Genomic DNA, 144,179 nt, shown 5'->3' on the forward strand with positions numbered 1-144,179 from the left:
GACGATATCTCGAAAAGGCGTCCACCTATAGAACTAAGCCCCACGCCCTTTTAAAATACTCATTAACACCATTCATTTGATACCCATATCGTACAAACATATTCTAGAGCAGGGGTCGTCACTCCATAAGCGCTTTCACGCAATTGTTTTTGTAAAACGCTCAGGCAAGCGCACCGCATAGGCAAGCGCACCACACATCCCCGCGTGCACGCATTCTATCCTCTCGCCAAAAATCATATGTATTCTGCTGTACCCATTAGGAACTCAACTGCTATAATTTCGTGTAAAATTACTTTTGAAGTAATATTTTTGGGTATATTTTTGTTTCACCTGTACGAAAACAATGAAGTTTTGTTTGATTTATTTAATAATTAAATTAAATTTGAATTGAACGCATGTAGAAGTATTTTAAAATGCTTTCAAGAAAACAATGCAATTCGTTAATTTTGAAAGCTACAAAGTCCGACTGGGTTTGTATACGTGCCAGCGCCATTTATGCTCGCAGAATTGTTGTAGCTATTTTTTTAGAAAACAAAATGATGAATAGACGTGCACTGACAAAACTTTATTTCGTCTCACTTGACTTAAAAATTGAATATGGAATATACATATTAGTGGTCAATTTGAAGTACATGCATGACTTGTTTCGCCATTATTAACCGGAGAAGATAATTTAAGATTATCACTAATTTATCTAATAGGATATATCAAATAATAGCCGGGTTTTTTTAAACGGTTTTATTTAGTTTGAATCTGTGTAGCGAACAGAATTTTGTAATCGAAATTTAAGTAACTTCCCGATAAGCTACAAGCTTGAAACTTGGAATGTAGTTCAGAACCCGATGACAGTCTCCTTCTCTTTTCTCTTTTCTCTTTTCCCAAGTTCTTCTCATTCCTCTTCATCCCTTATTGCCAGTCTCAGAGGGTGGTATGTATTTTGTTCCAGTCCCATTACGAGTCCCAGTCCCAGTCCTAGTCCTAATCCCAGTCCCAGTCCGTCTCTGGTCTACTTCCGGGATCGTAAATACTAATATAGGCAAATTTATATACCACATTTCAAGCAAATCGAATAGGACACATGTAAATAGGTATGTGGGTATTATTATTTATTTATTTGTTTATTTATTTATTTTTTATTTATTTATTTATTTATTAATTCATGTCTTTATTTCGGTTTGCATGCATATTTATCAGTTTTGACAGGTTGATGCGACTAAAGCGAATATCACAATGAAAATTACTTTAAAGCTCTCAGCAACAGGGAAATGTTACCAATTTTTTTTATACCCATGACATGCGATGCAAATGAGCAAAGCCCAGACCTCCAAATGGAACTATGCGACTTACAATGTGACTCTGAACTACAGTTACTAGATTTAAAAGACATTGATTTTTGGAAAGTTGTAAGCAAGGAGAAATATCCCTTCCTGCGTCAAGAAGTTTTAGAATTTTATAATGTTTGGAGAACGTACATTTTTGAAAGCTCCTCTTCATTCCTGAAGCAAATAAAAACAAATAACAGAAATAGAGTTACAAATCGGCATTCAGAAGCGCTTTTGAAATTATCAACCACAAACATCAAATAGATATAGAAAAATTAATTGCGGACAATTTACCGTAGGTTAATATCTCCACTTTAATCCTTCTTTCCGAAATACTATTAAAAAAAAAAAGTTAAAAACAAAAAAAAAAAAAAATTTTTAAATATACAAAAAATAAAAACAAAAAATATAAAAGATTAAATAAAATAATTGAATGAATTTTTCTTTTATCAGAATTACAAAATCATTATTATTTATATTATTTTGTTTCTAAAAAACAAAACAAAACAAAAAATTAAAAAAACTAAAAATATAAAAAAAAAATTTTAAAAATATAAAAAATTAAATAAAAAAAAAAATCGAATGCATTTACCTTCTATCAGGATTACAAAATGTATAATTTTCTTTCTAAAATAATATCATTTTATGAATTTTCGAAGTTTTTACCGTGTACTTATTTCTAGCTCCGTCGCCATTTTTTTTTTGGATTTCAAAGTAGGTGTGGTTACGCTTCCATAAGAAGCTTGTGGCGATCCCTGTTCTAGAGTCATCCCTGGTCCACCTTTATGGCGATATCTCGAAAAAGCGACCACTAATAGAACGAAGGCCCACTCCCTTTTAAAACTACTCATCAACACCTTTCATTTGATACCCATATCGTACAAAGAAATTCTAGGGTCACCCCTGGTCCACCTTTATGGCGATATCTCGAAACGGCGTCCACCTATGGAACTAAGGTTTACTCCCTTTTAAAATACTCTTTAACACCTTTCATTTGATACCCATATCGTACAAACGTATTCTAGAGTCACCCCTGGTCCACCTTTATGGCGATATCTCGAAAATGCGACCACCTATACAACAACCACCACTCCCTTTTAAAACCCTCATTAATACCTTTAATTTGATACCCATATCCTGCAAACAAATTCTAGAGTCAACCCTGATCCACCTTTATGGCGATATCCCTAAATGGCGTCCACCTATATAACTATGGCCCACTCCCTCATAAAATACTCTTTAATGCCTTTCATTTGATACACATGTCATACAAACACATTCCAGGGTTTCCCTCGTTTCAATTTCCTACATGGTTATTTTCCCTTATGTTGTCACCATAGCTCTCAACTGAGTATGTAATATTCGGTTACACCCGAACTTAACCTTCCTTACTTATTTTAATTGTGAATATAATTGTGAATGCCACAAGCTTTTTCAAACACACCGATATGTCGACTCAATTTCGGTGCATGCCAATCCTTCATTGGAACATTATCGGATACTGGGTTTCGATCATATGTACCAACTTGAGTGGTTAGAAGCTTTTGCATTTAGCAGCGGGTTTAGGGGTTTAGAATATACCCGCGCCAGGTATGCCTGTTGTTAGAGGCGACTAAAAAACTAAATGTTTCAAGAGGTTTCTGTGAAAATTATAGCTACTCCAACTCAATTGTCAACCTTACCTAGCTGATGAAAAAGCCTAGCCTACCACACCGAAGATCATAGTTTCTCGCCCCGGGCAAAGCAATATCAAAATTTTAGAAACAAGTTTTTTTCAACTTGTAGAAAATTTTTCTAAGCGAGGTAGCCCCTTGGCAGTGTTTGGCAAGCGCTCCGTGTGTATTTCTGCCATGAAAATCTCTCAGTGAAAACTCATCTGCCTTGCAGATGCCGTTTGGGGTCGGCATAAAACAAGTAGGTAACGTACCGAAAATTTCTAGGGAAAACTAAATGGAGAACGTCACAAATTGGAAGAGAAGCATGGACTAAAATCCCTTCGGAGGTTATCGCGCCTAACATTTATAATTTTTTTTATTAAATCGTATCCAAGATGGTCAGGCGCGTAACTTAATTATGCTTGATACCGGAACGTGCCGCCTCTGTATTCGGCCAAGGAGCACCAACATCGATAACACTCCGCACAACCTTAGGGGAGTGTCCTTATCACTACAACAACAATAAAAACAACAACTACAACAACAAAGATCAACAGATCTTAATTTTTCGGAGGGGTGATATAAGGTCCACGACCAAAAGTTCAATTGACGCTATGACCACTTCAAATGGCTATTCGATCATAAGGCCAATTAACATTATGACTATCTTAATTTTATTTTATGGTCATTAAGGAAATTTTTTATAATCATTTCGGGCGGGAAAAGGACCATAATCATATACATGAAATTTACGATAAGTACAAAAGCAGGATTGGTTGGACGTTAAGTTAATATGTTTTTCTTATTTCAATAGAATCCTCACAGTTACAGAATTTAATCCGATTTTGCACTTTTATGAAACCAGGATTAGGATAGGCGAAAATTGGGAAACAGCAGTCAAACGTAACTGTTATTCAATAGTTGTTATAATTGTAATACGTGCAGTTGCGAAACAAAATAATTGACCTTATAGATAGCCACTTGAAAAAAAAAGGGATGACTTTATGTCCATTTCGCAAAAGCGTTTGCCGTTGATATTGCAACCATTTAAAATTTGAAATTACGACCACTTCATATGGTCATAACTTTAAATGATTTTGTTTGCATTGGAAAGTGTCATACGGTCAATTCAACACAAATTTTTCCTTTAAAAATCAACTTTGTTCAAAAAAGTTTGAGGAGCGACCTGCGATATTTAATTCAATAGTGAATTTTTTTTTCTGTGGGGCCTTTCGTGGTCTGCAAGACCAATAATTATGCTTTTGTATATATAGCTATGATATTCACGGGGTTGTGGCTAGAATCATTTTGGTACTATATAAGGATATGTTCTGAACTAACTAGTAATTTTGTGTGGACTATTTGAAATCATTTCTCATTCCAAACTATTAATCATTGTGAGCCTATCGAGTTCATTTCGGAATTGATTTAGGATAGGCACTAGTTTTGAAGTTCGGAATTATAACTGAATCATCAACAGTTTAAGTAAATTTTTAAATGTTTTTATAGTTTATTTCCACACTTGCTTTCTTCTGCTTTCCCTATCTCTCTCTCCCTTTACTCATGTCTTCTTCTACCTCTCCCTCTCTTCCTGCGTCTCATTCTCGTTCTTTGGTTTATTTTCTCCCTCAGTTTTCTTCACTCTAACTGCATCTCTCTATTTCCCTCTCATTCACCGTCCTCTTCTCTCTTTGCTTCGTTTTCAATCTTCCTCTTGCTGTCATTTTCTAAGCGGGATCGCTTCTCGGCACTGATTGGGCAAACACACTCGGCATAAAAAACGTCCCGCCAAAATGTGAAAAAAATTTAAAAAGTAACAGGACACAAATTCGAATAGAAACTTGTCCTAAATCTCCTCAGAATTTGGCTTGTATTTTTTTGGTAATTGGTTGCTCTCGTTAAGGAGTGTATCGTTTTATGTTGCCAACAAAACAGGTGCTCTCAGGGAGAACCTGAAACCAGCGGTACCGGTATTTAAAAGTTAATTATAGATATTACAAATATTGATAGTTAAACACGGTTTCCTTTGAAAAAATCGTTTATGCGAATGTTACTTGCCACCTAAGATATAATAACCTTCTTTATCCCTCATTCATGCAAATTATGTCGCATTTAAAATCATTATATGAAAGAAATTTTGTCAAGTAATGAAAAACTATTTACAGCTTTACAGTAAGGAACTTGAGTTTTCATTGGCAGTTGTAATTACTATTTCTGCCGCAACTTACTGTTGCACAGTGTTGTTCTACATTAGTTATTTACATGCCATTTTGTTCATCATACGCCACGTAGATCTGAGATATACTAACTCAAAAGTAGGTATATGTGCGTGTTTTGCATTTAAATGATTATTATGCATATTTCACTTCAATGAATGAAGTCATTTCTTGCTTTATTTTTTTCCACATTTAGAAACTTTGTTTGCAAAACTCACATTTTCCCACTATTATGGTTAATTAATTTTAATGTCAACGTCTGACTCAAATCCCAATTGGCATCATTCTTAATGCGCATTCACTGTGGTTACTCGTATTAGATTAATGTAAATTAGTTAAATGAACTCACACAATATTTAAAGGCGTTTGCTAATTGTGTGGGATTAGCTTATCTAATAAATGTAAGCCTTGTTATTGTTTGCATAGGATACTTATGACCTAACGTTGGGGTGACATAACAGAGGGCATGAAGATTTTGGAAAATTAATATTTATAAGTAATATGAGTACTCGGTAGATTCAATGTTAGCGTAAACGGACTTTTCTATCGACCTTGATGAGTCCGAGTGAAGCTTATTTTTATTGTCTTTGCTTGTTTCTTACAATGAAACCATTGTTGCCTTAATTGTATAATTTTCCAATTACCACTGCTTAGTTTTGCTAAGCTTGACTAAAGCTGAATTATATTAAGCAAAATTGGAACAAAGACTGATGCTTTTAGAAGATATTGCGTAATTTCAACTGTCTTTAAGTAATTAGAGTGTGAATCATCTCATTATTAATGATTTCAAAATTTAAAGAGTTATCATTATTATTATTTTTAGGCCTGGAAGCACTGCTACCTTTGCGTATATCTATTTGGCATGATCTTTCAGCCTAACTTTGTATGTGAAGGCTTTTGATGTATCTAAGTACCTCATCAGGCTTTTTGCTCAACATCCCATAGGGATTTGAAGTCACACCACCAAGATGAGAGAATCTCTGCCATGCCAGAGCAACGCATTTGCAGAGAATGTGAACCGGCGTTTCATCCTCCAGCTCACAGAATCGACATATTTTATCATCGGATAGATTTAATTTACTAAGGTGATATCATAGACCACAGTATCCCGTATAGTACCCAGTCAGAGTTCGTAGATCCTCCCTGCTTAGATTATTGATTTTGGCTGATAGTTTCGTTGGCGGAAGTATAAATGGTTTGAGCTTTCTTTGCCCTGGGCAGTAAATCCAGTGACGTTTGAATTGTTTTGTTTCCCAGTTACTTATGGCTTCCTTGGTGTATGCTTTTGTGAGTCCGCAAAAGGTTTCTGGACCATAGAATGCTGCTGTAATACCCTGCTTTGCTAGGTAATCTGTATGTTCATTACCATCATGCCCCTGATGTCCGGAAACCCATTCTAACAAAATTTTGTTTTTGACTCCCAGGTCATTAAGGATTTCAATGCGGCTATTCACTAGCTTATTTAAAGAGTTAGAATAACGTCTCCTAATTTAGTATTTTAGAAAATTTCTCTATTATGATCAAATCACTTAATATTCTCATTCAAGATAACCCAGCCTAGAATTTAAGCCCCATCCTCATACCTGCGTTTATATGGGCACTTTTCTTCTTTTTTTTAAATGATTGATATATTTTGTGCGTTAGGTTAGTATAGATTTCAGACGCCATTGCTATCTTTTTAATATGGTTTATACAAACCGCATACTTAAGAAAAGGAAAGAAAAAATTTCACCCTTTTTCTTCCTTTTTTGGAATTGACTACAGCTTAAGTTTTCGTTCATCAGATATCATTCAATAAATTGGACGTTAGTGCTCACAAGGCTGAGATTAGTTTCTTCTTTGCGGATGTTATGCCATATACAATCTTGTGCAAAGCAAAAGCAGCAAATCAACACAAATGTATAATAATCTTTATCTTTCGTGATAATCAGTTTAAAGATGCGCCTTTTTCTACCTTACATGAAAATGAAATTGTAAGTACCTAAAGTAGATGAGATAGAGCCACCAATAACAAGTAAGTAAGGCTAAGTTCGGGTGTAACCGAATATTACATACTTAGTTAAGAGCTATGGAGACAAAATAAGGAAAATCACCATGTAGGAAAATGAACCTAGGGTAACCCTGGAATGTGGTTGTATGACATGTGTATCAAATGGAAGGTATTAAAGAGTATTTTAAGAGAGAGTAGGCCATAGTTCTATGGATGGACGCCATTTAGGGATATCGCCATAAACGTGGACCAGGGCTGACTCCAGAATTTGTTTGTACGATATGGGTATCAAATGAAAGCTGTTAATGGGTATTTTGAAAAGGAGTGATCCTTAGTTCCATAGGTGGACGCCGTTTCGAGATATCGCCATAAAGGTGGACCAGGGGTGTCTCTAGAATGTGTCTGTACGATATGGGTATCAAATGAAAGGTGTTGCTGAGCATTTTAAAAGGGAGTGGGCCTTAGGTCTATCGGTGGACGCCTTTTCGAGATATCGCCATTAAGGTGAACCAGGGGTGACTCTAGAATGTGTTTGTACGATATGGGTATCAAATGTAAGGTGGTAATGTGTATTTTAAGAGGGAGTGGGCATTAGGTCTATAGGTGGACGCCTTTTCGAGATATCGCCATTAGGGTGGGCCAGGGGTGACTCTAGAATGTTTGTACGATATGGGTATCAAACGAAAGGCGTTACTGAGCAATTTAAGAGGGTGTGGGCATTAGGTCTATAGGTGGACGCCTTTTCGAGATATCGCCATTAGGGTGGGCCAGGGGTGACTCTAGAATGTTTGTACGATAAGGGTATCAAACGAAAGGTGTTACTGAGCATTTTAAGAGGGAGTGGGCATTAGGTCTATAGGTGGACGCCTTTTCGAGATATCGCCATTAGGGTGGGCCAGGGGTGACTCTAGAATGTTTGTACGATATGGGTATCAAACGAAAGGTGTTACTGAGAATTTTAAGAGGGAGTGGACATTAGGTCTATAAGTGGACGCCTTTTCGAGATATCGCCATTAGGGTGGGCCAGGGGTGACTCCGTAATGTGTTTGTACGATATGGATATCAAATTAAAGGTATTAATGAGGGTTTTAAAAGCGAGTGGCCCTTAGGTGTATATGTGAAGGCGTTCTCGCGATATCGACCAAAATGTGGACCAGGTGATCCAGAAAATCATCTGTCGGGTACTGCTAATTTATTTATATATGCCATACCACTAACAGTATTCCTGCCAAGATTCCAAGGGCTGTTGATTTCGCCTTGTAGAACTTTTTCATTTTCTTATACTTAATATGGTAGGTGTCACACCCATTTTACAAAGTTTTTTCCAAAGTTATATTTTGCGTCAATAAACCAATCCAGTTAGCATGTTTCATCCCTTTTTTCGTATTTGGTATAGAATTATGGCATTTTTTTTGATTTATCGTAATTTTCGATATCGATAAAGTGGGCGTGGTTATGGTCGGATTTCGGCCATTTTTTATACCAAGATAAAGTGAGTTCATATAAGTACGTGGGCTAAATTTAGTAAAGATATATCGGTTTTTGCTCAAGTTATTGTGTTAACGGCCGAGCGGAAGGACAGACGGTGGACTGTGTATAAAAACTGGGCGTGGCTTCCACCGATTTCGCCCATTTTCATAGAGAACAGTTACCGTCATAGAGTCTATGCTCCTACCAAATTTGAGAAGGATTGGTAAATTTTTGTTCGACTTATGGCATTAAAAGTATTCTGGACAAACTAAATGAAAATGGGCGGAGCCACGCCCATTTTGAAATTTTCATTTGTTTTTGTATTTTGTTGCATCATATCATTACTGGAGTTGAATTTTGAATTAATTTACTTATATACAGTAAAGATATTAAATTTTTTGTTAAAATTTGAATTAAAAAAAAAATTTTTTTTTAAAAGTGGGCGTGTTCTTCATCCAATTTTGCTTATTTTTATTTAGCACATATATAGTAATAGTAGTAACGTTCCTGCCAAATTTCATCATGATATCTTCAACGACTGCCAAATTACAGCTTGCAAAACTTTTAAATTACCTTCTTGTAAAAGTGGGCGGTGCCACGCCCATTGTCCAAAATATTACTAATTTTCTATTCTGCGTCATAACGTCAACCCACCTACCAAGTTTCATCGCTTTAACCGCCTTTGGCAATGAATTATCGCATTTTTTCGGTTTTTCGAAATTTTCGATATCGAAAAAGTGAGCGTGGTTATAGTCCGATATCGTTCATTTTAAATAGCGATCAGAGATGAGTGCTCAGGAATCTACATACCAAATTTCATCAAGATACCTCAAAATATACTCAAGTTATCGTGTTAACGGGCAGACGGACGGACGGACGGACATGGCTCAATCAAATTTTTTTTCGATACTGATGATTTTGATATATGGATGTCTATATCTATCTCGATTCCTTTATACCTGTACAACCAACCGTTATCCAATCAAAGTTAATATACTCTGTGAGCTCTGCTCAACTGAGTACAAAACAAGTAAGGAAGGCTAAGTTCGGGTGCAACCGAACATTACATACTCAGTTGAGAGCTGTGGAGACAAAGTAAGGGAAAATCACCATGTTGTAAAAAGAACCTAGGGTAACCCTGGAATGTGTTTGTATGACATGTGTATCAAATGGAAGGAATTAAAGAGTATTTTAAGAGAAAGTGGGCCATCGTTCTATAGATGGACGCCATTTGGGGATATCGCCATAAATGTGGATCAGGCCTGACTCTAGAATTTGTTTGTACGATATGTGTATCAAATGAAATGTGTTAATGATAATTTTAAAAGGGAGTGGGCCTTAGTTCTATATGTGGACGCCTTTTCGAGATATCGCCATAAACGTGGACCAGGGGTGACTCTAAAATTTGTTTGTACTATATGGGTATCAAATGAAAGGTGTTAATGAGTATTTTGAAAGGGAGTGGGCCTTAGTTCTATAGGTGGACGCCTTTTGGGAATATCGTTATAAAAGTGGACCAAGGTTGATTCTAGAATGCGTTTGTACAATATGGGTATCAAACGAAAGGTGTTAATAAGTGTTTTAAAAGCGAGCGGGCCTTAGTTCTATAGGTGGACGCCTTTTCGGAATATCGTTATAAAAGTGGACCAGGGGTGACTCTAGAATGCGTTTGTACAATATGGGTATCAAATGAAAGGTGTTAATGAGTATTTTAAAAGGGCGTGGGCCTCAGTTCTATAGGTGGACGCCTTTTCGAAATATCGCCATAAAGGTGGGCCAGGGGTGACTCTAGAATTTGTTTGTACGATATGGGTATCAAATGAAAGGTGATAATGAGTATTTTAAAAGGGCCTGGGACTTAGTTCTATAGGTGGACGCCTTTTCGAAATATCGCCATAAAGGTGGGCCAGGGGTGACTCTAAAATTTGTTTGTACTATATGGGTATCAAATGAAAGGTGTTAATGAGTATTTTAAAAGGGCGTTGGCCTTAGTTCTATAGGTGGACGCCTTTTCGAAATATCGCCATAAAGGTGGGCCAGGGGTGACTCTAGAATTTGTTTGTACGATATGGGTATCAAATGAAAGGTGATAATGAGTATTTTAAAAGGGCGTGGGACTTAGTTCTATAGGTGGACGCCTTTTCGAAATATCGCCATAAAGGTGGGCCAGGGGTGACTCTAGAATTTGTTTGTACGATATGGGTATCAAATGAAAGGTGTTAATGAGTATTTTAAAAAGGAGTGGGCCTTAGTTCTATATATGACCGCCTTTTCGAGATATCGCCATAAATGTGGACCAGGGTGACCCAGAACATCATCTGTCGGGTACCGATAATTCATTTATGTATGTAATACCACGAACAGTATTCCTTCAAAGATTCCAAGTGCTTTTGATTTCGCCCTGCAAAACTACTTCATTTTCTTCTACTTAATATGGCAGGTGTCACACCCATTTTACAAAGTTTTTTCTAAAGTTATATTTTGCGTCAATAGACCAATACAATTACCATGTTTCATCCCTTTTTTCGTATTTGGTATATAATTATGGCATTTTTTTCATTTTTCGTAATTTCCGATATCGAAAAAGTGGGCGTGGTCATAGTCGGATTTCGGCCATTTTTTACACCAATACAAAGTGAGTTCAGATAAGTACGTGAACTGAATTTAGTAAAGATATATCGATTTTTGCTCAAGTTATCGTGTTAACGGCCGAGCGGAAGGACAGACGGTCGACTGTGTATAAAAACTGGGTGTGGCTTCAACCGATTTCGCCATTTTTCACAGAGAACAGTTATCGTCCTAGAATCTAAGCCTCTACCAAATTTCACAAGGATTGGTAAATTTTTGTTCGACTTACGGCATTAAAAGTATCCTAGACAAATTAAATGAAAAAGGGCGGAGCCAGGCCCATTTTGAAATTTTCTTTTATTTTTGTATTTTGTTGTACCATATAATTACTGGAGTTGAAAGTTGGCATAATTTACTTATATACTGTAAAGATATTAACTTTTCTTTTAAAATTTGAATTTAAAAAAATTTTTTTTTTAAAAGTGGGCGTGGTCGTTCGATTTTGCTACTTTTTATTAAGCAGACATATAGTAATAATAGTAACGTCCATGCCAAATTTCATCATTATATCTTCAACGACTGCCAAATTACAGCTTGCAAAGCTTCTATATTACCTTCTTTTAAAAGTGGGCGGTGCCACGCCCATTGTCCAAAATTTTACTAGTTTTCTATTCTGCGTCATAAGTTCAACTCATCTACCAAGTTTCATTGCTCAATCCACATTTGGTAATGAATTATCGCACTTTTTCGATTTTTCGAAATTTTCGATATCGAAAAAGTGGGCGTGGTTATTGTCCGATATCGTTCATTTTAAATAGCGATCTGAGATGAGTGCCCAGGAACCTACATACCAAATTTCATCAAGATACCTCAAAATTTACTCAAGTTATCGTGTTAACGGGCAGACGGACGGACGGACGGACGGACATGGCTCAATCGAATTTTTTTTCGATACTGATGATTTTGATATATGGAAGTCTATATCTATCTCGATTCCTTTATACCTGTACATCCAACCGTTATCCAATCAAAGTTAATATACTCTGTGAGCTCTGCTCAACTGAGTATAAATACTGAAATGATGTGGATGACGAGTTGAGTAGGTTTAGCCATGTTCGTCTGTCTGTCGGTCCGCCTGTCCTTTTGTCTGAGATATCTTGATAAATTTTGTGAGCAGGCATATTTGGGTGTGCCATCAGACGTTTGTTCGGACAAACCGACCAGCCGAATCGGATTTTTGTTATATCTTCCTAAATTTATCAGATTGAAACTTCATCCCATCAAATGCTTTCGCACGTATATAGCAAATATTGTTTTCTGGAAAAATCGAAGAGATCAGTCGTATTTATAGCATATAGCTCATACAATCGATTATTCAGGTAAGAAACTCTTCGTAATTTCTGCCTCATTTTAACAGCTAGGAGCTTCAAATTTCATAAAATACTTACGTTTACGTCATAAATAGCTCAGATAAGTGATTCATAATGGTAGCTATCTCCTTTAGACAATAAGAAACGTGAAACTTGTTGTAAGGGTTGCCGATCTATTTTTATACTCAGCTGAGCAGAGCACACAGAGTATATTAACTTTGTTCGCATAACGGTAATCCGTAGCGGCATAAACTAATCGAGATATATATAGCCTTCTATATATCAAAATGATCGGGGTGAAAAAAGAAATTCATTTAGCCATGTCCGTTCGTCCGTCCATCTGTCCATCCGCCTATAAACACGATAACTTAAGTAAATTTTGAGGTATCTTGATGTAATTTGGTACATGGGTTCCTAGCCGCTCATCTCAGATCGCTATTTAAAATGAACGAAATCGGACTACAACCACGCACACTTTTTCGATATCGAAAATTTCGAAAAACCGAAAAAGTGCGATAATTCATTACCAAAGAGGGGTAAAGTGATGAAACTTGGTAGGTGGGTTGACCTTATGACGCAAAACATAAAAGTAGTAAACTTTTGGACAATGGGCGTGGCACCGCCCACTTTTAAAAGAAGGTAATTTAAAAGTTTTGCAAGCTGTAATTTCGCAGTCGTTGAAGATATCATGATGAAATTTGGCAGGAACGTTGCTCCTATTACTATATGTGCGCTAGATAAGAATTAGCAAAATCGGATGACGAACACGCCCACTTATAAAAAAAATTTTTTAAAGTCGAATTTTAAAAAAATTTTAAATCTTTACAGTATATAAGTAAATTATGCCAACATTCAACTCCAGTAATGATATGGTGCAACAAAATACAAAAATAAAACAAAATTTCAAAATGGGCGTGGCTGCGCCCTTTTTCATTTAATTTGTCTAGGATACTTTTAATGCCATAAGTCGAACAAAAATTTACCAATCCTTGTGAAATTTGGTAGGGGCTTAGATTCTAGGACGATAACTGTTTTCTGTGAAAAAGGGCGAAATCGGTTGAAGCCACGCCCAGTTTTTATACATAGTCGACCGTCTGTCCTTCCGCTCGGCCGTTAATACGATAACTTAAGCAAAAATCGATATATCTTTACTAAACTTAGCCCACGTACTTATCTGAACTCACTTTATCTTGGTATAAAAAATGGCCGAAATCCGACTATGACCACGCCCAATTTTGCGATATCGAAAATTGCAAAAAATGAAAAAAATGCCATAATTCTGTACCAAATATGAAAAAAGAGATGAAACATGGTAATTGGATTGGCTTATTGACGCAAAATGTAGCTTTAGAAAGAACTTTGTAAAATGGTTGTGACACCTACCATATCAGTTAGAAGAAAAGGAAAAAGTTCTGCAGGGCGAAATCAAAAGCCCTTGGAATCTTGGCAGGAAAACTGTTCGTGGTATTACGTATATAAATAAATTAGCGATACCTGACAGATAATGTTCGGGGTCGCCATTATCCACATTTTGGTCGATATCTCGAAAACGCCGTCACATATACAACTAAGGGCCACTCCCTTTTAAAACCCTCATTAAAATAAAATAAATGTAAGGCGCGATAACCTCCGAAGAGATCTAAGGCCGAGCTTCTCTTCCAATTTGCGTCGTGCTCCTCTTGATTTTCCTTACAAATTGGCCGGACGGGACCTACATGTTTTATGCCGACTGCGAACGGCATCTGCAAAGCAGATGAGTTTTCACTGAGAGCTTTTCATGGCAGAAATACACCCGGAGTGCTTGCCAAACACTGCCGAGGGGCGACCCCGCTTAGAAAAATTTTCTTCTAATTGAAAAATCTTATTTCTAAAATTTTGATGTTGCTTTGCCCGGGAGTTGAACCCAGGGCATACGGTGTGATAGGCGGAGCACGCTACCCATCACACCACGGTGGCCGCCAACCCTCATTAATACCTTTAATTTGGTACCCATATCGTACAAACAATTCATAAGGTCACCCCTGGTCCACCTTTATGGCGTTGTCTCGAAAAGTGGTCCACCTATAGAACTAAGGCCCACTGCATTTTAAATAATCATTAGCACCTTTAATTTGATACTCATATCGTACAAACAAATTCTAGAGTCGCCCCTGGTCCATCTTTATGGCGATATCCTGAAATTGCGTCCCCCTTTAGAACTATGGCGCACTCCCTTTTAAAATACTCTTTAATACCTTCCATTGAAACCAATATCATACAAACACATTCCAGGGTTACCCTAGGTTCATTTTGCTAAATGGTTATTTTCCCTTATTTTGTCTCCGAAGCTCTCAGCTGAATATGTAATGTTCGGTTACACCCGAACTTAGCCTTCCTTACTTGTTTTTAGTTATATTTATCGAAAATATAATTATATACATCAATTCTCTATATATTACACATATTATATAGCACACTTTTCGGACATTACGAATAGGATAAGATTATTTTTTCAGCTCCATTCATGAGCAGTATGAAGTCTTCGGTGCAGCCGAACACAGTGCCGTCTCTACTTATTAAATATAAAATGTATAAAACAAAATAAAATTTTCATACGCGAGAAACAAATTTATGGCAAAAACTGGTTGTTCACCCAATGACAAACAATTTTTTCAAAAAAGTGAATACCAGCGCTAAATTTTATTACAAAAATAAGTTTTAAATGAAACTTGTTTAGTACAACAACGACACAAAATAATACTCAAGGTTCGTTATTAATGCTCCTGTAAATAGTCCTGAACCCTTCTGAGACCCACACCGGGTTATTTAAATGAAATTTTCTTAGTTGAAGCTAATATGACATGAAACGGTTTCTCCCCGTTATGGAACATCAGTAGCTGAGATCACTACTCGAAGCACAAACACATATTTTATTTGGAGCTCTATTAATACTCGAAGAAAAAGGTTCGTTTTCAAAACAATGGGTTTTCGTTTTAGCTTTGCGCCGCTTCATACTAAGCAATACAAAATATTGTTATCGCAACTGCTTAAAGTTTTGAAAACTGCCAATTATAGATTTGCATGGAAACTATTGCTTGCCACGGAGGTTCCGTTAAGTGTATCTTTGACGAGTTATCTGTTCGTTATCAGATTTGTTTGAAGTGTTATCGAGACAACCGTTACCGACAAGTTATAGGCTTGTTAGAAGTAAGTTATTGGCGAGTTATTGATTTGTTATAGACGAGGTTCCAACGTGCTATCGATTTTTTGTGAAAATGTTTACTATCGATAACAACTTTAACTGGCTGCTATCGGTTTTATATCGTTGGGTATGGGTGCATTGTTGACGATTGCTGACTACAATTAAATTTTTTTTATATATCTTGAACCAAATTTTTTTTTGCATTCATATTGCTACCAGCTTCTTGTAGATTAATCCATAATATAACCCAAGGTTCTATCACTAACGGTTCCATTATAAACGGTTAAGGCACTACGTTTTCCATAACTACTGTCAATTCTTTTATATCTCTAAAAAGCAACCCACATGACAAAGATTTGCAATATTTTGGCATGGAAATTTTGACGTTTTGACCTTGACGAAAATTGTGAATTAATCTTCAGGAAAAAGTTTAGAAAAATCTTGCCTGGTTCAAGAGATATACACAGGTTGACAGATGTTATCGATAAACCGATTAACCACGTAGCGCCTTAACCCTTATTGATGGAACCTTGAATCAAATAGAGGATCAATCTACATTAGGTAGCTATGTGAACGCAAAACAAAAAATGTTTGAATTTTGCCATATCCACAAAAAGGAGTTAATAGTCAGCACTGATCGATCATCCTTTAGATCGCGGGTGGAAAATGTAAAGTTAATGAAAAACCTTGAGTCAAATTGTGGATTAATCTTTAAGTAGGTGGCTGTATGATGCAAAACAAAACGTTGAAATTTAATTTAAAATTTTGCTTGATTCAAGAGATATAGGGAATTTAAAGTGCTGGATAATTTGTGTACCGATACATTTTTACATTCAAGGCTTAATGATGGAACCTTACGTCACTTTGTGGATTAAGAGATTTTAATTTTATTCCGACTTTCGAGAGATTTTTACAATTTTTTTTTATCGGCCTATTGATAAAGTATTCAAGGTGATGATGAAGGCGTAGCACCCTTCGAAATGGATACATCTGCGCAGCTATGGCAGGTTGTCTGAAAAATGTTCTACTTATTATTCAAAAAAAAAAATTATAGAAAAATTAAAAAAACAATAATCATTACAAAAAATTATTTTTCTGGCCTTGAGCTCGTTTCGAACCTTGAGAAATCTTTACGTTATTTTTCAAGCTCTGTAGTGGGAGGGTAGTACTCCGCCTACCACAGTGAAGATCCTGGGTTCATGCCTCGGGCAAATGAACATACAAATTTTAGAAACAAGTTTTTTTAGTTGCAAGAACATTTTTCTAAGTGGAGTCGGTGTTCGAAAAAAGTAGCTCCCATCCCACCAATTTGTAGGAAAAACTAAAAAAGGGATCGCGGCGCAAATTGTAAGAGAAACTCTGCCTAAAATATCTGCGGATGCCATCGCGTCTTACATTTATTTATTTATTTTTTTTTTTTTTATAAAGCAAATTTTTCAAATTATGGTAGTTTAATCTACTAATGAAGATAATCTGGTTACGTGTAAACTAGGTCTAAAATATATGTGTTTTGGAATACGTTCGGTTAAAAAAATTTATATATGTATTTTTAGTTGAATTTTTCTTTTTCCATAGGCTAATCCGATGTAATTTCTTTTTTCACCAGAAAATAAAATCGAAATGCCCCTGAAGATGATAAAAAAGTTTTAGCGAAACGTCGGGAAAAATAGTGGAGTGTTTGATTTGCACTAATCAGCGGTTAGATCGGATTAGCCTATGGAAAAAGAAAAATTCAACTAAAAATAGATATGTAGGTCTAAAATATTTTCGGAATCAATATCTCTCTCAATTTCTTTGCACAAGAGGTGCACAATGCAATATAAATCAATTTCAATTGCAAAATGTGCCGACACCCTTAGCCAAAGCAAATGTCAAATTCTTCTTCTTATGATTTGCATGCAACAAAATTTTGGGAGTTGGCTACTTTTCCATATCAGATGGCGCCAGTGTCGCTCAATCTACCGTTTTCCATAAAAATAAGTGCAATCTACTCATAATGCATTGTGTTAAACTCATCTATATGAAAAACTGCTTATGTGTCGGGCCTTTAATTATTCGCGGTCACTTCCCACACATTATTATTCTCTTTCGTTTAGTATGTGCTGAACAAGCAGAGTAGCAACATCAGAGGAGGCCATTGTTTATTTTCGTGTTTCCAAACAGATATTTTGAAAACAAGCGCAAAATGTTTTAATGGTTAATTATGAGCAATATAACTTGTTTAATTTTAACAAAATAGTATTTATATGGCAATTTGCGTACCTATTATTTATTGAGTGTTTGCAAACATGCGGCGGCCACCGTGGTGTGATGGTAGCGTGCTCCGCCTATCACACCGTATGCTGGGTTCGCACCCCGGGCAAAGCAACATCAAAATTTTAGAAATAAGGTTTTTCAATTAGAAGAAAATTTTTCTTAACGGGGTCGCCCCTCGGCAGTGTTTGGCTAGCGCTCCGGGTGTATTTCTGCCATGAAAAGCTCTCAGTGAAAAATCATCTGTCTTGCAGATGCCGTTCGGAGTCGGCATAAAACATGTAGGACCCGTCCGGCCAATCTGTGGGGAAAATCAAGAGGAGCACGACGCAAATTGGAAGAGAAGCTCGGCCTTAGATCTCTTCGGAGGTTATCGGGCCTTACATTTTTTGTTTTTTTTTTTTGCAAACATGCATTCATATTTCCTACATCATTGCTTTTTTTCAACTACTAAACAGCCACCAGCATAATGATTTTACTCTTACTAACACATCCACAGTTTCAGTTTAGGTGACCACTGGTGTATACTATGACATTCTCAATTTGGTAACCGTGTAAATGTAGTGGTGCCCACCGCTGTTCATGAGTTTTGATGCAAAAGCGAACACCCAGCACAATCGCGCAATTTGTTGCGTTTGTAAGTATAAAAGAACTTAAGGCTTAGTAGTTGTTACTTATTTCGGCTTGCATATTCACATGCAACATTTCTCGAAACACTATTATAAACAATACCATTCATTAGAAAAATTCTTGCTAACATATTTTGTTAAAATGCAGTTTTCAAATGTGAAAAATCTTAGAAAAGTACCAACGAGTGGGAGAAATTATTGCACTTATAAATTATGAAAGCACTCATAGCCAAAACACATGTCCAATTCTTCCTCTTATGCTTTTCGTGCAATCAGAGTTGGAAGTTGGCTACTTATTTATCTTAGATATCGCTGGTGATGCGCTATTTGTCACTCTCCACTACTCATCTGTCGGCGCACGATGCTGCATCAAAAATCACCATTACAAATAGCGTTATCCGGTAAAAATACAGCTGGGTATATATATTTATATTTTTTCGACAATACTTACCCAAAATATGTTCCTTTTAGTAACAACAAGATATAATTTTGGTTAGATAGGCTTAATTTTTTTTTTTATTTTTGTTTTATTTTTTTACACTTTTTAAATATATATTTATATAATTCTTTTGGAGGACTTTGAAATATATATACTTTTTTGAAACACTTTGCTTTAACTACTGGTAATTTACTAAAATTTAAGCAAGTTTACATAGACAATTTATTATTAGAATTAAAATGAATAAAACTTCTTTCTTCTTCTTCTCAAGTTTTTGGTGTTTAAGAGACTAGGAATTCCATTATACTTAAGTACATCATAAATTATTAACCTTAAAATAAAACTCAAGTTAAAACGAAAATGAATGTATAGTAAACAAACATTTTTATGACACTATTGATTTTTCCACGCCTCTTTTAAAGATCATGAACAATTTTCCGTTCTAACCCATAATAAAAAAAAAAAACTGTTCTTTAATGAAATCTTAGATGGGCAGTTTTCACACAAGTTTTGGACTATTTTTGCTGCCGTAAGGCTTGATTTTCTCCAAAAGCGGTGCCGCTATATAACGAACGCTAAAGAGCGGCCAGGATACTCACTTTTGTGAGCCGCACCGCTTTATTGCAAACTTTGAACACTTCCCGACAGGCTTGAAAACCGCCTAAAAAATCGAAGCGGTTTGGTTCAGTGATTCGAACAATTTTGGCAAAATTTGAACCGATTCATGAACTGGTTCCCAGGTACCTGTGAATTGCCGAACTGGTTCGGTTCAAATAGTTCAACCCATTTATACTAAGTGGTAAATTACCAACTAGAGATGTCCAATGATAAAAGTTGCATTCAGATGATCACTACTACTAAAGCAACTTGGGATCGAATTTGTTTTCAGAATGCCATGACATTGCCCGGGCTTTTGAAAGTATCTCCAAATGGGCTCTTATGAATGGTCTTAATTTTATCGAAGTACGTCCAGTACGCTAGTTGGAACGGCTGCATGTTGAATTGCTCGAAAATTACACATCCACCCTTAGAAGAAGCATAGTGTTAACATATGCAGCGAGATTCAATGCGGTCATAGAAGTATGCGTCACCAAACATGGGGAGAACAGACTACTGAATTTCGTAGTTGCCCTTCGATCGGGATCCAAGAGCTGAGATAGCGGTGAAAGTTTCGCGACAGGGGTGTGAAATGGCAGAGGAGGCTATACACTTAAACTCCTGGCGTCCAACGTTAATGGGCGTGGCAGGGTCTGCGGTTGTAGAATATTTCAGGCCAAAGTGGGAGCCGTAGCCAAAGTAGGTAGAAACATTAGGGGTTGTGTAGCGCAATATATAGCTTCTCCAACCCAATTGTCAACCTCACCTTCGAGCGGCGAATCCCGTTTCACTAACAGACGAGGCTCTGGCGACCCCAAGCTCCCCATGGAACTTGGGTGTGGGGAGGGAGGGATGGCCTGAAGGTTTAATGTGGCCATATAAATCGTTCCCGAGATGGTCGGGCCAGCACCTTAATGGTGCTGTGTTACCGGAGCGTATCGGATCTGTATCCGACAAAGGACCATCACATCGATAACACTCCCCTAAGCCTTCGTGGAGTAACCTAATCGCTACAACAACAACAACAAGGTAATCATGCCGAATCCAACGGAATCTGCAAGGCAGATGAGTTTTCACTTAGAGCTTTTCATGACACAACTACACTCGGAGTGCTTGCCAAACATTGTGGATTGGCGACCGCGCTTAGAAAATTTTTCTTCTAATTGACTAAACTTGTTTCTAAATTTTTGTTTTCCCGGGCGTGAACTCAGGATCTTTGGTGTGCTAGGCGGAGTACGCTTACATCACACCACGGCGGCCGCCGCAGAAGGAAAAGATTTTTAGATAATCGAGCAAGCGGGACAGGCGTTGAACTAGGCTCTCAGGACCTTAGAGAGATAAGTTACTATTTTCTCTTAAAATAGGGGACTAAAGTCTTATGATAGGGACTCTGACTAGATATTGCCTTCTGTCGTCACATGATTATAGACTAGGCCTCATCAGCGATAGCAGTTAGCAGTGTGCTCGCGTCCGGTGCTTGCTTCAACTATGATACTTAGGAAGACTTTCAAATATTTGGCGATGTGTATGCTATGAGTATAGCTGTGGAAAAAGACGTTGAAGAATGACATCCGCAATATTTATAAGACTTATAATTACTTTTACAATGCAACATTTTTGATATCTTACACAACCGCTGGCGGTAAATGGCAGCACCGCTTTCGGCGAAAAAAATCCTTTAGTGAAAACATAACACACAGTGGCTGATGTTGTAGTTATTTCGGCCTGATAAGTGTTCTTCTTGAATAACTTGTTTTCATTTCACTATTAAAAATGCATCCTCCCCTAGTTTAAGTTCGATTCTAGTCGTCGAATCTTTTGGTCGTGTATGCCTGAATCTGTTTGTATAATGATCTGTTCAATTGTTCTCATTTTTGTCATTGTTATTTTTATTAAAAAAAAATTTAAAAAATATTGGTAACTGCCCTTTTATGATAAAATATCCAAATAACATTGAGTTGAATTAAATAGGCACAATGTATAAAATCGGATCCTAAATTATTTTCATGCACTTACAGATGTTACAACTCTTTATATGTGTATATATGTATGTACTATATATGTATATATTTAAACAATACACCCGCTTTTTATTATAATTTATTTGTTATTATTTACTATCTACGCGTTCTCAGAATATTCTCATTACTCCATAATCATTATACATACATATTATATTATACATATATATTATTTTTATTAATATACTGTTTGTATATATGCACACATAAATTCTAACATATATATTTTGACATTTCTGTTAACTTATACATTTTTTTACTTACTTACATACATATATATGTAATACACTAAAATCTTATAAGTTATTAACTATTACTGAATTCACAAAGCTCATTTTACCGGTTTGTTTGATTATATTTTCCACTGCATACATTGAAATAAATAAAATTTTTTGAAAACATACAATTTTTAGGACTATATTTAAAAAAAAGTATGTTTTGCTTATATGTATAGCTAAAATATTTTGATAATGAAATAAAAATTTTTATAAATTAAATTTTATTTATGTTATAATTTAACTCATTATTTCTGCATTTTTTAAATTGCATTAACTGGCATGTGTGGAAAAAAAATTAATACGCTTATTTTTAGGTTCACAAATGTTGTAGGCCTTACTAAGTATATTCTGCATATGGCATCTATGAATTTCCAACACACAATCAAAATGTGGAGATGGCGTTCAAAGATTTTTTGAATTTCATAAAAGAACTAAACTACTAGTTATGGCCTTTAATAAAAGTTTCAAGAATAGCATTTTTATAGATCGAACCATTCGAGACATTGCTTCATTGCAACTAAAGTTTTTCCATAAAAATCATATGAGGGGTTGTTTACAATTCGAAGTTGAGCTTTAAAGCCGAATAACTACTAAATAAGCCAAGTTAGCAAAAAATCTTGTCGGAATTTTTTTGCAGACCCTTCAATTTCCTATAAGAATATGCGTAGCTAGGTACTAAGTGTTAGAGCCTATTATAAAAACTCGAATATTACCCATACGATTTTTATAGAAAATTAAAAGTCACTATTGGTCCCCTGCAAAAATTAAAATAATATGAATATTTTTGATTAATCAATTGGTCTAAATATGGATTAACAGGGTGTTATTTCAGTAATTGGCCAATCCCCAGGAGGCGATTCTTTAAGTAATTCCAAGATGATAAGTCAAATGATGACCTTAGCCACTTGACTTTTGCGGGGATAATGACAATTTCACCAGAAACAAGCTACCAGATTGAAAAGCGTTACGAATTTTTCTAATTTTGATGGATTTCATATTAAGGAATACGACTAAATTACTTCCGTAGTTATTTTAAATAAAAAAGAAAAAAAACCAGCTCCATGCCTTGGAAATATTTAAATACGAAATATTGGCCTTGAAAAAGTTTTTAATAAGTTTTTCGAGCTCCCGAAAATTGTTTTGGTAGAAGAAACATGGATCGAAGTATGCAAAGCAAGAGAATATAGCCTTCTTAAGTGTCCGTACGTTTGCTCAGAACATTTTGACAAAACAGACACGTTTGTCAATTGCTTGCTCAAAGGAGGTCCTTATAAACCGACACCCCAACTTCTTGATAAATGGGCTACAAGTCCACATTTTTTATTTTTTTTATTATTGTATAATTCAAGCGTTGCGCGTTAGAGGGGAATTGTTAAAACACTTTTTAGGGAGAACATTAGCCTGTAGCTCTGTAGGTTAGCCACTAGTTATGAGAGTGTTCTTGCCGGTTGTAGTAGGAGTCACCTTGTAGCAGCCCGCCTATGCACATTCTGTGCCCTTTTAGCATTGACATAGATGTGTAGACATTGGATGTATACGTTTTCTCAATATGCCTTGATAAATATCCACTGTAGGGACAAGATAATAGGGCCATGCTAGAACAACAGGATTTTTCTTGTATTTTTTTTTCTGTCTAGGGGTCAAGCTGCCATAAAGATATGAGTCATTAACCAATGTATGAGTGATTATCCTCTATTTTTCAATAAAATGGTATATTTTACTGTATTCGCAATCGATATGAATTCACATAAATCGTGCTAAAGCATATTATCATTGTCTCAGGTAACCATTGCGTTTTCATCCTAAAGGAAATTTCCAACCCGAAAAACCACAATTCCGCCTTAAACAGTAACGGTATGGCAACGCTTCTGGCAAAACAACAAACATTATGAAACTTCAAAAATCACCAAATACGTCAAAGAATTTTGAGTGGAACTACCTTCTTTTTTTTATCATGGTGCAAATAAGGGTCAATCCAGAAACGCTTAATTTTCAAGTTACAAGGTGTCAAACATTTAAAAAAAAAAATAAGTTTTTCCTAAATATCTTAATAAACTTTCAGTCGATTTTTCTTAAATTTAACAGTGATGTTAGGGGCAATTGAATGCTATTTATCGGTAACTTTTTTAAAACGGTTACTTTTTAAATCTATTCCTTTTTTAAAACCGTTCACTTTTTTATAACTCGTTACTTTTTAAAACCGGTTACATTTTTATAACCGGTTACTTTTTTTAAACCGGTTACTTTTTTATAACCGTTTACTTTTTTAAAACCCGTTACTTTTTTAGACCCGGCTACCGTTTTATAACCGTTTTTTAAACCGATTACTTTTTTATAAGCGGTTACTTTTTAAAACCAGCTATTTAGTTGGAAGCGATTACTATTTCTAACCAGTTACTTTTTGGAAACCTGATGAGTTTTTGGAACCGGTTACTTTTTGGAAACCTGAACAGTTTTTGGAGCTCGTTACTTTTTGGAAACCTGAAAAGTTTTTGGAGCCGGTTGCTTTTTTTGAAAACTCGAGTTTTTCAAGACTACTGAACCTTAAAAAAACTTTTTCAAAACTGGTGAATTTTTGGAAAACATTTACTTTTTCAGGATTGGTAAAAATATACTTTTTTAAAACAGGAAAATTTTTGTAAAAGCTCGAATTCAAAGTTTCAACTTTTTCTGAACTGGTTAATTTTTGGAATAGTAATTTTTTGTGAACAATTAAGGTTTTGAAAAAAATCGGCTTTTTTGAACTGGCAAATATTTGGGAAAAGTAGAATTTTCCGTAGCTGGTTAGGCTTTGGAAAAAATAAATAAATAAAATTCAAAACTGGTAATACGCACCTCTAAATATCTACTCAAGAGATTATCCTAATATTATCATGTCATCGCTCAACCCTGATATTCAAAAAAAAAAAAAATAAGTTAAAAATATAGATAAGTGAACATGTGACCCGGTCTATGAAAACGTGGCTTATGACTCAAAACAAACTACTACTACTCAGAAACTGAATAAATGCATTGTTTATCTTTAACAGCTGTTTCTCGCAATTTCTTTTTTGAGTCATAAGCCACCTTTTCATAGACCGGGTCACATATACTTAAAAAGGAAACTCGAAAAGTCGCAACCCAGACACATTTTTTTGCAATGGAAGAACTTCCACCGAACGGTTGAAATTAAGGAAAATTTAAAAATAATATTCATATAACGTCAGGATTTTTATGTATTATGGGAATTAAGACGCAGCCGGCTTGTGTTGTACATACACTTTGAAATAAATTTGGGTTACGCTAAGTTCCTTTACCTACTACAGCATTGACTTATTTATGAACTTCCGTATAGATGCTCGGGACATCATGAGATGGTACATGGAAAAATTGATCAAAACTTTACCAAAATGTAAAATTAGAGAAAAAACTAAACGTTTGAATCATTGCAGATAAGAAAAGTGTGATATCTTCAGCATAGACGTCAAAATTACAAATACAATGAATCACCTGATTTTTTAAATGACTATCGTGCTCTCATCCTGTATCTCTTGCTATCACTCGCCGCAGATAGCCGACCGTGTGCAACGTCATACTGAAAATACTATTAAAATATTATTAAGATATCACAATTGTTTTATACACAATGGTTTGAGTAGTTACTTGCGAAAAATGGTTTTCGGTGTGAAATTTCAAATTCTGTCGATGTATTCGCATTTCAGAGTATGCACGTTTTGTATTTTTCACTGGGCCCACAACTTACAATATACCCCATAAAACGTGTTTTTTTTTTTTCATTAATGATTTACACGGTTATACTTATTCATGGATTACACTTTACGGGCTTTGGCCTAAATTAATTTTACAAATTTATTTAAGACATATTTTCGGTTAAAGTTTCAGATATATGCATATATTTTTAAAAATTAATATTTGTTTTTTTCGTATATTTATATAAATCGTTTAACTAATTTAAAATGATATGTATGTTTATATCCTGCATATTTAATGCAACTATCTTCTAACTTACGGCGGACACCTAATCTAAATATAAAAATTAGTTTTTTTTGGTGACACTACAAATAAGCACTAAATTGATTTTATGCGAATGAATAAGAAAGTTTCTTATAAATGACATCCCTAAATATACAAAAACAAAAAAAAAACATAAATTAATTGAACCTAATTATATAAGCAAAATGACTGCAACTAACTTCAAATAATTTATGCATTTATTGAAACTGAATAAATAAAGGAAATTAAACAATGAATAATAGAAAACCATTCAACAAAATAATTTTCTTTTACATTTTTTAACAATGGAAAAAACGGATGCTCTATATATTGAAGTGAAGCTTTTTGTTCGATTTTTGTTATTAATCATAGGAAACCACCAACTAACCCTAGTTCGGCCGTCGAGTCACCCGGGGTGACTTTTTCATATTCTCCCCTCAAAAAACACATTTTTAATAAATTTTATTAACTCATTTTCCGTAACATCCAAACTCAATGAATTTTAAGAAGAAAAAATACAACATAATCTTTTATAATTTTAGTCATAGACAACTGTAACGGGTTGAACACTTTTATTCTTTTTCTGGCAGTCACCGGGGTGGTTACGTCGGCCAAAAATAGGTGTAAAAATCGTTGGCCGAACTTGGGTTAATAATAAAATATGTATAATATATTTGAAATAAGCGTTGGTTACATAAGTGCATAAGCATATATGGAAGTCTATGGGTACTACCTACAGAGTGCACATACGCTATTTAAGCAGCTCAAGTCCACACCGTATATTCCATTAGGGTGTCTTATTTTCAAGCAATATTTTTATTTTAGAAAATACGAAATTTAACCAATGAAAACTTTTTATTCATTTAAGTTTACTCTTTTCCAGAATATAAATTTCGGTATTCTAAAATAACAAGTGATCGCTTTTTCGGCTTTATAAAAAAAGAATAATATAGATTTTAACCTAAGACCCATCTTGCTTAAATGAACTATAAAATTGTTCTGCCCTATCGAAAATAAAATTGTCGTCATAAAAATATATTTTTATCGGAGGGTTTAATCTGTAAGTTTACACCAGGAAAGGACTCTTAAAATTGATTTTGTAAAATGATTTACATGACTTAAAACTGAAGGTATGTCGGGATATACCCGCTTTAGTGTATAATGGCAAGTCTGAAATCAAAAGCGTTTATCAACAGTTCTTCCCTGAGTATTTTTATATCACTCATTGAAGAAAACCGCAGAGACATTGAAAACATGCGTCCCCCTCTAGAATAAATACATGCAAGTCGCGACAACCTCCCATGAGATTTAATCCAATTTTTGTCGTGCGATTTTTAGTTTTTCCTACAATTTGGCGGAACGGGACCAACTTATTTAATGCCGACTACGAACGGCATCGGCAAGGCAAATAAGTTATCCCTGAGAAGCTTTTCGTGAGAGAAACACGCTCGGAGTGCTTGCCAAACACTGCCGAAGGGCGACCCCGCTTTGAAAATTTGTCTTCTAATTGGAAAAACTTGTTTCTAAAACTTTGTGGTTGCTTTGTACGGGGCGTAAACCCAGGATCTCCTGTGTGGTAGGCGGAGCACGCTACCATCTCACCTTGGCGGCCGCCAAATAAGTATGCAGAGAATAAAACGTTTGCAATTCACCGTATCACATAATGTGACTGTTAACGTGGTGAAAAAAATATTGCATAAATATGAAGCACCCTAATGTTCTATCACTTTTTGTTACTCATACGCCGTGTACTCCATACAGTCGTTGCGTATGATTTGTTATATGTAGTTTGACTTTTGTTTATTTGTGTTTGCTTTTGTGTGAAGTCGAACTAGTGCCGTAAACTGCTGATTTTTTTGAAAAGTAAAAACCAAAAAAAAATTGTATTCATATATATTATGGCGATTTACTGTGACACCAACGCGGCAGCTGCTCTATTGGCAACGTCATTTTTGAAACTTAAAGCCAAAGGGCTGGACATAAAGCTGGTTGTTGTACCAGAGTTGGTGGACTCCTTCTGTTGCAATTTATGTTTGTTATTAATGGTGTGTTCTTGTTGCTGTGGCAAAAAACCAGCACAAAAGGAAGTAAAGGGTTAAACAAAAAATTAAATAAAATATATTCTTATATACATACATATAGAAAAAACAAATACATAAATAAATGAATAATTGTCAATATTTTGTTTTCAATTTCAATTGTTTGCGTAATTGATCACGCTGAACTTGTGGCTGAGCCCATGTGTCGCATTATTTATATTTGTTTGTATGTAAATACCAATACGCAAGCATTTTTTTATTTGCATTACTTTTTCGCATTTTGCGCTAAAGCGTGCATATGTGTGTGTGTGATGTTTGAATACTTTTGCGCTTTTCGCCAGCAATTAGTGCCTTTCGCTGTTAACATAATTTATGGCAAAACAATTTTTTGAATACTTAATACATATATATTTTTCCTTGTTGCTTTTTAAACCCTTTCAATAACAATGGCATATCCTTTTTTTGCATTTACGCTATTATACTCTCGTATTTGAATTTTGTAAATATGTTTTGTTTTATTTTGCACTTACAATACTCAATGCATGCACATTGCTGGCGGGTGGTGGATATTTGGATTTGATTGTTGTTCCAGATCGTGCTCATTCTACTCCGCTGGTGAACTATCACGCGATGACAGGGAACCATTCGAAATTTTGACATAGTCTCTGTGATTTGCACCTTGTGATAAAATGGCGTTGGAGGCTTCTAATGGCAAACCTTCGTGGTGAATGCTCTATATTAAGTAAAATAAGATAAACAAATTTTATTACATTAAAATTTTTAGTAAAATTGGATTTTTTAATAATAAAAAAGCAAATAATAAGTAACAAATTGATAACTCGTCGATGAGGCTCACACGCCCATTATCCAACAACAGTGAACTGATGACTCATCTATAACTACCCACTAACTATTCGACAACAAATCTCGGAAGAACGCTAGAACCAACAGGCCCACATGTGTTACCCCACCTATGTGATGAAAGTCGGTGACAGGCTTTTAGACACCAACATGAGAGCGGTTTTAACTGAACCCAAGCTTTCTCTCATACAACATGCCTACACAAAACACATTTCAAACAAAACTGACCTTTGTCAGTTGACTGCTATCACAGGAATACCAACTGAATGCGATTCTACTTGAGATCAATCTAAATGGAGTGAAAGTCATCACATATGCAAACGACGTTGCTATCGCTCCATTACCCTCATTCATAAGAAACTGCAGATTTTCGATGGTAAGACCTCGTAGTATAGCTGATAAGTTCCCGAAAACAGACACAATCTCGAGGAGTTTTTACAAGAGTTATAAGGTGAGGTTTACGTCAAAAAGAAATTGGTGGGGACGCGAGGTAGGCAGAAGAGGGGCAAATTTCGCACTTTATCGGCGTGTCTATAATAAACTGAGATATGGAAACAAGTGTCTTCTTTTAGCAGCATAAGATCTCACTTTCCAACCTTGAATCTGACCCGGTTAATATCCAAAGCGGAAGTACTGGGTAAAGAGGTCGTATGTGGACTACTGTCGTAGTACTCCCTGAAAGTCAGTCAAAGACCAATTTATAAATAAACTGATTTCCGATATCGGAAGATAGGACCTTCTAAAATAGTTAAGAAAACAGAACGCTGAAGGTTGACAGTAAGAGTATCCAAATCAGCAGGATGTGAACGATTTGCGTCAAAAAGGGATACAAAGATAGAGTCATGTACGAACTGAGAGCTGAGCACTATCGCACATTTGATGTCAAATTCTAGCAAGCTAGAAACTCTTGAAATTTAAGGAAATTGAAAAGGATATCAGCAGCCTAGTCGACCGAAATAAATTTTTCCAATATAAAGTAGAGTATCAATATGGCACCCCCTCCCCCCTGTGCTCTTGCTCTTTGGTCATTTATAGCCCGGGCAGCAGAGAAACCAACCAACCAACGCAGTAGACCGGAAAAGCTGAGAGCAGGGATCATAAGGGTTATGACTTTTATTGAAAAGCCAAAAATAAATTATAATTTTTCAGGTCAAAAAATAAAAAAATCAGAACAATTTTTTTCGTAATAAATGATTACTCTGGAAAAAAGTTCGTCTGTTTTACTGCGGCGAAGTATCAAAAGAAATTTGGTGTTAAGTTAGGACCTAATAGCGATCATTTCGGGATCAATTACGGACAGCTTCGAAATTAATCTCTGCATGGATTTATTTCTGCGATTTTTCGGGATCCATTTATTATTTCAAGTACATTCGAAGCATTACTCAAGAATTTTTCTCGGAACTATTTGGAAATAGTTTCGGCATTTGTCGCTATTGCTTTCGAGATTTTTTGCTGGAATAATCGGACCACTTTGAGACTATTCCGCAATTATTTTCATACCTCATCATTATAATATGATAAGTTAAATAAGCAAATAATCAAAAATTCAAATAATCACCGGAAGCAATCACGTATGGTTGTGATAATGCCTCAAAATTATTATTAAGAAATAATACCGAGGGTCTTCAAATAGTCTTGAAGAGAATCTTAAATATTCTCGAATCATCCCTTATAACAATTGTGAATTGATTCCGCAAACAATCCGTGAATCTTCTTTAATTGGTCCTGGTTTTCTCGAAAACAATCTTAAAATGCTGTTGAAATAGTTCCGAATTGCTCAGAAATTCAATTCCGAAATGATTTTTGAAATGTTTCAGGAACAATTAAAAAAATCTCCTGGTATAACTCCGAAAACAACCAAAAAATGATCCCCTAACAATTTCAAAATATTCTGGAGATACACCCGAAGTGATTCCGAAATGTTTCATTAAAAATTATCACCAGATCTTCGTTTCGAAATAGTTCAGCTCAAAACTGTTTTGAAAATAGCAAATAACCAAAGGGTGCAGCATGGAATGTTGAAGTGTAACTTATCGTTTAGGCTTTGTAGTTTAAGAAGTAATTACTGGTTGTCGAATTATTAAAGCACACCGCTTTCATGTACGTTTAGTCAGTGAGTTTCAAGTCTACTTTCACTGACAGAAATCGATAAATTTTATTTCCTGTTTAAAGAGTTCTGAACAATGCCAGCACAAATACAAAAGCACAAGCACCCATTCTAAGCTAATATGGCTTAGTAATGTTGACAATGGAGAGACACCAACATAATACACCAAAAACTACTAATAAGGCGGGTGTATAGTGTCAAAATATCACATGTCCACAGATATGTTTGTAGTTGTATGTTAAATGTGTATGCTGGTAAAAGCAGCAAATACAAATACAAGCTACAAAACAGAATCATTTGTTGCATTTGCAAATTGTTACTAGAAAAAAATATGCACTCCCTTTCACTGTAGCAAAATGCAACTGCAACCAAAATTCAAAACTTTCCTATCATGCACAGCCACACACCCATACAAATATACTTTCACAACATTGCAAGTTATCATTGCTCTAACGCTTACTTACCTCTTCAGCAACTGAGCCATTCAAACCATTACATATACCAAATTTGCCATCCATGCAATCATCAGCATCACTACCAACATGACCATTGCTTGTAGCCACAACAATTGTGGAAGCTGGGCCGTTATTCTTGTTAGCCTCTAATTTGTTGGCTATTGATGCTGGTGGTGTTGGTTGCGTAGACATGGTTTCAGTTGTTGGTGACATTTGCATTTCATTGCCATTAGCTAAAGCAGCAGCATTGTTCTTGATATATTTGTTGTTGTTACTGTTGACGAAATTTTTGTTGTCGTTAACGCTGTTGTTGTTATTATTATTTAACTCGATCTTGAACAACGATGGTGGCGACAATTGCATTTCGTTTGAAAGATCATTCATGTTATTGTTGTTGTTAGCTAAGCAGTTGCTTATAATACTTGCTGTGCTGGCGGTTTCCGGGGTGATGGCAGTTGTTACATTGTTGATGTTGTTGCCGTTATTAAACGGGCTAATATTATCAGTACTTTCGACGGCACTGCAATCATTGTTATTAGCCTCGTTGCCTAATTCGTAAATGTTGACCATGTGTGCGGCTTGAGCGTGTACCATTAAATCCCATGGGTTAGAGAATGCGTCCTTACAAACTGCACACAACAATTTGGCGCTCGCTGGTGGGGTTTCTGCGAGTAAATTGAAATTAAGGATGATGTATAGTGAGTACATAAGGTCAGAACTAGTTATCAAAATGATGTGGGGTATTATACATTTAAATAATTAATTAACATCTTTAAAGTTTAATATGTGTTGGTTTGTATCTTCCCTATATTCTCTAAAACTACTTGGCCGATCGCTCTAAAATTTGTACACTATAGCAGCAATTAAAAAAGTATTCCTTATCGTTCTGCTTAAGCTTGAAACATGAAGAGTGTAAAATTTTAAAAACATAACAGCTTAGAAGATATCGATATAATCTCACCCGAAAAAGCATTTTTGAGTTCCTTTTGTGATTGAGTGGTGTCGCGGTGGGAAAGCCTTAAAGGCAAAAAATAGTGCACAAAATCAAGGAAGCGGACGATTGAGATGGGGGCTCATTCATCATCGCATATCCATACCGAAACTAAATGTCTATTGGCGCTCCTAAAATTGACTTCCATCAATCTTAAAAGAAGAAATCAAGGTAGCGTGGTTTCTCTACTCTGTATATACTTCCCATTTATGTAGTAGTAAAAATACTGAGAAATATTCCAAAACGCATAGTAATATCCACGTGCTAAAGTCATTTACTGATAATAGAGAAAAACTACAAAATTTGCATACGGCGATGGTTGCTAAGACATGTTTCTGAATTTAGCTTTTCACCGGCTAGCTTTCCAAGAGCTGAGTTTTGAACTCGAAATCTTCAGCACTCATACGCTATACTGGTATAAATACAGATGCCTCTATCCAATCAGCTATATGAATCCCCAGTTGCACGGTTTTGTTATATATCTCTAAGCATTACCTTTTTGTTGCTATTCTTTTTGTATACAGCTAAGTACATATGGGGTTTTCCATCCCATTTCGACCAATTTTGAACCCGACCCCTTTAGAATTGGCTGAAAGTTTTTCTTCTTTTTCTAGCTTACGAAAGACGTTTTTCAGAAGTTTTTCAAATTTTTTCATCCAACTCAAAAAAAATTATGAATTTTTAAAAAAAACACCGTTTTTGTTTTCAAAATGCTATAACTTTTTTAAAAATTGACCGTTTGGGATCTTTTTTTTTTAAATTTGTTTTTAAATGTACTTTTCGGAAAAAATTCAAAAAAAATTTTAAAGTTTTTTGTTTTATAATTTTTCAGTTTTTCGAGATTTTTCGAATTTCTCCCTTTTTTCTCATAAAAAACTTCAATCAATTCTGCAATCATCCCCACTAATCCCGGAGTGGGCCGAGAATTTTTTTTTTATTTAATTGAAAAAAATAAAATAAATTCTCGGCCCACTCCGGGATTAGTGGGGATGATTGCAAAAAAAACTTTAAAAATTTTTTTGAATTGTTTCAGAAAAGTACATTTAAAAACAAATTTAAAAAAAGCTCAATTTTTGAAAAAGTTATAGCATTTTGAAAACAAAAACGTTTTTTTTTTTTAAATTCATACCTTTTTTTGAGTTGGATGAAAAAATTTGAAAAACTTCTGAAAAACGTCTTTTGTAAGCTAGAAAAAGAAGAAAAACTTTCAGCCAATTCTAAAGGGGTCGGGTTCAAGATTGGTCGAAATGGGATGGAATACCCCATATGTATAATATACATATGTTTTTAATCCAAAATGTGTGGAATATTTTTCCAGCGCGTTCACCAGAGCTAGATTTGCAACACTGAATTTTTAGCAGTTCGTTGATATGCAATATGAGTCTACCTCGCTAATTTAGTACACTACCTTCATATCTGAGTAAAACCCATACAGCTCATAACTATATCTACTTCAGTATTTACCTTAGGCCATACATATTGCGGAAAACTCTTCTTTTACATTGGGACAGGTATGATGAGCGACTTGTACAGGGACTTGGCTACCAAGGTGCAAATGCTCCGACTTTTTCTTGAATAACAGCAAGACTTTCCACATTTTGCTCTTTATTTCATTCCAGAGAAGGTGTGCTAAGGCCTATAATATCATCTTCATCAGCAAATGGTAGCGATTGGGAGCCCTTAAAATATACTGTACCATCGCGGTTTAAGGACTGGTTTGATCTGTTTGCAGCATTATCTTCTCTTTTGTTGCTTTCAAATAATATGATGAGATCCTTTCATATCCTTTCGGAACTGGTCGTATAATGCAACGTTATTTAGCATAGCCTAATTAGCTTTGTAGGGAACTTAAATTCAGATACGCCAGCATACAAGCAACACCTTCCTACAAGTATTCTCGAGGATCTGACGTTTAGTTAAGGTATCGATAGTAGATGTTAATGTTCTGAAGCCGCACTGTTACGGTCCAATTAGTTCGTTCACTTTTGGCTTCAGTCTTTCACACAATACGCTCAATATAACTTTCTACCCGTTATAATTTTCGGTTTCGGCGTAATTAGCGCAGTTGACGGGATTGCCTTTTTTGTGGATTGAGCACAGATTAGCTCATCCGAGCATATTTTGCATAAGAGCTGATGCACGATTTTCACCGACACTTCGCCAACGTGTTTGAACTGCTAGGTGGGTAGTGCATCATTAATAGGTGCCTTGTTTTTCTTTAGTCAGGATATTAATATTCAAACTTCGTGTCGGAACGTCGTTTGTCTTTTCTTCTTGCGCTCAATGAAGAGAAATTCTTCCTTCACAATGTAAGCACGCCATGTACGTTAGGTATCAGGATGCCCGGTCGCCCCGTTTTTGAAACCTTCCGTGATCCGCTGAATTTTTTTCCAGAACTTTCGGGCATTATTCTTATCAGCCACCATCTGATGCTTTTCGCACCCGTTTTGCCTCAAAGGAGAAAGTCGGAGAGGGAGCTAGGGCGAGAGATTGGGACAGAGAGATAGATGAAGGAAGAGAAAATATACAGAATGTCGAAGTAAGAGAGAAGAGCAGGCACCCGAAAAAGGAACAGAACAAAGTATGTTGCGCCCTGAAATACAACTGTTTACGCATTCAGTAAGATTTGATTAATTTGTAGTGTAAATTAATATATAATGAAATGTAAAAAGTTGACTGTGTCCCTTTTGATAGACATTAATTTGTCCATCTGTTGGGAAATAACTGAAGGTAAAAATCGAGAGGAGAATGAACAAACAAGTGCTACGTTGGACTAGTTATGTAGCGGATGGTAAAGTTAATTGGAATATGTTAAAGAAAATTTTTCGGGAGGGTTATCCGATGAACTGTATAATCTTTATACAGATACCCTTCAGCGAATTAAAGCCCAGCAGTTAAGATGACAGGGCCATGTGCGAATGAAATCAAATATTCCGAGCCTGTTTTTATAGGCCCGCACGACATCACTCACTAAAAAAGAAGGAGGCCTTCACGCTGTGAATTCGTCTTATTTAAAGTAAAGTCTCCAGGTCGAACTTAGCTGAGCTTTGCTGTAACTCACTGAAGACAGGCAACTGTAAATTGATCCTTCTAATTCACAATATTGCAACCATACAGCCTAAAATCTGGCATTACCGTCTTACTTGCATTCACTTTCTTCTTCGAGAATTCATTGAACTTGTTGTAGAAACGCCCCCTCCACATTTGTGTGCCCGATTGATATTAATAAATTTCTAAACGTTAGGGATTTCCATTATGGGGATCATTTCAAAGTCACACATTTGAGTTTTTAGTCTTAACCTTAACTTAGATTTTAAGGCAATTATATATGTGTCGAATTTGTATCTATTAAGACCATAAAAATATTTATATATGTGTCGAATTTGTATCTATTAAGACCATAAAACTGTTTGGAGTATCCCTTAAAAGCTGTGTTGTTCTTTCAGAAATATAACATCAGCTGAGAACGTTATAGTTTGCCAGAATTTATTTCAGGTACACGAATCATTGTAAAGATTTATATGTAAGATGTGTTTTATTCCTTCTCTTTCTAACATACTGCCGTTTGACACTGACCGAAATATCAAGCAGTGTGGAACATTGTGGAATGAGCGTTGAACACTGGACGAAGTGTTAAAATTATCGTGGTAGCTGCCATCGGGATCGATATAGGGATGAAATAGTTAGCTGAAAAAGGGTCGGAATTTCAAATATGGGCTGATGTGATCGTAAGTTTTGTTGGACACATTTAGTATGAAATACATACATACGGGAAAATATGGGACCTATCCATAATTTTACAAAAGTCGTAGAATCGAAATAGAAATCCAAAAACGCGTAGTTATATCAACATTCAGGCGTTATATCCAAGCACGGAAGTAAAGTTTTTCGACCCGTTCAAAAGTTATCAGCGAAAAACAGTAATGCAGCTACTACACACACTACTACATTATTTTGTACCAAGGTAGTACAACGCTGCCGCCGAATAGCCTCTACAATAAATAATAGTTTGAAAAAAACTACGCTTTTATGGCTAACCGAACTAAATTTTAGAAAATAATTTCCAAACACAAAGATTTTGTGTTTTATTAGTAAAAGGTGAAATAATTTATCATAAATAATTTACTATAAATAAAATTAACTATAATAAAACTTAAATTATTAACAGAATAAAGAAATTCAGAGTAAGCAGCCTCTCATTTTACTATATTTTCATAATAGTTGCAATTAGAATAATTGTAATTTTTAATTACCATTTTAAAGTGATCATAAAGTTAACTGACCTTATGTCCGTTGATCTGATGTCACCTCACAATTAAATTATTTCATTGCAATCGGTCCTTGATACGTTTGCAAAGTTTCAGTTAAACTTGTGGCCATTTTAAGTGGTCATAAGGTCAATTGACTTTATGTCCTTTGAGCTTTTGTCGACCCACCATCAAGCTATTGCATTGTCATCGGTCCTTCATACGTATGCAGGGTTTCGGTTATACTTATGGCCATTTTGAAGCGGCCATAAGGTCAATTGACTTTATGTCTCTTAAGCTTATGTTAGCCCACCATCAAACTGTTGCATTGTCATCGGTCCTTCATACGTATGCAAAGTTTCAAATAAACTTATGGCCATTTGAAGCGGTCATAAAGTCGATTGACTTTATGTCTCTTAGACTTACATATTTTACCCCACCATCAAACATTACATTGTTATCGGTCCTTGATAGTTGTGCAAAGTTTCAATTAACCTTATGGCCATTCTAAATAAGGTCAATTGACCTTATGTCCGTTGACTTTTTGTTACCTTACCATCAAATTATTGCATTGCCATCGGTCCTTGAGGCGTGCACAAAGCTTAAATTAAACTTATGGTCATGTGAAGTGGTCATAAGGTCAATTAACTTTATTTATGTCCCTTTAGCTTATGTCACCCCAAGCATTATGGTCAGGTGAGCGCATACATATCTTACTCTTAAACCTATACAATGGCACGAACTATAAGTTTGGTAATAACGGAGTAAATGAAAGCTTTCTTTTTCTTCCATCCGAGAAGACAAAAAAATACGCACTTGTTGATTTACAAGGGACCGGGTTACAGAAAATGCTCTTTATTTTTGGTTTGCAAAAAACTGTGTCATGGGAATACTTACTAACAACAGGTATCATAGTTGTAGGGTTTCTCCCAATTCAAAATTGTATACAATGTGCAGTTCTATTTTTCTTGCTCAGCTCTTTCCGTTAAAATGTTTTGAAAAACACTTTTAAAAACATCACAGTCGTAATGCTCTACAAATGGCTATCGGCCAAGCAAGTGCAAACAAGTGTCGGCCAACACATTTACTTAAGTGTTAAACAATAATAAATTAATTACAAACAAGAGTATGTTCAAACAAACTCCTACAAAACAGGAACGCTAGCCATAAATAGAATAGCAAAAACAAATAATATACACAACATCAACACAAAATGTTACATGATGCAAAAACAAGTCTTTGCAATAACAATTTGTGTTCATAACAAATAACAATAAAATTCAACATTGTACTTGGCATCATACTCACTTTCAGCGAATGCAACATCCTGACACTTGCATGTGAAACGTAACTTGCAATAACTCCTTTTGTGGTCTAATAACTCAGCCAGTTCGTTGAAGCATTGCCGACAATTACCGCAAATTAATGTGTCGGGATTGCCTAAAAAAAAGGAAAATTTTTAAAATATAATTAAGATTAAAGTAAAAGGAAATCTTTAAAGACGTATTAGCTTAAGCGATGTGGGAGACAGAGCTTCAAAGAAAGAATAGGCAAACACGTACTGTTGAAGTACATACATAAATTCGAAACTGCGAAAAACTTTGTTTCTCTGCTACTTTCGGATGAGTAGGCATTTAAAAAGTAAAGTCCTCGCTCGACGAACTAAACTATGTATTAAAATATAATTTCGCACGAAATAGCCAATGGCCTATTGTCTAGTCTATTTGACCTAGGCTTAAAAGAATTGGGTTTTATGTGTTTTAGATCGAGGTTCAGGTAACTTTGGAAAAGTCACGAGCGAAGCCTCCCTACCCTCTCAAAAACCCAAAACCATTTTTATAATTCGATACAACTATGAGTCTTCTTGGCAGAGATTTATGAAATTTGACATACAAATTCTATGCAATTTTGGTAAAGCGGCTTCCAATGTGGTTGTCTCGTGACTCTTCATTTCGAAGTTACCTCTGGCTTTTTTGCACATTATTTTGATATAATTGAATTGGCTTGAAGGATATTTAGGTAATATTGTGGGATAGTTACTAGATCATCCGCATTCAGGATTTATTACGAAACGACTTTGGGCTCATCTCCCGAACATTGCTGTATAATTTTTGCTATCACTTCGGGTATTATTCTGGATAAGTTTGGAGTTGTTTGAGGGGTTCTATGTTGTTGTGTTTTTGGGGAGGTACAGATCCGACCATCTTGGGAACGATTTAATATGGCCCCATTGAATCTTCTAGGCCATTCCTCCCCTATCCCTTAGTGGGGTTACCAGAGCCTCGGATGCTAAGAAAACAGGATTCTCCACGGGTCCGTGAGGTTGAAAATTGGGTTGGAGAAGAAGTAAATTAAGCTGGCAACCCTTTGAAAGTTGCGCTCAACAACCCCTAAAACCATTTGGACATACCTGCCGGGGTATATTCTAAGCCCCTAACCCGCTGGTGGTTTACGGGTTCTATCGCAGCTTTTTCAAGATAAATTGGGGATATTTCGAAGCTATTTCCAGATTTTTTGTTGAATATTTCGAGATTATTCTAGATATCCTTTTGGGATTATTTCGAGACCTTTTAGAGATTGTTTTCGTTCCTCCTGTACTATTTCGGCAGTACTTTGGGATCATTTCTAAATTATGTCACGTTGATCATATGAGATTATTTGAAAGAACTTAGGCATTACTCTGAGAATATTTTCTAGGCTGTTTTGAGAATTTTGGAATTGTTTCAAGGCAAGGTTTCGTTGATTTGGGAAAATTTTTGAGACCTCATCGGAATAATTTCGGCATTACCTACGAAACAATATTTTACTGTTTACTTTATCATTTGGGGATCGTTTTGGGGTTATTTCAGTATATTTACAGGACCCTTCGAAATTGTTTTGAGAATCATATTTGGAATAATTATATATTGCCTTTTGACCTACGCTATATTTCTTACAGTGGCACCACAAGCATTTACAACCCTCACAGTTTGTAGATAAGGTATATGCAAAGAAATCACTTCTTTCTTCCTTCAAAAGCTCTCCACTTTTCCGTGACTTTAGTTTCCAACCAATTTTGATATATCCATGGGCTGGGAGTATATGCAACCCACAGGTCCTACGGTTCATATCTACATCATCTCCAAGGAACTATTACCAACGTGGAAAGGCCACGTTTCAATTGTTTATTTGGTCCCAGTCCGATGGTTATTTGTACCACCAATACTGGATATGCACACATAGGCAACCGATCCAGCTACTGGTTGGATAGTAACAACTTACCGTTTTTGGTAATTCACTGACCCGGTATGAGGTCGCTGCTCGCCTGCCAATTGAGCACTTGTAACCATCACCCAGTTGCCTGTCTCGTCCTTATAGGCCCCACCTCTCGGTTGGCCACAAATAGAGTAGGAAATATAATCAAATGATAATAAATTAACCGCAGACTATCCGTATTTGAAGATGAAGAACAACAGCATAAAGATAATGGTGTAGAAAGTATCAATAATGCAAGTCATGGCAAATTCACCGAGTTGGTTGAGATAGATGTGGCAGCAAAAACGGAACGAATTGCAAATAACGCAGAGACGAAAAAGTTGTTGTACCTGAGGGCAGAGCACTTAATCCAAGCAGTGACGAGGGTGAGCGCATTTTGGGAGCTATAATGTGAATGCTGCAGGGCTTTTCGAACAGAGTGTTGTGGGCGAGGAGCATAACCAACATATGACAGAGAGCAAACGCAATTAGAGGACTCAGTGGGCTCGTCAGCATACTCAGCTGAGGAAAATAATGTAAATGATTTTGAGGACGCTAGCTGAGGTCCGCAGGACAACCAAACATGGAAAAAATTTTGTAAATGAAAACGAAAGACACACGGAACGCATGAAAATAGAAAGTCCAGCTGATGTGCGCACCGCTGATGACATAATAGTTTTGTCAATTCATATAGCAAGATATTGCGGCTGAGAAAGCCACAGAAATCTATGAGACTCCGCTTGCAGCTAGCTAATTAGATAGAAAACAGATAGACTGAGAAACTGATCCCCGAGGCACCGCTTTCACAGGTATTTCTGAGGTACCCATTTAACCGCTTCACCGTTCACTCTGTTTTTGGCGGTTGGATGCTCGCAATCCGGCTTCGACACTGTCTACTGTCTGCTTCTTCTTTATCGAAAACTGGCGATTCAGTTGTTCTTTGTTTTTCTTATATGTGTATGTATTTGAGGTACTGCAACCAAAAGGGGAATGTATATTTTTTTATGCAGGAAATAGGACCTACACGGGCCAATATTGGCTGAGTGTTATCCCGTTACGTTGAGCGACAATTAAGTAAGTTATTCTCTTGAGTGAATTAATAATACAAAACCCAACAAGAAACACTCAGAATTAATATCTGAACTAAGTTTACTTTTTTGCGTTCAACTATTAAATTCAACAAATATCATTATAAATATAAATTCTTAGTATATGTACTTATCAATAAAATAAATTATTTGGTTCGTAACCGCTATCCCCCTCCCAACTCAATGAAAGATCTGGCAAATCGTCTGCATCTCGCCAATTCAAACGACTATTGGACTCTTCGTAAGCGTAACGAGGTCGTCGCACAATTGATCGTCTGTGAGTATGCCGACGTGGCGTAAACTGAGCATTAGCAGCTTCGTTCACGGCACGTACCGCATTTCGGCGTTTGTACGCATTTGATCTCTGATATTCACGATACGCTTTCCCACTAAAATGAGGATTAATACATGCCGAGTCGCTTCGACGCCGTTTAAAATTATATGCCTGTCTTCTATTTTGACGCCTGAATTTTGGATTTTTTATTGGTTCACGATGATGCAGAATATCTTTCACCTTGACTTTCTGATGGCATATATCACAGTTGGATTTCGACTTAAACCATTTACTTAAAATGCGTTTCAGTGGAGATACATTCGGGGTTCGATTTTCACTTTTTAAATAGGTCGGTGAATCCATTGATTTTGCTGCGTATGGTTTTTCTTCTGACTTTGCTGCACATGGTGGCTTATTTTTGTCAGCACATTTCGAGTTTCTACCCAACAAACGTCCCATGAAGCTGAGCTTTTGCTGTATGGGATCATTTGCCTGCGCCTTACGAAAGTTTTCAAGTGCAATCTGCGCCTCACTCTTTTTCAGAAATTGTTCTATACCAAAGTCGTCGCAATCACTACCAGCGGATGCAGCATCATTATTATTGTTCGTTATTTCTTTATCATCCAAACATCTAACTAAATTTGGTATATTAGAAGGATCTTGTTGTTGTGCGCAAGTATCAATAAATTGGCTGCTGCTACCTATGCGCGGTATTGGCATCGGAAAGTCTGTAGGCTCAAAGTTGAAATCATTGAAGTCATCGTAGGACACTTTACATTGTTTGTTAGGTAGCGGAGGTGGCTCCCTAAAATGTTGTATATTGTGATTCTTACTCGAACATGTCTCGGACATTGACGGAATCTCTGGCGCTTTCGTGGGACATAGTGGCAGCTTCACTTTCATTGTGTCTTCAAAAATATTTGATTGATCATCTCTGTTGTTGTTATCATAATCAATTGGATCTACAACTTTTCTTCGCGCTGCAAACTTCGGATCCTGCTCTTCATCAGGATAGTCAAAACTTGCTAATTTTCTTTCTTTATAGTTTACGTTTGCGGAATCTTTCATAGAACGCAGGTAAGACCGGTGATAATGTTGCAGTGGTTGAGCAGCCAAATGTTCTAAGGATAACATTTTTTTAGAATCTATAGTTTTAGTCTCAGTATCACGCAACTCACGCTTTGCTCTTCTCAATTTTTTTCGCATATAAGGTGTACGTGTGTGCTTAGCGTAACCATTACTCCCCTCGATGTGTCTACGTATCTTATAGCGTCTGCGTTTTCGGGGCGCTAATTTTACAGTTGATGGTGTTTGAGATATAGGAAAACACGTGGTAGCGTAATAGATAGGCGAGGGAGTTGTGACATCTGACGACCCCGTATTATTAACGCTGCTAACGGTGGTAGCTGCGACAACTTTCGACTGTGCTGTAGCATTCTGCGTAACGTTTGGTGTCACCAAATTGAATATTGTTTGCTGATCAGTTTGAGTCGTTTCCTCTTGTGTTCTATTCGCATGCGATTGAGATTCTATTAGATACGATTGTGTCGCCAGTGTTTCAACAGGATAACATTGAGTTACTACGGGAACACTTTGCGTCGCCGTTGGATATGTTTCTGTTACGGCTGCTGGAGAATATGTTTGACTTTCCGTAGGATAGTACTGCATTCCTGCAGGGTAAGTCTGCGTTGTTGGCGGATATGTTTGAGTTTCCGTTGAATAGGACTGCGTTCCTGTAGGGTAAGGCTGCGCTGCTGGAGAATATGTTTGAGTTTCCGTAGGATAAGACTGCGTTTCTTTAGGATAAGGCTGTGCTGATGGCGGATATGTTTGCATTGCAGGGGTATACGGTTGCGCCTCAACAGGATAACTTTGGGTAACTATAGGATAAGTTTGCTTTTCTTGTGGGTACGGTTGCACAGCTGGCGTAGAAGGCGATGGATACGATTGCATTACTGGCGGTATAGCTGGAGGATAATTTTGCACTGCGGGCGTTGGAGGTACAGTATAGTGCTGCATAGCCGACGGTGTATAATAAGTCTGCCCCAAAGGATAGCACTGCGTTACCGTTGGATAATTTCCTGGATAACCCTGTATGCTGGGATAATTCATATTTTGATAAAGCGGTTTTGTTGTTGTTACCGGTATTGCATTCGTAGGTCGTGTCACAGGAAAACATTTAGCATGATGGGAGGTCTGTGCTTCTTTCATCGCATCGTTAGGTTTAATCGTCGTCACTGACTCTTCATCCGCTGTTTCTTCTTCGCCCTCCTCACAATCTTCGTCACTTTCTTCACCTTCTTGTTCAGCTTCTGTTGTTGTTGTTGCTGATGTTGTTGTTGTCGGTTGTACAATCATAATTTTGATAAGTGTTTTATTTGGTACGCGTGTGGTAGCTTCTGTTTCCGTTTCCTCGTCGTCTTCGCATTCTTCTTCAACTTCTTCTTCTTCTTGTTTTGCTGCTTCAGTTGTTTGATATATTGTTTTTTCAGTTAGGTTTTCCTCTTTCTGCTGTTTCTGATCTTTAATTTTTTCTGTTGTAATATCTTCTTTTTGCTCTTCTTTTGTTTCCTCTTTTGGTTTTACTGACTTTTCTTCAGTTGTTCCTGTAGTTGTTGTTTGTTTTGCCTTGTATTTTGTTTTTTCGTTATATTTGTTCTTAGGTGGCTCCCTTGTTGCACTCTCTGTTGTTTCATCACGTTCATTGCTGGGTTTTGTATCTGAATGAGGTTGGGTTTGCGGTTTTTCGACGCTTGTTTCAGGCTCTTTAGGTGGTTTTTCCTCTGTGCTTCTATCAATTTCTTCTGTTTTTTGGCGTACCGTTGTTTTTTCAACCTTTTCATTATCTGCGCCAGGTTTTTTTGTCGTAGTTTCGTTCTCGACATCCGCATTTGTGGGTTTCTGTGCTATTTTATTTGATTCCCTTGTATTCTCATCCTCTTCTCTATTCCTCTCTGTAGTTGTTTGCTTTTTGTTACCACACTTCGTTGTGACTTCCTCTCTACTCCTATCTTGTTTCTTTGTCACCTCTTCACTTTCACTATATTCCGTGGTATACTTTTGTTTTTTATCCTCATTCTTAGGTGTAGTTTCTTCTTTCTCCGCATCAATTTTAGTCGTGACCTTCTCATTTTCGCGATTCTCATTTGAAGGCTTCTGTTTTTTATATTCTTTTTCAACATCATTCTTCCTCGTTACCTCTTCATTTTGCTCGTGTTCTCTTGTCGCTTCATCACCTTCACGATTTTCGTTGGTAGGCTTTTTCGTTTTCGACTCGTAATTTTCCCGTTGCTCGTTTGGGGGTTCATGTTTACTATTGTCATATCTGTGCGTCACCTCTTCCGTATGATATCGTTTTGTTGTCACTTCTTGTTCACCTTCATCGCCTTTATGCTGCTCCTGATTTAAATAATATGGATTGCGTCTTGTTGTTGTCAATATACGCTCCCGTTCGGTAGTGGTTGGAGGACATGTTGCATAAAATTCAAGTTTTGGTTCCGTTATGTCTTCCACACGTAAAGTTTGTGGCGTTGCAATAGGAAAACTTCCTAAATAATTGTAATCAAATTTTGGGTCGCTCCTATTTTGATGTTTGTCGTTTTCGAAATCTCCTTGTTTCTTTTGTAGAGCGATTACCGCATTGGCCAACATTCTGCCTTTCAACTTAAGTAAACCTTCCATATAATCACCATTCGCACTAAAACTTCCTACATTATGACGACGACGTATGAAACGCGCATTTAGCGATATTATAAAAATATTATTAAAAGTAATAAAAATAAATAAAATTTTCTTTGAAAAATACATTTTTGAAATTTTTTTAAAATTCACAAAAATTTACAGTCAAATGTCAATGAACGAATAAAAATGGAAAGAAAACTTTTGCTAACCTTTTGAAGAATATTTTGAAATCGATAAATTCTCTGAAAAACTTTTGAGATACTTAAGTGATTTTATTTCCTATATTATCGGTTGTATTCTGTATTGCGAATGATAGCCAGAGCTGTAAAAAGATTGAATCAATTGAGGGTGCATTCTCTCAGTTTTCTTTTAAAAAATTGTGATTTATTGGTTGCATAATATAAATCTCCATTCCTGAATGGCTCAAAATACCTTAACTCAAATCTAAAGTGTGTGTGTTATTGAATGGTAGGAACCATTCCCAATCTTTAATGAATGTAAACTTGATATGAAAGAACACTTTTTTTCCAATCAGTACTAAATACTTTTTCCCTAGGGTTCTTTTTTTGTATACTTTCATTGCCATCAGATATGTTAAATCAATTTAGGCGTAAAATGTATCAATAGAGATAATAGCCCCTTCTAATTATTCAAGTAGTTTAATATTTAAGAATTCATGAGCTTAACACTGGCTTATAATAATTGAATATTCAATCATTATTTTTGAAAAGAAAGAAAAATTTACTGGCATACTGCGATTTTAACATTTCGAAAACCGCCACATAATCATCATCAGTCAATTTCGAATGTTATCAAAGGCTTCACTGATATTCGAACCGCGAATCACACGGTGAAACTGCATTTGCTTTAAATCATCGAAATATGCCAGTAAATGTTTCTTTCTTTTCAGTTTCTCTTTAAACTTCGCAAAGACAACCTATTGCTTTCTTGCTATATGTCAAAATGGTTCTATATGTCCTACTTATTTTGCTGTTGTAGTAAAATGGATATTGTAAATGAACACATTGTGCATTGACCAAATAGAGTAAATTGTGGATATTTTTTGCCGATAATATAACAAAAACAGATACTTGAGTTTAAGTCGTTTAAATTTAAATACATCAAAGTACATAGGTCTATCAGCGATTTCGTTGGAGCTTCCTAATTCCGAGAATTTCGATAAATATATGTCTAATTCCATGATATCGTCCTACAGGGATTCAGACTTTTTCTATTCACATGAGTCACCTTCCCAGTTTTCCTTCATATGTGCCACGAAAAAAAAAATGTTTCATTGGGAGAAAGTCTTCAGAGGTTATTAAATTCCCTCCCCACAAAGAGATTGACTGGCTCCATCGGATTACAGTTTTTACAGCTGATGTTTTGCCAATGTTTGACGGAATATAAATATAGGACCCGAGTGATTGAGAAGGACCAACTACCTATAGAGCCTACTTTAAATGACTGTAATTACAAACTATTGTGTTTAGAAGAATATTTTTCTTAGAAATTAGAGAAAAATAGTATATTGCTGTTGCAATTTGGAAACTCACAAGCCATTATCTATATTGTATTTGACCATAAACCGCTAGGAAGAATATATGAAGGAACTTAAGAGCTTTTATAATATATATCTTTCAATTGTTTAATCAACAACTGAGAACGTTCAAATGTAGATTAGTACTTTTTCCTGCAAGCCTTTTATATGCCACATTGGTAACACTTATTTAGAACGATGACAATTTTCTGAACAGGGATGTTGAAATATTTATCATTTGCTTTTTTTATTATTAAATTTTTAGAACAATTTTAATAAAAATGCTTTTTCAATTAACTTCTTTCTGCTTTATTACCATTTAAATAACGAAAAAACTGGTCATCACTGTCAATAACTAAATTTTTGTGTTGATATTTTGAAGTGGCTTTAAGTAAATGCAACCATGTGATATTTGAGCGGGTTTTGTGCTTGTACGACATTTTTCATAATTGATTGGTACTAGAAAAGTGTGTGAACACTCAACAAAGGCTGCATTCATTTGAATGCTTATTCTGTGTTGAAAAATGTTTTGTTTTTCATTCAATTACTTCATTCTTTCTTCGAAGTAATTCTTCTTTCTTAAAGAGTGCATTCTTTTTTTCCCACTACTGAATGACGAATGGGTTGACTTTTAAGTCACATTCCTTAACAAGGAATGAAATAATGAAGAAACAGCATTCTTAAATCAATGATTTAAAATTTCAAATGATTGCACACTTTTACAGCTCTGATGATAGCTCAGACGAACGAATCGCCTCCATATGATTTCATCTACAAATGGTATTTTTACGAATTTTGGGATTTTTGATTATTTGCGCCTTCTGCTATTGTTCGAATCACTGAACTGTTGAATAAATAACTCCAATATTCAGGGCTGGAATCGTAACATACGATCACGGATCGGCAACCATACGAAAGAAAATTACGTGATACGTCAAACGTATAAACAAAATGGGATTATAACATACGAAAGCAAACGGAACGTAATTTATTTTCAATTCACAATAAATTTTACTATCCACGTTAAGTTGGACAAAAATACTATGGATCCCACCCCCGGGATCGGAGGGAGCCGGGGACATCTTTCGGGTTTTCGGTAATATCTTTTGAATGGGTTCAAATTTTTCTTTATTGTTGTCGAGGTCAATACGCGTCTTTTGACACCTCTATCGATATTTTGGACGAGTATTAGGAGTTGACCCCTGTTCTAGACCTTATTGCAGTTTCTTAAGGAGATTTCGCTTATCTTAAGAAGCTTTTATTTACTTTCTGGAGAAGTTAAATTTGAAACAAGCCGATACCAAGGGTGGTGTCTCGCCATGAATTCTGCCAATATTTCCTTTTGGCTTGGATTAAGCTTGTTCGAATTCGAACTTTGTTAATAATACGAGTTTGAAATTTGTTATTATATTTAACCCAATGAATTTTATTATATTTTATTTATTCATCTATTTTAACAATTTTCTTTCATTTCCAATGAAATTTGTGTGTATACGATCGCCAGCTTTTGTTCTAATGAAAGTGGAGCGTAACGTGTATATCCAGTCACTCGTCACGTATGTTGCCATCCAAAATTATAACCAAAGTAGTACGTTCACGTATGTCATAATTCGAAAATCATGTTTTACGTGACGAGTTATACGATCACGAATGTTACGATTTGGTCCCAGTATTGCAAAATGGTATTTATTTAGCCTACTTTGGGAGTAGTACAATTATACTTCACAACTTAATTACTTGCGTGCTTCACCAAATCAAGAAGCCACGCTTATGTACATGTACACATACAAGCCGACGAAGAATATTTCACACACACAAGCAGCGGCTTAAAGCAAAGAAGTTATCTCACATATACATATGTAGTCATCAGCTAAGTATAGAAGTTGTTACTCACACATACAACCGCATATAACTAGATTACGAAGCAGGAGATACAACAGTTCTAGAAGGTGAAACGTTTAGACCTTAGGAGAAATATGCAGACGAGGCAACAGAGAGTGTAAAACAGCGCAAGCTGACTAATCAATTTGATTTTAACACTCAAGCAGCCACACTTGTGCGAAGCCCGTTGCCTCATCCCCATATTTCTCCTAAGGTCTAGACGTTTCACCTTCTAGAACTGTTGTATCTCCTGCTTCGTAATCAAGTTATATGCGTGTGCATGTGTGAGTAACAACTTCTTCACTTAGCTGATGAATACATATGTGTATGTGAGATAATTTCTTTGCTTTAAAGCGGTGGTTATGTTTGTGAAATATTCTTTGTCGCCTTGTATGTGTACATGTACATAAGTGTGGCTGCTTGCTGTTTTTGTTGTTGTGATTATTTACTAACAGCAGAGTGATGCTGATATTCGCCACAGTATTCCCTACCATTTTCGCTTGATATGCCACATAAGTTTAGGTTGAATGTCAAAAACCCTAGCAGGACAAGATCACTTGGATAATTTAAAGGTCCATTGCGATACGACTTAAGAATACTTTGTTCTTAGCTGTAGCTACTTAGAGAATCTCAGACATCTCAATCCTCAATACACCCTCCGGAGATTAAAGTGGGCTGTTACAAAAATACTTAAGCCTAATTTTGGCAAAAACTGGACTATCAAACTTACTAAAGTGACCCGATTTTACCTCAGTACGTTAAGACGTACCGCATGGAATTGTCAGAAACCCAACAACCGTTGATAGATGAGCCTTGGTGAACCATTATGGCACCATTTTTCTACAAGAGTGTACTTTCTTTTATGTGAATCGGGTTCTTGATCAATTATTTCATGTTTAATAAAAATTTTAAGAAAATCGCTTTGCGTATAATGGTTTTAAGATATCCGTGAGACAGTTGCCCGAAAGCCATATGGACCATGACCCAGATGATCATAATCTTAAAGTGATTTTCTTAAATCAAAAGAGATGTGAGCATGCACAGACTACCCCCGACCAGCCCTTAATTGAAATCAAGGCTTTAGTATACTCATGGTTATCGGAGTTGATTAAAATTGGTCCACTCTACATAGCAGCTCTGGGTTAAGATAATTACAGTAGGACATCGCCATAATCTATGGGTACTATGCTGGCATTATAATTCGCGAAACCCCAATTCAATGGCGGTACAATTAACACTCAAATACTTTCGAAAACTTCTCAAAACCGGGTTGCTCGTCAGCAGTGAATTTACGAATTCTCCGTGTGTATTTATGCCATTAAAAGCTTTTTCCCAAAGCAATGTCACCGTGCTTGGCAGATTCCGTTTGGAGTTCGGCATACAAAAACTAAGGTTGCTCTAATTGGTATAAAAATCATCAAAACAAAAATTTAAATGCCAGCCCAGCCATACATTTCAACTTCGATTCGGCCAACCTTGGTTTTGACTTGACCGAGGAATAATAATTTGCCGTGTCTATGATAAAGATGAAGTTAAAAAAATGCTCAAACGCCTGAGGTAAGAAAGCCCATAGCCTATGTACATATAGATAACAAATGGCCAAATCAAAGACATGATCGCAGCGGTTTTGCCCGCAATATCCACAGGCTATACGTTTAGCCTGTGACAATTGTTCCCAAGGTACATAGTGTACTAACAGCAACGCAGATACCCCACAGCGTTGTTGGCATCAACTAAGACCAGCACTATTATGGGGAAGAACCTGCCACTCTATCTTCTCATAAAGGCAGCGTGCAATTAACGGAAAATGTTGCCAGCTCCTGCCGATGGTTGCACGGCAGCAGTAGCTAGCGCCTTCGTTCACATTGGTCTGCAAGGTAGTCTCCAGTCCAACGTAAACTATTGATATTTGCCATAAAGTGCCAGTGGTACTCACCAATTTAGAATAAAATAAATGCTAAGATTTAACTTTATCAGTTCAGAAAGCAACCCACTAGACTGCACAACTGTATTTGGCTCATTCATATTTGTGATTATAGTTTTTGTAATTTTACATCGCCCTTCTCAGTTACTATTTTTCGTCAGGATCTTCTAATGAAACCTCAAAAAAGTAAGCGGCTTCAGCAGACCTGGACCATAGAAAGAACAAAGTCTCTACATTCTTAAGGCAGGGAAGAGCTGTGGTGTCGCGGTTAGCATCAGAGCGTATTTTGTCTTCCTTTTTTTGAGTCGCGGTAGTGAGATATCCAAAGATAATGCTATAAGTAGTAGCCTATGCTAACGACCTAGCAATCCCCACCAGTGATAGAGTTCCGAACACACTTTCTTTTGCATCTTTGCGGATCTGCTATAAACCAAAATAGAACTGAACTAGCTCTATTTGGATTGTGTGCGACATCCATGAATCTAGGTCACCCTCTAATGTCAGAGTGTCGCAGGTGCTATCAGAGAGGCTTAACAAGGGTAGCGCAATGGCTGTATAAAGATTGCAGCTGGTTGCACTAATTCCAAACTAGTGCAGAGCTACCACATGAAGAGATGGTACTAGTTATATCCCATTACACCGAAGCTTTGCAAAAAGAACTCCGACAGCAAGGCTCAAACGGGCACACCATTATTAAGTGGGCTAATTAAGCAGGCGTCAGCTGCGTTAAATCAGCAAAACCCCCCTGGAGAAAAAAAGATGACCAAGCTAGGCAAGGCGATTGAGGACTTGATGCAGTTCTTCATAGGGCGTAATAATATACACGCGGAAATCAAGCGCTTGGCCTCCGTAATAAAAGTGCTGTACATCGAGTCGGCCCTAGAGGTAAAGAATTTAGAACATAAATTGCGTGCAAGCGAATGCGCCAAGAATAGAAGTCCATCACCCCCAGGAAAGCGACCGAGGAATAATTCGTACTCGACCAAGGAGAACAACGTGGTAAAACCCACTACTACTCTAAAAGATGTCTTACCAGGGCACGTGGGTTGTCACAAACGACGGCACGAAACGCAAGAGAAGACGGAGCGGAAAGAGGAAACTGCAGCCCAAAAGACGGGAGAGTGGCAGTTAGCCAAAAAGAAGAGCAAGAAAAAATCACTTAAGGCTAGGCCGGATGCAATCATCATTTCCAAGGCGGGGGATGCGACGTACGCCGACATATTGCGTAAAGTGAGAAGATGCGACGAATTAAAATCCCTGGGTGATGACGTCAAAACGATTAGAAGAACGGCGAAAGGAGAGCTGTTACTAGAGCTCAAAAAATCGCAAGATGGGAAAACAAGCGCGTACCAAGCAGAAATTGAAGCGGTACTAAAGGACTCGGCTAAAGTTATAACAAAGTCCCAAATGGTCACGCTACAGTGCAGAGATCTCGATGAGATTACTACGTCCGAGGAGATTTGCAACGCCCTCCACCAGCAATGCAACATCAAACTTCCAGATGTGGCTGCCATAAAAAGCATACGCACAGAGTACAGTGGCACGAAGTCGGCACTTATAAGCCTTACAGCGGATGATGCCAAGGCGGTTCTTAATACGCAAAGAATCCGGGTAGGATGGGTTTCCTGCCGAATTAGAGAGCTCAAGCAAGAAAAACGCTGTTATAGGTGCTGGGGCTACGGGCATATAGCTCAGATATGTAAGGAGTCTGTAGATAGGTCTAGCCTATGCAGGAAATGCGGCCAGGAAGGTCATAAGGCTGCAAGTTGCGAAAACGCACCGAAATGCGCGCTATGTGGGGGACAACATTCAGCAGGCAGTTTTAAATGCCCACAACGAGAGGGCAGCAAAATTACTGTCTCATGAGGGTATTGCAGCTCAATTTAAACCATTGCGAGGCAGCCCAAGAGCTATTATCCCAAACAGTCTATGAAGGAGGATATGACATATTGGTACTCTCTGAACAATACAAAAATCGCCAGGAGCAGGGTTGGTTCTCAGATTCAGCAGGGAAAGCCTCAATTTGGGCACCAGGGAAATTTCTCCCACAGGAAATTATGACGCCAACGGTAGCAGGATTCATGTGGGCAAAAATCAACGGTATATACGTCTTCAGTTGCTATGCCCCTCCGAGCATGACCATCGCCGAGTTCGAAGACATGATATACGGGATCACCATTGAAGCACGAGGTAAACACCCGCTTTTAGTGTGTGGAGACTTCAATGCATGGTCATCTGTGTGGGGAAGTAGACGAACCAACGAAAGAGGGAGAGTTCTCCTCGAAAGTCTTGCTTCTTTGAGGCTAGAACTCCTAAATGAACCAGGGATATATACCTTCGATACAGGTACCAGACGATCCATTATAGATCTCACCTTCGCTAGCAGCGAAATAGCAAGACGAGCAAAATGGTCCATAAGCAACGTCTACACACACAGCGACCATAAAGCTATTAGCGTAGAGCTGCTCGAAACTCCACGAACGGTAGCAGCAAGACATCGACAAAGTAGGAAATGGAAACAGCACCTTTTCGACCCACAAATATTTGACATTATCCGGAAGGACGCCATAGTACGAGAATCGCATGCGGAAGACCAGTCGGTTCAAATCACTAAGTTGCTATGTATGGCATGTGATGCTGCCATGCCCAGAAGTCGCGGAAAAGCACAGCGCACTCCGGTATATTGGTGGAATGACGAAATTGCGGAAGAGCGTAGAAAATGCCACAAAGCACGAAGAATAGCGCAGAGGGCACGCTCATCACCACGATATGCAGAGCTACACAGCACCTATGTCGCACAAAGAAAGGCACTTAAAAATGCCATAAAAAAGAGCAAGAAGTTATGCTTTAGGGAACTGCTGGATAATCTCGACCTAGATCCTTGGGGATCAGCCTACAGAACTGTGATGGCCAAAGTTAAAGGACCGATATCACAGCAACCTACGTGCCCGATACTGATGAATGTTATTGTTGAAACACTTTTCCCGGCGCAAGATCGCTGGACTTATCCAAGCGAGGATCTAGAAACTACGGAAATTCCGCAAATTACAGAGCAAGAGGTGCTGGACGCTGCAAAAAAGTTGCTGATAACAAATCCCCAGGACCCGATGAAGTACCAAACATAGCCCTTAAAGCCGCGATTACAACTAGGGCTACATTATTTACTGATCTTTTTAATGCCTGTATGCAAGAAGGCGTGTTCCCTCGCCCGTGGAAACGACAAAGACTTGTCCTATTGCTGAAACGTGGTAAACAGCCGGACCAACCATCCTCATATAGGCCACTTTGAATGCTGGATTCCCTAGGGAAGATTTTCGAGCGTATAATTAGTGAGCGCCTACAGCTGACTCTAGAAAGACCAGGTGGCTTATCGAATAGTCAATATGGATTTCGCAAATCAAGATCCACCGTAGATGCAATACAAACAGTCGTCAATATAGCTAGAGAAGCTATCTCTGGAGGCCAAAATAAAAGGAAGTTCTGTGCACTGATTATGTTGGACATCAAGAATGCTTTTAACACTGCGAACTGGATGCAGATAATGGCAGCGCTGCAAAGCTTCGGCACTCCAGCTTACTTACGCAGAATTATAGGTAGCTATCTTAAAGACAGAGTACTTCTTTTTGACACGGATCAAGGAGCAAAAGAGTACAAAATCACAGGAGGCGTCCCACAGGGATCTGTTCTCGGTCCAACGCTATGGAATGTAATGTATGACGGGGTGCTAAAGATAGATCTACCAGAAAACACGCAAATTGTGGGATATGCTGATGATATTGCAGTGGTAGTAGTGGCCAAGAAACTGGACCTGCTTCAAGCATTATGTAATGACGCGGTAGCAAGAATAAAGGAATGGCTGACCAATACAGGACTGCAGTTGGCTAGCCAAAAGACGGAAGTGGTATTAGTAAGCTCAAAACGGTCGGCGAACGAGTTAGTCTTAACTGTCGGGGATCATCAAATCACCTCAAAGGATTCCTTAAAATACTTAGGAGTGCACATTGACTCTAAGTTAACTTTCAAAGAGCACTTCAGAGCGGTGGGGGAGAAAATTACCAAAGTTAATGGATCACTTATGCGAATAATGCCTAACATTGGTGGTCCGAGCGAAGCTATACGTCAGCTATTGTCCACAGTAACCAGCTCAATAATACTATACGCAGCACCAGTGTGGTATGGATCTAAACAGACCCATCAAAAATATATATTAGCAGCGTACCGACTTGCTTCTTTCAGAATAGCAAGTGCTTATCGGACGGTGTCCGACGACGCGATCCTGGTTCTAACCCGGAAAATCCCAGTGGACTTACTGGCAAGCGAAATGGCCGATCTGTATAACACTAATATCGAGCGACCGTCTGAAGAAGACAAGAAAAGAGCAAGGACACAAACAATAGCTAAGTGGCAAGAACGGTGGGAGGCCTCGAGTAAAGGGCGTTGGACTTTCACACTAGTTTGGAACGTAGCTCAATGGAATGAGCGGAAGCACGGCGAACTGAACTACCATCTCACGCAGATAATGAGTGGACATGGCGGTTTCAAAGAGTATTTATGGAAGCGTAGGATAGAGGAAGATCTTCATTGCCCAATGTGTACCACAGAGTTAGAAAACGCAGAACACGTCATGTTCTACTGCCCCCGTTTCCACGAAGAAAGACTCACCTTGCATGGAGTCTTTGGGGAGGAACCTACCACGAGAAATTTAGTTTCACATATGTGCAACAGGAAAGAATGCTGGACTGCAGTGACACGCCTGATGGATGCTGAGAGGGAGCGCAGAGAAATGCGCATGCGAAGCAGTGTCGATTAAATGGACACTCAGAGCAAATAGCGGGAACCTGGACGCAGGGACAACAGTAGGCTCTTAAAAAATGAGAAATATGGAACGCCACCCTGAAGTAATGTGAAAGTGGTGCCGGGGTGGGCGACGGTTCCAGAACGGGGCTGTTTTTTAGTCTACGGACACACGGTTGCTGCGACGGCAGCAATTATGGTGCATTAGGCATTTTTCAGCCTCCCCGCAAAAAAAAAAAAAAAAAAAAAAAAAAAAAAAAAAAAAAGTTAAATCCCATTGCAGATCTTTAGAAAGCGTTGTTAACTGGTTCAGTCGTAAGTTGTTCTGAGAAAAAAACCCCACCTTTTTTAATTAATTTAAATACATATATTGTCGCTTAGAATTAAGCACTGTTGGCACAAGTGTGGCTTCCAACTGTCCCGGTATGCATCCGATAAGCTCAAGTTTGGAGGTAGTCATTAAACCAGTAGTGCGAAAATGTCACCTTGCGTGATTCTATCTCATTTTTCTGCAGGAAAAAGTCCTCAAATCGATTTTCTGCCCTCGAGTATTAAAAATGTACCCGGACGAGACTGTTGGAGGGACGCCTGCAGCCAAAGCTGTTATTAGACTTCGAGACGCAGAGTAAAGACATATGAACAATGGACATTCCAGCATTTTTGTCAGCTTCGACTTGCGATAGAAGTCCGACGATATATTAAGCTTTTCAACCACTGCACTGTTTACCAAGAGGCAGTTGTCTCTATCAAGTTTGTGGCAAATAACGGGATAACTTTGGTGTTAATAGTCAAATTACGACGGACCCTGCAACATATCTATGTATATTAGGGTGTTACTTTTAAATGAAATATATTATTTTATTCAGCCTCGCCTCTTCAAGAATATCCTCACATTGTTTGACTTCTAATACTCAAAATCAATAATACTTTAGTTTATCATATCATATATAAATTTACGTCTCATTAAGAAACGCTCAGACAGATTCTTGAGTCTCCATACACCAATCTTAGCTTTGATGCATGTGCGATACCCATTAACCGTCTCCAAGCGGAACGAAATTTATGTGTGATGTTTTTGACCTACGTATTACCGCCTGAGAAGGTAAGACTATAAAATATATTTTATTTAATTTATATGGGCCACTCTTATATACATAAGTATTCGGTCTTCAAGTGTCCATCTCACTATTAGACTTCTGAATATAGTCGTTAACTTAAAATAGGATAAGAATGCAGCATTCATACAACAAATCTTCGCAATATAATACATCTTCTTCCGAATCATGTTTTTTCACCAATATTCGAGTTATAATTTTCCCCATTCTTCGTCTTTTTCATGGACCAAGGGAGGCAAGCAGTAATCTCACATTAATCACAATTCCGTATCTGACTGTCGGTATATAAGAATTTCTGTGATTGTATGTAAGAATATCCTCTTATTCATCTGTTTATCTGTTTGTCCGTTTATTGACCAATTGTCAATAAGCAGACAGATGCTCCGATCAATACTTACTGTAAACTTTGAATGGTCCCCATTGTTGATTCGAAGTTAATTGCTCTTGTTGTTGTAGCTGTTGGTGTTGATGTTGTTGATGTTGTAATTGTATTTGCTTTTTTAGCAGTGTTGACTTATGGTGTTGTTGTTGCTGTATATGCTGCATGTTCGGCAGCGATAATGTTAACGGTTGCAAAGCACCGGCAGAAAATGTTCCATGTTGCTGTTGTTGTTGCGTCTGATGACCATTTACCATGCTGTTATAGCTTGTGGCTGTTGTTGACATTTGCTCGTTGTTACCCCCAGCACCAGTACCAGAGCCACCACCATCACCACCAGCACCACAACCATTCAACAATGTTGTTTGATTAGCGGCGGCAATTATTGCCGATGTTGCATTCTGCACGGATGACGAATTCAATTGCAAACCAACCGTTGACGTCGATTTATATTGACCGACTGTTTGTTGTTGTTGTTGCTTATGCTGTTGTAAGAATACGCTGAGATTGTTGTGGGTTGTTGTGGTGGGGGTAACTGCACCACCATTGCACGCAGCTGCAGCCGGAGGGTTGCCCAATAAACTGTGCTGATGTTGGTGTTGATGGTGATGTAGCAAGAGTTGTTGTTGTGGCAACAAATTAGCTGTCATTGCTGCCATAGCGACAGCAGCGACCTGCTGCTGATGTTGTGCTTGTTGTTGCTGTTGTACTCCATGATGGTGATGATGTGGATTGGGCAACAAGTGAGTGGTTGGCTGTTGTTGTTGTTGCTGCTGCTGCAGTTGCTGATGTAATTGTTGTTGTTGTTGTGCAAGTGCTGCCGCAGCGACAGCAGCATTTATGTTGCTGCTATTGACCGCATCGCTGAGCAAACGTGATGTATTGGTCATTAGGCGTTTACGTTTCTTCGCACGAATGCCGGATGGACGTAAAAGCGTCGATGAGCAGTAACTGTCGTAAAAGTAATCCCTGTGGGGAAGAGAAAAAGAAATAAGTTGAAAAGTGCCAAATAAGCAATTAATCACACAAAATGGTTTAATTGAATTGTCAACAACAATAAATCGAGAAAAAGAAGAAGGATGCGAATCAAAAGTGAAAGGATAAAAAGTCTAAGAACAGAAAAAGGAATCATTCTGGTCCAAGTCAATAGTCAAGAGCACTGCTTTTTACTTTTCATGCAAACCGTCTACTTGAGACTGCTGCATCGTAAAAGTGGAAGTCATTTTCGCTTCCGAAAAGTATTTACATCGGCGGACAGTAAAAAAGCAAGGATTTTTTTTTTTTCAAATTTCATCAATTCAATTCTATGGCCATAAGCAATAATCGCCTAAGTCTAATGTAAAGGGATAGGACTTATGCTATTATTGCATGTGACCACAGAATTCCTCCTTTATTTATTTTGTATATTTTAAGAAAAAACTTAAAAAAAATGTGTAACAGAAACTTTGCAAACACATTTCAAAACCATTTTCAAAATAATTCGTAAATTCGTGAGAATTATACGAAAAATTCGAACGTTTTATTTGGAGTTGTCTGAATATTTATGAGTATGAGTTTTGTAGTCCAATCAGTTTTAGTCGGACAAAATCTCTCGAAATTCGCACTGTTTTCTGAAAAACTTTTTTTCATAGGGTAGTTCAGATTTTAGTACATACAGAAATGAAAATCATTGATATACAGTTATTTTGAGCATCGAAACGGGCTACTATATGCTTTACGATTCTCTGGAAAAACCTGTATATAAAAGTAGGCGTGGTCCTTAATACACTCCGGCCGTTTTTGCTGGACACATTCACATTTCTAAGGAGAGTATGCGTACCGAATTTTTATTGTGACGGGTTGACTCCCTTTTTGGGGTATGGCCACGCCCATTTACATATATATCCCTTTTTCCCCCATTTTTTATTACAATTGTAGTTCCGAATTAAAAAAACATTGTTATAAACTTATATTTTCCAAAGGGATTGCCTAATAAGAACTTTTACGAGTACTTTAAACATCTTTTGTATAAAAGAAGGCGTGGTCATTATCCGATTTCGTCCTTTTTTGCAGAAATACTCACAATTATGAGGAAAGTACGGTCAGCAAAACTTGTCGTGGTAGAAAAACCTCTCTTCAAGTTATGGCTTTCGAAACGTTGAAAAATGTTTTGTCAAAAAGGGGACTGTACCACGCCCATTTAAAAAAATCTTCGAGTTTTCCGAATTTTTTATTTTAATAGCACTTTGGAAGTAAAATGTTAATATTTTAATTCGCAAGAATATTTTGTTTATTATGTTCACTTACGATCCTTTTAAAAATCTGTTATAAAAAATGGGCGTGATCCTGAATCGACTTCAACCAAGCATATTACGTAGGGTAAGAAAAATATGGTTGACGGTTATGACTAATAATATTTTTGAAATTGATTTAAATAAATTGACGCTGCCACCCGTCACTTTTCGGAAACTTCTTAGTATTTTGCATAGGAATCATAATATCAAGTCACGTGTGAAATTTGGTTATTTTAGTGAATAATCACATTTTTTTTTTTTAATTTTCCAAAATTTTATTTACATAAAGAGTGGGCGTGGTTATTGTAAAATTTGTTCATATTACATTGCCATAGCAGATGAGTAGCAACGCAGCCACATACCAAAATTTCCTGCCTCAAAATTTACACAAATTATCGTGTTCACGGCGGCCGCCGCACAGTGGCATTTTGCTTGGTTTAGACGCGAAAAAGTAAACATTTTCAAGTAATTATACCTTTGGTGAACATGAAATGGTATATTAACCTTGGTCCGATGTTTGTAACGTTGAGAAATATAGAAGATATACTCACCATTAAGTATACCGAATTTATCAGGGCGACGAACTGAGTTGATATAGCCATGTCCGTCCCTCTGTCCGTCCGTCTGTCTGTTTGAACGCAAACTAGTCCCTCAAATTTCCAGATATCTCAATGAAATTTGGCACAAGGATGTATTTTTGTATTATATTAGACATTTGTCAGATCCGGTAGGATCGGACCACTCCCATACAACCGATCGTTCAGATAAGACGATTTTGATCATTCCTGCCGCAATTTAGAAAGTATAAACATGAAACTCGGTGATATATATTCGAATATATCATAGAAGATTTACTGTTAAAATCATTTCGTTCGGAGCTATATATAATATATATATCCCATACAACCGGTCGTTCAGATAAAGGGGTTTTTTGCCATTTTTTATTTTATATTTATTTTAAAAATCGTTTAGGTATGTACATCTGTTCACTATATATTTCTTATCTTATACATCCGATTATTTGGAGATTACGAACGGGATAAGAATATTGTTCAGCCCCATTCATGAAAGGTATGAAGTCTTCGGCATAGCCCACAGTTCCATCTTTACTTGTTTTTTTTTTTAATTTGAATGCAGTTTGTTTTTAAAATGTCCACAGTATATAACGGTAATTATAATTTCTTATAATTATTGTCCTTCATTGAATAATCTGCTGTCAAACTGTGAGTTGTTGATGACGCGCTAAGTATACAATTCACAGAATTGAAATAAAACTTTTTGGTGAAACAAAAGCTAGAATATTTTTTGGTTATTTAAAATTTACACGTATTTATATTATTTTGCAAGTGTTCAAAAGTTTTTTGGTTGAGTATTTTTTACGAAATTATGAGTTTTTAATTTGTATTATTTTTGTGCTGAAAATATATAAACCCGATTCTTCATGGGAGGTAAGGCATACAAACATATATACTTGGTTTGAATGAAGTAATATCATTTTTTCAGGAGTTACTAATTTTTCGCGTCTAAATCATGCAAAAATGCCACTGTGCGCCGTGGTGTAGCATGCTCCGCCTATCACACCAAAAATCTTGGGTTCGATCAAATTTTTAGAAACCAGTATTTATTTATTTTATAGTGTTCATGTACAGACGGACGGACAGATTGACATTACTTAAGACACTTTTTGCACCCCAATAATTTTAATATATGGAATCTATTTTGATTTCGATCAGTTCATGCAATTACGGATTACCGTTATTCGATCAAAATTAGTTTAATCTTCAGCTCAACTGACCATTAAAAACTTATAGAGAAACCTTAATTTTCGCTGTTTTAGGACTCGAAAAGACGAAAATTTTATCATCCCAAATTCACCCCAAATTTTCAGGGAGAGAAGAAGGGGAAATTTCAAACAATTTTGGACCGCTTATCAAGCTGTGTTGGATTGATTCCAATTATTATGTATAGATGAGCTTTTGTATACTCTAACCGATCCGCGAAGTATTTTTTGTCCTTGTATGTCCTTTAAATACCAGTTAATATACGAGTTAATAATAAAATCTGTAACAATATTCTTTCGATCGCATTCTTATAAGTTGTGCTGGGAATCCTGCTGATTCTGAGCTCATGGCAGATAATTTCCTTAGAACGCTTCCTGAGAATAGTTTCCCAACCCAAAGCTGGAGCATAGTAATTTCTAATGCTAGTGACAAAATAGAATCTGTTTAAAATAGGGGAGTACCATGGATTATTAGGTACTGTCGCACATTTCGAGGTCTAATTTCGGACACGGTTGTGTTCAGTTTTCCTATACAGTCGCCACTTGTGGATTCAGCATTGCGCTTAGTGGTGCGGAAGACTGCACTTTTTCAAGCCAGCGCCATCCTTAGCACCATTTCTATCCTTTTGATCCGCGGTCCATTTTACTTGGCTTAACATACAGACGTCTTGCTCTTTATAACCAAGTTTCTCAGCAAAATCTTCTGAGTGATATTTAGGAAACACCCCTTGATAATTATTGCCAAATCTTAAAATTAGTCCACAGCATTTTAGTACGAACTCTGCAGCTACTGAAGAAGTTATTCACAACCACCACACAGATGACGAAATAACGTGCACCGTACATTTGCTCCCCTTTCTCACCTTTCTTTGAGTTTCTGCTCATCTCCACTCTTTCCTTTCTGCCAAGCCCAAGTAGCATAGCCTTTGCAAAAAAAAAAAAAAAACGATATACAACTTGATTGGTCGCAAGTCTTTGGAAGAGACGTTTCCTTCGTTAGAATTATTGTAGATTAAATTGTAATGCATATCGAAACAATTTTAGTTTTTTTCACTTTCACCATAGACCAACTTCTTATTAGAGATATACGCCGCCGATAAACGCCGCCGCCGCCGATTAGGGTGGTTTTTCGCACGCCGCCGCCGAATGTCAAAAATATCGCCGCGACGGCGGCGGCGGCGGCATCCGGCGCGTTACTATATTTTCTACTCGTTTAAGGCTGTTTAGGCCATTTATTGTTCATGTCGAAAATTGGCCGGATATGGTCGAAAGTGGCATCAACGGATGCGCATCACTGCCAGTTATAAGAAACTAATTGCGAAATGTAACTCTTTCTAACTGTTCAAAAGTTATTTAAAAAAACAGGCGTTTTCCGTGTCAGCTTAACACGGACTTTGCATCACCCAATTCACCAAGTTATTAAAACAAAACACTAAAAGAAAAGTTATATAATAAATTTATATGCTCACTTTGCATATTTTTTTTTCAAAAAATTAATAATGAATAATGAATTCAAATAAAATTATCCAAGGTGTTTCAAATTGTTTTCAAATTGCCCTCAAGTTGTTAAAAAAGCAAAAAAGGTGCCGATTAAAAAAAAAAAAAAATTATATTGCGATTGGCTGAAAGAATAAGTGAAATCAGTGATACAAAATCCTTTAGCAGGTTCTAGGGGCATAAACAGTCCTTTGAAATGAGTCTTACCTCATACTTAAGTTGAGGATATATGTACGTATGATGAGGTATTGGAAAATCATTTGGGCTTACATTCAAAAATCTGTTGTTTATTTGCGAAACTATAAAATAGCGTCTGAAATGTTAATTTTAATTTTCACACTTCATCCTTCAACACTCAAGTCTCCCGGTTTGACATAAAGTTGGCGGCCCTATCCCAACTAGTCCCTTGTAGTGAATCACAGTATTTCTAGCCTATCAACCAAGTTTAAGGGCCTCATTCTCTATTACGAAGCGAACATTCGTGTCGCCCTAGAGACGAATCGATAGTGTATTTGCACTATGTTAAACGATGGTAACATATCATTTGACTAGTGACTTCGCCTTCCTGATTGACATAAAGTAATAAACGCAAAGGCCAAACGAGAAAGATAAAGAATACTATTGCTAGAGGAAATAATTTGGAGGCGAATCGTTCGTCTGAGCTATCGTTCGCAATACAGTATGAAGCCCTAAATATCACCTACACGTTACGGCTCCTTTTATAAATGTGAATACGAAGGCACATACATGTATTTACCAGGTGAGGCTTTCTCCTTCGCAAGAACACTCAAAGTGGTGAAGCAAAAGCTTTCCCAAGACAGTCGAAATGACCGTGTGTGCTATTACCCTAACGTAGTGGACAGTCGAACTAGTCTTAAAACTGAAGCGACGCGGTCATCCATAATGAGCTCTTATATCATAAGGCCTGAAAACAGCAGTAAACAGCTTTCAACTTAAAATCGTTCGACTTTCATTCTAAAATCTCGTTTTGATTTACCGAAGATTATTGAAATCAATGATGTGAACACAAACGTCTGCAAACTTTGGTCTATATTTTAAAAATTTTATCCAGGGTCCTTTTAAATTTTAATTATGTAGATGCGCCGAGTATTATACGATTTTCACCCATTACGCAATGACATCCACTTAGATTGCTTATGATTTCGAAGGCGCCATCCTTGGCCAAATAGTCACTCCCTAACGTTTCAAGGTGTTTCTCTGTTGAGTTCGGCAGCATAGCGCGCCAAAATCATCCGTTGGAAAATCTTCGGAGCTACACCTAGAACTTCTAGGAAAGTGACGTCGACGAAGATATGAGTTCGAAGTCGCAGTCCTATAACTTCTGTGCTGGCATATGATGTGAGGGTCAGGAGGCGGGGTAGCGACTGGTGGTCGGGATTGCTACTGTTCGCACATCGGGAATCGTAGCTCTTAAAAACAGCCGAAAAACTGGAGGCGCCCTGTGCCACGAGAGTCATGAGTATTAATAGACCATTAATAGCAACCGTAAGTCGCCTTTGTGCATGACCGCCAAGGAGACACTATTGATTTACAGAAATTGTGTTCGCGACGATTATTAGGAGTTAGCCCTAGGAAACTACGCTTTGCACGAGATATGCAGACAAAAGGGTGGTTATACTATGTATCTCTATTTCTTTTCAGCAGACGCAGCAGTACCAATTCCAAAGACCGGGGTTAGGTTCGAAGCCTCTCTGGAGTAAGTGAACGAGGGACAATCCCTCCGCAAGGAGATACTCGTGAAAAATTTTTAACGGTCTGAGAGATCTTGAAGCAAAAACCCGGGATCTTTCCGAAATGGTCAACACGTTGATTTCCTTAAATACATACAAACAAAACCTTTCCTAAATACTATTTTTTTAAATAGAAAATGAAGCTTTTTAAAGTAAGAACACAGGCGTGCGCCGGCGCGCCGCCCACGCCGCCGCCGCCGGTATATAATAGAGCCTACGCCGCCGCCGCCGATAAAGTGATCGGCGTAAACCTCTACTTCTTACAGCTGCAGAACTACAGAAATTCCTAAAGATTTTCGGGGTCGTATATGAATTATGCCTCCTGACCCCAATTTTTTCGGAGTGTTTCTGAGCCGGCAGTTTCTTGGACAATTGAAATATACTGCAGACGAATCTCCAGCCTCCACTTATAGAGCTCTAGTACATCAGCAAATCAGGACTTTGCTAATTTTCCTACGTTAGTGGTATATAACTCCCCCTAAACATCTAAAAGCATTAAGCTTCATTGCCGTACACAGTTTTAGCTTTCTACCGAGAGCTTTCAGCGTGAAGAAATACGACAATGAGCTCTGGTATTTATTTATTCAGCAATGAGTACTGAATAAGAGTTGGAGGAGTATTCTGTATTTTCCTATATAGGAGATCTTATCAGTAAAAACAATCTAACTTCCACGAAATTTTAATTACAACTCCGGTAGGTGTTTCTGTATAATTTGGATATGCTGCAACAAACGCCGTTAACCGTTTTGCAAACCTTAAAGCTCGGATTTTCGCTGTAGTTTGCTACCAAAATGGTTATACGCCTATCTAGAGATCATTAGGTTAGCAACTGCGATTACTATCTAAAAATAAAAAAAAATATTTACCAAATCATTTGATATCTCTACAATTTCAAACTGATAGCGCCAATATTTACAGAGTGTACATATGTATATATAGGCATTTACCGCTATCATCAATGAATTGTCACGTGCCCTTGAATCCACTTCACAAACTTGCAACGTCACAAATTTACGACTGTAAATATTTTCAACTCAACCCTTTGTTGGCTACACACACAACTCATCGATTGGTCTATACTACACTGATTGATGTTGTATGTACTACTACATATAAATAAACACACCCCACCTTCACTTACTAACTTGTGTAAAAGGGGGAAAAAATAACTGTAGGTCAACATGTTGCACGTTTTTAATGGTGATTTCTCTTCAAACATCAGAAATTTCTCAGACCATTAACTGCCATTGCGGCTGCCCCTACCCTCACACTCACCCTATCACAATTTGTGGTTTTCAATATAGGCCATTTTGTGTTTTGACCTTTCAGGTTGATTTTGGGTCTAAGTTGTTTATGCAATTGTATTTTTGTTGTGTTATATTGAGACAGAGTATTGAACTCAATCTGTGGCATTTGTGGTATGTGGCATGCGGTGTAGAAACAATTGATTGTTTAAATGTGTATGTGTGTGTGTGTGTTTGCTTTTGGTCACTTTGTGGTTTTAAGATATTGTTTATATAATTTTAATGATATGCATTTAAGGTGAGGTATGTACATTTAACATATAAACATATTAACATATACAAGAATGTATGTGTGTGCTATTTACACAAATAGTTAAGTATTGAAAGTAATTGTACTTCTGAGCTAAAGAATTTTGAATAATTCTAGACTAGTTGTTATAAAATAAATGAAATTATTCTAAGTATAATCAAAAAGAATTCTCTTATTCAAATAAATTTAACATTATTTGTCTAGTTTTTGGTATTAAGAATAACTAAAATTTTTGGCTGAGCTCAAGCCCGGGTTTTCTTAAACAAAACACTTGGAAGTGTATTTTATTTTTGTTTTTATACTCAGTTGAGCAGAGCTCACAGAGTATATTAAGTTTGATTGCATAACGGTTGGTTGTACAGGTATAAAGGAATCGAGATAGATATAGACTTCCATATATCAAAATCATCAGGATCGAAAAAAAATTTGATTGAGCCATGTCCGTCGGTCCGTCCGGCCGTGAGTAAATTTTGAGGTATCTTGATGAAATTTCGTATGTAGGTTCCTGAGCACTCATCTCAGATCGCTATTTAAAATGAACGATATCGGACTATAACCACGCCCACTTTTTCTATATCGAAAATTTCGAAAAACCGAAAAAGTGCGATAATTCATTACCAAAGACAGATAAAGCGATAAAACTTGGTACGTGGGTTGAACTTATGACGCAGAATAGAAAATTAGTAAAATTTTGGACAATGGGCGTGGCACCGCCCACTTTTAAAAGAAGGTAATTTAAAACTTTTGCAAGCTGTAATTTGGCAGTCGTTGAAGACATCATGATGAAATGTGGCAGGAACGTTACCCCTATTACTGTATGTACGCTTAATAAAAATTAGCAAAATCGGAGAAGGACCACGCCCGCTTTTAAAAAAAATTTTTTTAAGTAAAATTTTAACAAAAAATTTAATATCTTTACAGTACATAAGTAAATAATGTCAACATCCAACTCCATTAATGATATGGTGCAACGGTAAGGCGCGACAACCTCCGAATAGATCTAAGGCCGAGCTTCTCTTCCAATTTGCTTCGTGCTCCTCTTGATTTTTCCTACAAACTGGCCGGACGGGACCTACACGTTTCATGCCTACTCCGAACGGCATTTGCAAGGCAGATGAGTTTTCACTGAGAGCTTTTCATGGCAGAAATACACCCGGAGCGCTTTCCAAACACTGCCGAGGGGCGACCCCGCTTAGAAAAATTTTCTTCTAATTGAAAAACCTTATTTCTAAAATTTTGATGTTGCTTTTGGGTGCGAAGCCAGGGCATACGGTGTGATAGGCGGAGCACGCTACCATCACACCACGGTGGCCGCCGATATGGTGCAACAAAATACAAAAATAAAATAAAATTTCAAAATGGGCGTGGCTCCGCCCTTTTTCATTTAATTTGTCTAGGATACTTTTAAATTTACCAATCCTTTTGAAATTTGGTAGGGGCATAGATTTTATGACGCTAACTCTTTTCTGTGAAAATGGGCGAAATCGGTTGAAGCCACGCCCAGTTTTTATACACAGTCGTCCGTCTGTCCTTCCGCATGGCCGCTAACACGATAACTACAGCAAAAATCGACATATCTTTACTGAACTCAGTTCACGTACTTATCTGAACGCACTTTACCTTGGTATAAAAATGAACGAAATCCGAATATGACCACGCCCACTTTTTCGATATCGAAAATTACCAAAAATGAAAAAAATGCCATAATTCTATACCAAATACGAAAAAAGGGATGAAACATGGTAATGGATTGGTTGGACGCGAAATATAACTTTGGAAAAAACTTTGTAAAATGGTTGTGACACCTACCATATTAAGTAGAAGAAAATGAAAAAGTTCTGCAGGGCGAAATAAAAAACCCTTGAAATCTTTGCAGGTATTACATATATAAATAAATTAGCGGTATCCAACAGATGATGTTTTGGGTCACCCTGGTCCACATTTTGGTCGATATCTGGAAAACGCCTTCACATATACAACTACCACCACTCCCTATTAAACTCTCATTAGTACCTTTAATTTGATACCAATATCGTACACACACACTCTAGAGTCACCCCTGGTCCAACTTTATGGCGATATCTCGAAAAGGCGTCCACCTATAGAACTACGCCCCACGCCCTTTTAAACTACTCATTAGCACCTTTCATTTGATAGCCATATCGTACAAACAAAGTATAGAGTCACCCCTGGTCCACCTTTATTGCTATACCTCGAAAAGGCGTCCACCTATAGAACTAAGGCCCACTCCATTTTAAAATACTCATTAACACCTTTCATTTGATAACCATATCGTACAAACAAAGTATAGAGTCACCCCTGTTCCACCTTTATGGCGATATCTCGAAAAAGCGACCACCTATACAACTACCACCACTCCCTTTTAAACTCTCATTAGTACCTTTAATTTGATACCAATATCGTACAAACACACTCTAAAGTCACCCCTGGTCCACCTTTATGGCGATATCTGGAAAAGGCGTCCACCTATAGAACTAAGCCCCACGCCCATTTAAAAATACTCATTAGCACCTTTCATTTGATACCCATATCGTACAAACAAAGTATAGAGTCACCCCTGGTCCACCTTTATTGCTATACCTCGAAAAGGCGTCCACCTATAGAACGAAGGCCCACTCCATTTTAAAAATACTCATTAACACCTTTCATTTGATACCCATATCGTATAAACAAAGTATAGAGTCACCCCTGGTCCACCTTTATGGCGATATCTCGAAAAGGCGTCCACCTATAGAACTAAGCCCCACGCCCTTTTAAAATACTCATTAGCACCTTTCATTTGATACCCATATCGTACAAACAAAGTACAGAGTCACCCCTGGTCCACCTTTATTGCTATACCTCGAAAAGGCGTCCACCTATAGAACTAAGGCCCACTCCCTTTTAAAATACTCATTAACACCTTTCATTTGATACCCATATCGTACAAACAAAGTATAGAGTCACCCCTGGTCCACCTTTATGGCGATATCTCGAAAAGGCGAGCACCTATAGAACGACGGCGTCCACTTATAGAACTATGGCCCACTCCCTCATAAAATACTCTTTGATGCTTTTCATTTGATACACATGTCATATAAACACATTCCAGGGTTTCCCCTGGGTCATTTTCGTACATGGTTATTTTCCCTTATGTTGTCACCATAGCTGTCAACTGAGTATGTAATGTTCGGTTACACCCGAACTTAACCTTCCTTACTTGTTATTTTTAATTTTAGTTAAATTAAGTTAAATAATAGCCTGTTTCAAAAATCAAATTAAAATAAGTTATTTGAAAAATAATGTAATATAAAACAAGTAAGGAAGGCTAAGTTCGGGTATTTTGTTGCACCATATAATTACTGGAGTTGAATGTTGACATAATTTACTTATATACTGTAAAGGAATTACATTTTTTGTTAAAATTTGACTTAAAAAATTTTTTTTGTACAGTGGGCGTGGTCGTTCTCCGATTTTGCTAATTTTTATTAAGCATATATATAGTAATAGGAGTAACGTTCCCGCCAAATTTCATCATGATATCTTCTACGACTGCCAAATTACAGCTTGCAAAACTTCTAAATTACCTTCTTTTAAAAGTGGGCGGTGCCACGCCCATTGTTCAAAATTTTACTAATTTTCTATTCTGTTCAACTCACCTACCAAGTTTCATCGCTTTGTCCGTCTTCGGTAATGAATTATCGCACTTTTTGTGTTTTTCGAAATTTTCGATATCAAAAAAGTGGGCGTGGTTATAGTCCGATTTTGTTCATTTTAAATAGCGATCTGAGGTGAGTGCCCAGGAACCTACGTACCAAATTTCATCAAGATACTTCAAAATTTACTCAAGTTATCGTGTTAAAGGACGGAATGACGGACGGACGGACGGACATGGCTCAATCAAATTTTTTTTCGATACTGATGATTTTAATATATGGAAGTCTATATCTATCTCGATTCCTTTATACCTGTACAACCAACCGTTATCCAATCCAAGTTATTATACTCTGTGATCTCTGCTCAACTGAGTATAATTAAACCCACTGAATTTAAATCATTAAATTTAATTTTCTTCACGTAACTAATAAATGCCTTTAACTATTTGCGGGCTTTTCTGAAATTTAAATACAATTAAATAAAATGCGTGAAAATTCGTAAACGTTTGACACTTATGAACTTAACGCAAATTACTGTGCACAAAGGAAGTATTTCGAAAATTTAAAATTACGCGACAACTGATCGCCAAATTGAAGTGTGTAAAACGACAGTCAAAGTGAGCCGAATAGGAAAGTAGCTATAGTTGTACATACAAAAAAACAAAAACAAATACTTGGCGTGATTTACCACCGAGGAGGTTTAGGCCGAGATTCCCTTCCCATATTCTTCATGCTCTTTTTTAGTTTTTTACATGCTTATGCTGACTCCAAAAGAAGGCTGTAAGGCAGATGAGATTTCCTGAGTTTTAAAATTGCTTTACCCGGGAATTGAACCCAGCACCTTTGGTGCGGTAGGCGAAACACACCTTCAAATTCGGTAAATATCAATTCTAACGCTGAAGATTTAGCAGGGCGTCTTCTGTCCTTTTACCACATATTGGATATGAAGTTTGGCATTTGTTTTCATGGCAATCAGCGTTCTATCAGCCACTTCAACTAATAGCTTGTGCCTTTGCATGGAAAGATACGAGCCGCTCAAGTTAGGCTTTTACGTTATAACTTTCTACCCCTCCATACACCGTTTGCTACATCTTCCAGCTTTTACATCTAAAATCCTACTTATTACTCTTTTTGTAGTGATAAAGAAACTTCAAGATGGTTTTAAGGAGTTTTGTCAATGTTGTTGTTCCTTTGCTGAATATTTATCTAGTAAGATTTGTTAAGACCACGTTCAACCTTCTAGGTCATCAAAACTCTCTTTACGTAGAGAAATTGGGGTCACCTGGCAACCGCATAAACAGCATTCGCAATCTAATTGGTTGTTAAGCCCTTGAAAAGCTTGCGCTACCATGGAATCTTTCTCTCCTATGTCTTCCCTACCTGTATTTAAATGCAACTCTCTTTAACATTAAATCATCTCCTTTTAACAAAACCCGGTCTCTCAATTTCCATTACTGCCAATATATCTTTTTCTGTCCTATATAATTCCTTCTTCTTTTGTTTCATTCCAAATTCTCCCTTCATAGCCAGATCTTTCTCTACTGTTATCTTTTTTCATCTTCCCTACATATTTTCTTTATATGTGCTGTTCTCTTTCGGGATTTAGTTACTTTTTATAACACTTTAGTTCATAACTATAACTCTCCCTCACACTCTGTGACCCTATCTTTCCTCTTCTTTCTGTCCTGTTCCGATTCTATGTCCCCACTCTCATTCTATTAATTATTTCTTACAACAACCTCCTCTGTGTGATACAGGTTCATAAATACGGTCATTATAAATTTCGAGCAGTATTTTCTGTAAAATATGTGGATATAACGCAAGAACCTCTGAAAAATTATCGAGAGTGGTGCCTTTTTAAAGTTATAATTGCATTCTCCAAATATACAGAAGTCTTTTAAATAAGGAAAATTTGATCAAATCAATAAATTTTTTAAGAAACCTACATATTCTTTGGAACAACTAAACTCAGTTCTGTAATAGTGTATTCATTTTACTGTTTCCCAATTTCCAACAGGGTACTCGACAACAAAACATGCTAGCATATTAATGCACGTCTGTCAAAAACACGAAAAAGCACAACGAGAGCTATACTTCGCGACAGTAATGGAAACTAAAGTATACGTCAAGAGTACATAGCCGGTCATCATTATCCTGTCCAACCACACCGATTGTCAACGCTATACATACAACCAACGAAAAGCAAGAAGAGGTGTGTGCAACACAACACCCAACGGTATTATTTTTACGATTGCCACCAAATGTGTGTGATATTGTTGGTGTAACTGTCAAACAGAAAAAACAAAAACAAATATAAACACCAAACAATGTATGGTAGCGAGGCGTTTGTAGTGTTGACGGAACACTTCAGCCCACATATCAGGACTCAAAGGCAAAAAGCCAACTGGTAAGTAAATGTGTGTAATAGTAACTTTACTGTAGTGACAGCGAACTGGTGATTAAACAAAAAAACTCCGCTGGCCTCGTGTTTTTATACACTACATTATATAATAGGCAAATAAAAAATATTTATCAAACTGCCACAAATTTCCAACAGTCACTCTTACAGCCGCCGAAGCCAAGCCCAGTACGCACAAGTTGCCTTAAAACAAAGAATTCTCGTTGCTGAGATGAGGCAAATGAAAAGGACACTTCAAGTGATGAATTGTTTGTTGTTATTTACAGAAAGCAATCCCACTACTGAACGTTTTTTCTTTTTTTGGTGTGCGGAAAAAAATTTCAACAAATTGAATAAATGTTATAAATAGTGGGGCATGACTTTAGTTTTATCCACAATTTAGCTTGAAATAAAATTTTTGTAGTTAATTTTCCACAAACGAACAAATAAGAATATTCCATAGGAAAGTAAAACGAAAATGTTAAAAGTTTAATGATATGTAAATAAACACATATCTCAAGTGGAAGGGAAAGTGGTAAAGCGGAGAGTTGGCTTGAAGTTTCGCTTACCAAATTTACATAAAGCAACTTTTGTTGCTAGCAAATTCATATTATATTTGACAATTATTTAAAATATTTTTTGAAACACAAAAAAAAAAAAAACACAAAAAAGCTGCAAAGCTAGTTCACCAACAACAACAAATCACCCTAAGCCAAACCTATACTCACTGTTTTTCTTTTTCTTTCAAGTTAAGAGTTCCCGCTAGAAAAATTGCTTGGTATAAATGCGGTGTTACAAACACATTTGTGCTTATAAGAGTACAGCCTTACGGTCAGTCCGGTACTTACGTGTTGGGATAGCAGTACAAAATTCCTTGTCGAATATTGTTAAATGAGCTGCTTTTGAACCTCATTTGTCAAATTCATTTCCATAGAAGTTTAACAAAAACCAACTTTGAGTAAGTGGAAAGCCCTTTGGAGAGAAAGGCGGAAACTGTAATTCAATTAAAAAAAACGATTGAAGCGTAAATTGGATATTAAATTAATAAAAAATTCCAAACTATTTATATTATCCACCCGATTGGCTTTCAAGCAATTTCATATGCCAATATGTGCAGATAAAGCAGATCCGACCAAAACTTCCCTGCCGGAATTTTCTTTTTAAATTTTTATTATTCAATTTTCAAGAGGAAAATAGGTTGCTGTTGTTGTTGTAGCGATAAGGACACTCCCCGAAGACTTTGGTGAGTGTTATCGATGTTGATGGTCCTTTGCCGGGCGCAGATCCGGTACGTTCCGGTAACAAGCACCATTAAGGTACTAGACCGACCATCTAGGGAACGATTTTGTATGACCACTTGAAACCTTCTAGGCCATCTCGCCTTCCCAACACTTAGATCAATGAGGAACTTGGGGTCGGATGTTATGGAAACAGGATTAGCCACGGGTGGGTGAAGTTGACAATTGAGTTCGAGAAGCTATAAATTGCGCTGACAACATCTTGAAAGGGTTGCGCCATACAACCCATTGAACTAATGTATTTAAGTTCGCCTCTTACGGCAAGCTTACCTGCCGCGGGTATATTCACGCTGGGGGTCATTCAAACCGGTGAATCGTTCAATCTCATAGTAGCTTTCGGACCGATTTATATATCTACTACATATCAAAAAAAACAAAGGAAATCCACACACATGGATGAATAGATGTAAAACATCCATGCTCTATTCCATTCGTTTCTAAGAATGGGTCTTGAATGTCAGGTTTTCATTGTAGTTAGATAAAATACACTATGAGCTCATTCAGTAAATGTGAGGTCCTTACGGCCAAGTAAGTTCAACTTACATTAAAGCCACAAAGAAATTGTAAAAAATCGGTAGGTTTTTCCTTTGAGAACTCGTGTGTGTAAATATTTACATGAAGACTTATCTATTACAATAAGTCAAAAATTATAGGGAGAGGTATCAAAATACGCCTTTTTTAACTCGACAAAAGACCGCTACAGAGAATTTTTTGTTGTCTGTTGATGATATTCGCGTAGCCACAAATACACTCTCCAAATGACTAAGTATATTTCGCCTGGCAATCCTTTGTCCTGCCGCGGGAATGATTTGTTTGACCCCTCCCACCTACTTTTCACTTGATTGCTCCTAGCTTTCCGGGGGTAGAGGTTAGGTTGGACTGGCCGTTCCATGAGGACCTCACATATACTGAATGAGTCCGTAGTGTTACCAGAAGTCTGTTTTAACGATTTAACTGAAAAAATCTTTCAAAAACCAGGACATATGTTATAAAATAACTCCGTCCTCTTGGCAAATACTAGAAGCTTCCTGGGATTTAAGCCACTTAATGCTCCTACATCTGAAAGCTGTATCACTCCTAATAGCTGGAGTCTTAGCCTGGCAAACGCAGGGCACGAGCACAGAACATGCTCCATTGTTTCCTCCTCCCACCCGCACTTCCTACATCTGCTATCACTGACCAAGCCTTATTTAAAGGAATGTGACGCCAGAAGGCAGTGTCCATTCAGAATACCAGTCATGAGTATACGGTCCTATCTTTTTAATGAAAGCAACTTTGTTAGTCTATGGTTGTAAGACCTACACATAATCTTCGACACTTTACAGCCCCCGCATGAACCCACGCCTTTCCCGCTTGGTCGAACATGTGCACCTCTCGCCTTCTCTTAATCTCGCCCAGTCTAATTGACACGTCTACGGAGCAAGCTTCAAGGGATGCGCTCTGTTAGCTAGTTCATCTGCTTTTTCATTCCCATCTATTCCCATATGCCCTGGTACCTAGCCGGAGTTTCTTTTACTAAATCTTACTTCGAACAAAATCCGATAATATACCATGAGAATGAGTTCTAAACAGAAGTATAGTCAGCAAACTTTGCTCTTATTGCCGAAGGGTAATATCTTGAATCAGCTATAAAGCGACACACTGTGGATAATTTTTGGATTTCTTTAAAGTTCGAGGTCTCCAAACGATTTGCAAAGAGAAATGTCTGCGGCTGCTCTCAAGGCTATAGTGGTACGAGATTTACATCCATATTGAAGAGAAAACCCCATTAAAGGCCAAATAAAAAAATAACAATTGTGTCCTGTCGTAAAGGTTTATGCATAAAGAAATAAATAAATGCAGGAAGCAATAACTTTCGAAGAGATTTCCAATTTCCGTCGTGCTTCTTTTAATTTTTTCATAAAAATTTGCCGGGTGGGACCTACATGTTTTATGCCAATACCAAACGGCATCTGCAAGGCAGGTGATTTTTCACTGGGAAGCTCAAAATGGCAGAAATACACTTGGAGTGCTTGTCAAATTACTTCCGAGAGAGATTTTTTTTTCTAATTGAAAAACTTGTTTATAAGTTTTTAATATTACTTTGCACCCAGGACACGGCCGCCGCCAATGGTTTCGGGGTATCTTTGGTTTAACTGATTGAAAGTAACATAAAGTTTTCATCGAAAATTTAATTGAGGACTTGATTTTCAGTGCTATTTTAAACTAAGATTGTTCCAACTTATATTTAGACATCAACTTTTATTGCGCTACGTATAGTCTCACCTCGGCTTATGCATAACAAAGTTTTAATATTGAGATAAAATTATCAGCCGCCGAAGTCGGTCTTTTCTTACCTAGCGCAAACATACAAATGCATTTATAATACTTTTATTAGCTACATATTACTTTCAATCAACTATGTGGATATGTACTTAAGTAGTATGTAGTAAGCGAAATAGGACACATGTTTACAATTCCTTGATCATTAATAAATTTCGCTGTCAATATGTGAGCACAACAATCAATCATTTTTCTAGCAAACCTATTAATTTGGAGACTATGTACACACACACCCTTAAAACTAATACACTGAAAGAAATCGTGCTAGTAAAATCAACAAATCGGTTCTGTTGTTCTTGACTTAACGGAGATTCGGTGAAATTGATCGAATTAACAAATTACTTTATTCATTTCAACAGAAGAGAAATTGTCGCTCTTAAGTTAACAAAATTCTGAAAAATTGACAGATTCCTATTCAATCTAACTGATTTTTCTGTTAACACAACTGATCTCACAGGTCATTTCAACAGCGATTAACTGTCAATACGTGAGGAAATTTCAAAGAGAATTTTACGCTCACTGCGCTCTCTACTTTGTACTTATGACGATGGTGCCACTTGTTAAAAAAAAAAAACACCAAAATAAGAAAACCACCAAAACGAAAAAACACACAAAATGGGAAAACAAGAAAAAACTAGTTTTTCAGTTATCAATACAAAACGGAAAACACATTTTTGAATTTACTGTGCAAAAGATTATGAGATACCGGGACCCCTATTTATCGGGTACAATTTTGCAACTTCTCCTCCAAGCGAAATGCAAAATTGTACCCTCTTGTTGCAAAAGTTTTGTTTGAACGAACAGGATTTTTCCAAAGCTAATAACATTTTGTTCAAGTTTTTACGAATTTTCACTCCAGTAGTGAATTACCTTCATGCGATTTGATTCTTTGCTTTTCTATAACTTACAATTTCTCTATTTAAAATGTTATGTCAAACATTTATACTACAAGTATTGTTCGAAACAATCAAGTGTGGCAACTACATGCGAGAGAAAAAATTGAGAATGAGCTGAGCTGCAACTGAAAGAATTGAGAATCAGTTTTGTGACTACTATTTTCATTTCTATTTGCAAAACGAAGTTCAAAACTATGAATTGAATAAATTATAAAATATAAAATTTGGTGAAAGTGCGTTTAATAAAACAAAATAATAAAGTGTATAATGTTTAATGTGTGCCAGCATATTTGATGTACGCCCAGTTCGGTTAGTAAGTGCATACATATGTATGTACATATATGTAGGAAGCATGCGTATTTATGTATTCACATATTTACGTATGTATGTATATGGCAACATAGGTAATATCGTGCAAAGCTGTCGCAACAACTTTTTTTGTTCATTTGACTACTATAACGGTCCATTACGAATCAACGATTTGTGCGCAGTTGATTCAACATCTTGTTGCGATGGATAAACATTTACAGAAATTTCAGTTTAATTGACAGTGTTGTTCAACATAACATGGGTAGAAGTGTATGTTATAAAATGTATATCAAAAATGAGAAACTCCAAATCAAAACGCATTAATTACACTAGAATACTTTCGAAAAAATTGAGAAATCGGAATTTTAACTCAGTAAGAGCAATTATTCCTATAATGTTTGTAAACTGGAAGATATAAAATATTATTTATTAGAATAACAAAATATAAGGCGCGATATCCTCCGAAGAGATTTTAGGCCGAGCTTCTCTCTTCCAATTTGCGTCGTGCTCCCTTTAGTTTTTCCTAACAATTGGCGGGACGGGGCCTACTTGCTTTTATGCTGACTCCGAATGGCATCTGCAAAGTAGATGTATTTTCTCTGAGAAGTTTTTCATGGCAGAATTACACTCGGAGTGCTTGTCAAATACTGCCGGGCGACGCCGCTTAGAAAAATTTTCTTCTAATTGAAAAAAAACCTTTCTAAAATTTTGATGTTGCTTTGCCTGGGTCGTGAACCCAGGATCTTCGGTGTGTTATTAGAATGTGGTTATATTAAAATATGAAAAAAATGTTACATGCACTTATTGCATTTTGATATGGACATCTTCAAATATCGTTAACGGTCAAACTTGACTGAAAAGTAATAAACTTTACTTCACTTAAAGATTTAAAAGAGTTCATTGGGGCTCATATATGAAGCTTATTTTAACTTACCAATCATTTCCGGTTTTTGTTGGATTCTGTCGCTTTCTTCCCACTTGGTGCGGCTTAGGTTCAGCAACCATATTAACGTCTGCAATCACAAAATTTAAAACATTGTTGTAACCTTTATGTCTGTATAATAAGTTAACCAATTTTATACAAAATATTTTTAACATTATATGCACTTTAAACATATCTTCGAATTTACATTAAAATCTATACGTACGCACGCAGATTTAGAAATTAATTGATGGTAAGAAAAAAAGGACTGAACCTTACTTCCCCAGTAAGACATTCATTTGCAATTTATACCTAATCTTACCTTAAATCTCGCTATATATTCATAATAGTTAAGTAATTTTATACTGTTTATACATGAATTTATTTTTCTTCAAGATAAATACCTACTGCCACCAAATAATGCTATGTTATACAGTCCACTGTTCGAGATATGCCTACAAAAATATTTATACAGAAAAAGGCAGATACACGCCCAGTTTAAAACTTTATATAACAAGTAATAGGATCGAATAAGACCAAGAAATTAGTAAAAAAAATATTTTTCCTTTTAAAAATGTATGCAGAAGTTTTTTGGTAGCCCCTCCGTTCTCTTCTCAAGAATACCATAACTTCCAAACTTGGACTTCTTCCTATAGGTCGAAAGGTTTTATGATGGTCAAGGTTCATATCATAGTTCTTTCTTTCTGAAATAGCTTGATTAAGGGAGGGACAAATAGTTCAGGGACATACGCTTTTTTACACACATTTCCCATTTGGAGATGATGCGGATGAGCAGAGAAAAGATATCTACACTCCGAATATGGAAAAAGAGTTAATAACTAACACAAATCTGTTCACATTTTAATTGGTCGGTTTAAAATATACATTGCCCAATAGTTTTCGTACTTTTATTTCGCTAGGTGGCTAGGGTCTTGAAATATAGACCAAAACGTGGGCCCGGGTAACCCTAGGATGTGTTTATACAATATGGATGTTAACTGAAAGATGCTGATGAGTATTTTAAATTTGGGTATTTTCGTACCCACGGAAGACTAAGGTCTCAAGATGTAGGCCAAAGTGTGGACCCGGTACCCCAAGAATATATTTATTACTTAATTAATTGGCGCTTAACCGTCTAAACGGTTATGGCCGTCCAACAAGGCGCGCCAGTCGCTTCTTATCTCTGCCAACCGGCGCCAATTGGTCATACCAGGAGAGTTTATATCGTTTTCCACCTGGTCCGTTCAGCGGAGTGGGAGCCGCCCTCTACCTCTGCTTCGATAGGCGGGACATGAATTGATAGTACCTACATACATATGTACGTGCGTCCAAAATGAAATGTCCGATTTCAAACGAACAAACTCCGTGTTGCTATTATCGGCCATTCTCTTTTGGTGTCGCTTAAAGTGTAGCCCTTTTCCTAGATAAGTATTTGCGATGCTTTTTTCCAGGAAGTGAACCAAGTACCAATATATCAGAACAAATTTTATTCATGGTTCGATTTTCCATTAGCCTGGATTAGTATTCATGATTCTTTTTTCATAGAAGTGGTCCAGGGACCGACTGAGACTGGGACTCGGAATTTAACTGGAACAAACATACAACTCTCTGGGACTGGCCATAAGGGATGGAGAAGAACTAGAGAGAAGAGAAAAGAGGGAAGGAGAAAGAGACTGAGAAAGAGATAAAGTGAGACGAAGATAGAAAAATAGGGATAGATGAAGGGAAAAAGAAGTGAGAGAAAAGACGGACAGGGCAAAAGAGAGACGAAGAGTGGGAGAAATGCAGAGGGAGGAGTGAATAAAAGGATAAAAAAGTGGAGAAGGGGTGCAGAGTAGACGGAAAAATCCTTCTTAAAATTTATGCACATAGACCAAATTTTCTGCCAGTTCTGCTAGTTATAGCGTTTTATATATGAGGCTATCAGTACAAAAATGGCTTAACTCACAATAACGGAGTAAACCACTTTTCAAAATACATAAGAACACGAGTTTAAAATCTAATTTTTGGGGTTAGGATGGCAAATCCCAGTGGTAGCCAAAGAATAGCAAAAGCTGAACATACCAACAATTTTAGTATGTAGTTACACAACTGTCGCACTAAAGCATATGATTTCTTATTAGCAAAGTATGCTTAAAACGCAAAAAAGTATAACCAAAAAAACTTTAATCAAGCCACTAAAAAAAGAGATATTGAAATAAAGTAGAACCATCCCGCATTCATAACAGAGTCATTTGTCTTAATAAAAGTCGCGGCAGATTTTTCAAAACATTCGTCAACAACAACTGAGTGTGAGTTAGGTTGATTGTCAAAAACATATTTACACTCATCCATAAACCAGCTAAAAGAAAAAGGGTGTGACGGCGTCGAAGCAAACCGAGAAGTTACTACACGCCATGACATGCCACTCATCATAATTCATAGAGTTTGCAGACCGTAGCAAGCACACAAACTCGTTTTTTTTCGAACAAATTTACAGACGCGCCCACTTGTACAAAACCAAAAAAACAAATAAGGTCTTACATGCGAGAGGGCGTAAATTTTGAAAAATTTTCATTCAGTTTTTTTATAAATCATACCCACCATCATTCGTTTACATTGCCCGTCTCTCGCTCTTTCTCTGAATCGACTCCTAAAAACTGCTAGCTTCGCTTTCAGTCATTGAGGCACGGCTGTCTTGGACTAAAATTTTCATACTTTAGCAGGGATTGCAAATATGCAACTGATATTGGTCAGATTTTAGAACGAAACAAGTGAGAAAATGACTGTCTTGTGCAGCACCGAGGACCTCATACCTTGCATGGAGCTGAGCAATAATCTGATAAAATTACAAAAATTTGGAATATCTGAACAATCAGTTTTATAAGATAGTATTATAAAGATAACATAACTCTCAAGACATTTTAGATTTGTAAACCTCACTAAACGACGAACGAAAATAAGTAATTGTGAAGAAGACGGAACAAAAGAAGAGGGGGAAGCGGAAGAGCAATATAATAACAATGTCGATAATGATGTGGATGAAAACAACGATACTTGCGTTTATCGTCATGAAAGGACAGATAAGAAGTCATTACCGTCCTAACGGCGAGTTATCGATTTGGCCGCAGTAGCAAGGTTAGGTTAGGTTAGGTTGAACTGGCCGGTCCATGAGGACCTCACATAGACTGATTGAGTCCGTAGTGTTACCAGAAGTTTGTTTTAACGACCAAACTGAAAAACCCTATCAAAAACCAGGACCTATGTTATAAAATAACTCCGTCCTCTTGGCAAATACTAGAAGCTTCCTAGGACTTAAGCCACTTGCTGCTCCTACATCTGACAGCTATATCACTCTTAATAGCTGGAGTCTTAGCCTGGCAAGCGCAGGGCACGAGCACAGAACGTGCTCGATCGTTTCCTCCTCCAACCCGCACTTGCTATATTTGCTATCACTGACCAATCCTAATTTAAGGGTATGTGACGTCAGAAGGCAGTGTCAAGTCAGAATACCAGTCATGAGTCTACAGTCCTCTCTTTTTAATGATAGAAGCAACTTAGTTAGTCTAAGGTTGTAAGACCTACACATAATCTTCGACACTTTACAGCCCCGCGCTTGAACCCACGCCTTTCCCGCTGGGTCGATCATGTGCACCTCTCGCCTTCGCTTAATCTCGTCCAGTCTAATTTGGACGTCTACGGAGCAAGCTTCAAGGGATGCGCCCTTTTTAGCTAGTTCATCCGCTTTTTCATTCCCATCTATTCCCATATGCCCTGGGACCCAAAATAGATGTATGCTTCTCCCTGTCCCGATTCTTTCCAGAGACCGCTTACATTCTAAAACGCATTTAGATGCTGTGCTATGCGAGATTATTGCCTTAATTGCTGCTTGACTGTCAATATAAAAGTTAACACGGTTGCAGCTTAAGCTATTCTCTTCCAGGGTTTCTACTGCTTTGGTTACGGCTAATATTTCCACTTGGAAAACGCTACAGTAATCCAGCAGTAGGATCTGTTGATTTACGGATCAGCACAGTATACCTTAGACCCTACTCCTTCCACTACTTTGGAACCATCTGTATACACATGTATCGCCTCGTCCCTTGCGCCAACCGTCCACCTCTATTGTGGCCTTAAGGTCTCCCCGGAAGCGCAGATAGGGAATCAGGTAGTCTGTTCGTCTTGTGATTGATGAAGCTATACTACTATGGCCGTATGGTCGGCGCTCAAGCTGCCCGGAAGCACCAAGCCTGGTTGCAGTTGTTAACGCTATGTTCTTTGCTATCAGGTCTACCGGTGGAATGTGCAGAATGGCTTACAGTGCAGCCTTCGGGGTTATTTTCAAGGCTACCGTAATTCTAGGCATTGATAGTCTGCATACCCCCTCAAATTTTTTGAGGTATGTTGTTTTTCGTGTGGCTGTCCACCAAAAAGAACTCCATAGTATAGAATAGGGCTTACAATTGCTGTAAAAACCCAATGAGAAAGAGAGGGCGATAAGCCCCACGTACACCCCAGCATTCTTTTAGATGCATAAAGTGCCGTTGTGGCCTTCTTCACCCTCTCCTCTACGTTGAGCTTCCATGACAGCTTACTGTCTACGATGATTCCCAGATATTTTGTACAAGGTTTCTCCTGTAGGGTCACCCCTCCTAACTTAGGCCTGGTCCAATTTGGGACCTTGTACCTATTTGTAAACAAGACCATATCCGTCTTCTCCGCGTTGACTTTGAACCCGACATTAGATGCCCAGGTATGCATATCCCAAAGCGCCAGATCCATCAAAGAGCTAATCGTTGGAAGGCACTTTCCACTTATGACAATTGCAAAGTTATCTACGTATGCCGTAAGTTTTACGGGTCCCTCATCGAATCGCCTGAGCAGTTGGTTGATGGCCACTGATTTCGTGGCCTCGTGAAATCCTCATTATGATGTAATCTTCATGCAATTTAACATGCAGCCGATCCATCTCGTTAAAGCTGGATGTACTTTAATGTAATTAAGACCATCCATAATCGTCTATTTAGAAACATTATTGAAAGCCCCGGCAATATCTAACAAGACTCCAAGAGCATATTCATTATATTCCAGGGCTTTTTCTATGCTTATTACCACCCTATGCAATGCGGTGTCTACCGACTTGCCTTTGGTGGACTTTATATACACATCTATCAGCCTCTCAAAGGTTTTGAGCAGAAATGATGTTAAGCAAATGGGTCTATAGTCTTTGGGATACACGTGACCGATCTTTCCCGCCTTTGGTAGGAAAGCTACACGAGCAGTTCTCCAAGAGTGCGGTACATGGTTCAGTCTTATGCACCCATCGAATATTATTTTAAGCCATTCCACGACCGCTCTACTTGAAATTTATATCATGGCCGGGAATATACTATCTCGGCCCGGCAATTTAAACTTAGAAAACGTCTTCACTGCCCATTCGATCTTGGTATCGGTCACCAAGCCCGGCACTACCCGCTCCGTGATCGAAGTGTGAGTGCTGTCTGCTGGCTTTTTTAAGCGATCTCCCGATGGGAAATGTGTATCGAAAAGTACCTCAAGGGATTCCTCACTATTACGTGACCATTCCCCGTTCTCTTTCTATGGACTATGTTTCCCCTTGTTGTTTCGCTGTCCGTACAGAAACTTTTCCATGAGATTCTCTTCGCCCTGGAAATTTCACCCTTGTAGATGCTCAGTAGATCCCTGTACTCGTCCCGACAGGCTTCGCTTTTCGCGGTCTTTGCTAGCTTAAACATTTCTTTTACCTGTCATCTTAGAAGACTCAGCTCATTGCTCCACCATGGCGGCTTTGCTTTTCCTCTGAATTTTCTTACAGGGCAAGCTTTGTTATATGCAGTCATAAGCGTCCTTGTTAGGAATTCATTAGACTCCTCCAGTGGTGGTTGGTTATCGATGAGTCATCGGTCTGTTATCGTTGGATTATGGGCGCATTATCCAGTTCTTATTGACGACATGTTTTATCGATGAGTGATTTTTACTGACATCGGCTTGCTATAAAAAAGTTAGTGATTTAGTATCGAAAAACGACCGATTACATGTTATCGAAAAGCTTTCAAAATTATCGATATTTTACCAAAAAGTTATCGAACTTTTATAGAAACTTTTCGGTTTGTTTTTGAAAAGCTATCTATTTATTACCGAGAGGGTTTTCGCTTTATTTTCGAAAATCTATAGATAATCTATTAAAAAATTATAGATTATTTGTTGAAAAGTTATGGAAGTGTTACACAAAAGTTATCGACTTGTATCAACTAATTATCAAAAAACTATCGATTTGTCATCGAAAAGTTGTCGCCTCGGTATCGAAGTATTACTAATTAGTTATCAGAGTGCTGCTGACGACTCATCGGTTTTATGGACACATTCAATATAAAATCCGTAGCCTATTTATAACTAGCTGATAAAAAACCCATGGAAGCCAATGACTTCTCGAAAACAAGCCTATAAAAAAATCGATAAATCGATGATAATATCATTATAATTTGAGTTTTTTAGCTCCGTAAAATTAATAACAAGAAATAAAAAACTTAACAAAATACTAAAACGTGTAACAGTTACAATCCCTGCTAAAATCTTTTCACATTTTACCAACACAATCACAGCATTAGCGTAGAGGAGGGTGCTATATGAAGTTTCAACTCGACTGTCTGCTTGCTATAATTAAGATTAAGGATAAGAAATAAGTAGGATTTCCGGACGACTTTAAAAGCTAAGCAGCAAAGCGGTTTACTTAAATATGCCGGATGGTTGGTATGTTGGCGTGATGACTTTTGCTTTTGATTGTTGTTTTTGGTATTATTGCTTGAGAACCTCCACTCGTTCACTACTTGTGGCAGTCATGGAATGTTGAAGTGACGATTGTAAAAATACCGAGAAATTTTCGAACAATTTGAAGTTGCTCAATCACCCCAACTCCATATTCAGCTTCCGCACATTTTTGTCTTCATCAGTCTACTAAGCGCGTAAATGGAGCGTGTCAACTAAAGTCGTTTTAAATTCTTCTTTGTTGGGCGAGTAAATTAAAGACTAAATGAAGCTTATGAAAGAATTTTGCGATTTGTAATGCAACAGTTGGTAATACCCTAAGAAGTTTTGATATTCTTTCTCACATTAAAGAAATAAATTTTGCTTAACTTAAGTACTCAGCAATTAAATAATTTAACTGTACTTGTACAATCCTATATACATATGGACATTAGGGTGGCCCTTATTTTCCAAAGTGTTCCGATTCTCGATCTCACCCCTAGAAATATGCGAATAGCCAAAAAACTAGAATCTACAAAGTTTTAGGTCAATCGAAAAAGGGTTAGAGGTGGCGCAAAGAGCTTTAAGTCCTGAAAAATTACGAATTTTTACAATTTCTTAAATTTTGTCAACCCTACATCATTGTTATGGGCGACACGTAATTTATCGTGTTATTGGTAATTTCTAGAGATATTTGATTTTCAAATAAATCTAAAAGAACAAAAATTGGTCAAATAATAATAAAGTTATAAAATAAATTATGCCTTAAGCACAGTGTCATTATTTCAAGAATGTGTATATAATGAGGCGAACGAAAATCTTACTCTACAAGCCACTTATCGTACCCGTCATGCTATATGGGGCAGAAGCATGGACCATGACAACAGAAGATGAAGCGGCTTTGGGAGTGTTAGAGAGAAAAGTTTTTCGAAAGATTTATGGACCTCTATGCATTGGCGATGGCGAGTACCGAAGAAGATTTAATGATGAGCTGTACGAGCTATACGCAGACATCAACATAGTCCAGCGAATTAAAACGCAGCGGCTGCGCTGGCTAGGCCATGTTATGCGAATGAAAGATGATGCTCCAGCCAAGAAAGTATTTCTATCGGAACCCGCCTATGGAAGCAGAGGTAGAGGGCGGCCCCCACTCCGTTGGAAGGACCAGGTGGAAAACGATTTAAACTCCCTTGGTGTGACCAATTGGCGCCGCTTGGCGGAATGAAGGAGCGACTGGCGCGCCTTGTTGGACGGCCATAACCGTTTAGACGGTTAAGCGTCAATTAAGTAAGTAAGTAAGTATGTAAGGAGTATACGTAAATGAGTTTGTTTCAATTTTTTTTTTATTATAAATTTTTTTGAAAATACATTTTTAAAACATATACATATATCTTGTGAAACTTTAGCTGACACGTATATAATATGATATTACTTCCTAGGATCTAATTAAGGATGATTTAGTATGTGATTCAAATTGTTTTTTGTAATCAGTTACAACTTGTAAAAAATATTTTTTTTTGTTCGTCATTTGTAAGTATTCTATTGTATTATTCCATAAGCTTTACTCCCCGTTCTGCTGTGTCGTTAACGACGTCATCAACCAACAATGCCAATGCAATTCTTCAGACTGGTACCATAAGTGGTTACAAAACTTTTTTATTGCAATGCCAGATATTTTTTATTAACATTTCTGTATTTATAAATTTCTTTAATAAAAGATAAGTCTTGAAGAGGTGCTCTATGAGGATTGGTACAGTAAAACCAAAGCTTAACATAGAATTGTATAATAAACGCGCATATACTTGCTATCGAATTCTCTTCATACTACGTTAGTTTAAACTGTTCACGAAATAAATAGATTTTTAAGCAATAAAATGCCTTAGACATCCACCGAGCATGATGAGTGGGCTTTGGTACACGAAACTTTATACCATCACTTGCTCTTAGACATACAGACGTTAATTCCAATAATTCCCTGTAGTCATCTCTTACTATTTTCTTTTTCAACTATTCCTTAGAGGGTTTTTTTAAAATAGTATCTTTGCTATCGCTTAAAAGTAATTTCAAAATAACGATTGTAGCAAATCTCTAAAACTATTTTTGTCGATGTTTTTGCAATTTTCTTGAAATCGCCGAAATAACTGAACGTCCTTACTAGAAAATAAATCTCAGCAAACTTCATAAATATGATGACGACAAGGTAGATACAAAAGTTTTCGCTCAAGTTTTTTTTCTAATAACGTTGCAGCTCCTTTTATAACGCCTGTGTTAACCGATGTCGTATCAAAACAACAGGCCACAATATCATCCTTCAGATCCCATTCAAATAACAGTTCATACAGCGTATCAGCTATTTCCGAGCCTGTTGCAGCATATAATTTTGAAGCTCCTACTAACTGTTCGCCATTCCTGTAAGTAACAACAACTGGAAGTCGTTTCACCTTTTCACGACCTGTTATTTCTGGAAGTGGTTTTCCATCCCAATGCAAAGCGCCGCAATTTATCTATTTAAAAAAAACCTACTATTCTAAATTTGTTCATTCAAGAGCAGTATATCTTTAATAAGAAAACGTCAAAGAAATTGTTTGTAGTTGTTTGCAATTTTAAAATATATATTTTCATTTCTTTATACTTTATTTTTAAATTTCTTTCGACATACTTGTTTCAAGAATTTATAAATAAATATATGTGTATACTTTTTAAATAAATAAGCTTCAAGTTTTGTTTCAAGGGATATATGTATTTGTGTATAAAAAAGTTTACTTGTACGTTTTTTACCCGAATACCACGATTCACTGATGAAAACATTTGCACAGACTTAATTTACTTTTCATATTTGTTTGTCGAAAGCAATATGTATTTTGCCCTGTAACTCTGTTACTGATCGACCGATTTTGAGGTTTGTGGCCATTTTAGAAAAGTAAGAAAACACAGATCTTATTACAGTATGGAAAAGCAGTAAATTTTTGGTAGGGTTTAGAAATATGGAAGCCTGAAACAACAAATTGTAAAAATTCGTCATTATTCAGGATTTCAAGCCCTTTGCGCCACCTCTAAATCTTTTTTGATTGGCCTAAAACTATGTATATATTCGTTTTTGAGCTATTCGCATATTTTCAGGGGGTTAGATCTAGAATCCAAACACTTTTTTTCCCTCCATACAACGAAGGGCCACCCTAATGGATATTCGTACTTACACGTGCATCCCTCCGTATACATTTTTCTACATTTTAACACTTTACACAACTAATTGAATTCCATAAAGCGCGTTTAAACAAAGTCCCAGCATGCGACAACATTTTCACTTAAAAGTGCCACTGCCAGTGCCAATTTTTCTTTTCTACAAGTGGCTTTTACATATAGTCAGAGTTAAGCTGTGTGGAGTATGACCGGGTGTTGTGAACTTTCGTGATTTTTTAAGTGTGAAGCATGTTATATTGATGTGAGCAAGTGTTTTGTATGTGGAGCATTCCACGGTTGGCACACTACAGACAAAGACAAATTTTAACTTTTTCCGACAACTCATTTTAAAAGAAAAATCAAAAGAACGCGAAAGTAATAGGAGCCAAATTCTCACCATTAGTGTGGGTTGTCCATCGGACGCATAGTTTAGGAGGTTCTTGATCACATCTTGTCAGCTTATTGAAGACGCAACGTCTTGCTTTGTTAAAATTAGCGTTTTTAGGGGTGGACAAATACCGGCAAGGACATGTGCTCCAATATCCTACTTAATTGCGGACCCTAACCATTTGTCGAATCTCCACATTTAGATTCCTGATTCAGGGAATAAGCATGGCGTGGTTGACTGTGCTGATTCGGTCGTTTCAAACTATTAAGCCTCTGAGCGTGCAGGAGCTGTCCGTCATGTTTAAGACGCTCGCCTTCGGGAACGCAATTTTTTCAGCCAGAGTGGCATGGTAGGTTGGTAGTGGTATGGATGTGGTGTGCTCTCCTACAAAAATAAAGGTCCTAGGTTCAACTCCCGAAAACGCTACATCAAAATTCATTAGGAGAAACAAGGTCACCTCTTGTCAAACACCATTCTCATATTTCTCAGAAAAAAGTTCGCTTCAAAAGATCTCAGTCGCTAATAGTAGTTTATTGTACCAGCTATCAATGCGCCGTATCTAATTATAAACACGTAATTTCCTTATCTCTTTGCTTATTAATCCAAATAATAATGGGACATGACAAAACGAAGTTTGAAGGCAAGTGAATGTGAATTACTGGTGCTGAACTTTGTTGTAGGAGCCAACTTAAAGACTCACGAAATAGGGCCTCTTGGAAGACCATACATAGGGGCGTCGCCTTGTGCTACTTGATGTTTCAGAAGGCGGCATGAAAAAATGAAAAGATCGCAGGGAAGTTACTTCGCCTCGATGATGCTGAACGCTGCTGAAGGAGTGAGTAGTCGACTTAAAGAGCCACGGAGCTATTAAGCTAGAGATTCGAGAGTTGGGCCTCTGAAAAGAGCGTACATACAACCGCTTCAGTATTCTGCGCAATATTACTGACTTCTACATCACAGCACAAACAGACAATAGTATATGTGATACAGGTCATGATGAAAACTATATAATCATTTTTTAGAAGAAAACGGGCTCACTCAAAGACTCAATTCCCGCATGCAGGAAAAAAGCAATAAGCTATATATTTTCAAGAGGTTAATCCAAATGGGTCATACTAAAAATTTTGCAAGTCCTCTCCGCTTCGCAGTTTCGAAATTCAAAACCACTCTTTCTAGTACGTAGAACCGGCTGTCCTGTGCATGCTACTGTTGTTGTCAAGGTCCTACACTCTATTTTATGGGCTTCACTACTCATGGAAACTTATCTTCCTTAAGACGCTGAGGTGTGTTATATTTCAAGTATATTGGCCCTGAAAACTAATAATGACAAAAACTACAAAATCGCCGAAAATTTAGGATTTTCCATGGAATGCTCGATTAATAACTTTTTTCCACACATTTACGTGAAAAGATTTTTCGCAATGTCGTTAAGTGCATTAATATATAACATCTGAAACTGCATATTTTTTGCGTTATTGAAAAACAAACTTGTGACTCAGTAGACGTACAGGTACAAAATCCATATCGGAACTAACCAGACTAAATTATGAATTTATGTTTGTTTGTTTAATGGTGTGTTCAATTTATACTTATTATTAAGAATTTATGAGCTTAACACTGGCTTATAATAATTGAATATTCAGTTATTATGTTTTTCTAAGAGGCACTGAAAATAAAAAAAGAAACATTTAATGGCATATTGTGATGGTACCATTTCGAAAACCGCCAACGTAATCATAATCAGACAAACAAACAAACATAAATATTGTAACGAATTTAGGGGAATTCTGCTTATTTCCAACCTTCTGCAAACGTTCGAATCGCTAAACTGTTTAATAAATAACTGCAATATTCAATAATGCAAAATGGTCTTTATTAGACTACTTTGAGGTTACTTCACAACCAATGGCGTGCTTAAATCAAACTGATTACTGAACTACTCAGCTTTCGCTGCTTTTATACTCTCTGTTGTCTCCATCCATTTCTCCTAATGTCTAGTAACTTCTCGAAATTCATGCTTGGGTACCATCCATATATGTAGATGTATATTTGTAGTTTGTATCCATATGCGTGTGTATATGTGAGTACTACTTTTGCTGATGATGATATGCGTTTGTGAGTATCTCTCTGCTCCCTTGAATGTATGTGAGTAAATGATGATTGATTTGATGTACACAATAGTGGCAGCTTACTTTATTGTTGTTTTGCCTTTATATACGTAGTATCAGATTAGTGATGGAATCAATTAGTGATGGTAATATTCGTCACAATATGTAAAACTGAGCACGAGCTTATAAAGCTTCTCATTCTCAACGAAAAAGAAACTTCACAACAATAAATCTATACAACACGTAAATTAATAGAGCCAGAAATGAGAAAAACTGAAATAAGCATGAAAACAAATATCAGCAGGATAGCCTAGTGGTTTAGGCAACTGCAGTTTCACCATGTGATTCGCCGTTCGAATCTCGGCGTAACCTTTGATAACCTTAAGAATTTGCCTGATGATGATTACGTTGGCAGTTTTCGAAATGGTACCATCGCAATATGCCAGTAAATATTTGTTTCTTTCTACTCAGTTTCTCTTAGGAAAACATAATAATTGAATATTCAATTATTATAAGTCGGTGTTAAGCTCATGAATTCTTAATAATAAGTATAAATTGAACACACCAGTAAACAAACAAACATAAATATGTAAAACTGTGGAAGAGTTTACAAAGCTTCTCATTCTCAACGAAAAAGAAACTTCACAAAAACAAATCTACACAACACGTAAATTAATAGAGCCAGAATGTCTCAATTGTGTTGTTAGTGTAGAAATGAGAAAAACTGAAATAAGCAGGAAAACAAATATCAGCAGGATAGCCTAGTGGTTAAGGCAACTGCAGTTTCACCGTGTGATTCGCCGTTCGAATCTCGGCGTAACCTTTGATAACCTTAAGAATTTGCCAGATGATGATTACGTTGGCAGTTTTCGAAATGGTACCATCGCAATATGCCAGTAAATATTTGTTTCTTTCTACTCAGTTTCTCTTAGGAAAACATAATAATTGAATATTCAATTATTAAAAGCCTGTGTTAAGCTCGTGAATTCTTAATAATAAGTCTAAATTATGAATTTTGAATAGTTAGTTGTCTTTCAACTTCAGCTAGAAGCGCCCTCCAAACTTTGCAGGTTTCCCCGAACATACCAAGAGGCAAATAAAAATAAAATGTAAGGCGCGATAACCTCCGAAGAGATTTGAGGCCAAGGTTCTCTTCCAATTCCTAATTATTTTATGCCGACTGCGAACGGCACCAGCAAGGTAGATGTGTTTTCACTGAGAGCTTTTCATGGCAGAAATGCACTCGGAGTGCTTGCCAACACCGCCGAGGAGCGACCCCGCTTAGAAAAATTTTCTTCTAATTGAAAAACTTGTTTCTAAAATTTTTGTGTTGTTTCTCCTGGGGCGTGAATCCGGGATCTTCGGTGTGGTGGGCGGAGCACGCTACCATCACACCACGGCGGCCGCCGTGCTATGCTATACGAAATTCTCTGTACAAATAACTTTTTCATGGAAAATAATGTTTAAATTCTCTCTCATCACAAGTAATTGTGGTTCTTGATCTAATTGTTGTCTCGAATCTTCGAGTAGTCAAGACTACAAGTTGCTATCCGATTCCCTTCCGAAGCTAGTATTTTTGATATGCGGATAAAACGGTTTGTGTCATCTTCACTCCTCTATTTCGTTCTTCTCTCATTAGCAAAGTTATTGATTTCCCTGCAGGGTTACCTTGAGTTTTAGCGCACTACGCATACATACAGAAAGCGGGAAGTAACGCACTTAGTAGTCGAACCAAGCAAACCAGCCGCCTGCATTCCCATTTTCATTCATATCAACACTTAAAACGCTGTCAAATAAGATTTTATATGCAGCATGGTGCGCTGACAGATGAGTAGATTGCATAAATTTGCATGGAGAGCGACAAATAGTGCATTACCAATGCCGTCTGTCTTAAAAAGTAGGCAGGTTTAAACTTTTGTTGCAACCAAAGTATAAGAAGAAAATTTTTACATGTTTTTGGCTATAAGTGCTTTCAGACTTTGCAAGTGTATTTATTTTTCCGGTTCGTTAGTACTTTTCGAACTTTTTTCACAATTAAACACTACATTTTAACAAATGAATAGAAGGTAAAAATGTTAGTATAAGTATATTTCTAAAAAAAAAAGTGAGAATATTTGTAACAGTGCTTCAAGAAATCTTTAATGTGATGAGCAAGCCGAAATAAGCTGCTTAGTCTGAAGTTCTTTTAAATTTACAAATGCAGCATCTTACGCGTCTGTGCCGATGTTCGCTTTTGCATCAAAACTCACGAACATGAGAAATTTCATTGTGATGCGGCCATTACTTACGCGACAATTGCCTCAGTCATACAAAAATTGCCAAGGAAAAACTTTAAGTATTCATATGCACTGCCATTAGTTATCCTTGCTCTGTCGCTTGCGTACAATTACGAGTATAACACATACATACGCACTTGCAAAATTATGTGTAAATACGAGCACATGAATCATTTTAATAGCGTTTTTTAAACGTTAATGAAATCGACATATGCAGAGATATGAATTTTCTGGCGACTTACAGCAACCTCACAATACATACAACAACAAACAACAACAAGTGTAGCCAAATAGCTCGTTGTGAAATTTCATTAAATGCACATTTTTGCATCACGTAAGTGCAGTACAGTGCCGTACGTTTATAAGAAGCCTGCGAAAGGGTTGATTGCGAAAGACAATATTTTAACAAATGGTGGTGCTATGATATCAATGCCAGTTACCTTGAACTTACGGGAAAAGTGCATACAGCTTAACCTTAAATATAATTTTTGCTGCACACTAACTCAGCTCATTAACTTAAAAATTGTGGGAATTGTACCAATATGTCAACAACAGAAAGAACGGGTGATAGTCAAAATTGAGAAAAAATCAACAAAATCGGCTATGGGCTCAATGACGTTGCGAAGTAGTTCCATCCAATCAATTGATCTTCACAGTCACTTTGGGCCAAAGACTACGATATATCTTGAAAAAGGTGTTTCTAGTTCCATGAACCGACTGTTTCGGGCCGAACCAAATAAGCCGCTTTCCCTTCAGAGGTATTGGGGTCAAATTGATAAAAGTGCAACGAGATCCCGATAAAAAAGGGGCTGTAAGGTACTTCGCGTATCCTTACCCAAGGTAAAGGATCACTACAACAACCTTTAAATAATCAAGAAGGCGTGGGTTTACTGTACAGTGTACACATAACTGGAGCATATTCAGTATTTACCTTCGCCTAAGTCCTACGGACAAGGTACCTCGACAACCTCAAATCAAGGTTCTAAAAAGACGCAGGTATAGCAACGAAATTGTTTGACCAGTACACGAAGCTCAAAAATGCTACGGGTTCAACAAATAAATTTTCAACAAAATAAATTAGCATCGGGGAAACTTTCCATAATTCTTGAGTATGGTTCGTTTAACATGGCTATGATCCAAAAGGTAAAGCTCTCACCACGCACTACCTTATCACATGCATATAAATAATGTTTACTCAAATTCAGCAGAAGTAGGAAGCTTGGATAGTAGAAAAATAAGGCTGAACTTATATTGTTGTGATGATCTGCGCTTGCCACATAAATGCTTCAACATCAAGCAGTGCCACAATTTACTGATTTGGAAACAGTAAGTTGGTTGGGTATTCGAAAAATTAAAATATTTCCGAATAGTACAGCTTTATTTTATAGCACGGCGATCGTAATTCTGTACCGTGCTCCACCTACCACACGGAAGATTCTGGGTTCAAGCCTCAGACAAAGTAACACCGAAAATTTAGAAAAAATTGTTTTCAATTCGAAAAAAAAAAATGTCTAAGCTGGGTTGCTCCTCGGCAGTGATATGGCAAAGAATCTGAGCGTAATTTTTCCCTGAAAAGCTTCTCAGTGAAATTTCATCTGCCTTGAAGATGCCGTTCGGTGTCGGCATAAAACATGTGTGTGTGTGTAGGAAAAATTAAAAGGAGCATGACGCAAATTAAAAGAAAAGCTCGGCCTAAAATCTCTTGAGAGCATCTAAAGGATATTCAATTGGTTGAAAACACGGTTAATACACTCCGACTATGCGAGGTACTTATTTTATTCCAAATCCATTTTTTGGGTTATACTATGCAAATCGAATATATTAATAATTTCCTCTTTTTTCGCTCAGAATTAAATAGCTTTTTTGAGTTTCTTATTTCACTCGGATAATAATATTAATTTTTTAACTTTTTTATATTATTTATTTAGTTTTTATTTTACTCGGAAAATTATAGTTTATTTTCAGTTTTTTTTTTAATTCATTCAGAAAATAAAAGTTATTTTTTGAAATTTTGATTTTACTCAGAAAATACCTTTTTTTAGGTTCTTTATCTTACTCAGATAATAAAAATTATTTTTCGTGTTTTTATATAACTCGGAAAGTATAAGTTAGAAATGTTAGTAAATTTTGAGCTTTTCAATTTCATTCAGAACGTACAACTTAATGTTTGGGCATTTTATTTCACGTTGAAAATAAAAGTCATTTTTCAAGACTCATATTTCGCTTGAAAAATTAAAAATTGTTGTTTTTTAAAGTTTTTAGTTGGATCCAAAAATTATAGTTATTTTTTAAGTTTTCTATTGCACTCAGAAAATTATCGATATTTTTATATTTTTTTATTTCTTTCGGAGACTAAAAGTTATTATTATTATTATTAATAGGTCTGGAAGCACTGCGACCTTTGTGCAGATCTATTGTGCAAGACCTTTCAGCCTAATTTTGTATCTGAGGGCTCTTGATGTATCTATGTAAGTACCTGTTGTTGTTGTTGTTGTAGCGATAAGGTTGCTCCCCGAAGGCTTTGGGGAGTGTTATCGACGTGATGGTCCTTTGCCGGATACAGATCCGATACGCTCCGGTAACACAGCACCATTAAGGTGCTAGCCCGACCATCTCGGGAATTATTTATATGGCCACATTAAACCTTCATGCCATCCATCCCTTCCCCACCCCCAAGTTCCATGAGGAGCTTGGGGTCGCCAGAGCCTCGTCTCTTAGTGAAACAGGATTCGCCGCGGCTAGGTGAGGTTGACAACTGGGTTTGGAGAAGCTGTATATTGCGCTGGCAACCTGAAGGGTTTCGCTACACAGCCCCTTGAATCTGGTATTTTAGTAGCCTCTTACGACAGGCATATCTACCGCGGGTATATTCTGACCCCTTAACCCGCTGGGGGAAATCTCTAATCTAAATTGTTCTAAATTGTGTCTAAGTACCTCTTCAGGCTTTTTACTCCAAATCACATAGGGATTAAGAGTCCCACCACCTAGATGGGATAGTCTCTGCCTAGCTAGAGCGACGCATTCGCAGAGAATGTGAACCGGCGTTTCATCATGCAGCTCACAGAAACGACAAATTTGGGTATCAGATAGATTTAATTTACTTAGCCGATATCGCAGACCGCAGTGTCCCGTGTAGTACCCAGCAAGAATTCTTAGGTCCTCCCTGCTTAGGTTAATGAGTTTGGCTGATATTTTCGTTGCCGGAAGTATAAACAGTTTGGCCTGCCTTTGCCCTGGGCAATCAATCCAGTGACGTCTGAATTGTTTAGGTTCCCAATTACTTATAGTTTCCCTGGTGTGTGCTTTTGTGAGTCCATAAAAGGGCTGTGGACCATAGAATGCTGATGTAGCACCCTGCTTTGCTAGGTAATCTGCATGTTCATTATCTTCATGTTCCTGATGTCCGGGAACCCATCCCAACAAAACCTTGTTTTTGGCTCCCAGGGCATTAAGGATTTCAGTGTATTCACCCACTAGCTTAGATGTATCTGTGTAGGATTGCAAGGCACGCAGTGCCGCCTGGCTGTCCGACATAATGTAGATGCTCTTCGATGTTGAGAGATTAAAAGTTATTTTTTAAGTTTTTATTTTACTCAAATACTATTGGTTTTTGTTTTTCGTTTTTGTCCTTTTTTTTTTTTTTTGAGAAATATAATATTAATTTTCGAGCTCTTTACTTCACTAAGAATATTTTAAATAACTTTTTTATTTCACTCAAAACAAAAAATAATAGCGACCTTTTTTTTGTTGCCTGAAAAAATTTTTTTTAAAAGCAAGAGCAGGCTACGCAAAACCAATTTTAAAAACTTTGGCGAAAAGTTCGAGAAAACTTCACGCAAACTTCCAATTTTTTATTTAGGTTATTCAGAATTTTTTATCAATTAATTTTAGTCTAACAAAGCAAATGTTAAAGATCTCTAACAATTTGTACTGATTTTAAAATTACTTTTTTCAAAACGGTGCTTCAGATTTCCTTCCATATAAAACACAAAACACGTCTTTCGTATAAAAAAATATAAAACAAACACCCCTCGGAATAAAAGTTTCAAAAATCAATACCTATCACTTGTGCTTTGTTAGACTAAGGCTGGCGACGGGGTTCTCGCTATTGGCTACGCTAGGCGAGAAGAAATTTTTTTTCAACACCTTTTACAAACTTCAAGCTTTCATGGCACTCTGACATCTTTTACAATTTTCCATAAAAAATAGTTTTCTTAGCTTTTGCTATAAAAAATGGAAAAATAAAGTATATGGTCGAGGGAATATGATAAGAAAGATGGTATTGCTATTTTTTTTATTCGCTGTTGTACGTTTAAGTGTCGAACAAAAGTCTACATACACCCCCAATTTCTGCTGGATTGAAAGACTAATTACTTTTTTGAAAAATATTTGTTTAAAATCTTTTTCTAGTCATAATAAACTTAAAAATGTCCTTACATTTACATAAAATAGCAAAGATATGGGGAAAAAACGCAAATCAACGTTGCCAAAAGTCTACATACAGTACACAACTAACCTCTTTTAATATGAACAACTTCACGTGACATTAAATAATATTGTTCCTTAGTATTTAGTCGCTCCTCTGTAAGCATAAATAATTACTTGACGCCGTTGGAGAATTAAGGCTACTAAATTTGTTAATTCTGCAGGTGTTAAACTGTTCCAAGCTTCTATGATGTCTTTGTTGTTGTTGTAGCAGTGCTTCGCCCCATCCAATAGGTGCAAAATATAAGTACCTGCGAGTTCTGGGTAGTTTTCTATAAAAACTGGATTCGCCGGGCAATTCCTGGTATAGAGGTCCGACGCCTGTTGGATATAAGTGAAGGCCTGCTTGTGTTTTTTTCCTCATACGGCTTGTTCTCAGGTGCCGTGTTTCTTCATAATGCTTACGGAAGATAAACCTTTAAGCCCCTGGGGGGTGTAGCCTCATCAATCAGAGTTCTGTGGGGATGCCCCGGGTTCTGGGTATTCAACGGAAACTGATTGTTCAGCATTTCATTTCTCACCCTAATGGAGAGTACTCAGACATGCTAAATAATATTTTAATCTGGGCTCTTGGATGGTATATAGATGTAATTGTCTTGGAGCATAGCAAAGCAGCCAATCCTCAAAAATATGTGCCCTGTGCTTTGGACCGGGCTGTCCAAGTTATCCGACGATGGCTAAAAATTGAATTCCAATAAAGAATTGTATCTAAAGCGATCCATAAAACCGTAAATAAATGTAACTCTACCAACCCCAGATGCCGCAAAAACTCCCCAAATCATAACACTGACATGGTTACGGCTTTATAGTTGATTCAAAATTCTTCCGATCGAGTGCAGTATTTCTCTTACTCCAACGCTTTTGTTCTTGCTATGCTACCGAAAAAATATAACTTTGACTCATCGTTAAACAAAACTGCTTACAAAAATCCATCCCCTTTTCCTGAGAGCTTTCGCGAACACCAAGCGAAATTGGCGGATCTTTTCAGAAAAAAGATACTTTTTGCGTGGTGTTCTGCTGTGAAAGCTGTTCTTGTTCAGAGCTATTTGGACTGTTCTTGGATGGACAGAATTGGCTGAAAAGCTTACTATATCTTCTGCTGAATTTGGAAAAGATTCGTATGGATCCTTGTCCCTTTCTTTTTTACTGTTTCTGGACTCATGTTCACAATTTTTGCAAATTTCACGTTACAATTTTTTTTAGTGTGCTGAAGAAACAAATTTCTTTCGTCAACCGATATTTCCTTTCTGGGGGGGCATTGTTGATCTTTAAGTGATCAAGCCGCACTTAACTCAATATTAGCAAAGCAACAAACATAATAATTTTCAATTAAAAAGAGTTTATATAACAGTAGTAGAAGGTCAAACAATCATTTATAGTTAGTCACCTCAAAATAAAATTATAATAAAATTTAAGTTATTAACAGAATAATTTAATTCAGATTAAAAAACGTGGGGTGCATTTGACTACATTTCATATCATTCCTCTCAGATAGTTGCCAATAGAATGATTGTAACATTCAATATCAAGCACCCCACGTTTTTTAATCTGAATTAAATTATTCTGTTAATAACTTAAATTTTATTATAATTTTATTTTGAGGTGATTAACTATAAATGATTGTTTAACCTTCTACTACTGTTATATAAACTCTTTTTAATTGAAAATTATTTTCTATTTTTTAGTTCGGTTAGCTACAAAAGCGTGTTTTTTAGTTTTTTTAAACCAGGGGTCGTCACTCCATAAGCGCTTTCACGCAATTGTTTTTGTAAAACGCTCAGGCAAGCGCACCGCATAGGCAAGCGCACCACACATCCCCGCGTACACGCATTCTATCCTCTCGCCAACAATCGTATGTATTCTGCTGTACCCATTAGGAACTCAACTGCTATAATTTCGTGTAAAATTACTTTTGAAGTAATATTTTTTAGTATATTTTTGTTTCACCTGTACGAAAACAATGAAGTTTTGTTTGATTTATTTAATAATTAAATTAAATTTGAATTGAACGCATGTAGAATTATTTTTAAATGCTTTCAAGAAAACAATGCAATTCGTTAATTTTGAAAGCTACAAAGTCCGACTGGGTTTGTATACGTGCCAGCGCCATTTCTGCTCGCAGAATGGTTGTAGCTATTTTTTAAAAAATCAAAATGAAGTATAAACGTGCACTGACAAAACTTTATTTCGTCTCACTTGACTTAAAAATTGAATATGGAATATACATATTAGTGATCAATTTGAAGTACACGCATGCTTTGTTTCGCCATTATTAACCGGAGAAGATAATTTAAGATTATCACTAATTTATCTAATAGGATATAACAAATAATAACCGGTTTTTTTTAAACGGTTTTATTTAGCTTGAAACTGTGTAGCGAACAGAATTTTGTAATCGAAATTTGAGTAACTTCCCGATAAGCTACAAGCTTGAAACTTGGAATGTAGTTCAGAACCCGATGGCAGTCTCCTTCTCCTTTTCTCTTTACTCTTGTCTCAAGTTCTTCTCATTCCTCTTCATCCCTTATTGCCAGCCCCAGAGGGTGGTATGTATTTTGTTCCAGTCCCATTACGAGTCCCAGTCCCAGTACCACTCCGCGTCTCAGTCCCAGTCCTAGTCCTAATCCAAGTCCCAGTCCGTCTCTGGTCTACTTCCCTGAAAAAAGGATCGTAAGTACTAATATAGGCAAATTTATATACCACATTTCAAGAAAATCGAATTGGACACATGTAAATAGGTATGTGGGTATTATTTATTTTTTTTTTTTTATTTTTTATTTATTTATTTGTTTATTTATTAATTCATATTTCGGTTTGCATCCATATTTATCAGTTTTGACAGGTTGATGCGACTAATGCGAATATCACAATGAAAATTACTTTAAAACTCTCAGCAATAGGAAAATGTTACCAATTTTTTTTATACCCATGACATGCGATGCAAATGAGCAAAGCCCAGACCTCCAAATGGAACTATGCGACTTACAATGTGACTCTGAACTACAGTTACTAGATTTAAAAGACATTGATTTTTGGAAAGTTGTAAGCAAGGACAAATATCCCTTCCTGCGTCAAGAAGTTTTAAAATTTTATAATATTTGCTAGAACGTACATTTTTGAAAGCTCCTTTTCATTCCTTAAGCAAATAAAAACAAATAACAGAAATAGAGTTACAAATCGGCATTCAGAAGCGCTTCTGAAATTATCAACCACAAACATCAAATAGATATAGAAAAATTATTTGCGGACAATTTACCGTAGGTTAATATCTCCACTTTAATCCTTCTTTCCGAAATACTATTAAATAAAAAAATTAAAAACAAAACAAAAAAAAAATTTTTTAAATATACAAAAAATAAAAACAAAAAATATAAAAGATTAAATAAAATAATTGAATGAATTTTTCTTTTATCAGAATTACAAAATCATTATTATTTATATTATTTTGTTTCTAAAAAACAAAACAAAACAAAAAAGTAAAAAAACTAAAAATATAAAAAAAAAATTTTTAAAATATAAAAAATTAAATAAAAAAAAAAATCGAATGAATTTACCTTCTATCAGGATTACAAAATGTATAATTTTCCTTCTAAAATAATATCATTTTATGAATTTTCGAAGTTTTTACCGTGTACTTATTACTAGCTCCGTCGCCATTTTTTTTTTTTTTGGATTTCAAAGTAGGTGTGGTTGCGCTTCCATAAGAAGCTTGTGGCGATCCCTGTTTTAAACTATTATTTATTTTTAACTTTTTAGTTCAAGTAATTTTAAAAGTTTTAGTCGAGAGTGATGAAACCTCGAAACGCCAGCGCCAGGGCCAAGACGCAGGGAGGCTGGACGCGGTCTTTCGCCGAAATTGTCAAGGGTCGGCAGATCATACACCATTGCAGGGTGGTTCCAGGGCAATATCAAGCTAATTGCCTGTAACGACGCCAGGTCGGTAAACCTCTATAGGGCCGCCGTCACGCTGATATGGGTGGTATATCCGGGCGCGCGCCTCAAGGTAGTGGAGGCGCGTGATATCCCCTCACGACCAAGAGCTAGAGCCTGAGTTCCAGTGACGCCAACGGACCCAGCTGACATCCTGGAGCTGCTCCAGGAGTACAACCCGCCACAGGTTTGGAAGTCAACCCGGATAAAACCGAGCTTGTGCTCTTCACGAGGAGTTACAAAGTACCAAATCTTACACCGCCAAGAATTGGGGGTACGTTCTTAGCGTTTAGCGATCAAGTCAAGTATTTGGGAGTCATTCTGGATAGGAAGCTATTATGGAGTGACCATATAGTTGAGCGCTCAAAGAAGGCAGCAGCAGAGCTGTTCACCTGCAAGAGGGCCATTGGCACCTCCTGTGGATTTTCCCCTAAGGTGACCTATTGGATTTACACAGCCATTGTGCGCCCAATTCTTCTTTATAGTGCCTTGGTCTGGTGGCCTGCACTAGCTAAAAGTACCTATCTTAAAATGCTTCAAAAGGTGCAACGGAGTTCGCAGCTCTGCATTACCGGGGCTCTCGGCTCCACTCCAGATTCCGTTACATACATACATGGATACATATGTACATAGATAGATACAGGCAAAGCTAATAAAAGCGTGTTAAAAAGGACTCCAGTATGCTCTTTCGTAGATGTGCCATTCATCCACTTCTATCATTAATAAAGGAATGCGTTTTTCGCATTATGTGCAGGGTTTCAAATCTATGGCCATTTGGGGTGGTCATAAGTTCAATTGACCTTATATCCGTTAACCTTATGTGACCCCACCATCACATTATTGCATTGTCATCGAGCCTTGATACGTGTGCCAAGTTTCAATCAAACTTATGGCCATTCAAAGTGGTAAAAAGGCCAATTGACCTTATGGCCGTTGACTTTATGTCACCACATCATCACATTAATGCGTTGTCATCGAGCCTTGATACGTGTGCAAATCTTCGATCAAACTTATGGCCATTCAAAGTGGTAATAAGACCAATTGACCTTATGGCCGTTGACCATATGTCACCACACCATCACATTAATGCATTGCTATCGAGCCTTGATACGTGTGCAAAGTTTCAATCAAACTTATGGCCACTCATACTGGTAATAAGGCCAATTGACCTTATGGCCGTTGACCTTATGTCACCACATCATCACATTAATGCATTGTCATCGAGGCTTGATACGTGTGCAAAGTTTCAATCAAACTCATGGCCATTCAAAGTGGTAAAAAGGCGAATTGGCCTTATGGTCGTTGACCTTATGTCACCACACCATCATATTAATGCATTGTCATCGAGCCTTGATACGTGTGCAAAGCTTCGATTAAACTTATGGCCATTCAAAGTGGTAATAAGGCCAATTGACCTTATGGCCGTTGACCATATGTCACCACACCATTACATTAATGCATTGCCATCGAGCCTTGATACGTGTGCAAAGTTTCAATCAAACATATGGCCATTCAAAGTGGTAATAAGGCCAATCGACCTTGTGGCCGTTGACCTTATGTCACCACACCACCACATTAATGCATTGTCATCGGTCCTTGATACGTTTGCAAAGTTTCAAATTAATCAGACTTCTAGAAACCGGTGAAAATTAAGCTGAAAGATTCCGTTACATACAGGCCAAGCTAATAAAAGCGTGTCAAAAAAGGATAAACTAGGTAAAGAATACTTTAGGGTTAGTACAACGCAGCATATTAGAATGCAAGCCATAACCTCCGAAGGGACTTTAGGCCGATCTTCTCAAGCCAGGTAACTGGTGCTGTAAATACACTTTTTTCAACGTTAATATTGCGTTTTCTTGCCATAGCTTAGTTGTTTCATATTCAGAACGGATTTGATTTAGGTAATCCTATTGAAAATATGGTTAAAACGAAGCTGCATATTTTTCCGCAATGCCTTTGTGTTTTCTAAACATAGGCGCATGTACATAGATTTCTGTCGGTCATTGTACCTGCTTTTGAGCAAAAATAGTAATAATAACTATTAATTTTAGAGAAAAAAAAATTTATAAAAAGCGATTTTAATTATAACACTTCTAACTGCTACAAACCCCAAATTGTACGATGCACAGCAACACCACCTGAAACATTAATTGTTGTACTTATATTTTGCAGCTCACTGCCCAACTTAAATATATTATCTTGCATTTCTAACAAATTTTACTCATCAAATACTCATAGCCACACTAAATTCAATTCTATTTACAATTTGCTTCAAGCAATTACTTACTTTAGAGTAGCAACAAAATTCAAAAGTTTCAACAACCTAACCCACTTAGTTCTAAAACAGACGACCAATTGGCCGTCTAAAAACTTTTACTGCTTAATCTGTTTCTTGTAACTGCCACTTTTAATGGTTTCACTGACTACACACCGACAATCAACATTGACGCGCGTATGCACTTTGCTACTTCAACTTTTTTTTTTTTCTTAATCATCCCCATTTCCAGTGTCTGAATGGCAAATACCGTCTCCCTCCTTTCTCACCTCATTCCTTTTTCTTAACCTTCGATTTATTTGACGGCGCATCTGTGGTTGTTGCGAAGAAATTCCTTTCAACACTTGCGCTTGCACCGCACACCTCTCACCACCCAAGAAACACGCTCGCTGCATTTAGCGTTCTTTGACTTATTGACAATCCTTTAGTATTAAATTTTTTATTTGCTTCATTTTCTTAAGTTCTTATTCTTGTGTTTTTTCGCGCTCTCATTCAATCCTTTCAACTTGACTGTTACAACAGCGATAATTTTCTCTTTCATTTCCGGGGTATTGGCCGCGAAACGGATGCATAAAAATGTTCTAACAACTACGCGAATTTTCTTTTCCGACTCATTCAAGCAAAGCAAGTTGTCTGTATTTTTTGTTGTTTTTTTTTAATGAAGTGTTTTAGTTAATACCAGAGGCATAGTGTAGGTTATGTAATTTTAGTAGGTATATCCTTGAAACCGCTTAGCATATTTTAAGGCTATAAAAGCTTTACTTCTTTTGCCTACCTACCGCCTGCACATCGATTGCAATCTCGATGAAAGCGAAAAACGTTTCAGGTCGCTGCTTCTGGCATTTCGTTTATTTCACATTTTGATGTGAAACGGAAGTTAATGTTTTTACCGCTTAGTTAATGGTAAATAATACGGTAATAGCACTGTTTTAGTTGCAGCTTTGGTGCTGAAATTTTTTGCCAATCAAACTTTCGAAAAGCTTTATGTTGGTCCGAAATTTTTTTTACTGGACACGTTGAAGTCAATAGGCAAACTACCCTGGTCAGGATGCAATGGCAGCATTTTACGGCCCTAACCCCCTTTGTGGACTCACAAAGCCACACACTTGTGAAACCATAAATAGCTGGAAAACAAATCAGTTCAGTCAAAGCTGGATTGACTGTTTAAAGCAAAGACAGGCCAATTTATTTATAGTCCCAGCATCGAGTGTATCAGCCAAATACATTTATCTAAGCAGAAAGTATCTACGAACTCTTGGTTCTTTACGGGACTTAGTAGTCTACGATATCACCTAAGCAAATTAAATCTATACGAAACTCACATCACTCGCCGATTCAGATCCCAGGTTTCGTTCATTTAGCCTTAGAAAGAGGGATTATTGCGAAAAACTGGTTTTTTTTGTGATATTTGAACTTGATAACCGAAAAACTGGCTCACAGCCGAAACTGGCAAGACAGTATGAGAGCAATACGATTTCCTGAAATTGTGTACACTTATTTTTACACTGAAAGAAAACGAATGGTAAAATCAACCAAAATACAGGTCAATTCAACCGAAATTTCTGTCAATTTTTATCCATCGCAACAAGATGTTGAATCAACTGCGCACAAATCGTTGATTCGTAATTGACCGTTTTAGTAGTCAAATGAACAAAAAAAAGTTGTTGCGACAGCTTTGTACGAAAGTACCTATGTTGCGGCATTTGCAAGGCAGCTAAGTTCTCACTGAGATCTTTTCATGGCAGAAATACACTCGGAACGCTTACCGAACAGTGCCGAGCGACCCCGCTTAGGAAAATTTTCTTCTAATTGCAAAACCTTATTTCTAAACTTTTTATGTTGCTTTGCCCGGGGTGTGAACCCAGGGTCTTCGGTGTAGTAGGCGGAGCACGCTACCATCACACCACGGCGGCCGCCATATATATACGTAAATATGTGCATACATATAGTACACAGCATACATAAGTACAAAGTAGAGAGCGCAGTGAGCGTAAAATTCTCTTTGAAATTTGCTCATGTATTGACTGTTGATCGCTGTTGAAATGACCAGTGAGATCAGTTGTGTTAACAAAAAAATCAGTTAGATTGATTAGGAATCTGTCAAAGTTTTTTTTGTTAACTTAAGAGCAACAATTTCTCTTCTGTTGAAATGACTAAACTAATTTGTTCGCTTGACAAACAACTCGGTTGAATTAACCACAATTCGATCAATTTCACCGAATCTCCGTTAATTCAAGAACAATAGAACCGATTTGTTAATTTGACTAGCACCATTTCTTTCAGTGTAGGAGTTGACAAGGAACTCCATGCAAGGGTTGCCACTAAAGATGTCTTCAAGGCGTTGCCATCTATTTTAAATCATTTTAAATTATACGATACCTACCGACATGGATATAAAGGTCCAGTTTTTTATACAAATTCAACTCAGTTTGTAAAATAAGCAACGCTTAAAATTATTCTGTAGTTTTTCAGTCAACTTTAACTAAAGTTTAAGCTAAGCTAAAGCGGCCGATCTGCAGGGTTAAACTCTAGTTAACCTATCAGTTGAAGAATATTGGATATCAAGTTGAGTGCTACATATATATTGCTCGAAGCCGAATCTAGCTGCTGCCTTATCTACAAGTTATATAGATAACGGAAAACCAATGTTGCCGTACAAAGAAGCTAAGCTCAAAGGCCGCCGTAAACTATGACTGCCGAACTGCTTTGTATGTATGTAGTTTAACTGGAGTTAAAATTTTACTCGAGTTTAAGCAAACTAAAAGAGAGGACTGTATACTCATGAAGGGTATTCTGACTGGGCACTGCCTTCTGGTGTTACATGCCTTTAAATTAGGCTTGGTCAGTGATAGCTGATGTAGGAAGTGCCGGTTGGAGGAGGAAACGATCGAGCACGTTCTCTGCTCGTGCCATGCGTTTTCCAGGCTAAGACTCCAGCTATTAGGAGTGATACAGCTATCAGTTCTAGAAGCAGCAACCTAACCTAACCTGATTGTCAGCTATGTTTTTTTTTTTCATTAGCCCTTGAATGTGCTTCCTATTCCCAACAGGCGTATGAACTACGTAGTTTTCCCGCCTACATCGTGTTAGGTGGCTTAGAATATACCCTCGGCAGGTAAGGCTGTCGTAAGAGGCGACCAAAATACCAAAACGATTCAAAAGGTTGTATAGCGCAACCCTTTCAAGGGGTTGCCAGCGCAATTTATAGCTTCTCCAAACCAATTGTCAACCTCACCTACCCGTGGCGAATCCTGTTTCTTTAACGACCGAGGTTCTGGCGATCCAAAGCTCCTCACGGATCTAGGGAGTGGGAAGGCGGTATGGCCTAGGAGGTTTCATGTGGTTATACTAAATAGTTACCGAGATGGTCGGGATAGTACCTTAATGGTGCTTGCTACCGGAACTTACCGGATATGCATCCGACAAAGGACAATCAACATCGATAACACTCGCAACAACCGTCGGCTAGTGTCTTTATCGCTACTACAACACAATAACAACGCTTTTTTCCCTTTTATTTCAAGCTACGTAGCCAGATGAACCTGCCTATTCAAATATTATATGATTAACGCGCCTTAAAGTAGACTTAAAATTTAGGAAACAATTTTGTATGGAAAAGTTCGAACTTAATCAAAAAAACTTCTAACTAGTACCTGTGATGAATCCCTAAAACTGAGTTAAATCAATTTCTTTAAATTTCGATTCACATGTACAATGGAAGCTTCGCTTTATTCACTTACCCAATGTTTGACTCAAAACCATACGTCCATCTTCGCCATGACAAGCATTTCGTGCATCGAAAGGATTCGTAAATTGCACAAATGCATAGCCCTTATGCATTGAGATGCCTAAAAGTATGCAATAGAAGAGAAAATCACATTAACGAAAATAATATTAATTTCACTGTAATTCAGCTTGTTTAAAAATTAATTTTATCATCCGATTCACTTACCCGCCAAGCGCCCATAAATTTGGAACATACGCTCCACGTCTGTCTTCGAGCATTGGAACGTATTCAAATTGCCCACAAAGACACGAGAATTCACAGCCTGCGGATCTTGCGAGTTCGTCTGATTAGACAACTTTGACAACTTCATTGCGTCGGTGACGGAGGCAATGGCAGCGTTGTTGGCAAAATGTGTCGCCTTTTGCTTGTAATAGCTATTGGGACTGCTGGTGGCACTGCTGCTTTCACTCGCACTGGTGTTATTGTTGTTTTGAGCCGTTGTTTTGGTTGTGTATGATGTCGACTCTTTATCGTATTGGGCGTGAGTTTGTATGCGTGGTGAGTACAGCGATGATGCAGGCGATGGCAGGAGTACAATTTTTGGCGGGGACGTCTGCTTCAGTAATGAATGTGTTGAGTGTAGATGTTGTTGCTGTTGCTGTTGGAGGTGATGGTGTAGTGGGGCGTATTGCTGATGACGTGGATGCTGTATGTGCTCAGGGCACGTCGGCGTAAAATATAAAAACGCAATGATGAAAATTTAATAGTAAAACGGTTCGGGGCGAAGAAAGGAATTTTAAAGAATTTCAAAGATGCGCCTCACAAGTGGTTGTGCTGACGCACAACTGTAGTTTTATAGCAGCTTCCCGAAGAGCAGAGGGCTGACGACCTTATGAAATGGCAAAAGCACTGACGGATTTATTTCTGGAATGTCTACTTAACTTTTTTATTTGCACTTTTTGTGGCGCTGCCAACCGCAGTATTATTTCAATAAAGCGCCTTAGCCGGCAAGACCTAAGCCCACCGAAATGGAAGCGTGTGTTATATAAAATGTTTATTTGTATGCGTTTATATATTCTTTGGCCGCTATATGTGCGTGTGTGTTTGATATTTTTTTAGGTCGAGTTGTTTACTCTTTGTCGATTATTCTGCTCAAACGCCTAGGATTAGGCTTCTGAGTACGCGCTTGTGGGCTGGTTTGTTTGCGCATATTATCTGGCTAGTTTTTTTTATTGTTGTTGTTATTCACTTTAATCTTTTTTGTTATGTTTTCAGTTCTGTGTGTAAGAGTATTCTCATCTTTTAGCGCGTTAACTGCGTCCGCCAGCAGCAATGTTGCATACTTATAGGCGCCGCATATACTCTCTCATGCGCAATTGAATTGTTGTTGCTGATGGTTACGTCAACTTGACAATGTTTTCGTTGTTGTAGTTGTTTTGTTGATGGTGTAACCGCAGTTATTGATAACAATCGGCGCATAAAAAGCGTACACAATGGATTAAAAAATCTGTAAAAAAGCAAAGAGAAAGAAAAATGTATAAATGTGCCTACAAAAAACGGAGCTAACAAATTAAGAATATGGATAAAAATGAACTGACAAGAATATGTAAATAAGTCCATCATATAACAATGCAAATTGTTTGTTGTGTTGTGCGCGCAAGAGGCGGAGTATGGATTAAAGTTGGCATTGTGTTGTGGTATGTGCAAGTATTGGAAATTCCTGTGGTTTGAGTTCTTACATTTTTATGCGCCTAAAAGCATACTCGCAAAACCAACTGATGGTGGTATTGAAGTGAATATCCTCGCTTGTTGTGGATTTAATTGATTTTTCGTATTAAAAATTTGATTTTCAATATTAAAAATATACAACATTGAAATGCAATGAAATTCAATTAATTTAAGTAGCTTAAATTTTGATTGATAGTTAAGAGTGGAAAAACTTTTCATTGTTTAAATAACAAAATTCGTTGATTGAAATTATGAGACTTGAAACAGCTGCGTCAGATAGAAAAGTTTCTCACGAAAAAAGTTACTGCACATTAAAAAACCCAAGGTCCGTAATGTAATACCCAAAAATATTTATATTTACGAAAAATAGGTAGCTCATTGCAGACTAATATACAATTAGCTTCAATAGACCGTTTCCCAAAAGTATAGCACAATAACCTACGAGATCCAAAAAAACAAAAATCATTAAATTTAACAAACAATTTTTTGAAATAATATTAACCAAAAACTAGAAGTAAAGTGAGAAGAAGGCCAGTCGAAGAAAAGAACAAGTAAGGAAGTTTAAGTTCGGGTGTAACCGAACACTACATACTCAGTTGAGAGCTATGGTGACAACATAAGGGAAAATAACCATGTAGGAAAATGAACCGAGGGAAACCCTGGAATGTGTTTGTATGACATGTGTATCAAATGAAAGGCATTAAAGAGTATTTTATGAGGGAGTGGGCCATAGTTCTATAGGCGGACGCCGTTTAGGGATATAGCCATAAAGGTGGACCAGGGTTGACTCTAGAATGCGTTTGTACGATATGGGTATCAAATGAAAGGTATTAATGAGTATTTTAAAAGGGCGTGGACCTAAGTTCTATAGATGGACGCCCTTTCGAGATATCGCCGTAAAGATGGACCAGGGGTGACTCTAGAATGCGTTTGTACGATATGGGTATCAAATGAAAGGTGTTAATGAGCATTTTAAAAGGGAGTAATCCTTAGTTCCATAGGTGGACGCCGTTTCGAGATATCGCCATAAAGGTGGACCAGGGGTGACCCTAGAATTTGTTTGCACAATATGGGCATCAAACGAAAGGTGTTAATGAGTATTTTAAAAGGGAGTGGGCCTTAGTTCTATAGGTGGACGCCGTTTCGAGATATCGCCATAAAGGTGGGCCAGGGGTGACTCTAGAATTCGTTTGCGCAATATGGGTATCAAACGAAAGGAGTTAATGAGTATTTTAAGAGGGAGTGGGCCTTAGTTCTATTGGTGGACGCATTTTCGAGGTATCGCAATAAAGGTCGACCAGGGGTGACTCTAGACTTTGTTTGTACGATATGGGTATCAAATGAAAGGTGTTAATGAGTATTTTTAAAAGGGAGTGGGCCTTCGTTTTATAGGTGTTCGCCTTTTCGAGATATCGCCATAAAGGTGGACCAGGGGTGACTCTAGAATTTGTTTGTACGATATGGGTATCAAATGAAAGGTGCTAATGAGTATTTTAAAAGGGTGTGGGCCTTAGTTCTATAGGTGGATGCCCTTTCGAGATATCGCCATAAAGGTTCTAGAATTTTTGTGTACGATATGGGTATCAAATGAAAGGTGTAAATGAGTATTTTAAAAGGGAGTGGGCCTTAGTTCTATAGGTGGACGCCGTTTCGAGATATCGCCATAAAGGTAGGCCAGGGGTGACTCTAGAATTCGTTTGTGCAATATGGGTATCAAACGAAAGGAGCTAATGAGTATTTTAAGAGGGAGTGGGCCTTAGTTCTATAGGTGGACGCATTTTCGAGGTATCGCAATAAAGGTGGACCAGAGGTGACTCTAGAATTCGTTTGTGCAATATGGGTATCAAACGAAAGGAGTTACTGAGTATTTTAAGAGGGAGTCGGCCTTCGTTTTATAGGTGTTCGCCTTTTCGAGATATCGCCATAAAGGTGGACCAGGGGTGACCCTAGAATTTGTCTGCACAATATGGGCATCAAACGAAAGGTGTTAATGAGTATTTTAAAAGGGAGTGGGCCTTAGTTCTATAGGTGGACGCCGTTTCGAGATATCGCCATAAAGGTGGGCCAGGGGTGACTCTAGAATTGGTTTGTGCAATATGGGTATCAAACGAAAGGAGTTAATGAGTATTTTAAGAGGGAGTGGGCCTTAGTTCTATAGGTGGACGCATTTTCGAGGTATCGCAATAAAGGTGGACCAGGGGTGACTCTAGAATTTGTTTGTACGATATGGGTATCAAATGAAAGGTGCTAATGAGTATTTTAAAAGGGTGTGGGCCTTAGTTCTATAGGTGGATGCCCTTTCGAGATATCGCCATAAAGGTTCTAGAATTTTTGTGTACGATATGGGTATCAAATGAAAGGTGTTAATGAGTATTTTAAAAGGGAGTGGGCCTTAGTTCTATAGGTGGACGCCGTTTCGAGATATCGCCATAAAGGTGGGCCAGGGGTGACTCTAGAATTCGTTTGTGCAATATGGGTATCAAATGAAAGGAGCTAATGAGTATTTTAAGAGGGAGTGGGCCTTAGTTCTATAGGTGGACGCATTTTCGAGGTATCGCAATAAAGGTGGACCAGAGGAGACTCCAGAATTCGTTTGTGCAATATGGGTATCAAACGAAAGGAGTTACTGAGTATTTTAAGAGGGAGTCGGCCTTCGTTTTATAGGTGTTCGCCTTTTCGAGATATCGCCATAAAGGTGGACCAGGGGTGACCCTAGAATTTGTCTGCACAATATGGGCATCAAACGAAAGGTGTTAATGAGTATTTTAAAAGGGAGTGGGCCTTAGTTCTATAGGTGGACCCCTTTTCGAGATATCGCCATAAAGGTGGACCAGGGGTGACTCTAGAATTCTTTTGTGCAATATGGGTATCAAACGAAAGGAGTTAATGAGTATTTTAAGAGGGAGTGGGCCTTAGTTCAATAGGTGGACGCCTTTTCGAGATATCGCCATAAAGATGGACCAGGTGTGACTCTAGAATGCGTTTGTACGATATGGGTATCAAATGAAAGGTGTTAATGAGTATTTTAAAAGGGAGTAAATCTTAGTTCCATAGGTGGACGCCGTTTCGAGATATCGCCATAAAGGTGGGCCAGGGGTGACTCTAGAATTCGTTTGTGCAATATGGGTATCAAACGAAAGGAGTTAATGAGTATTTTAAGAGGGAGTGGGCCTTTCTGGACCAGGGGTGACTCTAGACTTTGTTTGTACGATATGGGTATCAAATGAAAGGTGTTAATGAGTATTTTTAAAAGGGAGTGGGCCTTCGTTCTATAGGTGTTCGCCTTTTCGAAATATCGCCATAAAGGTGGACCAGGGGTGACTCTAGAATGAGTTTGTACAGATATCGACCATAATGTGGACCAGGGTGACCCAGAACATCATCTGTTGGATACCGCTAATTTATTTATATATGTAATACCTGCCAAGATTTTAAGGGTTTTTTATTTCGCAATGCAGAACTTTTTCATTTTCTTCTACTGAATATGGTAGGTGTCACAACCATTTTATAAAGTTTTTTTTAAAGCTATATTTCGCGTCAATAAAAAAATCCTTACCTTACCATGTTTCATCCCTTTTTCGTATATGGTATAGAATTATGGCATTTTTTTCATTTTTCGCAATTTTCGATATCGAAAAAGTGGGCGTGGTTATAGTCGGATTTCGTTCATTTTTCATACCAAGATAAAGTGGGTTCAGATAAGTACGTGAACTGAGTTTAGTAAAGATATATCGATTTTTGCTCAAGTTATCGTGTTAACGGCCATGCGGAAGGACAGACGGACGACTGTGTATAAAAACTGGACGTGGCATCAACCGATTGCGCCCATTTTCACAGAAAACAGTTAAAGCCATAAAATCTATGCCCATACCAAATTTCAAAAGGATTGGTTAATTTTTGTTCGACTTATGGCGTTAAAAGTATCCTAGACAAATTAAATGAAAAAGGGCGGAGCCACACCCATTTTTAAATTTTCTTTTATTTTTGTATTTTGTTGCACCATATCATTACTGTAGTTGAATCTTGACATAATTTACTTATATACTGTAAAGATATTAAATTTTTTGTTAAAATTTTACTTAAAAAAAATTTTTTTTTAAAAGTGGGCGTGGTCCTTCTCCGATTTTGCTAATTTTTATTAAGCGTACATATAGTAATAAGAGTAACGTTTCTGCCAAATTTCATCATGATATCTTCAACGACTGCCAAATTACAGCTTGCAAAAGTTTTAAATTACCTTCTTTTAAAAGTGGGCGGTGCCACGCCCATTGTCCAAAATTTTACTAGCTTTCTATTTTGCGTCATAAGTTCAACTCATCTACCAAGTTTCGTCGCTTTATCGGTCTTTTGTAATGAATTATCGCACTTTTTCGGTTTTTCGAAATTTTCGATATCGAAAAAGTGGGTTTGGTTATAGTCCGATATCGTTCATTTTAAATAGCGATCTGAGATGAGTGCTCAGGAACCTACATATCAAATTTCATCAAGATACCTCAAAATTTACTCAAGTTATCGTGTTAAAGGACGGACGGACGGACGGACGGACGGACATGGCTCAATCAAATTTTTTTTCGATCCTGATTATTTTGATATATGGAAGTCTATATCTATCTCGATTCCTTTATATATGTACAACCAACCGTTGTCCAATCGAACTTAATATACTCTGTGAGCTCTGCTCAACTGAGTATAAAAAAAGATTCTTTGGAAGAAGTTTCCCTTCTTGGTGAATCTGAAAAAAAGAAATAAGTACAGAGATGGAGAACAGAAGGTAGGGAGAACATTTTATATGTTGCATGGTATATAAGATTTATATTTACAGCAAACCTTGCCTTTCAATGCTCCTTATAGTCCCACTTAATTTTCTGTTGCCTTGAGTTCAACAGATGTCCGAATTGGAATAAATATTGTACGAAGTGGAATAAATTGAACATCAAAACGAAACATCCTGAAACCACTGAAGAAACATTATATAAATATTGTGTGTAATTCTCCCCATTCTCTGCTGTCTCTCCACGTAACCTCTCCTCTTTTCCTATATTACTTCCATCTTTCATCCTTTTCTGTATTTTTATCTCGCCCCTTAATTTTTCACCTCTCCGACCCCTTATCAGTGTTTATTGTTTCCTCCATCCTATTTTGTACTTCATCATCTTGTTCTCGATCTCCCTCTTGCCTCTTTCTTTGCGGCATCCTGCACATGCCGTTTTCTTACTTCCCTTCCACCTCATTTATGTTATCTATACAACTTATTTCTGCTTTCTCTTTTAACACACTTCCTATTATTCCTTTTTTCTCTTCGACTCGCTTACTCATTTTTTACCTATATTTTTTCTATATCCTCCTTTATGCCTTTCGGGTCTCCATCCTCTGTTTGTCCTCCTCCACTTTCTTTAACCTAGAGGGCAGTCCTTTCACTGATCTCCCTATCTTACTTTCCAATATTCGATATATCACCCTTGTATTTTTGCTCTCAATCTCAATCCCGCTCTAATTCTCTCTTCTCTCGTCCCTTTTTCTGTTCATATTTCTATGTCTTTTTCTCACTATCCCTCGTTTATTCTCCTCTCCTCTTTATTATTTATGTATCTCTACAATGCCAACACCTTCTGTTCATCTTTTCTTCATCCTACATCACACGCCCAATTTTTCTCTCTTTCCCCATCTACCATTGGTAGAGCGGCTATACCACAGATTTAACTCCTTATTGCAAAATTAGCGTTAACGTCAGCAAACTGATGGTACCCTATCAGTGCGCCTTCAGACCAGGTTATTCTATTGTCAACTTAATCTTCACTATATGCGAAATCTTGGAGAAGCCGTACCATTAGATAATCGACAGGCACCATTTTTTTGTCGACTTCAAAGCAGATGTCGATGGAGCAGAAAGAAGTTGCCTTATTCCCTTTTTTAAGTTTTCTGTAAACTTTTAAAGGCTTCTGCAATGAGCAACAGCATCAGTAAGTACTCCAACTATTGGCTGCACCTTCAGACAAGATGCCTCTCTTTCATGCCATTGCTTTAACCTGATTCTGGATATTATAATTCCAGCACCAGATCTAACGCACGATGTTACAATTTATTAAAAAAGCGTACAATAGGTACCAGCCCGTCTATCTCGGCAATGATTTAATATGACTATAATGAACTTTTGTAGGCTATTCCGGCCACCATCCCCTAGTTCCATGGAGAATTTGGGGTAGGCGGAGTATATCGTGCCAAAGACAGAGGATACGCCACAGGTAAATGAAGTTTACAAATGGGTTGGAGTGGCTATAAATGGCCCTGGAAGCCCCTTGAAAGGATTGAGCTACACAACCCCATTAAATATTGCTTGTTCCTGGATTATACTGGATCTATACCCGGCAAAAAACAATCAGCATTGATAACACTACATAAACAATGACGTACAATAAGTGGTGTGTGCTGATGATATGGATATCAGTTGGAAGGCTACTGCGGATTGGAATTCAACTATCTGGGAACAACCATTCGGTGCCGAGTCAACGTCAGATTTGAAATAAAATGAAATATAACTCTTGTTAACAAATGCTATTGTGGACTGAAAAGGCAATTGAAAAATAAAGACGAACAAAAAACTCGTTTTATAGGTCTCCCATCATATCTGTTCTGGGGAGAAATTCGCGTTTTATGAAGTGATAAAATGAAAAAGAATTTCAAACAAAAAATTAAATGGATGAAAATGCACTTTTTTTTTATTACTTCACAGAACGTGAATTTACCTTCTGGTGTATAACTTAGAATGACCCTTGGAGTACTCGAGAGAAATGTTATCCGATAGATTTAAGGTTTTGTTCGCGATACCACAAGCGGGCATCGAAGTAAGTAAAATGATATGAACATTATATAGCGGATAAATACCAAAAGACGCCTTTAGTTTAGGTTGAACTGGCCGGTCAATAAAGACTTCACATAGACTGATGTGTCCATAGTGTTACCATGTTTGTTTGACGACCAAACGGTAGAACCCCAATCAGGTGCCAAGACCAACGTTATAGAATAACTCCATCATCTTGCCAAATACTAGCAGTTTCCTAGGACAGATCTTAATTGTTGCCTCGAGATCTGGCAACTATGCCGCCCTAATAGCTGAAGCCTTGACCTGGTGAGCGCAGAACACGAACACAGAACGTGCTCAACCGTTTATTCCTGCAGCTCACACTTCCTGGACTTGCTGTTACTGACGAGGCTTGACTTATAAGCATGTGACGCCATAAGGCAGTGTCCAGTCAGTATGCCCAACGTGAGTCTTAAGTCTCCTCTCTTCAGAGATATGAACCACTTTGTGAGTCTAATATCGTAGGATTTGCACATTATCTTAGACATTTTGCAGCCCAGCGCTTTTGTCCACGCCTTTCCTGCTTGATGGAACATATGCAACTCCTGTCTTCGTTTGATTTCTCCCAAGCAGATTGGGACGTCTATCATCGACTCAGCGAGTGTTACACCCTCTTTTGCCAACTCATCGGCCTTTTCCTTACCTTATATCCCTATGAGTATAATGAATCTACGAGTTTAAGGTTTTTGTGTGTTTACTTTAATTCAGTTTGTAAATGCTTACTACGCTAAGACAATTTTAATTCATTTGCATGTCATATACTAAAAGTAAGGAACTCTTTTTTTTAATAAAGGTATAAAATTAATGTGAGTACTTGGTTTCGAATTTAAATGTGCGTGCCGGCGTTTCGATGACGAGATGACGATATAATGATTGAAAACTTTTTCTTCTTTTTGCTATGTCACTTGTATTTCGTTTTGTTTCGTTCTTTCGCTTTTGCTGGGTTACAAGCGTAGTTCGATTGTTTAGGTTGCCACAATCCCTTTATGACCGGGAACGCCGTAAAGATGTATGGCCCGGCGTAAGCGAAGTTTTTCCAATGCTTCTTTGTATTCCAGAACCCTTCTTGATGAAGTACTCTGTGAGATTATTGCCTTCATCGCAGCCTGACTTTTAATATATATATTGATGTGACTGCAGCTTAAGCACGCTTCCTGCAGAATTACTGCTGCTTTCTTCATTGTTATAATTACCGCCTGAAAAACGCTGCAGTAATCTGGCAGCCTGTAGGATCTACTTATTTCTGAGTTGACACAGTAAACAGCAGACCCAACCCCTTCCATTGTTCAGCAATTTCAGCACACCGGCAATTGTGGCCCCAATATCTCTTTCGAAGCTCAGGGACGGGAGCATATATTCCGTTTGCCGATATTAGATGGCGCTATGTGCACTCAAGCTGCCCCGAGGCCTTAAGCCTTGTTGCAGTTGCAGACGGGATGTGTAGAATGGCATGCAATGCTGCTGTCGGGGTATTAAGACGCATTTATTTAAATAAAAAAATGTCTCTGATATAAATATTAAGATTTTTTCTGGAACATGTCACTGCGTACTAAGGTTATGACAAAATATATCAACATCTTGGCGCATAATCATAGTCAAAATAAAATAGGTTTTAAATTTAGTTTCAGCTTTTTTGACAGATAGCTCATAGAAAATAATGTCAAAAAGCTGCAACTAAATTTAAAGTCTATTTTATTTTGACTATGATTATGCGCCCTTATCTTTAAATCGTCCATCTTTGATTGGCTACATAGCGGCCATTATGTAGAATTTTCTATTAAACTTTTCTTTTATTGAAGATGACTGGCCAAGTATTTCTTATCTTAAACCGACAACTTTGCCAGCAATCCGTTTTGTAAAGCAACGCCTACACCCCTGCCCATAATGACACGAGCCTTCAAAACCCCTTCACATTACTATGCCTACACTTTGGCTTATTGTTTAATGAAAATGGAAATCTAAATAAAACAAACACCAAAAACACAACGCAACACAAAGCATTCATTACAAGGACAATAGAACAAAACAGCTCACTGTCACTCAGTCAACCATGCAACCACCCGCTCAGGCATACATTTGTCCACATTGTCTATCATACCCGACTATTGAGGCATAGCAACGTTGTGGTCGCATCGAAGAATGGGAGACATCTTAACTTGCAAAATTGTTATGAAAGTCAGTTTGTTTTGTTTTGTTTGCGCATTTGTACAATTGCAGCAACCAACCATTAAAGCATTGAGCTATTCATTCATTCATTCACTCATCTATTCATTTAGTCATTCATTTATACGTTTTATACTTACTCCTTTTTTGCATTTATGCAGTTTGCTTGTTTATTCAGGCGATTTTATTGTTATAAATATTTTTCATTTCCGTAACAACGCGCAAAACAAAAGCAACTTTAACGGTTTATATGACTGTTGCATGAACGAAGATGTGTGGGTATAGTAACTATCGAAAGTCCTTATTATGCTTAAATTAATTGAAGCAGTATATGGCGTACGTACATACTTGTACATATTTGTAGTAATTATTAATAATAAGCATTCGGCGCAAATACTTCCAAAGAGACTGAGGTGGTGCTTTTCCCATCTTCTATTAAATTTTTTAATTTTTATACCCAGCGTGTATATGCACACTTTCATTGGATAACGTAATGACATAAAGGAATCGAGAAAAATATATCCCTCCTTATATAACAATGATCTGGCAGGATCGGGTAAGTTTTGATTGAGCCAATGTAATGTTGCTTTCAGTAGAATCACCATTCCAAATTCATATACATATGTAGTTACCACTACATACGGCCGCACTATAACAGAGATTAGCAAGCAAATGAGAATGCACAGATAAAATGCAAATTATCACAAGAAAGCATTTCATTCACGCGACAATCGCTAGTGCAAAAGCTTCCCAAATTGTTTATAAGGACTTAATAATATTTAAGTGGAAACAATTTTCAATTGATAGTGCATCGTGGGGCGCCACCTATGATAAGCTAATTCTGTACCGCAAACAATTAACTGGGTATATTTCAACCCACACCAGCCACCTATACCACTCCGCCATCGATTTCACCAACCATCGGTTGCTTGGAAATCGATCCACCAGTCAGTCGCCTGGAACTTTCTGATTATCGCTTTCACCAACCTTCAGTTACTCGCAAATCGATTCACTAACTCAACGATTGGTCAGCTGCGATTTGCCGGACATCGATTTTAACCAACTTTTTTAACTTGGAAATCGATAAACCGATTCGCCATCCGTGCATCAATGATTCCCGAAGCCTATCCACTGACATCCACCAATGCGGAAAATCATTATGTGACTCGCCAGATATTGATTCGTCAACCACCAATCGCCGTGTTTCGATTCCACCAACCACAGGTTGCTTGGAAATTAATCAACCGATTCGTCTCCTCCAATTCACCAATCCTATCCACCGGCATTTACCAATCCACCGATTCGTCATTTACGACTCAACGCGTATCGATTTCATCACCCACCGCTTGTTGGAAATGATTCACCGCATCATCTGGTGTGGCCATCACATCCCCAAGCCACCAAACGCTTGTCCACCCATCGCAATTCCCTCTACTGGTCGCTAGGACACTAGCCCCCTTCAGACCCATTCACCGTTTACACGAGCAACCGTAAGTTGTCCGTTAACCGATACACCATTCACCTGATCAGCCGTGTTCCGCCGCCTGTTCACCGATTCCACACCTGTCACACCTTACATCAATCAGCGGGTGAGTTCAGTTGGTATAACTCTCTGTCACGGTATGTGCACTTCTGAACCAAATGCGACTAACAAGGTGAATTGAATTCATTTAAAAAGAAATAGGTACCCTCTCGACTCTGTATCACTTGAATCCAATCCTAGCCTTCGACGAAACCCACCTTACAACCAAATCCGTTCGCGCATCCCTTAACGCGATAGCCTGAGCAACAGTTAAGATATCTTTATGAAATTTAGTATTAATGGACCCGTATTACGGATTACGATTAGGGTTGCAAAATTTTTATTTCGGGTTCCCGGGACAAACTTCAAATTTGAGCAAAATTCCCGGGATTTTTTAAAATTTCCCGGGACCTTTGAATAATAAGAAACACTTATATATTTGTATGGGTTGCTCATTCAGCGAAATAATCTTTAGATAGAATTATACTGTTTAAACTCATTTATATATAACAAATATTTTTATGAAACAGGCTAACAATTAACACGTTTACTGTGTTTAATGCGAATTCAATATTCTGTAGATTCATTTTCCAAGCGTTATTTTAAAACACCAAACTTCCCCATGCAAAATGAATATTTAGGTGTGCGAAATCTCAAACATTGACAATATTCAGAACCACAATAGGGATGAATTTTTCTCTTTTACAGAGTTGCATGCAATATGCTAATGAGGTGAATACAATCGAAGCCGCAAATATGGCCATGTTTCTTAGCAGATTACAATTTAATAATTTTGATATTGTGAAAATTCCGGGACATAGCATTTCCCGGCGGGACACTTCAAAATTTGTGAAAAATACGGGATGTCCCCGTCAATATGGGACATTTGGCAACGCTAATTACGATCCGTGATCGAAACTCATTTTTTCACAATAGCTCTGAAATGGTGTATAGGATTAACGACTTATGTAAACCAGCGACAAATAGTACTCAAAATAGTTTGACAGTTCCATAGTTATCGCTTGAGTGAAAATGAATAGATTGGTATTGAAAATCAGCGAGATCGACTCAAAAAAAAATTACTACTACTAAGAAACTGAAGAAATGCATTGTTTATCTTTAACAGCTGTTTCTCGCAATTTCTTTTTTGAGGCATAAGCCACCTTTTCATGGACCGAGTCACATATAGACATCTATATATCAAAATGATCTGGGCGAAAAAAGAAATTCATTTAGCCATGTCCGTCCGTCTGTCCGTAAACACGATAACTTGAGCAAGTTTTGAGGTATCATAATGAAATTTAGTATGTAAGTTGCTGGGCAATCATCTCAGATCGCTATTTAAAATGAAAGAAATCGGACTATAGCCACGCCCACTTTTTCGAAATTGAAAATTTCGAAAAACCGAAATAGTGCAATAATTCATTACCAAAGGCGGATAAAGCGGTGAAACTTGGTAGGTGGGTTGACCTTATGACGCAGAATAGAAAATTAGTAAAATTTTGGACAAAGGCCGTGGTACCGCCCACTTTTCAAAGAAGGCAATTTAAAAGTATTGCAAGCTGTAATTTGGCAGCTGAGTATTTAATGTTCGGTTACACCCGAATTGAGCCTTCCTTGCTTTTTTGATTTGGAAAAATGGAGAAAACGCGATAGTTCATCAGCAAAGACCAATAAATTGATGAAACTTGATGCGAGTTGAGCTTGTAACTCGAAATATAAATTAAGAATTTTGGAAGATGGGCGATGCCACTGCCCACAATTTAAAGAAGAAAATTTAATAGTTTTTCAAGTCGTTAATCAAAAACTGTTGTGGATATCATGCTTAATTTTTGCATGTAGGTTTTTCTTGCAAATATACCGCAGGTTGGGTTAAGTTCAAGTGGCTGCCGTCCGCATCTGAGCGGCACACTTAGGCCTTTATAGGCCCATTGTGAAACCACACGAGTTTGTTCCTACTATCCTAATCAAACCACTTCGTTGAGTTTGTGAAGCTAATTAAGCGTCGTGTATTGACCTCAGCTATATCAGTCAGATCAACGAGAAACATCTTGCCCATAAAACGTTGTTTTCTTCTATCGAGCGCTGGACATTCGCAGAGTAGATGCCTAACAGCTTCAGGATCTTCTTCGTTGCCACAGCTTCTACAATAATCATTAAATGGAGCGCCGGAAAGATCCCTTTTACCGAGGGTGAGAAGCTTTCGCGATGTCTTATAATTCCATTCCGGCCATGTGAGTTTTGCCGTGCGGCATCTATCATGATGCTTCCACATGGCTCCCGCTTCCATCAGTAGAGCCTCTTTTATCTTGAGCTTGCAGGTGGAGAAAGGTATGCCCAACCTCTTTCAGGATGGCGAAAGTGGAAGGGAGGTACCCTTTCTTGCAAGCTCATCCGCCATCTCCCGGAAGCCATACCAGATGCAGAGTAAACTGTAAGAAAACTAACAAAATCGGTGGGTGAACATGCCTACATAAACAAAATCGATAATTCATCACCAAAGACCGAAAATTGATACGTGTGTTGAGTTTATGACGACAAAAAGAAAACTGTAAGAATTTTGGAAAATGGGCGTGGCACCGCCTACATTTAGAAGTAGAAAATTTTAAAGTTTTGCAAGCTAAATACCAAAATCCGTTTATTTGATCATTTTGCAACTTGGCTGAAATATGGCTCTTGGTATTATATCTACATCTGGGCAAAACTGGTTGATGGCCACGCTTACTTTTATAAATCAAATTGTTTAAAGGATAAATCTTTCATATCGTGTAATGTTCGTGTCAAATCTCTTTTCTTAATATATGCGTAAGAGCACACGGCTGGGCTAACAATATTCGGTTTCGACCGACTTTCTCACTTATTCTTATTAGCCTTCAGGCACTCGAGAGCTACACTGAGCTTTGGAAAAATATTCGTTTCGGTGCAGCGAAAGAGATTCAGTAAAGCAAGCAGTTAATCAGTTTTAGCTTATACTTCAAGCATTTGTATTTGAAGCTCTATCGACATTGTGCACCACTGCTTAAGAGCCACATGTAACAACTGGCTAAAATTTATAAAAACGCGCTATCAAACAAGCAACAATTTAAATGTTTAGCTGTGCACTGTTTCGGTTATATGACCCAATCCTAACACCAAACCATATTCTTCCTTGAGGACATATGCGCACAAATAAATATGCTGGACCATTTTTATGACAGAAAAACGTAAAAATATTACGACATTTAAGCACCCACACACAATCCGGCAACAAAATTATTTATGCATCCAAAGAACATTTGACTGCCATTTGGTTACGTGCATCATTGATATTAGCAAATTGTTGCATACTTAAGCGCGTCTGTGTTGGTATTCAATACTTTAATGTTAATTTAATTCAACTCATAATTTTGCACTTTCACCTCGTTACACTAAAGCAAGTATGTTACTGCTTTTACTTGCCTTGCCCTCTTTATTGAGGCGAGGACTATGTCTACTTATTCGCTATTTAATGCGTTGCAGGGGGTGAAGCGAATGTAGACAATTTTATATAAATGACATTCATAATTGCATTTTTATGGTTATTTTGCTTGTAAAGCCGGAACTGAATGCTGTTTTTTTTTTTTAAGTTTTTCCTTTTTCGCTGAGTGTATGCTAGGGTGATCGGCCCGAATACGGTTTTAAGCCGGTTGTATCTTAACTTTTTGGCCGGTTTTTTTATCCTAAAATTTCGAATATCGAATAACCGAGTTTTTTTCTTCGGTTAACCGATTTTTCAGAAGGACTATAAGGCATTTGAAAGTTTATCAAAATACAGTAACATGTTAAATTTTTATCGAGACCTGGATCACTGTCCATTGGAACGTGGGGTAATTGTATTATTATCTTGTTTTACTGAAACGGCAACCACAATATATATATGTATGAGCTTATGTGTTCGTATGGTAGCACCGAAGACCAGCTGTTTTAATCGTTTGTAATACGTTTATTGGAAAGATAAAGCAAAAGTAAAATATTTTGGACGATTTTGTATATTTTGCCAAATGGCAGAAACGGACAGAAAACCTTGAAAAATTGAATAACGCATTACCTCCAATAAGTCCTACTAGCACATTGAGTGAAGGAGCATTTTCTGTCTCAAGTTTCATAAAGACTAAAGAAAAGAATAGATCGAGGCCGAAACTGTACTTTAATTTTAAAAGATTACTTGAATCGTAATAAGTAAAGTCTTCACATATGAGGACGTTTTGTTACCATAAATGAATATTATACTGTGAAATGAAATAAGACTTAATATTCTTTTGTTTACAACTGTATTAAATACACATTGAATTTGCTTTGTTTTTAATAAACCTATTGGTATGTTCACCTTTTATTTTTAGCTGAACGGAAATTTTATTAATTTAGGCAAGTTCTAAAAACCAGTTTATCCGGTTTTCCCCGGGTTTGAGAACTTAAAACCTGTTTTTTTTTTATAATTGCCATTTTTCGAATAATCGGAAAACCGGTTTTTGAAAAAAGTCGAATAATCGAACACCCTAGTGTATGCTCGCTAGTCAGTCGAGTTACTACACAGCTTGCTTTTATTACTTTGGCAATAGCTCTAGCACAAATGTTGATAATAATATTCATAAAATGTTCTATTCGGCTTGGCAACACACTCTGTGCACCATGTTTACATGTCTCTCGGGTGTTGTCAATGCCGTTATAAACATTTCCACAGCACTTATGATGGGCTACCTACATATTTACTATATATGTACCGGAGACATGGTGGCTCATATGTACTCATCCACAGGTGTGGGATCACCGACTGGCTTTATGGCAGTTAAAACTTATTTTATTCAATATTAAGAAAAATACTTTAATAGCTGTTATGAATGGCGTATCAGACATATTTAAGGATATGTGAGGATATGTGATACCGGTGTATGTAATTATGAGTGTGTAATTCTTAATTTGCTTATTATCATATAAAGATATCTATAAATGGCAACTTTTTTGTTACCTCATTCTTCAAGTGATACAGTGGGTATCCCTATCTATGCTATCAGAGAGGGGCAAATTCACAATATTATGTGAAGTATTTTTGTTCAGCAACAACTTAGCACGCATCTATCATTTCGACAAGTTACTGTACGCTGGAATATTTTTTATGCAATTCCGAGATATCTTGAAAATAACTCCTTGACTTATGGACAGTTTCCGAATCATATAAACTTTTAGTTTGTGATTATTTCCTGATCATTTTCTGAATAGTTAAGGTATATCAATTGATAGTTGCGAAATAACTTCGGAATTGATTTTGAATTGTTTTGTCATTGTGTTTGTTTGTTTTTTTTTTTTTAGAATACTTCTGAATCATTTCGACATTATTTGTATATGAAAAATTCTCCATCATAAAGGATCTCTTCTGGAATTATATTCCATATATCGGCGTTTATTCGGAACTACTCCGAGAGTGTTACGGGTTTATTCTTGCTATAACTTCGTGATTCACCTTGGAATGATTTCGGGATTACTTTATGGTGTATTTCGGGTTTATTTCTGTATAATTTCCGGACTATTTTCTGGACATTTCGTGACTATTTCGTCATAATTTGAGGCGTATTTTGGAACACTTTCGGGATCATTTCGATGTAAATTCGGGCCTATTTTTAGGTTCATTATGAATCTATTCAAGATAATATCACCACTTTGTTTAAAATTTCTGTATGGATGTATGGAACTGTACCATATATTCTTGGATCATTTTGGGACTACTCCGCCGTTTCCTGAACATTCAGGGACTATACTGGCATCAATTTGGAGGATCGCTTTCGGATTAATTTAGTTATTATTTCAGCAAAACTTCATTTCAGGACTATTTTGAAACCATTCTGGGACAGTTACATGATGACTTCATATCCACACAGTTTCGGAACAATTTTAGGGAAGTTGAAGCATCTCTTCGGGTAAATTTCGGGACTTTTTTTCAATCATTTCAAGACGAATTCGATACCATTCCGGACATTTTCAGGACAGCTACAGAATCATTTCATAAATAATAACAATTTATTTTATAATATATATAAGTAACTATTGAGAAGTTGTTCCGAAATGAAACCAAAAATAATCCGGTAGCGATCTTGAAATTGTTCCGAATAGGTTCTGATATAGTCTCGCAATATTCGCTAAGCCGTGCGGAAGCTGTACCAAAATGATCCGAGAATATGTGATGCAGTTCTATTCATCTAAAAATTGTATCGAAGTCAATCAATCCCTTATCCCCATATTAGTTAATATGCACACGCACAACCCTTCCCCCCTTTACCCTAAATCGCCCTTCTCTTCCTTAACTGAATAACACGATATGTCTAGCTTTAATTGATTGATCTGGTATATCCTATTCTTATGGATAAAAACGTTAAGTCCATGTAAAAGTCCAGCTTATACTCCCGTTTTTATTTTTCACCGCACTTTTACGGATATGGTTATATGTTTCGCTTTTATTCACTCTTACAAAAATACACTTTAGATTGCCGGCTTTCAGATAAAGGTCATTCTTATATAATGAAATATTGCCCATCACTGATTTATATCAGGATATCTTAGCTACGATCTACTTTTGCTTAGCTCCTTAAGTTTAAATAATATTTCTTTTGAGATTTCTTACAAACTTCTCAAACATATAAAGAAAAGCAGACCAGTTCACGTGCTGAAAAGAAGCGGGTAACTAGGCCATGTTGTTGTTTTTAATTAGCAAAAAATTGTTCATAAAAAAGAGTAAGTAAAAATGGCAATAAATAAAAAACTTGCCTTGCTGCTGAAGTTTTAGCACATCCAAATTGTATAAATGTTCTGTATCCTTTATTAATTTGCATGAGAGTGTGTCGATTAAAATTTTATACTCAGCTGAGCAGAGCTCACAGAGTATAACAGAGTATATTAATTTTGTTCCTATAATGGGACCCCGTAACGGCATAAACTATCCGAGATAGATATAGACTTCTCTATATCAAAATGATCTGGACGAAAAAAGTTCATTTAGCCATGTCCGTCCGTCTGTCCGTAAACACGATAACTTGAGTAAATTTTGAGGTATCCTAATGAAATTTGGTGTGTAAGTTCCTGGGCGCTCATCTCAGATCACTGTTCAAAATGAACGAACTCGGATTATAACCACGCCCACTTTTTTGATATCGAAAATTTTGAAAACACGAAAAAGTGCGATAATTCATTACCAAAGACGGATAAAGAGATGGAACTTGGTAGGTGAGTTGACCTTATGACGCAGAATAGAAAATTAGTAAAACTTTGGACAATGGCCGTGGCACCGCCTACTTTTAAAAGAAGGTAATTTAAAAGTTTTGCAAACTGTAATTTGGCAGCTGAATATTTGGTGTTCGGTTACACCCGCCCTTAGCCTTCCTTACTTGTTATTTGTATGTGGCTTAGTAGCATTTGTAAGTGTGTCAAGGCTTACTTTAATAATTTAATGTTTACTCAATTGAAGACAGAAGCATTCATATTTGTTGAAAGGCCTTTGTTTACATGCATGCAAACATAATTTACCTTAGGAAAGAAAACTTTAAAAAATGGTTGACATACTTGATTTTAATGAGAATAAAATTTAATGATTTTAATAAGTTGATATTAAAATTACTGGGTCATTGAATATTTTAGATCATAGAGTATTAACGCAATAGCAAGGTTGAGATGATGGCTCGTATTTTTTTTTTTTTTTAATATTGATTTTATCTGTTATAAAGATGATAATTAGCTCATGATCTTATAATGAGAAGCGAAAGTACTTAATAAGCTTTTCTATAAAAATACTTTTTTATTTGTTCGTTTGTTTTTTCTGTTTTTGGGTGAAGTCCGCACAGTGAAAGTGAATTTACTATAAATATTAAATGATATTAAACAGAAGTGACAAATAACTGTTGTTGGTCAAAACTTAAATCAAAACAAGTAAGCAGCTCAAAGATTGTTCGAAACGCAATATTGTATACCCAGCTGTTTGCTCTCATATACATACATATATATCAATGATACATCTAAATGGAAATGTCATGATTATGAAATAATATTGCAGCGAATTTAAGGAAATTTCTGATTATTTTGCAGCTGCTGTTAACGTTCAGATCCCTGAACTGTAGAATAAATAACTAATATAATCAGTATAGTAAAATGTTCTTTATTTAGACTACTTTGGTAGGAGTACTTCACAATTATAATAATACCGTGCTTCACTAAAAGCGTGCTAAAATCAAACTGATTCATGATTCCTCAGCTCGCGCTGCGTTTATACTCTCTTTTGCCTCGTTCGCCTATTTTTTTATAGGGTCTAGACTTTTCACGAAGAGACTTCTCGAACAACTGCTTTTTTATTCCAGTTTGTGTACCTGATATTCACGTTTGCTTCTAGTTGCATGCGTGTTTATGTGTGAGTAATAACTTCTGCTCTAAGCTACTTATTAAATGTATATATGTGAAATATTATCTCCGCTATAAACTTCGCTGTTTACATTCATGTGCGGTTGCTTATTTTGCTGTAGGTTTGCATTTATTTACTAGCAGCATAGTTATGTATTGAACTGCTGATATTCACCACAATATGAAAGGTGTGATAATTAAACATCACAGTAATGATAAGTAAGAAATTCTAAGTTCGAGTGAGAAGCTGATATTGGCAACCGGAACCGAAATTGAAAGGAAACTGAAATCGATATCGAGAAAGGTATTAGATCTGAAAATGGAGTTACATCCTGAACTATAAACAGAATTGAATCTGTAAACGAAATTGAGAGAAACCCGTAGCGGATAACGGAACCGCAGCCAAAACCAGAAATCTATACCTAATTTTAGCGCGAAACGAATTCTACGTGAAAAATTATAGGGGAAATTGAGGCGGAGGCCAAAACCGAAACCGAAGTTGAATACGCAGCTGAAACTAGACTCTAAAGCGAGTCCTAAATTGATAGAAAATTGGAACTGAAACCGTAGTCGAAACTGAAGCAGGTGCAGGAGAGTAGAGGAAGTTGCCGGAGCTGAAACTAAATTCAAAGTCGGGGCGGAAATTGACTGGAAACTGAAATCGAAAACGTAGGTGAAGCAAGTGCGGATCTGAAGCCGAAGAAGCCGGAACTAAAGCAGAAGCGGGTACTGCAGTGAAGCCTTAACCGAAGCCGAAAACAAGCCCTTAACTAAAACAAGAATTGAAATCGGGACCAAAATTGGAAGATACCCGGAACCACAACCGATACACGCATTCTAACCTTTAGGATAGGATAGGATAGGTTAGGTGGTAGCTGCCCTGATCAGGATAGCTCACTTGGACAACACGAAGGTCCGTTGTGATACCACATACACCAAAAATAACAGTGACTTAGATCTAGCTACTTAGAGAATCGTTGGGTAGCAACGATAAAGCTCCGAATGATACCGTTCTCAACTTTGGATAAATCCACGGGAGATCCAAGTGAGTCGCGACCGAACTACTTTCGCCTAGTTCTGGCAAAAGCTGGGCAATCAAGCATTAAGTGATTTGGTGATTCCACCTCATCATCCTCCATACAGTTGCAGCAGGATGCAGTTTCCAGTATATTGAGACGTACCGCATGTGAACCCAATTATTTCAGCAGACCTCCTGCCATCCACTTTCGGCCAGAAAGATCTTGCTACTCTGCAAGACGTGGTGTCCGCCCAACGTTTGCTGAGTTGATTCGAGGCCCAGCTATGGAGGAGCAATCCACAGGTGGCCAGCGGGATCCCGAAATCCCTACAGCCATTTTCATCCGATTCAGTTGTACCGATGCGGGCTAAGAGATCCGCTTGACAGTTACCCGGGATATCACTATGGCCCGGGACCCAGATAATCTCAATTGTAAAATAATTCGATGCAATCGCATGCGAGGCCAGGCACTCCCAGACCACCCTCGATCGCACTGTAGTTGAGCCAAACGCCTTGATAGCGTTATCAGAGTAGATGTTAAATTTCCTAACCGTAGTAGCACTGGATAGCATTCCATCCACCGTATCCTTAATCGCAGCAACTTCCGCAACGAATAAACTGCAGTGATCAGCAATCTTAAACTTGCGGCTTGAATTTAGCTCTTGACAAAAGACCCCCCCCCCCCCCCCCCCCCCCCCACCAACCTTTCTATCCAGCTTCGACTCATCCGTGAACAAGTTAACCGGTCCCATGCCCCAGATAATTCCTCTACCCCACTCCTCTCTCTCTGGAACGACTGGGGTGAAGGTTGTATAGGGGGCAGTTATCGGCATACAATAGTCCGTTCTGTCCGGGATAAAGTCGAAACTGGTAAGAAGGCTAGAGTGTCCGCGGTTAGAAAGTCCATATCCCATATCACGAAGCCTGACCAACGACCTTGCCGCGGCCGCCTTTCCCGCAATATCTACTGGGTATATGTTCAGCATGACGTTCAGTGCCAAGGTAGGTGTTGTTCTGAGAGCGCCACTGATACCGATCAGCGCCGTCCGTTGCACTGACTCTGACATTTTGGAGGTGCTCGCCGTGTCCAGTGCTTTCCACCAGACCACCACCCCATATAGCAGAATAGGTTTGACCACCATCTAATAAAGCCAGTGTACTACTCTTGGCGAGAGTCCCCATCTCTCTCCGATAGCCCCTCTACAGCAGTACAAGGCAATGGCGGCCTTCCTGGCCCGATCTTCCACATTGGGTCTCCAGGACAGTTTCTTGTCCAAAACAATCCCCAAATATTTAACCCTATCAGAAAGTACCAACGGTACCCCTCCAATCAAGGGAGTTCTGAAATCGGGCAACTTATATCTCCTTGTGAAAAGAACCAATTCCGTTTTCCCGGGTTGACCGCCAATCCACATAATTCAGCCCACCTAGCCACAGTATCCAGGTAGCCCTGCAGAACATCGCGCACGGTGCCCAGAAATTTGCCTCTGACTAGGATAGCGAGGTCATCTGCATAGGCAACCACCCGACAACCATTGGCTTCCAGCTCCACAAGAAGCTCGTTGACTACCACAACTCAGAGGAGACTAGATAGGACACCTCCCTGTGGTGTACCCCTGCACACCTTCCTCTTAATTATGGTCCCTCCCCACTCCGCTGCGACAATTCTGCCGCATAGAAGTTTGCTAATAAATTCAACCAGAGCCGCCTCGACTCCTAAACTCACCAGAGCTCTTTAGATTGCCCCCGGTAAGACATTGTTAAAAGCCCCCTCGATGTCTAGAAAGGCACCCAGAGCATACTCTTTGTGTTCTAGGGACGCCTTTATTTGCTTTACAATCGAATGGAGAGCCGTTTCCGTCGATCTGCCCTTGCAGTACGCATGCTGTGAAGCCGAAAGTAACCCCCGAGGTATCCGTTCCCATAGGTACAGTTCAATCAACCGCTCAAACGTCTTAAGAAGAAACGACGAGCGACTGATTTGCCTGAAATCCTTAGGTGACAAATGAGACCTTCTGCCGGCCTTCGGAATGAAAATAACCCTAACCGTGTGCCAAGACTTCGGGATATAGTTAAGCCTGAGGCAGTTAGTATAGATGATGACCAACCAGCGGCAGGAAATCCCTAAAGACTTTTGAAGTTGCGCAGGAATTATTCCATTCGGGCCCGGAGACTTATAGGGCTTGAACGACCCTATAGCCCAGGTTATTTCACTTTGCCGTATTGGAATGGCAGGCACTTCTGCATGGCCAACGACCACCGACCATGCAGGCGAAGATCCCTGCGCAACTGGGACATGGTTCATGGTATCCAGTAAAAGCTTTAGGGACTCCTCGCTACTCATCGACCAGTCCCCACCATCATCTCGCAGATACCCCAGAGGAGCGGGATTCCTAGAGAGTATTTTTCTAAGCCTCGCGGATCCATTGCAGCCTTCTACGTTTTCGCAGAATAATGCATCTCGCTTGGCTATCCTTATTTCATATTTATAAACCCCCAGACTTACCTTATAGAGCTCCCAGTCCGAGGGTAATTTACTCCTCCTGGCTCTGTTGAAGAGCCGGCGACTGGACGCTCTTAACTTTTAAATGGGCAGGACAGCTGAAAGGCGCTATTGCTTCCCGAGGTAAAGTATTCCACCAGAACGTCTATCTCAGATTCGGACAGGTCCGAACTAACGGTAGGCGCCGCAGGCATTAGCTCTCCCAGCTTCCTACAATACAAGTCCCAGTTAGTACTTTTAGGGTTCCTAAAAGATATTTTACCGGGACGTTCTTCGTTCACCGAGAACTGAATATATCGGTGATCAGAGAAGGAGTGCTCGTTGAGAACCCTCCAGCCAGATATCCGACCTTCCAGTTCTCTACTGACCAGGGTGAAATCCAGGATCTCCTCCCTTACCGCAGTAATAAAAGTCGGGTCATTCCCCCTACTATATATACAAAGTCCCGCAACTACCATAAAAGTAAATAAAGACTCACCTCTAGTGTTGGTATCCGAGCTTCCCCAGATGCTATGATGGGCATTAGCATCGGCACCCCTCTGCCTTGCTTCAGCGGTGATTTCGCCCAGTATCGCAGGTGGTGGTCCCGCTACGCCCCCGTGGGCGCATGTACGCTGAGACCATCCACATGTCATTACTTCCTCGCTTGAGGCACACCGTGGTTACGTCAGCATTGCTGAAATTAGAGAGAATAAAAGTTGTAATCTCTTTTTTAACAAGCACACAGGATCTAGGCCTACTTGCCTCCCCATGCACCAAGGTGTTGAATTTTCCAGTCCTTAATCCAGAAATCTTACTGCCGTTTCTACTCAGCCACAGCTCCTGGACAAGGACTATACCCACTCTGCCTTTTTCAAGGCAGAGCACCAAATTTGCGGAAGCCGCCTTAGAGTGCTGAAGATTGATTTGACGGATTTCCATCAAAACCGCTCTTCTTCTGCACCCCATCCTTGGCGGATTCGTGTTAGTCGTGTCCATTCTAAAAAGTCCCCCCTCAAGGCCACTATCCGGAGCCGATTGTGTAGTCGCCCTTCAACGGTCTCGTCGTTATCTATACCACGCAGGGAGGCCACGCGAGGGTTGACGCATTACCTTATGAGTAATGCGTTCAGAGCCAGACCGGACGGGAAATCTTCAACCGCACCTTCACCACCAACTTAACGGCGAGGGAGCCGGAACGTATCTTGAGGCCCGCCACGGTTTTAACGGGAAGTGGGCAGGTGCAGCATTAGCCTACCAGCCGTTTCGATAGGGTTTCACCCCGACCTACTAAGGTGGCAGAATACCGCACCTACCAGCCCAAAGTCATAAATTCCTAAACATAGTCAAAATCAAAGTCCCTAACAATCCAGTTCGTCACCGTTGTGTACCGATCTTGACCCTTAACAGGGTCCTCCCTCCCCTGAGCTCGGCACAATGCCTCAGGGGTGCGGGTTTTATCGAGTTGTCCTTTCTAGATGCGCCATTATCAGTAGAAGCAGCGGCACCTAATCACGCGTGACATTCGTCACTATGGCCGGTCTAAGACTGATAACAGTCCCTGATCCAGAGCCTGGAATACTTATGATATCCAAGCCAAGTATCTTAGTCCCCAATTCTGGCCTTTAAAAGTTCATAAAATTGTATATAAAAATATTTTAAAAATTTTTCCGAATGAATCCAATACCATCACTAATCTTCAAAACCAAATCATATTATGCACAAAAGAATAAGCTTTCCCCTCCTTCGGATATTTTTTAGTCAATGTGTACCGCATATACAACCAAAGGTCACACCAATAGTGAAAAACACTTAATTAACTTCGCCCGGAACTGATTAGAGTAAAGTCCATTTGTCAACGGTAATGAATTGACTGCGGCTAGAATGCAATGCAGCTTGGAAAATAAATTAAAAGAAAACTTAAAAAGTTGCAAGGCAGAACTAAATATTTGTTTTCCACCGTTTTAAGGATTATACACTTACCCACACTAACACATAAGTACATTACCACGTATGTAGTATATATAAACAAGTATGGAGTAAATTCCTAGGCCTGAGTATATTGCTCCGTCACAACACGTCAACCCAGTTTAATTATAATTAACTGCAATGAAGTGCTAACGCAAGTTTTAGTGCCGAAGTGGAGTTTCCTCACTTAAGAAGCGCTAAAAAGGGCACAAGAAATCAACGACAAGTTTACAAACCGAAGCAGAGCTGCAACTGAATAAAGTAATTTGTAGACAGGAGGTTCGTAGCAAATAGGCTGTAGGACTCCTATGAAACTAAGGCAATGACGTAGTGTGATAAATGTGTGTAAATATATGTAAGTGTGTAGTAGAATTTCTCATATTTGAAATGAACAATTACATGCTGCATGCCAGCAACACCTGCATTTCAAACATTTAAGCGGTTTCCTTTGTTGCTTTATAAGTGGTTATTTTTCCGAATGCTTTACACATTTGAAAAACAACAGAAGAAAGCTATAAGAAGTTGTAATAAAATGCTTTGGCGGTAATTTAATGGAAAAGAAATTGAGAAATTTCAACTGCATTATAGGCTTTTAAAAGTTTGTAATTAGAGTTGCAGTGTAGAGTGAAATGCCAGAAAAAATTAAGAACTTGCGAGCTGAATTGGCAAAGATAGTGATGAGGTTTAAAGATACCCACCAGAAGAACTACCTTTTGAGTTTTTGGAGCAGTAGGCCTATCGTGTTTAATTCTTTATTCCTATCTTTCTACGGAATATCTTGGCTATGCCCAAGTCTTTCGAATCTCATTTTCTAAAATATAGATGGCACGGCGTATGAGTAACATATTTTTGTTAGTACAACTCTTTGCCATCCAAGAAAGAATCGACGCATTCGCGCCTAGACAGCTACGTCACTGTTGACGGATTTCGTCTATTTGGGAACCAGCATTAAAAGCAAAAACAACGTAAGCTTGGAAATCAAACGGAGAATAAGTCTTGCCAAGACGTGCTACTTTGGACTGAATAGGTAATTGAAAATGAAAGTTCTTTCCCAGATAAACAAAAATAACGCTCTACAAATCGCTCATCATACCTGTCCTGATGTATGGCTCAGAATCACGGACGGTGTTGAGAGAAAATGAAATGGCTCTTTGAGTTTTCGAGTGAAAAATTCTCTTGCAAATGTATGGTCCTCTCGGTTATGCCGAAGGCGAATATATAAGGAGGTATGTATAATGATGAGCTATATGAACTTTACGTAGATGTGACAATAGTGCAGGTAAGACGCTCCCGTCAACAAAGTATTTCAGTTGACAACGCAGTTTGTAAGCAGAGGAAGGGAGAGACCTCCGCTGAGTTGGGAGTGCACGTAGAGAAAGACTTGAGCTCCTTTGGTGTAAGTTATCGCGAAACAGGTATAGCTGGCATGACTTGTTACGAAACGGTCAAATCGCTTACGCAGCTAACCAATTAATGATGATGATGATGACAGTTGTTTAAGTCATTTTGGAAAGGATTTGAGTTTTTTAACTATTTACCGGTGAATTCAACTGAAACACAAATAAATACTTTCATATAATAAGTGCTTGAATAGCTGAAAGAAATAAGTCTGTTGTTTTAGCAGTGGCAAGATACCCAATTCGAAGAGCACTTTCTCATGGTCCTATCAAGAAGTCAGCCATATGCAGAAAAAGAGCACAAAACGGCCCACTGACCCGTCCACGAAAATTCTCAAATTATAATGCCAACAATTTTTCGTTGAACCCCGTTCTCAAAGACAAATACCCTGAGCTCGCAGTTGAGGAAAGGAGCCTCCTGATGGAGAGACACCCACATCTGTCACCCTTGTCTCTTTTGAAAATGCTGTTGACAATTTGTGAGTGACCGCGCCTCTTGAATAGAACCTAATTACTTAAGTTTTACCAAGAACTAAATCCTTTCGAAGCAATTTTATGAACTTCCAATTGACGTCAGCAAGACAGGCTACTCATTACCTACTCCGCTAATTCTCTGCTACACCGCAGATCGAACATGATCTACAGTTTCCACTCTTAAAAAAAAAGAAAAAAATCAAAGCGAGAAGGTTTTGAAGGTTTGCTTTTCCCGGGCCTTGAACCCAGGACCTTCGGTGTGGTAGGCCAGCAAGGTTTAAGTTCAAGTTCATTTCAAATATAGAACATGATAACTCGAGTTGAGAAAATAAAAATTCAATGCATTATACATACATAATATGTCCCTTAGTTGCAATTTTTTTAATTTTAAGAGGAATTTCTAAAATTGAATTGGAATATTCCAACATTGAATTCCAATATTTTGAATTCAATTTATAACTTTCGCACTTTAAATGGAAATTCTGAAATTGGATTATAATTTTCCGAATATGAAGAGCAATTTTCGTGAATTGAAACTTTCTGAACTTATAATGGAATTTCTGAGCTTGAATTGAACTCTGATTAGCTCGATTTTTATTCTTCTGAATTTCTGTTGTAACTTTCTCAATCTGCACTTTAGTTTTCTCAAGTTGAATTATAATTTCTGATATTAAAATAAAGCTTCCTGAATTTAAATGGGAAGTTCTGAACTTAAATTGTAATTTATTGAAATACTAGAAGATCCGGCAGACGTTGTCCTGCCCTATATTTGGCCTATCTGCATACATTTTAATAAGCTTTTTCCGTCTGACTCTGCCCTCCCCCCTCTTCACTTTTTCCTAATCCTTTTTTTCACTCCTCCCTCCGTCTTTTTCGCTTCATCTATCTCCATCTTCGTCTCATTCTATTTCTTTCTCAATCTCCTTCTCATTCTTCTCCATCCCTTATTGCCTGTCCCAGAGGGTGGTATGTATTTTATTCCAGTCCCAGTCCCAGTCCCACTCAGAGTCTCAGTCCCAGTCCCACTCAAGTCTCAGTCCCAGTCCTAGTCCTAATCCCAGTCCCAGTCCGTCTCTGAATAATATATTACTCTGTAATAAAGCACTCATCAACAGCTTTCATTTGTTATCCATATTCTATAAACACACTCTAAGGGTACTCGGGTCCACTTTTCGGCCTATGGTCGATCGCAACCAAACCTATGTAGTAACCACCGCATGATGTTTACTCAACTTGTGTGAAAGTTTGAACAAAATCGACCGACGCATCTCTTCAAACACCGGCGACCACCTAACACACATTTTGGCCTTTTTTTAAATATATAGATTTTTATTTTTTACACTTCACTATAATATTAAAAAGAAATGCAGATTTTCGTTGCTTTTGAAATTCGGCCCTCTCGGTGGGCCTGGGGATGTGGTATACTTGATATCATTCGCTATAATATTTTTTATTGATAAGCACATTGTTTAATTAAACACCAACCAATTACACGGAAGTATATCCGCACCCCTGAAAATATGAATACCGGTGCGTATACGTAACATTTTATTATTACGTATAAACATATTTAAAAAATTGCAATAAAATAATATTGCGACTGTAAACTGAGATATTACCTACCCTATCTTTCAAGTTAGATCATGCTACACAAGGGGTGCAAAACAAATTCAAACTCGGTTCAGTAGTTTAGGAGTCCATTTGCGCCAAACATAGTGACACGTGATTTTTATATTGAAATATTATTTTCATTTTTTGAATTTGAATTATGCTCTTCTGAATAGGAACTGCAGTTTTAAGAACTGGAATTTAACTTTAGGAATATGAAGAGAAGCTTTCTGATTCTTGCTGAGCTTCAATAACAATTTTCGGAACATAGATTGTATGCTTCGGAATATGAATTGCTAGTTTCTAAATTTAAACAGAAAAAGCGTTGTAACAAAAAATAACAAAAAACATGAAATATATTGCCGAGGATTAACCGCGCTTAAAAAAAAAAACTTTTCTTTAATTGAAAAACTTTTGGGATGCTTTGGCTGGGACTTAAAACTAGGACCTCCGTTCGGGTAGACGGTGCACGCTACCACCACAGCACGACGTCCGCCAACAAAAACTGATGCAGGATTAATTATAAAGCCATGTAAAAAACTCGCATACATATAAGTACAAAATAAGATCCATTTGCATTATAAGAACCTCCCAATTCTGTTTTCCGAGCACCAACAAAGTTCCAGCCAAATAGCCGTCATTGCATATCAACAAAGAGCGATCAAATGTCAAAGGACACATTCTTTTGTCAAAAAATTAGAGCTCTTTCATTTATTATTATGTTTTTTTTTTTTATTTGAGCTAAAACTCATCATAGATAAATAGGCGAGTTGACTAGGGTTGAAATAAGTTTTTGTTTGTTTGTGAACAAGCAGATAAAAAATGTTGAAAATTGGAGGCATTTTTTCAAAGGCGTACTAACAAAAGCAAAATACATCACAAAAACAAATATATAGATGTATATTTGAATGGAGTTTGCAACTTTTCACAACATTCTATTCAGCTAAGTATATGCCTGCTAAATAAACTCAAACACATCCATTCCCCATCCAAAACCCAACACCCAAATATAAACGTCATATAAAAAATGTATCACATTCGCTTCCATCTGATATGGATGTCTGCATACGTGTGAGTATGCCAATTGAATGTCTCGCATGCATGAAATATTAAAATGCGGAAACATTGATGACAACTCAACAAGCGCAAAACTGGTGGATGAGACAGGCGAGTATTGAAAGAGTCCAAGCCAAATCAAGCGCGCCAGTTGCTTTAAAAGTCAAGAAATGCATAGCAAACCTTTAGCAATATTTAAGTTCTATACTTAAGAAAACCAAACAACCAGTTGCATACCCACATGTACACACATACATATGCACATATGAAAAGCAATAAGAGCGCACGACATCACGAAAAATTGTTATTGCAGCTCATTTGTTATAACAGTGAGTGGCCTTTAATATCATAGACTCATCGTGTGACTGTTGATGTGGACACGTGACATATTCACAAAAATAAGCCGCAGATGACTACACGTATAAATGCGATAAATTGAATGGCTTACATTTGTATAAAAGAAGTGGAAAGGCGTATGTGTATATCTAAGATCTTCACACAAATAATGTGGATGAGTTTTTTAGCGTGGGATGTGGGTGAATGTCCATTACACAGGACTTTTTATACGATAAAGTCAAACAAAAAATCAACAAAAGAGGCATAAGCTATGCTAGTAAAGGTTGCATTAAAAATTCAACAGTTAGCAGCAAGCCAATAGCTTAAGGATCAGCGATGTTTTACACACGTAGCTACTTGCCTTCTTTCTCTCATATAACTCTAGCTCATCTTTCCATGCAAATGCCTTTGAGTGCGCCACAAAGTATGCCATTCATTGCTGAATATGTCTGCATTCACGCTTTTAAGCCATTGAAAAAGATATCTTATTGCAAATTCATCATTAAATGATTGATGCAAAAGTGAAAAAGAAGTGAATTGTCCGAATTGTTTGTTTATTTTTCTATATCGTTTGTACTTAAGCCTTTAAGATTCAATGGGTTTCTTTTAACCACTGAAAGCACTCAAACATACACTCAGAAAAAACCTCTTGCCTTACAAGAGTAAATCATTTCCTAAAAAAATATTCCTTGAATTGAGAAATATATCTATGGAATTATTGTGGAATTTCTATTTTTGAATTGTCGTCAAATGGCGATTATTTAACGAACAGCTATCGATATGTGATTAAAATTTATCGGTTTGTTATCGGAGTGTTACTAATTTCTTGTTTATGTGTAATCAATTCGTCATCGCAAAGATATCGGCTTGTGTTCGAAAATTTATCGATTTGTTATCGATCAATCGGACATCAACCAACTAACCAAACAAAAATAACAGGTCAAGTGGTACTTTTTTCATGATGGCATTTCCTTTTTGTTTTTATTTTTTTTTTGCATAAAGTTTATTGATACTTTACTGCGTGAGAACGTCTAAGAATTCGGAAAAAAATTACGAAAAGTTTTATCCAAAATATGATGTTTTCTATTTTTGAGCGATTATGTTTTGATAAAATATAAAGTTTAACTTTGATGACTTTTAAACGGTTCAACTTGGCAAAATATCATATGAGTTAAGCGGGGATTGCCCGTATTGGTTTTGCCTTTAAATGTATGAAAACATTTATTTGATATCATCTTAAACTTTTTTAGTACCCAGCAAATATTTAAAGTAAAAAATGAGCCAGAAATTAATCGTTATACGAAGCTTATTTTATTTATTTATTATTATATAGTACATTATTATATATTTAATAGTACAAAGTGAGCGAATTTTTCTTCTTGCAATGGTCGTCCGATATAAGCCCAATTTCACATATCATATAAGCCTTAATATGAATACAATATGACTTCGAAGCGGCCCATACACAGCTCATATTTTGCTGCTTATATGACTCTGTTGGGACTCCTTCCCATGCCACTTAGGTGGCTCATTGGCCTAATATAGTGCTGTTTATATGCTACACGTTGGCGATGGCGACTACCGAAGAAGATTTAATGATGAGCTGTACGAGCTTTAGGCAGACATCAACATAGAACAGCGAATTAAAATGCAGCGGCTACGCTACCTGGGCCATATTATGCGAATGAAAGATGACGCTACGGCTAAGAATATATTTTTTATCGGAAACCGCCTATGGAAGCAGCGCAAGAGGGAAGCCCCCTCTACGCTGGAAGGACCAGGTGAAAAACGATTGGTGTGACCAATTGGCGCCAGTTGGTAGAGCGAAGAGGCAACTGGGGAGCCCTTTTGGACGGCGGTTAAGCGCCAACTAACGTTATGCGAATATACAATAAACTTAACTTTTATTTAGAAAAGAAAAATGCCAAGAAAATTAATTAAATTTTAGTCATATAAGAGTCTATTATGAGAAAACTTGTATTAGTGAACAAGTTTCATCAATTTATTGGTACCCGAGTGGAAAAAGTTGTACGCATGTATGAAATATGCATGTTGTATCAATGATCATATGTTTGTAAAAATGCACTTTTCTGAATTTCGTCAGCATGTATAGAATCTGGGACTCTTTGATTTTTCTTTATTGTCTTGAAAAATTGCTCGTATTTACGAAATGCATGTTAGGTTAGGTTGAACTGGCCGGTCAATAAAGACCTCACATAGACTGAATGTGTCCATAGTGTTACCAGAATTTGTTTGACGACCAAACGGAAGAACCCCGCTCAGGTGCCAGGACATATGTTATAGAATAACTCCGTCGTCATGCCGCCCCTAGTAGCTGGAACCTTGACACGGCGCGCGCAGCACACAAACAAAGAACTTCCTCAACCCTTTCTTCCAGCAGCTCACAGTTCCTGCACTTGCTGTTACTGACGAGACCTAACTTATAAGTATGTGACGCCAGAAGGAAGTGTCCAGTATTAGCCCCTAGTCTTCTCTCTTCAGAGATATGAGCCACTTTGTGAGTCTAATGTTGTAGGCTTTGTACATAATCTTAGAAATTTTGTAGCCCCGCGCTTTTCTCCACGCCTTTCCTGCTTGATGGATCTTATGCTTCCTTTTGACTTCTCACAAACGGATTGGGACGTCCATCGTCGGCTCAGCGAGTGTTGCACCCTCCTTTGTCAACTCATCGGCCTTTTCGTTACCTTCTATCCCTTTATTATCGGGAACCCAGTAAAGCTGTATGGCCCTTCCTTAGCGAATTTTTTCCAATGCTTCTTTGCATTCCAAAACACTTCTTGGTGAAGTACTCTGTGAGATTATTGCCTTCATCGCAGCCTGACTTTATATTGACGTGACTGCAGTTTAAGAATGCTTCCTCCAGAATTTCTGCTGGTTCCTTCACTACTATAATTTCCGCCTGACACAGTAAACAGCAGACCCAACACGAAATATATGTACTTGAAACAATTATTTTTTTCCAAAAGCGCTTCAGGATATAAATAACTAATAAGAGTTTGAGCAACTTGGAGCAATAAATTTAGAATACATCGAGAATTAAGCCGCGGAGCGTTTGGCCCAGAATGCTTTGCCGTTATTGGACTGTTGTGAAGACAATTTTCAGAATGGTAGGGCTTGACCAAACGGGTAAGAATTGCGCATGTATTAATGTTTAATATAATCCAAGTTGATTGCTTCAAGTTGCACCATCTCTTATCATATCAATTTCATTGTAATTGTAATTATATATGAAGTATTTTGATCAAAAAAGAGTGTATACATGTTTTTTTGGTGCTTTTGTATGCATTCGGCATTAATACAACCACATGCATACATACTTAGGTAGTATAAAGAGAGTAATATAATGTGCATGCTCTATAAGAAACTACACGTGTTAAACAGATATAAATGGCTCTAATTCATGCTTCAAATATCGATGTTTCATGCACACATTTATCAGACTCATAACTATAGGCCTTCCCAAAATGGTTGAGATATAGATCCTTCAATTTCCTAAGCGGATACGTCTTGTAAATTTTAAAGGGACTAACCGCTAAACCACAGAAACACTTCTACTAATCAAAAACTCTCCATGTAATTTGTATTGAAGGAAAGAAGTAAATTGTTACATTCACACGTGCCCCACTTTTTCAAACAAACTCATAATTATTTTTCCCAGACAATGGTTATGCAGCTATCATAATTATAGTTGGATTTTCTTAATTATATTTTGAAAATCTTTTCGCAATTATTGTACTAGGGTGAGGCCATCTCAAGTCAGCATCGCATTTACCAAGTGTTCGAATAACCAAAATTTTCAATTCCATTTTTTCACATTAAAGCCTTATAAAAGGGTAGGAAATCTTGTTAATTTTTTTCTCGAAATTTTTTACCGTTAAATTTTTATAACCAATTGAATTATGTCGCATCAAATCGGTCAAACATTTTTTTCTGAGAAACTACAGAACCGATTTTAATAATTTTTTTTTTTGACATTTATAAAACAATGCACTATAATTTTGAATTTTCTTTTTATACACAAATTATTTTTTTTTTTTGTTAAATAGCATTAATTGTTATAAACAAATTACTATATAACTAACTTCTGCGCCTCTGAAAAAAAATTAAATAACAGTAAATTTGTGGTATTCAATTATATTTTTATTTCTAAAAAAAAAAAATGGGGGCCCAGCAATAGTTTTCTGACAATAACGTTATATGTGCGAGTGCATCCGCCGCTTCCCATACTACACTTCGCATGTTATGAATATTTTTCTATACTATCACGTTTATCTTGTCAGTAGCTGAAATGTGGTGGTTGCTAGCAAGTTATTTTTTTGATGACTATAAATAACAGCATGACAATTATACATATAACACTTTCTTTTTTGTAGCTTTTTTGCAATAGAAACCATACGACGAGACACATTAAAAGTTTCACGAATCTTTCTGATGGTCCACGTTTTTGGAACAAATGTCAATATATTTATTTTGTCTCCTTGAGTTTTTTGATTGTTAAAGGATATTCTTAGTGCTTCAATATTTTCATCTTCAGGTGGCATCTCACTGCTTAAACTGCTGTCGCACGTTGTTCCTATAAGATCGAGCTTAGCTGCCAATTTTGCTTCCTCCTCTTTTGAAAGTTTTAAAATGCGCCGAACTTTTATTGGGCTCACATCACATTGTTCAGACAAATTATTTATTTTATCCACGCTTATTAATTTTCCAACAATTTCACTATCGAAATCTGAATCAGCATTTACATCATCATCAGGCACAATGATTTTTTCGGAGAACTATCACGCGAGATAATTGCATCTTTTTCGATAGACATATTTTCCAGTTCACTAGATTTTGCTTTCAACAAAGCACGTTTGCAAGAGCGACATATGTATTGACCGATAAGACCACTTTTCACTGTAATTTTCAGTTACTTGCACTAAATCCTTGTAAACGCGACAGTGATTTTCTTTTGCAAAGGATTACAACACCGGTGTGGATTTGGCATTTTACTAATTAACGAAATTGGTAAATTCACGTCAGTCGACTTATAAATTTATCTGTTTAGAAACTATTATTCACAATATACTTTGTTTTTGAAAAAATTTACGTGATATAGGTAACAAGTCTTTATTAAAATAACATCCGCTTGCGACTAAATTTTTAAATTCAAATCAAAGAGCTTATTACTTAAAAATCAAAGTCGTACGATTATGCAGTTAGATGCACCAAGCTATCTAACTGCTCAGTTCTAATGAACTTGACCTATTTAATATTTCTTAGCTAATTGTTGTTGTTGAAACAGTCTCATTTCAATTCGCCAGCATACATACCTATATACACACATTAAGGAAGTAAGTCATACTTCCCCCCCTTCACGGCGGATGCACTCGCACATATAACGTTATTATAAGGAAACTATTGCTGGGTCCCCTTTTTTTCAGAAATAAAAAAATAATTGAATACCACATAATTTACTGTTATTTATTTTTTTTTAAGAGGCGCAGAAGTTAGTCATATAATAATTTGTTTATTACAATTTATGTTATTTAATAAAAAAAAAATTTAATTTGTGTATAAAAAAAAATTCAAAATTATAGTGCATTGTTTTATAAATTTCGAGAAAAAAATTAACAGGATTTCCTACCCTTTTATAACGCTTTAATGTGAAAAAAATTTTTTTGGTTACTCGAACACTTGGTAAATGCGATGCTCACTTGAGATGGCCTCACCCACTATGAAGGGCAAGATAATCTCTGCAACTGTTTGCTTTATAATATCCGGCAACTTTGTGTTGTCTACCAAACAAAGGTCACTTTAGCTGACTCAATTCACGTGTTCAGCGTTCAACGCTTACATACATTAACATTTGATATTTCACAACCACTAATCATGCGGTAGACACGCAAAATAAATAAATAAATAAATAAATTACACTTGCAATAAATACAAAAACACTTGTAACTGGTATGTCGACCAAAAGCTCTTTGGTGTATTTGTTAAAAAATTTTGATTTCATATGCAAACGAATACTTTTATTGCCTTACAACTGTCAGATCTGATTAAATGTGAGAATGCAATAAATGAAATGCGCTTAATTGTCGAGTGATAAATGTGTGCTCTGCAATGGCAGATTGTTGGAGAGTCACTATGCACAAGCTCGTTGTGATTTCTATTGTTGTTGTTGTCCACCACGCATGTGATTATATTACAAGCGCTTGTGCGTATGTGTGTGTGTGTCAGTTTGCCGCAGGTCACTTAGTTGTTACTGACCATTGCGTGCACCTTTGTCACCGATGCCGACAAACATCACTTCCGTCTCGTCGCCATTTGTGGCACTCAAATCGCGTAATTATTTATGCTTCCGGCGTTCACACATACAAATGCATAACTTTGTATGTCAGCACCTGAAATGCCTTTGTATGAATGCATATATGATGTACGCGCCAAATATTTTGACTGTATCTCGTTAAATGCAATTGACTTTTGTGACTGGCAATCTATTTATGTATGTACATTTGTATATGTGTGTAAGACTGTGGTTGCGTCTGCCTCATGGTGTGCATATGTCAAATGCATTTGCTCTTTTTATATTATTTAATATTATATATGTATTCTACAGTAAATTTGTTAAAGCGCGAATATATAGGCATGAACAATAGGGTGGGCAAAAAAAATAACAAAGACAATCTGTTTCCTTTAGTATGATAGAAATATTGTTCAGGACATCCAATAAAGGCTATCTTTTCTGTGAAAAATTATACCCTCATGCTGCACTCTTAGATTTTAGCTTTTGAACTAGGCTACCTATCGCTA

The 144,179-nt window shown here is 37.4% G+C and overlaps 1 protein-coding gene across 1 annotated transcript; it reads right to left on the minus strand.

The window, feature by feature from the left end:
* Positions 1–22,047: 22,047 nt before the first annotated feature.
* On the minus strand, positions 22,048–106,852 carry LOC137233827 (transcription factor mef2A). The gene is made up of 7 exons (XM_067757286.1): positions 106,584–106,852; positions 106,372–106,479; positions 77,258–77,336; positions 56,609–57,558; positions 37,991–38,122; positions 31,454–32,109; positions 22,048–28,754 (listed from the first exon to the last, which is right to left on the minus strand). The coding sequence occupies exons 1-7, from the start codon at positions 106,726–106,728 to the stop codon at positions 28,626–28,628; spliced, it is 2,199 nt and encodes a 732-aa protein (XP_067613387.1). The 5' UTR covers positions 106,729–106,852; the 3' UTR covers positions 22,048–28,625.
* Between the last annotated feature and the right edge of the window lie 37,327 nt (positions 106,853–144,179).

This window comes from Eurosta solidaginis, chromosome 5 (genome assembly GCF_040869045.1).
Source record: "Eurosta solidaginis isolate ZX-2024a chromosome 5, ASM4086904v1, whole genome shotgun sequence".
Taxonomy (NCBI): Eukaryota; Metazoa; Arthropoda; class Insecta; order Diptera; family Tephritidae; genus Eurosta; species Eurosta solidaginis.

What these genes read in the sequence shown, in the direction of transcription:
- LOC137233827 (XM_067757286.1), bottom strand. Translation starts at nt 106,728, where the DNA reads ATGAAGTTGTCAAAGTTGTCTAATCAGACGAACTCGCAAGATCCGCAG. An exon ending in GGTTTTGAGTCAAACATTGG is followed by an intron (nt 77,337 to 106,371) that starts GTAAGTGAATAA and finishes TTGTGATTGCAG; the next exon opens with ACGTTAATATGGTTGCTGAA. An exon ending in ATGGCTCAGTTGCTGAAGAG is followed by an intron (nt 28,755 to 31,453) that starts GTAAGTAAGCGT and finishes TACTTAATATAG; the next exon opens with AGCATTCACCACGAAGGTTT.